General features: G+C 44.7%; 1 protein-coding gene and 1 pseudogene across 5 annotated transcripts; both read left to right on the top strand.

Moving 5' to 3' along the window:
- The first annotated feature begins 55,397 nt into the window (after window positions 1-55,397).
- LOC136144565 (small ribosomal subunit protein uS2 pseudogene) lies at window positions 55,398-72,027 on the top strand (annotated as a pseudogene).
- A 9,313-nt stretch (window positions 72,028-81,340) lies between these two features.
- VANGL1 (VANGL planar cell polarity protein 1) lies at window positions 81,341-135,910 on the top strand. 5 transcript variants are annotated; one of them, XM_065906364.1, is made up of 12 exons: window positions 81,368-81,467; window positions 82,050-82,124; window positions 82,248-82,423; window positions 87,949-88,076; window positions 92,607-92,812; window positions 100,478-100,610; window positions 104,966-105,573; window positions 125,057-125,190; window positions 126,221-126,259; window positions 126,576-126,708; window positions 128,100-128,334; window positions 132,786-135,910. In XM_065906364.1, the coding sequence occupies exons 5-12, from the start codon at window positions 92,742-92,744 to the stop codon at window positions 133,044-133,046; spliced, it is 1,614 nt and encodes a 537-aa protein (XP_065762436.1). In that variant the 5' UTR covers window positions 81,368-81,467; window positions 82,050-82,124; window positions 82,248-82,423; window positions 87,949-88,076; window positions 92,607-92,741; the 3' UTR covers window positions 133,047-135,910. The 5 variants fall into 5 exon arrangements, with proteins under 5 accessions (XP_065762418.1, XP_065762454.1, XP_065762436.1 ...); XM_065906355.1 differs by lacking the exon at window positions 87,949-88,076; XM_065906346.1 differs by lacking the exons at window positions 82,050-82,124; window positions 82,248-82,423; window positions 87,949-88,076 and having other exon boundaries at window positions 81,341-81,467.
- The last annotated feature ends 8,269 nt before the right edge of the window (window positions 135,911-144,179 follow it).

Genomic DNA, 144,179 nt, shown 5'->3' with positions numbered 1-144,179 from the left:
GTCTGTGTGTGTGTCTGTGTGTGTGTCTGTGTGTCTCTGTGTGTGTGTGTCTCTGTGTGTGTGTGTCTCTGTGTGTGTGTGTGTCTCTGTGTGTGTGTGTGTGTGTACACACATATATGATGATTTGGGTTGTAAATCGTGCTGCTGTGAACATTAGGGTGCTTGTACTTTTCAAATTAGTGTTTTCTTTTTTTCAGATATATATCCAGGAGTAGAATTGCTGGATCATATGATAGTTCCATTTTTAGTTTTCTGAGAATCCTCCAAACTGTTTCCCATACTGCCTGCACCAATTTACATTTCCATCAACAGTGTTCTAGGACCCCCTTTTCTCCACATCCTTGCCAACATTTTTTGTGTTCTTTTTGATGAAAACCATTCTGAGAGGTGTAAGGTGATTTCTCACTGTGGTTTTGATTTGCATTTTCCCAATAATTAGTGATGTTGAGCATCTTTTCATGTGCCTGTTGACCATCTGTGTTTCTTCTTTGGAAAAATGTCTATTTGGTTCTTCTGCCCATTTTTTAATCTGGTTGTTTGTTATTTTAATGTTGAGTTGTATGAGCTGTTCATACATTTTAGATACTAACCTCTTATCAGTCATATCATTTCTAAATATTTTCTCCTATTCAGTAGTTTGTCTTTTTGTTTTGTCTATGGTTTCCTTTGCTGTGAAAAGCTTTTAAGTTTAATTAGCTGCTGTTTTTGCTTTTATTTCCTTTGCTGTTGGGAAAAATAGAGAAGACTCGAATAAATAAGACTAGAAATGAAAAAAGAGGCATTACAACTAATACAAAGGGGTCAAATGCAAAGGGTCATAAGAGAATACGATGAACAATTATATGCCAAAAATTAGATAGCTTAGAAAAAATGGATAAATTCTCAGAAACACACAACTTACCATGACTGAATCATGAATGAAGAGAAAATCTGGGTAGCTCAATAATGAATTAAAAATATTTAATCAGTAATCAAAAACTTCACGACAAAGAAAATCCCAAGATAAGATGGTTTCACTGGTGATTCTACCAATCATTTAGAGAGCAACTAATGTCAACCCTTCTCAAACTCCTCCAAGAATTTGAAGAGGAAAGAACGTTCCCAAACTCATCTTATGAGACCATCATTACCCTGACACAAAAGCTAAATAAAGATAGTACAAGGGAAGAAAACTAGAGACTAATATCCCTGGTGAGTATAGATGCAAACATTCTCAAAAAAAACTTAGTTAATTGAATTCAGCAGTACATTAAAAAGATCATGTACCATGAACAACTGGGGAGGCAAGGATGGTTCAACCAATGCAAATCAATAAATGGAATATGCCATTTTAATAGAGTAAAAGATAAATATCTTGAAATCATCTCAACAGATGCAGAAAAATCCCTTGACAAAATAAACCTACTTTTACAATAAAAACACTTAACAAACTTGGTGCAGAGGGAATATACCTCAACATAATAAAGGGCATGTATGGCAGAAGATAATGGCACCCCACTCCAGTACTCTTGCCTGGAAAATCCCGTGGATGGAGGAGCCTGGTAGGCTGCAGTCCAAGGGGTCACTAAGAGTCAGACACGACTGAGCGACTTCACTTTGACTTTTCACTTTCATGCATTGGAGAAGGAAATGGCAACCCACTCCAGTGTTCTTGCCTGGAGAATCCCAAAGACGGGGGTGCCTGGTGGGCTTCCGCCTATGGCGTCGCACAGAGTCGGACACAACTGAAGTGACTTAGCAGCAGTAGCAGTAGCATGACAAGCCCACAACTAATATTATAATCAATGGTGAAAAGTTGAAAGCTGTTCCTCTAGAATCAGGAATAAAACATGGGGGCCCATTCTCACCATTCCCATTCAGTGTAGGACTGAAAGTCGTAGCCAGAATGAGCAAAAAAGAAAACTAAAAAATAAAAGACCACCAAATTAAAAAGGAAGAAGTAAAATTTCCTTTATTTGCAAGTACAATCTTGTATATAGAAAATTCTAAAGATGCCACCAAAAAATTCTTAGATTTACTCAATGGATTCGGTAAAGTTAAAAGATAAAGAAATCAACATTAAAAAATTGCATTTCTATACATCAACAATAAAATATCTGAAAAAGGAAAATTTAAATTCTGTCACTATGGCATCAAAAACAATAAGATACTTAGGGAATAAATTTAACCAAGGGGGTGATTGACCTGTACACTAAAAATTATAAGACATTAATGAAAGAAATTCAAGAAGACACAAATCAAAATATATCCCATGTTCATGGATCAGAAGAATTAATATTGTTAAAATGACCATACTACCCAAAGCCATCTACAGATTCAATATAATCCCTGCCAAGATTTCAATGTCATCTTTTACAGATAAAGAAAAAAGTCCTAAAATTTATATGGAACTGCTACTGCTGCTTCAGTCGTGTCCGACTCTGTGTGACCCTATAGACGGCAGCCCACCAGGCTCCACCGTCCCTGGGATTTTTTAGGCAAGAACACTGGAGTGGGTTGCCATTTCCTTCTCCAATGAATGAAAGTGAAAAGTGAAAGTGAAGTCGCTCAGTTGTGTCAGACTCTTTGTGACCCCATGGACTGCAGCCCACTAGGCTCCTCCATCCATGGGATTTTCCAGACAAGAGTATTGGAGTGGGTTGCCATTGCCTTCTCCAAGACACTCCAAATAGCCAAAGCAATCCTGAGAAAGGACAAAGCTGGAAGCATCACACTTCCTGATTTCAAGCTATATTATAAAGCTATAGTAGTCAAAACAACGTGGTCACAGCATAAAAATAGACATAGACTGATGGAACAGAACTGAGAGTCCAGAAATAACCCATGCACTTGTGGTCAACTAATGTTGGCACAGAAGCCAAGAATACTCAATGGAGAAAAAGCAGCCTCTTCAATAAATAGTGATGGGAACATTGGATATTCACATGTAAAACAATGACCCAAGATAAAACAAGTTTTGGTGAGAACGTAGAGAAAAGAGAAGTCTTGTGCAATATTGATGAGAATATAAACTGTTACAGCCACTATGGAAAACAGTGTGGAGGTTTCTCAAAAAATTAAAAATAGAATAGTATATGGCCCAATATTCACACTTTTTGGTATATATCCAAGGGAAATGAACTTAGGATCTCAAAGAGATATCTTCACTCCTGTGTTCACCATAGCAATATTCAAAGTAGCCAAGAGATAGACAACCCAGTGTCCATCAGTGGATGGATGAAGAAAATCTGGGAGAAGATAGAGAGCAGAAGGGTAGCAAGAGCGGAGAAAGGAGGAGGAAATCGGGCAATGTGGGTCAAAGGATGCAGACTTAGAATTATAAGAGGAATATGTTGTAGTTATGATACTGTATCGTATACTTCAAATTGCTAAGAGTAGGTCTTAATGTTCTCACCACAAGAGAAAAATGGTGCTTATGTAACCATGGTGGCCATCATTGTACAATATACAAGTATATCAAATCAACAGATATACACCTTAAATGTACACAGTGTTATATGCAAAGAAATAGAGGAAAGCAATAGAATGAGAAACACTAGAGATCTCTTCAAGAAAATTAGAGATACCAAGGAACATTTCATGCAAAGATGAGCTCAATAAAGGACAGAAATGGTAGGGCCCTAACAGAAGAAGATATTAAGAAGAGGTGGCAAGAATACACAGAAGAACTGTACAAAAAAGATCTTCACGACCCAGATAATCACAATGGTGTGATCACTCACCTAGAGCCAGACATCCTGGAATGCGAAGTCAAGCATGCCTTAGGAAGCATCAGTATGAACAAAGCTAGTGGAGGTGATGGAATTCCAGTTGAGTTATTTCAAATCCTGAAAGATGATGCTGTGAAAGTGCTGCACTCAATATGCCAGCAAATTTGGAAAACTCAGCAGTGGCCACAGGACTAGAAAAGGTCAGTTTCCATTCCAATCCCAAAGAAAGGCAATCCCAAAGAATGCTCAAACTACCGCACAATTGCACTCACCTCACACGCTAGTAAAGTAATGCTCAAAATTCTCCAAGCCAGGCTTCAGCAATATGTGAACCGTGAGCTTCCAGATGTTCAAGCTGGATTTAGAAAAGGCAGAGGAACAGAGATCAAAGTGCCAACATCCGCTGGATCATTGAAAAAGCAAGAGAGTTCCAGAAAAACATCTATTTCTGATTTATTGACTATGCCAAAGCCTTTGACTGTGTGGATCACAATAAACTGTGGAAAATTCTTCAAGAGATGGGAATACCAGACTACCTGACCTGCCTCTTGAGAAACCTGTATGCAGATCAGGAAGCAACAGTTAGAACTGGACATGGAACAACAGACTGGATCCAAATAGGAAACAGTACGTCAAGGCTGTATATTGTCACTCTGCTTATTTAACTTATATGCAGAATACATCATGAGAAACGCTGAGCTGGATGAAGCACAAGCTGGAATCAAGATTGCTGGGAGAAATATCAATAACCTCAGATATGCAGATGACAGCACCCTGATGGCAGAAAGTGAAGAGAAACTAAAAAGCCTCTTGATGAAAGTGAAAGAGAAGAGTGAAAAAGTTGGCTTAAAGCTCAACATTCAGAAAACTAAGTTCATGGCGTCCCGTCCCATCACTTCATGGCAGGTAGATGGGGAAACAGTGGAAACAGTGGCAGACTTAATTTTGGTGGGCTCCAAAATCACTGCGGATGGTGACTGCAGGAATGAAATTAAAAGATGCTTACTCCTTGGAAGGAAAGTTATGACCAACCTAGATAGCATATTAAAAAGCAGACATTACTTTGCCAACAAAGGTCCATCTAGTCAAGGCTACAGTTTTTCTGTGGTCATGTATGGATGTGAGAGTTGGACTGTGAAGAAAGCTGAGCACCGAAGAATTGATGCTTTAGAACTATGGTGTTGGAGAAGACTCTTGAGAGTCCCTTAGACTGCAAGGAGATCCAACCAGTCCATCCTAAAGGAGATCAGTCCTGGGTGTTCATTGGAAGGACTGATGCTGAAGCTGAAACTCCAATCCTTTGGCCACCTGATGCAAAGAGCTGACTCATTGGAAAAAACCCTAATGCTGGAAAAGATTGAGGGCAGGAGGAGAAGGGGATGACAGAGGATGAGATGGTTGGATGGCATCATTGACTCAATGGACATGGGTTTGGGTGGACTCCGGGAGCTGGTGATGGACAGGGAGGCCTGGCATGCTGTGGTTCATGGGGTCGCAAAGAGTCAGACACGACTGAGCGACTGAACTGAACTGAATTGATATCTCAATGAAGCTGGAAAGAATAATAAAATATTTGAATGTGTTTACATTCTCTGTGGAGTCTTCTTTGCACCTGTTTTTAAAATTCATTCTATCCCATTCCCCCATTTTATTTGTTTTCATAGAAATTATCACCTTCCAACATAGTAATTTACTTGTTTACTTTATTTATTTTCTGCCTCTCCTCCCCACCTTCCATGGAAGTTTCATGAGAGTAAGATATTTCCATTTCTCACAGTGCAGTGCGGATGGACAGTACAGAAACAGTGGGATTTCTTGGATCCTGTTTTATTTCTGCTTCCCTGTCTAAAAACTCCTCTCTGTGCTGAAAATTAGCTGTTCGGAAGGGAGGAGAGTCTTTGAAAGATGACAAAATTAATAAAAAAAAATACCCCCACCCTCTACATTAGACTTGGCTTCCTATCCTAGGAAACTGAGAAATTGCAAACTGTGAAATGTGAACTTTGGGGATTTTTTTTTTTTAATTGGAGTGTAACTGCTTTACAATGTTGTGTTAGTTTCTGCTATAAAAGCAAAGTGAATCAGCCATGTGTATACATACATCCCCTCCCTCTTGAACCTCCCTCCCACTTCCCCATTCCACCCTTCTAAGTCATCACAGAGCACCAAGCTGGGCTCCCTGTGCCCTATAGCAGCTTCCTGCTAGCTATCCACTTTACACGTGGTCGTATGCATATGTCAGTGGTACGCTCTCAATTTCCCCCTTGCTTCCTTTCCTGGCCATAAGTTCTGTTTTCTACATCTGCACTTCTATGAGTCAGTTGTAGTGATGAGGGTATTCTTGAGGGTAATTTCTGTGTTCTGGAAAGACTACCCAGAAATTTTTCTACTGGAGGGGAAGAAAATGTTTTCCTCTTTCCATCTTAAGGTCTTGGCTGGGGTTCTATGTAAAAGACAGATTAACAAGAGAAAAACAAGTTTATTAGCATCTGTAATGAATGGGAGTATTCAGAGATAAGCAACTCAAAGAGGTAGCTTAGAATTCAGGCTCATAAAGTGTCTTCAATAAAGAGCAATAACTGTGTAGAGAAATGACAGAACAAAGGAAAGAGTCTTTCAAGAGCAGCAAACCGTGGGTAAGTAAATATATGGGGATCCAGTGGTAGATAAAGGCTAATCAGTAAAGCTTGTTATGTAGTCCTCCTCTCGTGCTTTCTTCAGGCTGATAAACTGTTTAACTGTGATTAACTTTTATTTTTCCTGGTAGAGATACGGAGGGATATCTTTGTATTTTTATAACCTGCTTTTAGGCAAATAGAGGAAGGATAAGGCACTTTTCTTATATCAACTTGTCATTACCTCCCGCTCAAAATAATCCTTATGCCAAAGTAGCATATTTGGGGGTAACATATTCTAGTTTCTTTTACTATCAAATAACATAATCCCTTCTTTTGGTACTGACAGCCAGAGAATACACCATCACAGCTCCCTAGAGAATCAAAAGAGGTTCCAAGATGGTTCCACGTATGTAGAGAATATAGTTATTCTCCTGAGCACATGTGGACAATGCCTGAGGAAGTCAAAACTACTGGAGAGAACTTCTCTAGTGGTCCAATGATTAAAACTCCGCACTCTCTATGCAAGGGACCTGGGTTTGATCCCTCGTCAGGGAACTAAACCCCACATGGTGCAACTAAAGATCCTGTATGCGGCAACAAAAATCGAAGATCCCATGTGCCACAACTAAGACTCAGAGCAACCAAATAAATAAAAAGGGCTGTATCATACATGTAATGAATGGAGAAAAGTTAGTCTTACTAGAAAGTGGAAAGCATCAGAGACAGAGAAACACGGATTGTCAATGCTAATTTTATACTCTAGCTGGTGGACCTGAACCACCAGCTGGATATGAGTGATGTGGGAGGCTTGGTAGCACTGAAACAAAACAGGACCCTGTGGGGGTTCTCCAGGCTACAAATCCTTTCCATGTTTCTCATTTCTTGTTCATAGGAAATGGGCTTCATTCAGTCTCCTTGACCTTACCTGAGGTCCAAAGTCAGATTCAAACAGTTGCCAATCGGAAAAGTGAAAGAATGCAGAAATAAAGGAGGGACAATCAAGAAACAATAGTTTCTTGCAGCAATAAAGCAGGACGCTGGTTCCTCCCTAAGGGATCTATATCTTTATATATATATATATATATATATATATATATATATAAAACACAACATCTTTGAGTTGTTCTGCAAGAATTAAGGCCACACCCAGGTGAAGGATGAAGGATGATAACTTCAGGCTGAGCACAAGATTCCTGGAGCACCACCCTATTACCTCAACACCAACCAATCAGAAGGAAGTCTGCACACAGGGGAAGATAACACAAAATCTGACGCCTTACCCAGATGCTGTGTGTGCTCAGCCTGTCCACCTCTTTGTGACCCTATGGACTGTAGCCCACCAGGCTCTTCTGTCCATGGGATTATCCTGACAAGCGTACTGGAGTGGGTTGCCATTTCCTCCTCCAGAGGATCTTCCCAACTCAGTGATCTGATCGGCGTCTCCTGCCACTCCTACATGGGCGGGCGGATTCTTTACCACTGGCCACCTGGGAAACCCACATGATTAACTGTGATTAACTTCCCTTTTCTCCCTTTAAAAACCTATGTAGTCAAGGAAAATCTTGGGAGATGATTCTTGGACATGAGTCTGCTTTCTCCCCAGGTTATCAGCTTCTTGAACAACAAGGCAAGCTTTCCGTTCCTACCAACACTTCTGTCTCAAGTACTGGCTTTCAAGAGGTCTGTAACCGAACCTGAGTTCAGTGACAGCGCTTCATACAGTCCAGGCTTCAGGCATCTCACCAAAGGCATGGGACACACATCGCTTGTTCTGTCACATTACAGAATATTGGATCACACCATAGGATAGGACACGTAAGTGGAGATTGCTTTCATGTAGCTCCTATATCATATGCACCAATATCTTTCACATAGTTAAGCCTACTGTGTCTGCAGCACTACACGTGATGACTTGAAGCAAGCCCTACAGACTGCTCTCTTTGAGGAACCCCTTTCCTGGTCACCATGTTGCAAACACAAGCTTCCTTGCCTGAAACTTGCTTCTAAGGCTGTTCTTTCCTCAGCTTTTGGGTCTAAACCTGTCTGTCTCCCCTTCATTCTGCTTCATTTCCATCTCCTTGCCTCTGTTCTTTTGTTTGAATAGGAAAATAAATCCAGAAAGCAATGTTTAAGAGGCGAAATTCTAAAAACAACCAAACAAACAAAAATCCAGCTGCTATGGTTTAAAGCTCATTAATGCTTGTGGGGAAAACTGCTGAGTATAAAATATATTTCAGTAACATTTTTGGAGGGGAATATGGCAATATCTTTAACACATAAAATTTAAATATCCTTTGAAATATCAATTCCACTTGAGCGAATTTATTCTATAGATAAATGTGCACAAGTATGCAAGTGTGTGTGTGTACACACATCATTATACCAACTTATAATTGATTTTGTAGCAGTGTTGAAAGAGCAGGAAGTTAGTAACAATGTAAATGCCCATCAATAGGCCTGCCGAAATAAATTAAGACACATTCATACACTAGCTTACCACATAATCATTAAAATAATGAAATAGATCTATATGCATTGAGTTTTAAAAGATATCTAAGGTATACTGTCAAGTAAAACAAATCAAGTTACACAAAGATCTATTAAGTTCCTTTCGCACTTTAAAAAGTAGGTGTATTTATGTGTGCTTGTGAGTGCGTGTGTATCCACCAATATTTTCTGAATGAAACCAAGAATTCTTAGTGGCTGTTGCCCATTGGAGTTGTACTGGAGCTTGTGAAGTGGATAGAGAGTGTGGTTAAGACTTATTTTTCACTCCATACCCACATGAACTCTTAGAAAAATTTCCTCTATGGGCATAATTTATATTAATAATTTAAGATAAACTTAAATATGAAATATGTAACTAATTCAGCTAAGTTTTATAAATTATCTTCCATGTCCCAAGTCATTTGCATCATTAGGATGTTTAGTTAATCACAGTCAATCCACTCTCATCTGTTCAAATCAGTTCAATTCAGTCACTCAGTCGAGTCTGAGTCTTTGTAACCGCATGGACTGCAGTACACCAGGCCTCCCTGTCTATCACCAACTCCTGGAGCTTGCTCAAATTCATGCCCGTTGAGTTGGTGATGCCATCCAACCTTCTCATCCTCTGTCTCCCCTTCTCCTACCGCCATCAATCTTTCTCAGCATCAGGGTCTTTTCAAATGAGTCAGTTCTTCAAATCAGGTGGCCAAAGTGTTGGAGTTTCAGTTTCAGCATCAGTCCTTCCAATGAATATTTAGGACTGATTTCTTTTAGGATTGACTCGTTGGATCTCCTGGCAATCCAAGGGACTCTCAAGAGTCTTTAACACCACAGTTCAAAGCATCAATTCTTGGGCAGTCAGCTTTCTTTACAGTCCAACTCTCACATCCATACATGACAACTGGATAAACCATAGCTTTGACTAAATGGACATTTGCTGGCAAGATAATGTCTCTGCTTTTTAATATGCTTTCTAGGTTGGCCATAGCTTTTCTTCCAAGGAGCAAGCATCTTTCGATTTCATGGCTGCAGTCACCAACTGCAGTGATTTTGGAGCCTCCAAAAATAAAGTCTGTCACTGTTTCCACTGTTTCCCCATCTATTTTCCATGAAGTAATGAGACCGGATACCATGATCTTAGTTTTCTGAATGTTGAGTTTTAAGCGAACTTTTTCACTCTCCTCTTTCACTTTCATCAAGAGGCTCTTTAGTTTTTCTTCACTTTCTGCCATAAGGGTGGTGTCATCTGCATATCTGAGGTTATTGATATTTCTCCCAGCAATCTTGATTCCAGCTTGTGCTTTATCCAGGTGGGCATTTAGCCTGATGTACTTTGCATAGAAGTTAAATAAGCAGGGTGACAATTTACAGCCTTGACATACTCCTTTACCCATTTGGAAATAGTCTGTTGTTCCATATTCATTTCTAACTGTTGCTTCTTGACTTGCATACAGATTTCTCAGGAGGAAAATCTACTTGAATAGCAATACGTTTATTATGAGATGCTGGATAACTCACAGAATGTTGGAAGGCCTGGAGCATGGGGTTCTAGATCAGACTTCAAGGACTGACTCCTACAGCCGCAGATTTGTGATGAGGGAACTGTCCAGGCCCAGGCCCAGCCTGGAACTCACTCCAAACCACCCCTCACCCAGGCAGCCATGACCTATGGGGTCTCAGTCACATGTCTGTCATCTAGCAAGGAGGTAGGAAATATGAGAATGAAAAGAGAAAAAAAAAAACCTTCCTTAGAAAGGTAGAATTCACAGTGTGGGTGGGAAATACCAAGATGTGGAGAGGTGCAATTAAAAAGATGAAGGCAGTTATGATAGACATCCACTACATGGTTCTACAGGTTACCTCCTCTGGGATCCTAGTAATTAAATATATTTTATCAGAGAAAAAAAGTTATTCCAAAATTGTGCTGTGTCACACTGAAAATGAATGAGAGCAGTGATCTGCACCATCCCTAGTTAGGAATTTGCCAATTACATGTGGGAAGCTTCTCTGGCAGAAATATTTAGAACTCCGAAGTCTGATGAACTCCAAATAGATCTTGGATTTAGATGGTTTTCTCTGAGTTTAAGAATTGTAATGATAGCTACATTGTTGTAAGTCGTGTGACTCCATGGACTGTAGCCGACCAAGTTTCTCTGTGGGTTTCACCAGGCAAGAATACTGGAGTGGGTTGCCATTTCTTTCTCCAGGGGATCTTCCCAACCCAGGGATCAAACCTTGCATCTCCCGCATCTCCTGTACTGGCAGGCAGATTATTGTTGAGCCACCAGGGAAGCCACCATTTAGTTAATATTCATTTTATTTGAGGTATCATGCCAGGGTGTTTATACATGAAAAGGGAAAGAAAATTTGTCTTAAAGAATATTACTGTGGCCACCAACTCCACACCCTATTGTTTTCAGTCAGAGTTCAACGAGAGAAACAGAACCAGCTGGAGATGTATATTAAGAGATTTAATATAAGGAACCGGCTTATGCAATTTTGGGGGTTGATGAGGCAAGTCTGAAATCCAGAAGGGTTGCCTTCAGGAGAGGCAGGCTGGAACTCTTGGGCATGGGCCAAAGCTGCTATCACCAGAAGAATTTCATCTTCTTCAGAGAAGCTTCAGGTCTGCTCTTAAACCTTTCAAATGATTGAGTCATTCTCATGCAGAATAGCTAAGGGATAGTTTCTTTTAATTGACTGATTGTGAACCTTAATCACATTGACAAAATACCTTCACAGCAACACCCACACTAGTGTTTGAATAACTGGGGATTATAGTCAAGATAAACTGATACATAAAAATGACCATCACATCTACTACTGCTAACAAAAGCCAGTATTTTATTCTGCAAAGATTGTTCGTCTATCTTTAGTTATGCAAAATAGCCCATTTGGTATTAAACTAGAATGGGAGTCATTGGGAGAAGAATAATTTGCACTCATTTAATTCATTCAATTCATTCTTGAACAAGGACTGAATGCTTTACTACAAGTTATTGTTTTGGTGTTTGGCATATATCAGGAAACAAAACAGACCCAATTTCCTGTCTCCATGGAATTTTTATTATTTGTATAATAGAATGGTGACAGTTGTGAGTTTCCTCCATGCGTGTGTGTGAATATTCTTTTGGAAGCTGCAAGAGGTTTAAAGTTTTGAGATCTGGCATCCAAGAAGAGAGCTAAGGAAGATAGGTCTTAGGAAAGAATGGGTTCCAATATAGTAGCAGGTTGGAATAAAAAAATGCTGATCGTTGGGAAATATTTTTGTGTTGCTGACAGCTGACTATTAAGAAAAATGATTTTCAGCAGTCCAGTTGCCTGGTCTGCTGTATTTTCCTCCATTATCCCCAAAGCTTCTGTTAAACTTAGTGACATACCCAGCCTTAGATTAGTGAAGTTTGACAGTGGCCGTGCGTTGAGCAAACTGATGTAGAGTGAGGACGGCAGCCACAGGGAGCCAGGGGGCAGGCAAGACAAACAGAACTAGTGGCTCAATATTTCTATACCTGTAGCTGTATTTATCTATCTATATATTTATAAGTAAGTCAGTGTTAGTCACTCAGTCATGCCCGACTCCTTGCAACTCCATGGACTGCAGCCCACCAGGCTCTTCTGCCCATGAGATCTTCTAGGCAAGGACAGTGGAGTGGGTTGCCATTTCCTTGTCCAGGGGATCTGCTCAACCCAGGGATTGAACCCAAGTCTCCTGCACTGTAGGCAGACTCTTTACCGACTGAGCTACAAGGGAAGCCCATATATTTATATAGAGAGATAAATAATATATAAATATATATTTATAAAGAGAATTCAGTATATATATTGGAAATGGAAACATATATATATATATATGGGAAAGAATGGTAAAGAATCTGTCTGCTAATGCAGGAGATGCAGGTTCGATCCCCGGGTTGGAAAGATCCCCTGGAGGAGGAAATGGCAACCTACTCCAGTATTCTTGCCTGGGAAATTCCATGGACAGAGGAGCCTGGCAGGCTACAGTCCATGGGCTGGCAAAAGAATTGGACATGACTTAGCAATTAAACAAGAATAACATATATACATGTATATAAAATTGATATAAATATATTTTCAAGAAATTAGCTTATATGGTTGTGGGAGCTTTCAAGTCCACGACCTGCAAACAGACCCACAGACCGGATGCCTTTGGGCAGTAGCTGATGCTGCCATCTTGAGGCACATTTCCTTCTTCCTTGGGGGATACCTCAGTTTACCTCTTAAGGCCTTTCATCCGATTGGATCAGACCCACTCATCTTATCCACACAAAGTCACAAAGTCAACTGACTGTGGATGTTAATTAAGCACATCTGCAAAATACCTTCATAGCAACCCATAGATTCATGTTTGATTGAATGACTGTGAACCATAATCTGACCAGGGTCACACATAGAGCTGCCCCTCACAGGCTGGAAATCGAAGCAACTTGAAGATTCTAAGACCCCAGGGACCTCAGAAAATTGAGAATGAAATTGGACTTTTATGGGATGGAGTTTGAGACAGTTTGTCTACTGAAGTAGTAAGGAAAAAAAATAAACAATTTGGAAAGAGGCAACAGATGACTGCATGTCCTGTGAGTATCATCCTGAAGCACCACCAGCTCCACCCAAAGATTATCTCATTCTCTGGAGGCTTCAAAGTACTGGACTCATGATTTACTATTGATTAGGATATTTTACAACTCTGGAAGGTGGGGGCGTTAACTTGTTGAAAATGATTCTTATCTAACTGCAATGCAAACATTTTTTTGGCTGATAGGAGGGGTACAAGAAGACGCTACTCCAAAATACGCCTCTGACAAAGACATGACCCTTACTTAACATGCTTTTCTTGGTCACCTTCCCATTACTCCTCCCCTCCCCATCTCCCAACCACCCAGAAGCCCCAACCCCCTTTTCCTTTGTTTTACCCTAACAAGATATATAAACCCAAGTTCTAATCACCCTTCTGAGTTACTCATCTCTGGGTACTCCCATGTGTAAGCACAACCACAGGCTAATAAACTCTGTTTGTTTTTCTCTTGCTAATCTCTCTGGCCAGTCTCCTTTACAGAGCCTCAGCTGGATATTCTAAGATGGGTGGAGGAAAAGATATTTTTTCCTCCCATACACATAGAAATGAAAATTATTTCCACCCAGAGCAAAGATATTCCCTAAAGGTTGCCCTGTGGATCATTAAGCAGCTTTGTCACAAATCTAGCAGTCTTACTCATCAGTCTTCCCTCAAGTGACTGTAAATATGTATCTCTACTATGCTCCTTTGAAATAGCTTTGTCAGCCTGGTGCTTCCCTCATCAGTGAGTTATGTAAGTCTTTGATGTGTGTACATTTTATATCTGCATGAAAGACCTGTTTTTAACTTTTGAAAATTATTCTTGGGCAAAAGGAAAGAATGAAGGACCCAGAAGGCTGAATAAACTTGGGGGTTAGAGGGTGATACTTGCCTTATTTTATTTATATTTCATTTTATGTATGTATTTATTTTTGGCTGCACTGGGCCTTTGTTGTTTCGCCTGGACTTTTTCTAGCTGCGATGAGCAGGGGCTACTCTCCAGTTGTGGTGCGTGGTCTTCTCATTGCGACGGCTTCTCTTGCTGCAGAGCGTGGCCTCTGGGGCAGTAGTTGAGGCACTCAGGCTTAGTTTCCCTGCAGCATGGAAAATCTTCCTGGGCCAGGGATCAAACTCATGTCCCCTGCATTGTCATTCACATTCTTAACCAACCACTGGACTACCAGAGAAGTCCCCTTATCCTCGTTAATTTTCACAAAAATCACACTGGTTTAGTTTTATTGTTACTATTTTAATATATGAAAAAGTAGATACTCTCCAAGACATAAAAGCTTGCCCAGAACTACATAAATAACGTGGCAGAGAAAGACCCAAGCCCTGGTCTCTCCTTGCCTCTCACTATGTTGTCCTAGCCACACCTAAGAGCAGGAGGAAGGGATTCCACAAGTAATAGTCACACTCTGCCCAAAGGCCCTCTGTAAGGTCTTTGATACATAGTTACTCTCTTCCATCTCACAGGACCATTGTATTCACTTTTGTACAGTTTATTTTCTTTTCTGGGTCATCCTCTATGTTCTCAATCACTCTTCAGAATGTCACATACTTCAAATCTGTGACTTCCTAGATACTGGCCCTTCATCAATTATTTGTGAATATCCCTCCTCAGACATGGCACCCTGAATTGCCGTATCATAACAGTATACATGGAACTTATTAATGAAAAGTAGGGAACTATCAGTCTTCTTCCTTGTTGTAGAAAATATTCTTTCATTATTCTGCCTAAGTTTGAGTTAGCTTTCTTGACTCTCAATAACTGATAGTGTACATTAATCTTGTAGGCAAACAAAAAATTATGTCCTTTACATCTTGGTATTATTTATTTCACTACCTCTTGTTTTCTCCTGTCTTTCACAGAAATGAAACAGGAATATGTGGCCCAGACCTAAGAAATCCATGAGAGGATATTACCTTTCTTTTTTTCTTTTTTTGGTAAAGCAGCTAAGCTGAAACAGCCAGCTGCAGAAGTTCCTAGAGGACAAAAGATACATAAAAAACAGAAATCAAGATTTGATTGATGTAGTCTAGGAAATATTTTAATGTAGACAAGAGTCATTTGAAAGTTTTAAAGTGAATTTCTCAACCATCAAAATAAAACGTTGCAGCGACACAAGAAATAAAGCTGTATTTTTCAAAATAAACAAAACTGAATTTTGAAAATAAGTCATTCGTGTTTGCTTTCACAAGCAGTTGAATTACATGGAGAACTACTCGTTTTAACAGCTGGATGCTAATGATTGCATGAGGACAATGCTAACACATGTATATGCAAGAAAACCGTCTTTTTAGATCAAGAATAGCATTAACCTCACCTGAAATCACTGAGTCTGGAGCATCAAGCAGAGTGAATTAGGTTTCTTCGAATAACAGAAACCTATTCAAACCTTCTGGAAGACAGGTTTCATGTACTGCAGGAAGCACCCACGGATACACATCCAGCCATCTCTGATTCTACTTCTTTTCAAGTCGGCATCCATCTCTCCAGCTGAGAACGGCAACTTCTGCTATGTGGGCAGTGTGGTCAGTCACTGGCTCACATCTCCACCCCCACAGATCTGAGGTTCTCCAAGGAACCCCTCCAAGTAAGACCTCCCAAGCAAAGGGCTCTCATTGACCCGTCTTAGACTTGGTTCGTGTCTGCCTCTGAATAACCCCTTGTGGCCAAGGAAGAGGGGTGATATGGTTGGCCTGGCTCAGGCTAGATACTGACTTCTGAAGCAATCACTATGACCAGTGGTGAAAATGACAAATCCTAAAAGAATGGCAAATCCTATCCGAAGCATATGGTTATTATGGGGAGAAGGCATACATTAAAAGGAAGATAAGAAGTTACTCTTTGGGTGCATTCTGAATAATAGATATTCAATTATCAGGGACATTTAATGTTTGGAATTTGGTTACTTACTCAAAAAAATTGCTTTTACATTAGCTTTAAAGCATTATCTATTTCAAATGATTAGCCCATATATTCTGTGTGTAAAACTGTCTTAAGGACCTGTAGGAATAGAAAGGTCTTGTTGCCATTTATGTACATATCTCTCCATTTCATACCTCCAAGAGCTGTTGTTTCTTGGCAACCCTCCATTAAGCCTTTGATTAAGTTCAAGGTGATGAGACTATTATTTACATTAGTCATATTTTAGTAGACTCATTCTGCTCCCCTCTCCATTCCTTTGATCATTACTTTATTCATTTGCTCAACAAATATTTAATAAGTGCTTATTATGTGCCAGTTGTCTAGATAGAAAAAGAGATAGAAAAATAAGCATGGTCCCTGCCCTCAAGTGCTACATCAAAGAGGGGATGTCAACAAGTAAACAGATATTATACTGCAGTATGACAAGTGCTATGATTGGCCTGTTTCATTTTCCAATAGCCTCTAAAATCACCATGAACAACCTGTTTCTTTGCACCTCAAAATGCTTATTCATCCAATCTACTGATGTCTGCCTTTTTTCAAGCAGAAATTAACTTCCATTTACAAATACAGAAGAGGATTAAAGTACAAATGCAATGAGAACTATTTTGAATTCACACTGAGGTCAAAGGACTCGTCTTTTAGATCCTTTCTTATAAGTAGGATAGCTATCTGTTTCATCGCTTCCAAGTGTGAAAGGGGTGCTACCCAGGTGAGACACCAAGATAACAGGTATCAACTAAGACTGTGCTGGGCGAAGTGGAACAAGAGCTCCCCATTAGGGAGAGATCATCAGAGAGACGTCATAAAAGCTGGGAGGAAGGGAGTATGAAGAGGAAAACATTCTTCACACCGTTGCCAGTGGCCAACAGTGAAATCAGGGAGGTGTTCCTAGGGATGGGGGAGGCTGGTTTAATTTGGCCCATTTTGAAGCTCACCTGTGTGCCATGAATAGTTGAGTATCTGAGATGCAGAGGGATGGCCAGGGCACGGGTGACTTAGATCTCCTCCTTGTAACGAGGATGGTAAACCACCCTCAGTCACTAACATTTAGACCCTGTCCTTATGAAATATGGTGGACAGCAGTATATAACAAGTTGTGAACCACTCAGAGGGTGGAGCCTCAGGCTCTGAGCAGACCCCCTACTGGGGATGAAGATGGAAGACAGGAAGAATATGAGGGCTTTCAGCCCTGAAAAGAGGCAGGACACTGGGAGCTGGAGGGGTGGTGAGGATTTCTGCAGACAAAGCTCACCTATTTCCCAATTTTGCCTAAAGTGAGATTCCACAGAAGAAAGAGTAGGGCTGAGATACGGGGGTGGGAGGGGTGATGGAGAATTAATGAACAGTGCAAAGAACAAGTGAGAGAAGTTTAAGTAGGAATTTATGCCTTTATGAAACTCCACAATATTCTGCTCCCTAGATGTTCAGCAGTCAGTGCTTTTTCTCTGTCAAGCAAGTAGGAACTTGAGGTTTGTGTCCCTAAACTTTCTGAATAAAGCAAGGACACTGGTCACCAAGGAAACCCCTTTGAGACTCTGGGAACTCCTTGCAGATGGTCCCTTTGTGGAGCAGTGATAAATTTTTATTCAGGACGGTAAATTATGGGAAGCAAGCTCTACTGAATGCAACTGAGCTATGTAACATCACAGGCTTTATTAGCCGACGTGAAATAGTCCTTACAGACCTTCCAGCTGGTGGTGACATTCTGTTGAGTCTAGACATCAGCTCTGTAGTTGGTACTAGGTATTTGCAGCAGAGTAATTGTTCAAGAAAAACCTTCCTGTCTTCTTCTGAGATCAGGGTGTTCTGAAGCCACTCTGCTTGCTGTCTGGCTGAAGTGAAATTCAGGGTTCCTTGTGAAATTACTAGGAACCAGGTACCATTTTAATGCACTATTAAACATAATTTGCTTTTCTCTGGGCCATAGTGGCACTGAGCTCTCTTTCACTGCGGAGATGCAAACTAGTATATTTCATGTACTTGATTTTATGAGTCCTCTGGCTCTTCTAGGCTCTTCTTAGCTTTACCTCAGCCCACAAACCAAAGTAAGTATCTGTTAATATTTTCCCTAACCGCTATTCAAGAAAAGGAAGCACTTGATATTTATCACGATGGCAGCATTCCCTGACAGTCTTTGGTCCAGTGCTTGTGGACTATAATGCTAGTCCAGTGACTGCAGTGCCTGTGGTACATTGCTAGTCCAACTTTGTTAATCCACGAAACTCCTTGAGGAGTTTGCTAGCAATGCCAAATCTGAGTCAAATTCTCCCAAAGATTCTGACCCACCGGGTCTGGGATAGAACCCAGAAATTTGCAGTGTTAACAAACCTACCAACTGAGGCTGCGACAGATTTGCATGCGTGTATGAGTGCTAAGTTGCTTTAGTCATGCCCAACTCTTTGTGACTCTATGGACTTAGCCTGCCAGGCTCCTCTGTCCATGGGATTCTCCAGGCAAGAATACTGGAGTGGGTTAATTTCCTACTCCAGGGGATCTTCCTGATCCAGAGATCAAACCCACATCTCTTATGTCCCCTGCACTGGCAGGTGGGTTGTTTACCACCAGCGCCCCCTGCCTAAGGAACAAACTTGAAATACAGTTTCCCCCCTTTCATTAGCGAAGTTGTTGGCTCATGCGGTAGATTAATTCATTCATTCACGCTTGTTACCCAGCACTTTCTTTGTCTCCTAACTTGAATTTCTATTTCCAAAGACTTTAAATTCCAGGGACTTCCCTGGTGGTCCAGTTGAGAAGTCGCCTTTCAACGCAGGGGACTTGAAATTGACCCCTGGTTGAGGAGCTAAGATCTCACATGCCAAGGGCAACTAAGCAAAATACTGAGCCCAAGCACCACAAGTGAGACCCAAGCAGTCAAATATAGATAAATAAATATTTTTTAAAAATTATCTATGGCTATGTGACCAAATATTTCAAACTTAGCGCTAAAATAAAAATTACTTATTTAAAAAAAAAGACTTTAAATCCCATCATCAAGTTTCACTTTTCTTGAGAGATTTGCCAAGGGTGAGGCTCACAAGAGACAGAATAAAATTGGCTGTAAGAGTGGTCACCCCAGCTGCAGGCCTGGATGGAGTGGGAGGGATAACATCCAGGCAGTTAGAAACCATCTGGTAGGGAAACGGATCCGATGATGACCCTCACCTAAGGAACTTGGCTGTTTGTCTAAGCCTCCAGAGGGAGTGATCCTTGGCCCCATAATGGGTTGAAGCGGCTTCAAGTGTTATGATGGAATGGAGATTTCAACATGTGTGATCAGGAAGCTGAATAAAATCTTTGTTTGGGAAGCTAGTGGGTCTCTTCTGTTTTCTTTACTATTGTACTATGACCAACAGTTGGCTATTTGATTTCTGTTATATCTCAAAAATTGTGGATCATGTGAAATGATGGCTTGCAATTATTCCACATGGGTGTAGCCCCCTTACATCTTCAGTTCTCTCGAAGTGCTTTTGGAGGATTACAGTCCTTCAACACAAACATAAGTTTCACTTTAAGTCTGACCCTAAATCAAAGAGCTACATATGGACGCCTTCAAAAAGATCTTGGCCACCCCTTGGGTTGGGGAATGTAAAGGAGTCTGTCTTGAGTTTTGGTTGGTTGGTTTCAGTTTTTTTTAGTTTTATTTTTGGGAGGGATGGTAGAATTTCTCAAAGATTTGGTGGGGAGAGGGGGGCGGGGGATGAGCAAGGAGAGAGATAGCCGAGGGAGTAGGAGTACTGTACATCCCACATCACCCTCCGACCTCTATCACCCTGCTCAGGCTGATATAACGAAACACCTCAGACTGGGTGACTTACAAACAAGAGAAATTTATTCTTCACAATCCAGAGGCTGGAAGTCCAAGATCAGGCTCAGGCTTTGAGTTTTTTTCCAGGTTGAAGACCGCCATCTTGTTTCCTCATATGGCAGAAAGAAGGTATGATAACTCTCTTATACAAGGACACTAAGCCCACTTGTGAGAGCTCCACCCTCATGAGCTAATCATCTCCCAAAGGCCCCACCTCCAAATACCATCTCTTGAGGGGTAAGTGTTTCTAATATAAATTTTAGGGGACATAAACACTTGGAGCATAACATGACTTGGGTAAGGATAAGCTCTGTGTGTGTGTGTGTGTGTGTGTGTGTGTGTGAGAGAGAGAGAGAGAGAGAGAGAGAGAGATCTACTTGTCTATGTGTTTGCTGCAGAAAACAGTGTTGTGGTGAGTGGGTACACACATTTTCAATCCCACGATCGCCTATACATGGTAATAAATGTGCTTAATGTTTGGTTTGCCCTAAAAGTGTAGAATTCTAAAAATCCTGATCCTTGAAATATATGGAGAAGAGTCATTTCACTTGGGATAAAGAGAGATATCAAACATCCAGGCAGGAAAGGGAAATCACATGGGTGTTGCAGTCTCACCCAGCCAGAGCCTGTGTTCTCCCCACCCCACTGTGATAAGTGGGGATGCCCATGAGGACAGGTCAGCCACATGAGAAGGTGGACTCAGACTGGGCAAGCAGGCAGATGGGCGTGCAGACACCCAGGCTTTGCCTTTCACAAAGTGTCCCCAAGACTATCCAACCCTCTATCTCCCCTGCTCCTTCTGCTGCCAGCCAAGCATAAACATGGGCCCAGGAGGCTCTCCTGCTCACCCAGAGTCTCTCTGGCAGCCTCACTTAACAGCTGTCACAATCTCATGGCCTTGCTGGGCAGGACTGACTTCCTGGGTATGTGACCTGTGCAGTCACATAGGCCTTGCTTGGTTCAGTGCTCTGCTATCACCATCTTGAAATGCTTAATAATTTTTAAATGAGTAATCTACAAAGTATGTCTCCAGTCATACTTACAGGGCCAGGAAGATGCTTCTGGCCCAGTGGTGGGCAGGGCAGGGTGGCCCCTAGTTAGGTCCTCCAGAGCACAGCAGGCCTGTGTCTGCTATTTATCATCTGCCTTCTCCTGGTCCCTCTAGGAAAGGACCTAGAAAGACACAGAGGAGAGAGAGCTCTGGTGTAATTTATTACTGTTTCTGGTAAGATCCAAGGGAGAGCATAGAAGAAGACTGTGAATGTTGGGACTGAATAAACTTTGATTAGGAGAGGTGATAAGAATGGCCCTCAAATATTCCCCAAGCACAGGGGTAAGTGCTGCTAATGCAGGCAGAGGCTAGGCCCTGGTGGGGTGAACTCCTGTCATGACCACGTTCATCATAGACTCTCTCCCCTGGCCCAGCAAAGACTGGCCTGGATCCCAAGAGACTGACTGGCATGCTGCTAAGAGCAGAGCCTTTCTCTACTGACCTGTGTGCTGTCTGCCAGCACCCCAGCACCTCACACTGGCCTCATCATCCCAGAAAGGAGCAGGATCCTCAAATAGGATCGTGACTGTGATTTTTGCTGATAACCAATACTGGCTGCCATTAATTGAGTATTTGTTACATATCAGGCCATGGAGCTATCTCCCACTTAGCCATCAGCACAGTGCTGTCAGACAAGTTAAATTATTCTCCCCACCTCACGGATTAGGAAATGGATGTTCAGGGCAAGTGTGCGACTTTTCAAGGTTGACAAAGCTCATATTTGAATGCAGGTGTTTCTGAAAAGAGGGACCAACATTTCTCCCATTAGTTATTTTGTCTCCCTAATATCTACCCATCTCACTGGGTTGTGCGTCTCACACAAATCCCACATCAGTCACAGGTACATACACATATGTGTGGGTCCAACCCCTCCCCTGTCCCCCAGGGGCACATGCAGCTGTATAATAGAAAAGGTTTCTGGGTTATTGCTCTCCTGTAATACTGAGCATCAGGAAAAGAGATTCTCCTGTCTCTTCAGATGATGCACTGATGCCCTGCTCAATCTTCTTGCACACACCTGGCCAGCGAGAACCCTTGATAGTGAGAGTGATGACGACAGCGAATATCTATGAAACACACTTCTCCCATTTTCTCATTTAATGTGACCACCCTGTGAGGCAAACACTGTCATCACTTCCATTTCCTGATGATAAAACTGAGCCTTGGAGAGGTTAAGTACCAAGTTCACACAGCTAGACGTGGGGGTCATTTATTGATTCATTTAACAAGCATTCTTTAAACACCTGCCTTCTGCCAGACCCTCTCCTGGAAACAATGGTGAGCAGCATGCAGAGAGAGCTCGTCCTCACAGAGGCCAGTGGGCAAACACACGTGAGTGAGGATGGTTAGAGAAGGCTTCTCTTAGAAAACTGAGGTGTGACCAGGAGTGACTGGGTCAAGAGAATATGGAAGAGACTCATTTGAGGGACCAGTATGTGAAAAGCTTGTGGTGGGATGCATCAATACACAGTCAAGGAATTGAAAGGTCAGTAAGGCTAAAGTGAACAGAAGGATTGGTCCAAAAAACTTCTCAAGAAGAAAAAGGTCAGGCCTCTCAAGGCCTTTGAGAATTTGTCTTTACCCTAAGTAGCTGGAGGCTTCCCTGATAGCTCAGTTGGTCAAGAACCTGCCTGCAATGCAGGAGACCCCAGTTCGATTCCTGGGTCAGGAAGATCTGCTGGAGAAGGGACAGGCTACCCACTCTAGTTTTCTGGCCTGGAGAATTCCATAGACTGTATAGTCCACAGGCTCGCAAAAAGTCGGAAATGACTAAGTGACTTTCACTTTCACTAAGATCAATGAAGAGCCACTGCTGAGTTTTAAGTAAAAGGACAGAATCTAGATTACAATTTAAGAAGCTCACACTGAGTGATGCATGGAGAGCAGATAGAAGAGGGGCAAGAGTGGAGATGGATAACCAAAGAGCTGGCTATTCTAGAAGTCAGTGGTCTCTTGGGGACAATGGTGGAGATGGAAAAAAATGAGAGGGAGAAAAGAGGTAACATTATAACAGTTGACTCTGGATAGGGGAAGTGAGAAAGAGAACATTTTCATGGCTTTGAATTCAGGTATGTTAGTCTGCAAGTGTTAGTTGCTCAGTTGTGTCTGAGTCTTTGCAACCCTGTGACTGTAGCCCACCAGGCTCCTCTGTCCATGGGATTTCCCAGGCAAGAATACTGGAGTGGGTTGCCATTTCCTTCTCCAGGGGATCTTCCCGACCCGGGATCGAACCCAGCAGGAGGATGCTTAACCATCTGAGCCACCAGTGACGCCCGTTAGTTTCCAAAGACTACTTTTAATCACTACTTTTAAATATTTGGCTCTTCAGGGTTAAGTTCAGCTGTATACAACCAGAAACTGCAAACATCAATAACTAAAATAAGATAAAAACTTATTTTTAACTCACACAGAAAGACTCTGAAGATAGTTAACCCATGATTAGTTTAGGTTTCTGCCACATTCACAGGTGTCACTAGTGGTAAATAATCTGCCTGCTAATTCAGGAGATGCAAGAGATGTGAGTTTGATCCCTGCGTTGGGATGATATCCTGGAGAAGGGCATGGCAACCCATTCCAGTATTCTTGCCTGGAAAATCCCATGGACAGAGGTGCCTGGCAGGTTACAGTCCATGGGGCCACAAAGAGTCAGACATGACTGATCAGGTACACACACACACACACACACACACACACACACACACACACACATTAAGGTTATAGACATCTTTTATTTTTTTGCTTTGCCTTCCCTAGCACACAGTTACCACCTCCTGGTCTGAACTGGCAGCTTGAGCTCAGCCATTATATCTGCATTCCAGCAGAAGAGGGGAAGAGGAGAAAGGACCCAACTCCTCCCTTTGAGGGTATTTCTTGGGAGTCACATACTAAACTTCTGATATCTCATTTACCAGAAATTTGTCACCTTTATTTTGGGTAATGAAGTACCAGCTTAAAATCAAGGTTTCAATTATTAAGAAGAAGGGAAAAATGGATGTCGGGGTACAGCTAGCAGGGTACCATTAGTCCCTTGTCTGTGCAATATCAGATGACATGCTAAATGACGAAAAGTCAAGAATAAACTCATACATAATGAAGTAAATTTCTCTAGGTCTCAGTTTTATACATATTTTGATGTCCTCTTTTTGGATAGTTGTTAGACAGCTTTCTAGGCTAAAATTACCCACTTGAATGTAAAATGGTACAGTCATTGAGGGAAAAAGTTTAGCAGTTCCTCAAAAAGTTAAACACAGAGTTACCATATGACCCTACAATTCCGCTCTCAGGTATATGCCGAAGAGAATTAGAAATACATGTCTAGGCAAAAATGTGTACACACATTCATTACAGCATTATTCACTTTAGCCAGAAAGTGAAAATATCCTAAATGCCCACCAGCCAACAAATGGATACATAAAATGTGGTATGTCCATACAATGAAATGTTATTCAGCAATAAAAAGTACTGATATAAGCTAAAACATGGATGGACCTTGAAAACATTATGCTCAGCAAAAGAAGGAAGATAGAAATGGACACATCATATGATTCCATTTCTTTGAAATGTCCAGAATAGGCAAAGTCATAGAAACAGACAGTAGATTAGCTGTTGTCAGGAAATGGGAGGAACGATCAAGAGTCATATTTTTGGAGTGATGAACTTATTCTAGAATTAGACAAAGGTGTTGGTTGTACAACTTGATGAGTACAATAAAGACTGTATGCTTTAAAAGGATGAATTTTATCACATGATACTGCTTATATGTGGAATTTAAAATAAGAATACAAATGAAATTATTCACAAAACCAAATTAGAGTCAGATGTAGAAAACAAACTTATGGTTACAAGAAGGGAAAGAGGGGAAGGGATAAACTGAGAGATTGGGATTGACATGTACATATCACTATATATAAAATAAGTAACTAATAGAAACCTACTTTACGGTACAGGGACTCCTCTTAATACTCTGTAATGACCTAAATGGAAACAAAATCTAAAAAAGATTGATTATACATATATGTATAACTCATTCACTTTGGTGTACGGCAGAAACCAACACAACATCGTAAATCAACTAGATTACAATAAAAATTTATTTTTAAAAAAGAATGAATTTCCTGTTATAAAAAATATGCCTCAGTTTTAAAAAGCCCTCTGTCTTTAGTTCCACATATAAGCTCTTTTTTTTTTAACCTCTTCCCAAATCCTATATATATGTGTGTGTGTGTGTATGCTTAGTCGCTCAGTCGTGTCCGACTCTTTGCAACACCATGGACTGTGGCCCACCAGGCTCCTCCGTCCATGGGGATTCTCCAGGCAAGAATCCTGGAGAGGGTTGCCATGCCCTCCTCCTGGGATATATATGGATATATGTGTGTGTGTGTGTGTGTGTGTTAAATTCAATGAAATAACAGTGTTCAAGTTTGGCTTTTGTTTCATGTCCTCGGGATAATTTTAGCTATAGGAAGCCAGACATCTGTTTTTTGCCTGAATTTTGAAATTTTCCTAAGGCTGCTGATCATCCCACATCACTGCACCGCGGCTGTGTAAAGGTTATCAAGGACTGGGTAGCAAATTACACCACAAATCTGCAGCCTCAAGAAACAAGCACTGGCTATCTCAGAGCTTCTGGGTCAGGAATCTGAGAGCAGTTTATCTGTTGGTTCTGGCTCAGGTTTTCTCACGGGATTTCTGTCAGCGGTCAGCCAGGGCTGTGGTCCCCGCACGCATGACTGAGGCTGCAAGACATGCTCTGAAGCGCCCCCGAGTGGCCATTGGCAGTGCAGCGCCGCTCTGTGAGCTTCCTTACAGGGCTGTTCTCAGCAAAGCTTCCTCCCAGAGCGAGTAATGAGCGAGAGATGCAGAGAGAGAAATGCCAGCTGCTGTGTCTTTTTCACCTAATCTCAGATGCGACATCCCTTTTCTGATAAAGGTTCATCTAGTCAAAGCTATGGTTTTTCCAGTAGTCATGCACAGATGGGAGAGTTGGACCATAAAGAAGGCTGAGCACCAGAGAATTGGTGATTTTGAACTGTGGTGTTGGGAAACTCTTGAGAGTCCCTTGGACTGTAAGGAGATCAAACCAGTCAATCCTAAAAGAAATCAGCCCTAAATATTCATTGGAAGGACTGATGCTGAAGCTGAGGCTCCAATACTTTGGTCACCTGATGCAAAGAGTCGACTCATTGGAAAAGATCTTGATGCTGAGGAGGATCGAAAATTTTCATTCTCCCTCTGAGAATCTAGAGGCACAGTATGCAACCACCAAGTCCTTACTGTGAGTCAGGAGCAGAGAGAGAGGAGCAGAGGATGAGATGGTTGGATGGCATCATCAACTCAATGGAGATGAATCTGAGCAAGCTCTAGGAGATAGTGAAGAACAGGGAAGCCTTGCATATGCTGCAGTACATGGGGCTGCAAAGAGTTGGACATGACTTAAAGACTGAACAACAATGACAGACGTGACACCCATCACGTCTTGCCATATTCCCCTGGTCCCACAGACCAACCTGACACAGTGTGGGGGCAGGAGGCACTGCACAAGCCTGTGAACACAAGGAGGTGTGATCCCTGGGCCCACTGAGGGGGCTGGCTGCCCTGGGGAGGCTGTAGTACTCAGCCTAGACAAATCTAGAAACCAGAAACTCAGTGATGCTTCTCAAAGCTCGTCACTCAGCCAAACCTGGCTTGAATGCTGTAAGGTGCATCTACCAGCAGGAGTGACACCCAGGGGTCTAGCTGTTAGTGATGCTGCTGCAGGAGCTGCCCTGAGGACAAACCTGGGGATCGAGGCCCTCAGAACACACTCCATCAGCTCCCTGCTTCATGAACTTGGGCATGGAACTTGGACATGAAGCAGCTGTCATCTGTGAAATGGACAGTGTGATTAGACCTGTGTTTTTCAGTCTGGGCTCTTGGGGCCCCCAGGAATCCAAGGATGTCCTGCCAGGTGAAGCTCTGGTTTTATCAGGCCCCATGTAAGAGTTCATTTGGTAAAATAAATAAAAGTGTAATAAAGAGAACAGTGGTAATAAAAAGGATGCAGTGGGCTTGAAAGCCTCCATATGGCATGATGTTTGAGCCTCCTGTTCACTTTTGAATGTCCTGGTCTCAGAATCAGCAAAACCTTCTCTATAGGATCACTTTCAGTGAAGCTGAAGGTATGCAAAGAATGGAACACTTCTGCTCCATCCCAGGGTTGGCTAACCAGGCAGAAACTGCCGTTGTATCAGATATCACAGTAATCGTCATTCAATTGTTTTCTTGTGGCCTGGAGGTGGAGTAATCAAACAGAAAGGGCAGTGGCGGCAGTGTTGAGAAGGAGCCAATATATTTGCATGGAAAGAGAAAGATCCGTCCTGGGGGTGAAGCCAGAGCAGATACACAGGAAAAAGTGCAGAGGGAGAGAGGGGTTTTGAGAAAGGACTTCACCAGGCTCCTCTGAGCTCAGTTCTCCTCACTGAGATCACCTCATAGAAGCCAAGGTGAGCAAATGAAGTCGGGGCTCACTTGGAAAGTGTACGGAGGGGTTGTGCCCCAGCTGAGGGAGGCTGTAATGCAATGGGAGTGGTGGTGCCCGAGGGTTCAGGGCAGGAATCCCTGGAAAGGGGAAGCCTCACTTCTTCTCCACACAGGAATTCAGACTCAGAGTGGCAGATCTTCACGTTTTCCCGGAGAAGTCAGAAATCCAGGCTTTTATGTGAAACGTCCCAATTTCAAAACTTGCCAAGGGCTTCCCTGGTGGCTCAGTGGTAAAGCGTCCACCTGCCAATGCAGGAGACACTTAGGATCCCTGGTCCGCGAAGACAGATCCCACCTGCCTCGGGACAACTAAGCCCATGGGTCACAAGTACTGAGCCCACGTTCCTCAACTACCGAAGTCCGAGAGCTCTGGAGCCTCAACAAGAGACGCCGCCACGAAGAGAAACCTGAGCGCTGCAACTAGAGAGTAGCCCTTGTTTGCCACAACCAGAGAAAGGCTGGTGCAACAGCCAAGACCCAGCACAGCGAATAAATAAATAACATACACACACACACACACACACACACACACACACACACACTTGCCAAACAGAACTTATCACTGCATCAGACCTGATCCATTGGTCCAGTTTGCGACCCCTGAATTCCAAATTAGTGCCTCCATTGTAATTAAAAACACCAAGAAATTTGGATTAAAATTTCCACTCTTCTTCTGAGAATCTAGAGGCACACTATCCAACCACCAAGCCCCTACTTTGTGCCAGGCACAGAAAGGATTCTAGGACGTTCTCATTTTCTCATGACTTCTCTGACCATAGAGCCTTTTCCTCCCTTGTTCCATCCATTAGGATTTCTGTACGCGGGAAAGTGGGGAAAATGGAAATAGAAGGGAAGGAAAACCTAGGCGTGGAAGGAAAGTTGGACCCATGTCCCATTCCATGGGTGGGGGTAAAATTATGCCCCCCAAATCGCCATCTTTGTTTCCTTAGCAACTGGCCCACAGCTCATTCATCAAAAGGCTCAGTAACGATTACAGCATACAATGATGAATTACCTACTGTATGCCTGCCTGGCAAGGGCGTCATCATATTAGTATATATTTTATTCTTCATAACAGGACCCCTTTGTATAAGATGAAGAAGCCAAAGCTAAGGAAGCTAAATAACTGGCTGGGTTCATAGAGCTCTCAAGCAACGGGACTAGGATTTGAATCTCCATGTGTCCGACTCCAGAGCACACATTTTTAACATTATACAGAGTGAATGCATGAATGAGTGAATGAGTGAATTAACATGTGAGAGAGCAAAGCCGTCACCCTCCAGCCCTACCCTGCCAGCAGTGCCTGCACTGGTTTTGAGACGTAAAAGACCTGAATGACAAATTTGCAAGTTTCCCAGAGGAATCCTGGGGCCATCAGTTCTCTTACTGGCTCAGGGGGCTCCTACTTGTCACGGGCCTCCCAAGAGCCGTCAGTGTTAAACACACATTCAGTCTCCTTCCTGTCATGCTGATACACTTGGCTTCATTTGCCTCTTAAACATGGTGAAGAGGAAAGATTTCAAGAAAGCAGCAGGTTTTATGCATTAAGGAGGGGTATTATTTACCAGCGAACTAGTTTCTGTTGTTTTTGTCTGTTCCCTAGTGTATAATCAGAGCTCATAAAAGTGCTACTGTGTGGGAGGTCTACATTTCCTCTCGATTAAGCATCCCCAGATGTTCATAGATCTTGACACGCCGAGCCTCCCTGCCTGCTTCGGTTCACCTTTCAGCCTCACTCTTCCGTTTTGCTGCAGCCCAGGAGCTCAGGTCATCCAGCCCTGCGGTTGAGTAATCAGTCACTCTTCTCTTCTCCAATACTGCAACTTGACGTCTGCCTGAGACCGTCTCTTGCTTGATGTGGTCGAGCGTCTACTGTCTGCTTTGATTCAGAAACCTCTCCTTCATCAGAATCTGACTCCCGAGGGTGGTTGGGTTTCCTTGCTGGTTTTGGAAAGTACCAGCAGCATTCCCCTAGTGCCTCCACATGAGTCCCTGGGTGACACATGCTGGGCTGATGGCTGGACAGGCGGTCAGCAAGCATTTCTCTACACCGCAGTTAGCAAACTCGCACTTTCAGGAGCTGTTGGGATGAAACCAGGAAATTCTGCGGTCCTCCAGACAGCCCCGATGATACTATTTTTGCAAAGTGTCATACCCAAAGGATACTAAGTGAAAGTGAAGTCTCTCAGTCATGTCCGACTCTTTGCGATCCCAAGGACTGTAACCTACCAGGCTCCTCCGTCCATGGGATTTTCCAGGCAAGAGTACTGGAGTGGGTTGCCATTTCCTTCTCCGGGAATCTTCCCAACCCAGGGATCGAACCCGGGTATCCCGCATTGTAAGCAGATGCTTTACTCTCTGAGCCACCAGGAAAGATCAAAGGATACTAAGCATGACCCAAATAGGAGCCGCTTTGCTTTCACCCCAGATTCCCTCCCTCCCATCCAAGACAAACTCCCCTGGCTTAATGGCTCCACCCTGAGGACTTTGGCCTTTGTTACCCAGGAAAGGACACTGAAAGGATGTTAGAGAGACATGACTTGGAATCTGCAGAACTGGGGTCACATTCTTGCTCTGCCATGTGTTAGTTCTGGCATCTAAAGAAAATCACTGAATCTGGGGTTTCGTTTTCCTCCCCTATAAAAATGAGAGTAATAAGGACAAAAATTGCCTCACAAAATTATTGTGAGAATGAAATAAATTGGCATGTGTGAACGTACTTGGGACAGAGTAGGTTTTCACCAAATGTTAAATGAATTTCCTTAATGAAGGAATGAAGATGTCCCCTTTCATTTTCCCTTCTCAATACTGAGGTGAAAAAAGGATAATGGCCTCCAGGGAGAAGTCCTGCACCCCAAACTGAGCACACGCCTCTCTCAGCGTGATGGTGGAGTTTGGTCCATTCTAGTCTTGATTTCTTCTCTCTACCTGGCCAAGGAGTCTGGTGGGGTTTTTTTTTTTAAGACTTTTTTTGGGATGTGGACCATTTTTAAAGTCTTTATTGAATATGTTACAATATTGCTTCTGTTGTTTTTGTTCTGTTCTTTTGGCTAGAGTCATGTGGGATCTTAGCTCCCCAACCAGGGATTGAACCTGCACCCCCTGCATTGGAAGCAAAGTCTTAATCACTGGACCCTGAGGGAGATCCCTGGTATCACTTTAACTCTACTATTTTACTTAGTTTTTTTATTATGAAAAATTTTACACTTACAAAGAAGTGAAAAGAACACTATCATGAACAATCTACCAGCTAGTTAGCATTTTGCCAAATTATACATATTGTGTTTATATATGTATGTATATGTATATATACATTTATTTGTTGAACTATTACAGAGTTAATGACTCTTCATCCCAAATTATTTCAACAGGCATATCCAAAGGAAGTCATTCTTTTACATAACTACATTGACATTATACATTTACCAAATTAACAATTTCCTAATATCATCTAACACTCACTTCATGTCAAATTTTCCCAAATTATTTCCACAATAGATAATCAAAGGTACATTGTTGTGTTTCTTAAATGTTTCAAAATCTAAAGCAGACTTCTTCCCACCCACTTCCAGTCCCACCTTACCTGCCACACACACACACACACACACACACACACACACACTTTGTCTCCTTTGATGCTAAATTTGATTCTTATGCTAAGATGGTGAGCAGCCAGACCTAAAGGCAGTTAAAACATAGATTTATCCTTTATAATTAGCAAGTTGTGAGGGCAAAGGGGAGAAGGAGAGTTGTCTTTTCTCTTTCTCTCCCCATGTTCCTGCTGCTCCTCTGGTGCTGAGGAATAACCATTGGTTCTGGAAAAAAAAAAAAAAGAGGACCTCTCAGTGACTTTGACTGAAATAGAAGTTTAGTGAAGGGAGAAATTGCTATCCCTGGGAGATGCCAGTTATTTTCATGCGTCAGATGGCACCTTGACCAGCTCTTGAAGACTGCTTTGGCAGATGTGGAGAAGTGTGCCTGGCAAGGGGAAGACCATGAGGGAAGACTTAGAAGTGGCAAAGGCTGGGGTAGTGTGTACCAGGACCAGTGCCATTCACTTTAACTAGAGGGTGAGCTAGCCCTGATGATACCACCCACAGTGGCAGAAAATGCATATGAAAGGACCCAATTGTTGTCAATCATGGGTACACTCAAGGGTCTAGAGGACAGAACAAGCATTGCTTCACTGTCCCCTTTGAGTCTGAGGTAAGGCTGCCTATACTTTGCAAGGATTCAGGGGAGTTCTTTCCCGTTGGGTCTTCTTCCTTGCTGTTCTACCTTATATCTCCATGGTCTTGGCTCCACCTCACTGCCTCTTTCTTTACCTCTGCAGTCAAGTCCCACGTCTCCCAGATCTATGCTATCTTCAGTTAGCACCAAGGGGGCAAACCGGTCTCCACTGCTCAACTCATTGCCTCTCATAACTTTCATACTTTATTATGCTAAAATGAATATGAATAAATAAATAAATAAATATGTAAAATAAAAATGAGGATGGAGAGAGTCATGAGGGTGTCAGGAGCAAAGACCCTGTACTGATGAGTGAGTCAGGCAGAATATCCAAGTGATAGGAAGTAAGATTGGAAGAGTTCCTTGGAATTTGGTCACCAAGAATTTCTGACCAGATCAGAACTCTTGAATTGTGTTGATCATCCAGATGTGCATAAGTGCCTAAGATGACTTGGAGAGTAGAAGTAACCTGAGGATGGGCAGGTGACTCTAAAATCATGGATGTCACTGCCCAGAGAGAATTGTGAGACAGAGGAAAACAGCAGCAAGAATGACTCCTCAGGTGACACCCAAAGGCTGGAGGTAGAAAGAAGCACCTGAAGTAGAGAAAATAGAAAAGGCTCATCCTGAGTGGGAGGAGGTAAACTAGACCATCTCTGTATAAAAGAAGCACATGAAGAAATTGCTCGCAAGGAAAGAGGGCAAATAGTATTCGGGGCTGAGCTACTTCACAGAGCTAAGAACTGAGCAAGAGACTTCTAATTGGGTGCACATGTTTCTCCTCCAGCCCTACCACTTGCTTGTCTACATCCACCTCCCTTTCCTGTGACCCTCTCCTGCCACCCGTAACTCATCTCTCCTGTGAACTCTGGGTGCCATCTCTTTCTTTCTTCATGTCCTGTCAGTCTCTCCCCTTCCTCTCTCCCTGCTCAGCCAAGAAGAGGCTCAAGACTCAGTTATCTTAATAACACAAACCAACCAATCTACCTCAATCTTCCTCTCCATTCAGATCTTGCCCTTATTCTCTATTATTCCACATATAACTCTCGGAGGAAGTTACCTTAACTGCGTCTGTTTGCCTCCTTTTACTCATTCCTTACCTCTGCCTAATATCCCTTCTCCAGAACGTTCTCATTATGATCACTGATGATCTCCATACAGTTAAATCCAATGGATGTTTGGTCTATATCTTATCTCAACTTTGTGAGTCATTGATAACATTAATTACTTTTTTTTCTTGTAACCCCCTCTTGTCTTGCCTCTGAACACACTTATTCCTGTTTTCTCTCATCCTTCTGTATCCATTCCCTCTCAGTCTCCTCTGTTCATGCTTGAAATCATCCCTGGGCACCCTCAAGGAGGCCCATTGTAACCAGCACCATTTTTATCCTGATGAATCCCAGGTCTGTATTTCTAGCCCAGGCTTCTTTGAGCTCCAGAACAATGTACGGTATCTAATTGTTTATCAGACAACTCTTATTTTTATTCACCAAATCCTTTTTACTAGGTAGCACGTGCTGCTCTAAACACTTATTCACTCTTCCATCCCAAAATGAAAACCACATGACCAGACCTGAACTCATCATTTTCAACCTAACCTCCTCCTGCACCCCCACCCCACCCTGTGAGTCTGGTCTTGTAGAAAGACGTCCACCATTCACACAGCCCCTCCAGCCAGGAATGAGTGGTCTCTCCTAGACTTACCTCTCTCTCTCAGCAACCTATCTTTGCCCTTTCCCTCCAAATACAACTAGTCTTCAAGGTCCCGCTTGTTTATCACCATTCCTACCCTCCCGCTGCCACTGCTTTAATTCAGGTTTTCATCACATGTGACCTGGATCATCTAGACACCTTCCTGCCTCTGCTCTGACCCCTCAGATCCACTCTCCATAATGCTTCCCAAATAATTTCTTCTAACATACGGTTTGAGCCCATCTCCACCTGTATCATCTGCCCTGATGTTTATGTCCTTCCATTTCGATTCAAGGTTTAAAGATGAATAAAATTCTGGGACCCAGGGAATAAGGTTAAGAGGTCCATCTGGGCTCCAGCATGGCTAACTGCCTCATGCCTGTGAATATTCTGCTATGCCCTCCCCCCTCCTCTCTCTGTAATCATCACATACCCCTTCACATGTGACTTTGGCTCTCAGAAGGTTTTCTTGTTCTGATTCAAACCCCCCTTGATGCTCTCATAGCATGTTTTGCACAGTAGACTGTGGTATACCATCCTGTCTTTTATTTGTGGTCTCATCACTGACCATAAACTTGAGAAGCAAGATTAAGAATTATTAAACTGTGATGCTCCATTATTCAAAAAAAAACTTTTCTTGGATGAATTAGCAAATAAATGAATGAATAGCAATGACTGAGTAGTATTATAATTAAATAAGTAAATATTTAAGGATGTGGGGTTTTAGATCAATCTAGTTCAGTTCAAATCCCAGTTCAATTACAGATCATTTACAATCTATCACTTTGGGCAAATTTCTTAATATCCTACACCTTGGTTTCCTCTTCTATACAATTAAGATTAATGAGAAAACTCCATTGATTCAACTTGAAAATTAAATGAGATAATCTATATAAATCAAGTAGCAAAATACCTAGTTCACAGTAATGCTTAATAAGTGTTTGCTATTATTATTATCTTTAAGAAAGATAATTTCTTTTGAGGTGCTTGGAAGTAATTTTTAAAATGTAGATGGAATGTTCTCCCTGAAATTTTTAAAACTAATTTTTATATGTTTCACTGACTACTGTTATTGCTGTTGGTTGATTTGCAGAGTTAAAACTTGATCTACTATGGCTGATTAGTGGTGATGTTTGCTAGAAAACAACAAAATACTGTAAAGCAATTATCCTTCAATTAAAAATAAAAAAAATTTTTTTAAAAACTTTTTTCATAGCTAGGGAAAGTTCAGGCTAGCCCCTGGCACAGTCATCAAAACTTACACTAAAACAGGAGCTGAATTTACGAGATGATCCTACCATGTTGAAAGTTGCAGAGTCAGTTGACTGGGGGATATTGCCTTTCATTCCAGGAATTAGAGAATTTTGCCACTCAGTTAGGCTTTCTGCAGTTTCCTGAATGATCAAAGTATACATTGACCCATACCCCAGAGACCCACTCACTGTTGGTACCACTGCCCACCCCTACACATTTCCTTCACTAGTTGAAAAGGGCATGGGGATGCAAAGACATTCTAATATTTGTAAAAACAATATCATGGATGCTTCAGAACACTTAAATAGAGCAAGTTAACTCTAAGACTAAACACAAATGGTTTCTGACCTAGCCACAGATTTGGAATAACCATGTAAGGAATACCCATCTTCAGCAAAAACGGAAAACTGACTACAGAATTTTGAAAGCCTGTCTTGGTTGTTGAGAGCTCATTTCAACAGCTGATTAAACAATATCACAAATGTAGTTGACAAACCACTCATCAGCTCAGTTTCTTCTACTGATACCCTTTTACCTGAATGTACATTTACATTTGGAACCAGTCCAGCTGCTGTTGCTACCAGATGGTTTATAGATGCGTGCTGAGACACATCTGAAAAGTAACATCTGGAAATCTTCGAATCACATTCTTCTTGCTAAAATATCCCTGGGGGAGCAGGGGCCTCAAAGAGAGAAAAATCCAAACTTTTAATGTACACTGTGAAGGATGTGAGATATTGAAGTTTTTCTGTCTTAATTAAAAGTTCCAGAAACCAAAACAGAAATTGATCTAAAATTCTAATTGGAAAAGCATTTAACACTATGGATAAAGGAGTATCACTTTTCAAACTGTATTATGAAGATGTCATTTATGAGAGTGTCATCCTTAATACAAGTTTATGAAAATGCCTGGCCACTCATAAGGTCTGCCCTCAAAACCATTTGTCCAAGCGTGGTGACAGATTTGCAATGACCCTTTGCATGCATGTTTGCTCCAAAGGGCCTGGAGCAAACAACCTTCCTGGATTGTCCCAAGGTTTAATGAGATAATGAACGTGAAAATGCTTTGTAGAATGAAGATTTTGTAAACCGTTAAGGACTACATTAACACAAGATTAGTCACTGTTAAAGACAAACTATTTGACCAGAACTCATAGAACAGAAAATAAGTGTGCGCAGAACAAAGAAAAATGATTAGCTCAGGTAGATACAAAGCCAAAACTAAGTATTTTCAGCCCAGTGATCAAATCGCCACAATTAAAGTGTCAGCTTGCATTACAGACCTGGGGTGAGGATGGGGAGCCTCTTCTTGTTTTTTCCTATCTTTGTAAATACCCTATGTAGGTTATTACCCTAATTTTGGACTTCCTTCCAAACTTGTGATTTTAGACTTCCTGGGGCCATAGGGTATCCATGACTCCTTAAGGATCCATAAGCATCCATGGCTCCTTATCCTGAGCCAGCCCTCAGAATAGTCTGGACAGTGTGTACTTACTAGGTTCTAGCAATATTTATTAAATAAATGAATAAGCCACCTCATTCATTTACATGCTGTGCATACTGTGTGCTAAGGTGCTTCAGTCGTGTCTGACTCTTCGCGACCCAATGGTCTATAGCTTGCCAGGCTCCTCTGTCCATGGGATTCTCCAGGCAAGAATACTGAAGTGGGTTGCCATGCCCTCCTCTAGAGGATCCTTCCTATCCAGGGATCAAACCTGCTTCTATCACGTCTCCTGCGTTGGCAGGCAGGGTCTTTCCCACTAGTGCCACCTAGGAAGGCCCTAGTGAAGTAGTTAGATAGTGTCCAAATTTTTGCGACCCCGTGGACTGTAGCCTACCAGGCTCCTCCCTCCATGGGATTCTCCAGGCAAGAATACCGGAGTGGGTTGCCATTTCCTTCTCCAAGGAAGGCCCTAGTATATTTCAAACTGGGCTTTCCAGGTGTCGCACTAGTAAAGAATCCGCCTGCCAATGCAGGAGACGTGTGTTCAATCCCTGGGACAGGAAGATCTCCTGGAGGAGGACATGGCAAGCCGCTCCAGTATTCTTGCCTGGATAACCCATGGACAGAGGAGGTCCATGGGTTTGTAGAAAGTTGGACATGACTGAGCATGCATGCACAGACGTGTTTCAAAATATGTAAATACAATTGTATTTAGATTATCTATGACTTAAAACGACAGTGATCTGTCATTTCTCATGATTCTGTGGGTGGGCTGGGTGGTCCTGCTGCTTTTGACCGGTGTCATTCATGTGGCTGCAGTCAGTTGAGAATCAGCTGGTGAGTGGAGAATAGTTCGGCTGGGACAGCTGGGCCTCTCTCTCCCCTTTTGAAATGAGACCAGCTTCCTCACATGATGGCAGCTGGGTTCCCAGAAGGTGAACCCCAGTGGGCAAGTACTTAAAAACCAAGTTACTGCTGTGTTAAGTTTGTTGATGTCTCTTTGGCCAACCAGGTCACTGCCCAACCAGAGTCAGTGTGGCAGGAAACTAAATCAGAAGACTGATTCTTTTAGGACCAACAGTGTGCCAATCTACAACATGGTGATTAATTAATTGAAAATTCAGGGTTATTGAATTCATCAAGAGCTTTTGCTCATCAGAATGTTCTCTGAAGCATCAGAATGTTCATTAAAAGTTCAGATGTTCTCATGAGGCTCCACTAAATTGTTTGGCATTTTAAAGGGATCCTGGTGGTCAAAAGAGATGGGAGGAATTTATATTATTTGATCTTATTGATACATTCAGGATGAGTTTTGATGTATTTGCAAAATGTTGCTTTAATATTTATGATGTTTTCTATCATACTAGGACCATGTGGGTTAAGTGAAGAATGTTTAAAATGTTAATCCATTACTTCACTTTTGCTAAAGAAATAAGATGTGGCATTTGTTCTTTCTTATTCAGGGTAGAGCGTGTCACCTTGAATGTGTCTGGCCCATCTGTGGCTCTAATGACTTTATGAGGCAGAAATCAAGGATTAAGTACCAAAGGCCAACCTTTGAAAACAACCACAACATTGTAAAAAGCTGGCAACTGATAAATATAAAACCTCTACTTGTAATTACTAGTTCTGCAGTGCCAGCCAATAACTATAAAGTGAGAAAATCATCAAACGGTATTGGCAGGGGGAGGGAATTAATGGCAAGTGAGTAGATGTGCCCACTGACAGAGAATCTAGTGGTTATCCTGTGTAGAGGGCTGAAATCAGAAGTGAGAACTTGAGTGTCTTGGTGAGCTGGGTATTGTCCTTGGTGATAATGAGTTCATGCTTTCTCTGGGCAATCAATCAACTAGTAATGTAAGGTGATTCCCCTGATGTACTCTGCATATAAGTTAAATAAGCAGGGTGATATGATACAGCCTTGACGTACTCCTTTTCCTATTTGGAAGCAGTCTGTTGTTCCATGTCCAGTTCTAACTGTTGCTTCCTGACCTGCATACAGGTTTCTCAGGAGACAGGTCAGATGGTCTGGTTTCCATCTCTTTAAGAATTTTCCACAGTTTATTGTGATCCACACATTCAAAGGCTTTGGCATAGTCAATAAAGCAGTTACTTATATGCAGAGTACATCATGAGAAACGCTGGGCTGGAAGAAGCACAAGCTGGAATCAAGATTGCTGGGAGAAATATCAATAACCTCAGATATGCAGACGACACCATCCTTATGGCAGAAAGTAAAGAGGAACTAAAAAGCCTCTTGATGAAAGTGAAAGACAGTGAAAAAGTTCGCTTAAAGCTCAACATTCAGAAAACTAAGATCATGGCATCTGGTCCCATCACTTCATGGCAAATAGATGGGGAAACAGTGGAAACAGTATCAGACTTTATTTTGGGGGGCTCCAAAATCACTGCAGATGGTGACTACAGCCATGAAATTAAGACGCTTATTCCTTGGAAGGGAAGTTATGACCAACCTAGATAGCATATTTAAAAGCAGAGACATTACTTTGCCAACAAAGTTCCGTCTAGTCAAGGCCATGGTTTTTCCAGTAGTCATGTATGGATGTGAGAGTTGAACGGTGAAGAAAGCTGAGTGCCGAAGAATTGATGCTTTTGAACTGTGATGTTGGCGAAGACTCTTGAGAGTCTCTTGGACTGCAAGGAGATCCAACCAGTCCATCCTAAAGGAGATCAGGCTTGAGTGTTCACTGGAAGGACCGATGTTGAAGCTGAAACTCCAATACTTTGGCCACCTCATGTGAAGAGTTGACTCACTGGAAAAGACCCTAATGCTGGGAAAGATTGGGGGCAGGAAGAGAAGGAGATGGTAGAGGATGAGATGCTGGATGGCATCACCGACTCGATGGACAGGGGTTTGGGTAAACTCCGGGAGTTGGTGATGGACAGGGAGGCCTGGCGTGTTGTGACTCATGGGGTCGCAAAGAGTTGGACACGACTGAGTGACTGAACTGAACTGAATGTAGGGCGATCCTACATTACTAGTTGATGGAAAGGAAAGAGATCAGTTCCTTTGCAGAGGAGACTCGCTACAAGGATTCTCACCACACTTGTGGTCAGAAGCCAACACATCGGCTTGTGGCCCAACTACAGACAGTACTGCTTCGTTGGGCTGCGAGGGGTACATGGCCTCACAGAGTGGGGTAAGTTGTTCACCCCATCTTTGTTGGTGTCTTTCTGGGGCACCTCCCAGCGCCACTCCCACAGTTTTCTATGTTATCCTGATGTTTCTCTTGAGACCTTTATAACAGGCCATTTTCCCAGTCTTTCCTCTGTGACTCAGCCCTCCTCTCTAGTTTCCTCTTTGTCTTCTTGTTCTTTTCATTCATTTATTCAACATGTATTGAATGGCAGCTGTGTTCAAGGTTCTCTGTGAGGTTGTGGAGCTACACAGGGCAAATGCAGTCAGTTAAGGGAAAGATATCCCCAAATAGCCTCCAAAAAGCAGGGAGTGATAGTAAAAGTCACATGTGGTAGAATAAAGGGTCAGAGGAAGGAACTATTCTTTTATCCCCATGCCCACTCCTTCCCAGCTTTCTTCATGGCCCCCTTTACTCTTTGCCAGGACTCGCTTTCCACTTGCTTCTCTCTCCCTCACTGAACACACAGCCACTCTCTCTTTGATAACTCATTCTCAGCCCTGAACATTCTGCTTAAATCCCAACCGCCCTTTCTATTAAATCTTGTTGTTGAAAGATTCTGGGTAATCAGCCAGACAGTGTGGCTGAGACTGAATTTATTCTTCTGGGACCTACTGTCACTCCTGTACTCTCAGACTCAGCAATGGCTATAAGTTAGAAAACTTAAGTAGTCCTGGACACATCCTAATTCTGGGTTTCTGACTCTACCTTGCTAAGTACTAGTGGGTTTTACCCGGGAAATGCCTCATTCCATTCTCTTCTTATTAATTCCTGGGACCATCACAACAACCTCTTAACTGGACTCCACCTCCATCTCTTTCGTCTGTAAACTATCCTCCACTGAGACCACGGTGGCTTCTTTTTAATATATAAAGTGATCGTGTCCCTCTCCTGTTTCAGAACTTTATCATTGTGTCGGGTTTCCCTCGTGGCTCAGATGGTAAAGAATCTGCCTGCAGTATGGGAGACTCGGGTTCCATCCCTGGGTCAGGAAGATCCCCTGGAGAAGGGAATGGCTACCCACTCCAGTATTCTTGTCTGGAGAATCCCATGGACACAGGAGCCTGCCGGGAATGATCATGCTACTTCCCTGTTTCAGAATTATATTATGTACATAGAGTAAATTTTTTGGCCTAGGGTAGAAGGTTGTCTGAATGCGGTCTCTTTGCTGATACATTAATACCTCCCTTCCACCCCCATCCCCTGCCAGTGCTACACACACAGACACACACACACAATTTAACTCCTCCAAAAAGCTTCCTCTGGGGGGGAAAAAAGCATGAAAGTCTCGAAAATGAAGAAAAGTGGTTACTGGGGTACCTGCTACGAAATGCTGGCCTTGCCTATTGTGATTGTGACAGAGGTCTAACTCTATATGGGTTGTGTACCTCTGGGTTGCCTTTGGTTGATAAGGCTATTTCACAACTCTAGAATTGGAGCTTCAGTTGTAGAAAACGGATGGTAATACAGATGTCTTCTTCCATAACAAAGCAAATTATTTCTTTCTATACCTATGCAAATAAATTTTGTCTCACAGAGATTATGAACTACTGTAAGTCAAATCTTTCTTTTTTTAATTGGAGGATAATTGCTTTACAATGTAAAACAGGTACTCCTTTACAATGTTGTGTAGGTCTCTGCCATCCAACAATGCAAATCAGCCATAAGTATACATATTTCCCCTTCCACTTGAGTCTCCCTCCCACCACCCCCATCCCACCACTCTAGGTCTGATTTTAACATCTTACTGGTTCCCTAATTAATTAAAGAATTACATAACATCTTTGGCGCACATTCATGTTATATTTCTATGAGAGTCATGAATTTACCACTTGACAATAATACTTTTAAGTTTTGGGTGGTCCTCACTTGTGCTGTGTTACAGCTCTATATATTATAGAAATTAATAATACATTGTATTCTTATCTATGGAAATGCAAATTGTGTTTGGTGAAGATGCACTTAATTACTGTCCTATACTCAGCCATTAAAAAAAATTCATTTGAATCAGTTCTAATGAGATGGATGAAACTGGACCCCATTATACAGAGTGAAGTAAGCCAGAAAGATAAAGACCAACACAGTATACTAACGCATATATATGGAATTTAAAAAGATGGTAACAATAACCCTATATGCAAAACAGAAAAAGAGACACAGATGTACAGAACAGATTTTGGGACTCTGTGGGAGAAGGCGAGGGTGGGATGTTCTGAGAGATCAGCATTGAAACAAGTATACTGTCAAGGGTGAAACAGACCACCAGCCCAGGGTGGATGCATGAGACAAGTGCTCAGGGCTGGTGCACTGGGAAGACCCAGAGGGATCGGATGGGGAGGGAGGTGGAAGGGGGGATCGGGATGGGGAACACATGTAAATCCATGGCTGATTCATGTCAACGTACGGCAAAAACCACTACAATATTGTAAAGTAATTAGCCTCCAACTAATAAAAATAAATGAAAAAACAACAACAACAACAAAATTACTGTCCTATGGCTATCAATCAGGGCTTGCTCAGTCATGTCCAATAGTCGTGTCCAACTCTTTGCAACCATGGGGACTGTAGCCCGCCGGGCTCCACTGTCCATGGGGTTCTCCAGGCAAGAATACTGGAGTGGGGTGCCATTTCCTCCTCAAGGGGATCTTCCTGACCCAGGGATTGAACCTGAGTCTCTTGCATCTTCTGCACTGGCAGATGGATTCTTTACCACTGCACCACCTGGGAAGTCTGTGGATGTTAAGTGGTTTCACATAATTAAGCAAATTTCTTTCTATCCCAATGGCCTATATAAATACTTCCTCTTTGATTTCTCCTGTGAACTAGTTATAATGTCCTGCTTCTCATCTTAATAAATAGGTTAAATAAAGCCTTTGGCATGAGTTTATTACCATGATTTTATTTTTGTTAAAAAATTTTATTTTTTAAACAGTTTTGGAGGTCACTGTATTTACCTAATGGACTTATCTGACAGAACCAGGTAAACTGCAATGCCTCAGGAGTGGTTCCATGGGGAGGTTAACTTAGATATATCTTTTTTTGACACCCACAGGTGAGTTCTAAGTGGCAATAGAATTTAACTTTGCCAACTCTCCCTTTTCTGTATGTTTTTTATTACTGTCTATTGGATTTTTGGTTTGGTTTTGTTTTGCTTATGGCCAAAAAGTTAGTCCTCATTGATTATAGGAAGGATTAGAAATTTGGCTTTATAATCTCACAGTTTGGTTAATTTCTCTAGAAGGATGACAGACATCTATTCTCTGTTGAGAGAAATGACAGATAACTCAGTTTGATAGGGAGTTTTGTTGATCTGTTTGTCTCTTCTATCTAAAATCAGTTATTTGAACTCATGTAGATCATTTTAATCCATAAATCCATTTTAGTCCATAAATCAATCCATGTGGTCACAGTGGGAGAACAACCCTTTGGTATCTACAATGGCAAACTTTTTTTGTTTCTGTATTTATCTGTGGCTGAAGTTGCAGATTTAAAGCAATAAGCTCTCTGTGTGTCTATTTGTTTGTCTCTAATTCAGAAAGGCCTTTATCAGTCATTATAAGACTTTGAAAACCTTTCCTATTTTTTGAAGGCTCATGGTCTGTCATGAATTTGTAGTCCAGCTGTTGGCCAGGGTTGCAGCTTCATGTAAAGTCTCAACTGGGCAAGAATCTGCTTCCAGATTCACTTATGTGCTGGTCAGGACTCAGTTCATCGTGGCTGAGGGGCAGAGATCTTTAGTTTCACAGTGACTGTTGGCTAAAAGCTTCCTCAGTGTCTTGCTACATGGGCCTCTCCATAGAACAGATCACAACATGGCAGCTTACTTCCCACGGAATGAGCCAGAGAGTGAGAGAAAGCACCCAAGCAGGAGGTCATGGTCTTCTTGTAACCTGGTATCAGAAGTAACTTCTCATCACTTCTGTGGTATTTTATTCCTTGGGAGCAAGTCAGTAAGTCTTGCTACTGACTACACTTAAAGAGAAGAACTACACGAGGTGAGCACACCAGGAGAAGGAATCACTAGTGACCATCTAGAAGCTGCCTGCCACAGATCCCAAAGAACTTGTATGTATGTGGGTTACAGAACTGTCAGTATTTCCTATATTAGAAATTGATATTCAGGAATTTTATAAATACTCATTTATTAATTGGTCCATATAAAGATAGAAGTGATGAATGCATTACATGTTAATGTAAATGACATCTTAGCATTATTATTAAAATAGTTTGAATCTCATGGACCCCTGAGAGAGGTCTGCTGTCTTTAAGTGTATGTTAGTTACTCAGTCATGTCTGACTCTTTGCGATCCCATGAGCTGTAGCCCGCAAGGCTCCCCTATCCATGAAATTGTCCAAGCAAGAATACTTGGAGTGGGTAGCCATTCCCTTCTCCAGGGGATCTTCCTGACCCAAGGATCGAAACTGGGTCTCCTACATGGCAGGCAGATTCTTTACTGAGCCACCAGGGAATCTGTCCTAAAGCATCAGTTTTCTCCAGAAAATGAAAGAGCATAATGAAGGACAAAGCTTGGAAAGTTAAATTTCTTTTCCTTGGTTTAATGTACCTGCATCTGAAGAAAAGGCAATGAAATACATTAGAATTATAGCAAAGTCCACTCAACGCTAATGGGCTTACTTTGTTTACCAGTGAATGCATTTGCCTATAACATGGAAGGTTATTCTCTGCTTTCTTCATAACCTATCTTTGTAGTAGAAACTCTGGGTCTTAAGAGTATAATTATCACAACTTTATATTGATTTACTAAGGCCTTCATTATTTAAGAAAAACAAAACAAAGATTATTTGCTTATAAAAGAACTAAGGTTCTTTTCAGTCTTATGTCATCTTCTATGTTTACCCTTCACATCTATTGTCACTTAACGATTGAGTAGGTAACTAAGTACTGTTTATTGTCACCCATGACCCTATCTTACTCAAGTGTCCAAATCAATCACCTCTTACAACTTTTTTTTTCAATTTTTGCCTACTCAAAATTATTTCCTAGATATAGGAAAGAATAACACTTTTAAGACCACTCTTGAATCTACAACTATCTTTCCAGTTTCCTGGAAAATCATGAAGATTTGTTCTTTTAGCTTGTAAAAGGAGAGATATTAGAAAGAATTTGATTTATTTGATGTGCTTCAACTATAAGAGTTACGTGGGAAGAGCTGTCCCATCAGAAAAAATACGCATTCTGCCCTAGGTTAAATTTGGATAGATAAAATGTTATTAACATAAATATTCCAGGAATTGTGTGCTTTGTGAGAAGTCCTGGATAATAATCAATACCCTTGCTGTTATAATGTTTTTTTCTCTCTAGGGTAACACTGATCAACACTCTGATGAAGACTGACATATACACATTGCTATATATAAAATAGAAAATAGAAACTAATTAGAACCTACTCGATAGCACAGGGAACTTTGCTCAGTTCTCCGTAATGACCTATATGGGAAGAGAAACTAAAAAAGAGTGGATATATGTGTATGTGTAACCGACTCACTTTGTTGCACAACAGAAACTAGCACAATATTATAAATCAACTGTACTTCAATAAAAATTCATTAAAAAGGGACTTCCCTGGTGGTCCAGTGGTTTGGACTTCACCTTTCAATGTGGGGGGTATGGGTTCAATCCCTGGTCAGGGAATTAAGATCCCACATGCCTTGCTGCCAGGAGACCAAAACAGAACAGAAGTAATATTGTAACAAATTCAATAAAGACTTTTAAAAAATTAATTAAACAAAACTCTGATGAAGTTGTTTTGCATCATTTTCCTAAACTTGTAAGAGTTCTGGAGGTGCTTTGCCTAATATTAGAAAACAACAGTATCATGCTATTTTTATGTATGAGGTTCATTTTATGAAACTTCAGCAGACCTTTCACATTTGAAAATGGTCAATTATAAAATGATAGCCATTATTATTTCTGGGTTGTGGAAACTTTTTTTAAAAAACCCACCCCAAGTGGAAGTAAGCAAAGGCTATTTATCCTGCAGTTACTGTAGCAAAGGAGTCACTTGCATCACTTGTATCTTGGCAGAGATTCCAAAGTGGACAGAGGAATAGGAAAGCTCTTTAGTGAGAAAAAAAAGGAAGGCTTCAGGTGTGTCCTGATTGGAGGCTATTGATCTGGAGAAACTGGAGAAGGCAAACTAATTTGGAACTGGGGCAAAAATTCAGAAAGTTATTATTATTTTTAAATAATTATTATTTAAATAATAATTATTATTTTAAAACTTATTATTTATTATTATTTTGTATATAAAATAGTTATTTTTATAATTTTTAAATTTTAAATGTCAGTTATTATTATTTTTAAACTTTATATTATTATTTTATTATCCTGGCCATTTAGGACTGGTTGCTATAGGAATTATCATTTGACTTCTTGAACAGGTTGCTACAGAAAACAGGTTGGCTTCCTAGGCTGGTTGCTGCAGCTTATGGGTCAGAGTTCTACTTCCATATATAGTCTGGTCTCACTCCACTGCTGTATTCGGTCTCCCATCATCATTTACAGATAGCTTTTGTCCCATTCAGTTACTTGAAGTCTCTTCTGTAAGCAATAGGTAAACATTTGTGTCTTCAGCAAAGGACAGTCTAAGAGTCCAACTTGTGCGGATGGACTTTACCACATCCTACAAACAACTGATGCTTCAAAGATTATTCTCTTAGGTCCAGGCTTCTGGGCTGGCTCTGCTTAGACAACTTTCAGACAACAGCAAGGTTTTCAGAACCGCTTTTAGTTCAGAAACAGTTTCATGAAAGCAAACCACTAACCCAAGATCCAACAGAACAAGAATTAATGACATAAGAATGAGCAGACTAATGGAAAACATTTCTGTAACTATTCATTTTGAATATTATTAGTATCATTTTATGGTTTATCTTCCATGTGTGTAAGGACATCCTTTTTCCTCCTAAACATCCCATAATCCAAATCAATTTGGTAAACTCGACTTTTGTAAACTGAAATAAAACATTTTAAAATAATATATGATTATCCCTGGACCTCAAATCAGAAGTTCTGAATTCTGACTTTCCTTGCTTTCCAAGGTGATGCATCTACTTGCATACACTCTTACCAGGACATAATGGGACAAATGGATTGTGCAACCAAGACCTTAGCTAGAATGTCACGTTTGAGAATGATTCTCACAGAATTAGGTATGACCAACCTCTTTTAAGGAACAAAGGCTGACTTTACTCATCAAACCAATGCCTACAAAGCCCTACTAGGAATATAAGTTGGGTTCCTGACTTCCAGGCTCCCATTCTCACATATGGTAAAGAAGGCCACTTCCTGGAAAGCCAGAAACGTTCATCAATTTGGGGGAGCTGGAGAAGAGAGGAGTTTCTTTTACTTTGTGGATTGTGCAGGTAGAGTCTGGTGGAGAGAGTTTCTCTAGTTTGGCTTTCTAACATGCTCTTCACTCCACCAAAATCACTACTTCTCTATCAGAAGGATTCCCACACCAACCCCAAACATCCTTCTAGACCCAACTAAAATTCCTTCTCCTCAAGGAAGCCTTCCCAGCTTTTCCTCCAGATAGAAGAATTCTCCTTCCACAATTCTCAAAACACTTTTGCATTTTCATTATCCAGTGGTTTTTCCAGTAGTCATGTATGGATGTGAGAGTTGAACTATAAAGAAGCTGAGTGCTGAAGAATTGATCCATTTGAACCGTGGTGTTGGAGAAGACTCTTCAGAGTCCCTTGGACTTCAAGGAGATCAAACCAGTCAATACTAAAGGAAATCAGTCCTGAATATTCATTGGAAGGACTAACGCTGAAGCTGAAACTTCAATACTTTGGTCACCTGATGTGAAGTTCTGACTCATTGGAAAAGACCAGTTTGCTGGGAAAAATTGAAGGCAGGAAGAGAAGGGGATGACAGAGGATGAGATGGTTGGATGGTATCATTGACTCAATGGACATGAGGATGACCAAACTCCAGGAGATGGTGAAGGACAGGGAAGAGTGGCATGCTTTAGTCCATGGGGTTGCAAAGAGTCAGACACTGCTGAGTGAGTTGACAATAACAACAAGCAGGCCTGGAGCAGAGCACAAGACATGGTATCACATGGCAGATGAACACAAAAGAAGGGAAGGAAGCAAGATAGAGAAAACTTGCAGCTGAGAAGAGATAGTGTCTGATGGAGCTTTCAAGAGTTGGGATTTTAAAATTGGGGAGGAAGCTCAGATTTAGACTCTCAGTAACGCTACCTCTTAGCCACTTGGGCCTATTGTGGGACCTGCTGCTAAACCCTCCTTTACCTCTCTCCCTCTCCTTGTCCTCCAGGAGCAGGGACATGAAATCCTGGTGTTAAAAAAGCTGGGGAGACATATCTGATTCTGGAATCTTCCATCCCTTACTCCCTCGTGAGCCAGCAAGTTACCCCACCTCTGTCAACCCTCCGTTTCCTTATCTGTGGAGCAAGAAAAGCGACATCCACAGTCTGGGTTACCTGGTAACTTCTGGTTCCTGGCCAGAAGTCAGTCCCGTCCCAGAGTGCCAGTGCCTGCGCTAGTAGCAAGTTAATAAGCAGCCTGACCTCTCTGTGTTCCCTGAACACATCTATAATCCTCAGCGGCCACTTCTGCCTGCAGAGCCTTCTCCTTCTGGAGGTCAGAATCCAGAGTTAAAGGTTTTTGCTAGCTTAGTGTGTGTTTCTGAGACTCTGAGCCTCTGATGCCCCTGATGACTCTGCACCCAGCCTAAGAGTTGGTGTAGGGAGAAGATTCTGCAGCGTCCCCTGGAGCTGTGTGTGTGTGTGTGTGTGTGTCTTGGCAGTGGAGAAACTGGGCTGTGAGGCTCAGCCTCTTGGGTGGATCTCCACTGAGGCCCTGTGTTGGGGAGGAGCCAGCCACCCACGTGGAGGAAGCCCCGGGAAGGCCCAGGCCCTCTCCACCTCTGCTTCGTGGGTGGACCAGAATCTCTTCCGTGGGTGTCTGCTAACTCAAGGGGCTCCCTCAGAGGGGTGGAGCAGGGAGTGCATGCTGGAAGTCACCTACACAAGCACCTGCTTTGTTTCAAATCCTCTGTGACCCTCTGGAGCAGGACCTCCCACAATCAAGAAAGGCCCCATCTACTTCTGTTTCTTGACATTTCTGTTGTATTTTTAAGAAATGGATACATGCCAGGATGGGGTCATGAAAGGGCAATTTATACATTATTCATTGGTTCTTTTTAACAAGAAAGGCCCAACTGCATGGCCACATTTGGAGATACTATGGGGTCACGTTTCAGGCTTCTGGTTCCCTAGCAGACTCAGGCCCTCCCGGCCCCGCCTCCCCTCTCCTCACTGTCCTGTGTGGTCCTCTCTGGGCCAGCGGTGGAAGTGAGGGGATGTGCAGTGTGTGTCGGAAGGAGCACACTGAACCTGATGGGAAGCAGGCTGTTTGTAGAAACATGGGCTGAGGCTGGGCCTTGTGCGGGGGCCATGGCTTCCTCCCCATCTGTGTGCAGGACCCGAGTCCTTCCTTCAACAGTACCACCCAGCCTCAGAGCCAATCCAGTCCAAGCTCTGGTCATGGTAAATGGTCATTGCTTTGACCCTGGGGTCACAGCCATGTCCCCTTATCACAGGAGCCGATCCCCACACTCAGCCCGGGTCCCCAGGAGCACTGCCTGGCCTCTCTGGACATGTGGCCACTCCCTGGGGCCCTGAGAACCAGAGGGGCAGGGCTGAGGGATGAGAGGGGAAGGGAGGATGGACAGACAGCCATGCAGGTGATTGTGGAGGCATCAGGGCTCTCTGTCTCTGAAAAGTAGAACCAGGCCCCTGGACTGTGGGTCAAAAACATGGGTTGGGCATGATTGAATGGGCCCAGCCCAGTCTGACCAGGACTGGAGCTGGCCTGTTGCCTCTTGGTCCCTGTTGCTGTCCTTGGTCCAGAGACTACAGCAGGAGAGTCCTTGCACTTGTCCAGGGACCTAACGGCCAGGCTGAAGATTTGGCTGATTCAGCTGTGAGCCATTAGGCACGGTCATGGAATAGAAGTCTCTAGCCAATGCTCTTGATTTCTGGGCATATAGTGAGGACATGACAAGGGGAGATCCTTGCCCGGGTCTCCACATCTCCCCTTGGCCCCATGTTATCTCTCCAGATCTACACAAAACCTGGAAGATGTACATGGTCAATCCCACTGTTCCATGTTGAGTATTAAGGAACCTGCCCAAGGTGTCTGCAGTAGAGTAAGTTTTAGGGCCAGCACATGTCCCTGTGTCTCCCCAAATCCAGCATTTGCCCTGATATCATGATGAAATTGTGAAAGGCTGAGCACCAGAGTGTATCTTTCTTGGTCCCAGCCTGTTATGCTGGTAGTCTCTTCTTGTTCCTCCAGGATCCCTGTTCTGCCTTCTCCTCTGTGCCCTCTGCCTTGGCTGAACTTGACACCAGCATCAAAGGCTCCCCTGCCCTCTTGCAAAGGGAACTTCATACCAGCATCAAAGGCTCCCCTTGCCCTCTGTACAAAGGGAAGCCTTCATGGAGACTCAAGGAAGATAGATGGGAGGCAGCAGGCAGTGGAGACCCTAGTAAGGCAAGGTGGGGGCATTCCTCCCAGTACCTCCCCAGTCCTGGCTCTCTCCTACAACTCCAGCTGTCCATCTAGATTTCAGTCACTGCCCTTGCACTTGACCTTGGCCCTGGGAAGAATGGCTCTTTCCCCACTGTTACCAGCACTGCTGCGATCAGCATCTCATTGGTTTTCCATAGCCCTGCCCTTTCCCGTGTACCCTGCTCCCTCCTGAACCCTCTTCGGTCACCCTGTTCAGATCCATCTTCTCTCTCAGGAGTCCCTGACAGGACTCTCCCTGTTTTCTCCCTCTTCTCAGCTGTGGTTTTCTCCTCTTCCCAGCTCATTGGAAAAGACCCTGATGCTGGGAAAGATTGAAGGCAAGAGAAGGAGATGACAGAGGATGAGTTGGTTGGATGGCATCACTGACTCAACGGACGTGAGTTTGAGCAAGCTCCAGGAGATGGTGTAGGACAGGGAAGCCTGGCATGCTTCAGCCCATGGGGTCGCAAAGAGTCAAACAGGACTGAGTGAGTGACCAGCAACAGCTCGTGGTACTCTCGTCTTCCCTCTTCACATACCCCTGGCCCCCCAGGTCTCATATTTCCTTCCCAGGCCCCCTCCTCTAACACTCCTCTAACACGCATGGAGGCACTGCTTCTGAGGGAAAGAGTCCAGGGTCCCCTGGTTCTGGAGGGCAACCCAGGCCACTGGGTCTGACCCTGAGACTGGAAGCTTGGCCTGTGCTGGGGGCACATGGACACCCAGGCGGGAGGGACAGGCCCCCGTCTCTCCACAGCCCTGCCGCTCACTGGGTCTGAGCAGAGCTCCCCGAGTAAACCTCCCCGCCCCTGCCCAGGCCCGGGCGGTGGAATAAGTGTGGCTGAAGCAAGTCAGTCATGAGGATTCACCCTGCTGCCTGCCAATCACTCCAGGCTCTTCGGGGCAGACCTTTCTGGGTACACAGTGACAGAGGACATATTTTAGTCTTTGTCTTTCCTTCACTGTAGGAACGGGCTGGCAGAAATCCTTACAGAATTTCTGCTAAGGAATCCAGAGGAGTCTTTCACAAGTAAATCCTTTTATATTCTGGCTGAGGGATTATGCAAGAAATGGATGTGGGTTTGGTGCCATCTACTGGCCCAGGAACCACCTGTCACCCTGTGAGTAACGCAGCTCTCTCTAGAAGTCAGTTTGCCTTCTCCCTGGGCAGACGTTCTGACAGGTGTGCACAAAATCACTTGGATGCTTGTTAAATATGAGGGCTCCTGGCGCGTCCTGAGGCTTTAACTCAGCTATTTTGGAGGGAATCCAGGAATGCGTTTTTCTAACTAGCACCTTAGATGTTTGTGAGACAAGGCCTGTGGTCCACATACTGAGAACAACTCTGGTGAAGACCTGTATTTCTAAGTGTCCTGCTTTGCATGGACAGTTATGTACACTTACATGGTTCTGAGAACTATGCTGACCACTCCTAAATCTGAATCTTTAGCAAAAGCTCCTACGTTTCAGGCTTGTGCTTTTGACTGGTGGCTTCATAAACGTCACTAGAAATAAGACACACAGATTCACCACTGTCATCTCTGAATCTCTGTACCTCATTCCCCCTCTTATTTAGAGGAGAGTCAGTCTTTTCCATTCTATTCAGGCCTCCCACTGATTGGATGAGGCCCATTCACAATAGGGAGGGAAATCCACTTTACTCTGTCCATCAGTTTAAATGTTAAGCTTATTCAAAAACACCTTCACAGAATACCAGAATAATGTCTGACCAATATCTGGCCACCCCATGGCTCTGTCAAGTTGACACAAAAAATTAAGCAAGCTCCACAAGGTCAGCCTCATTAACTTAGCACCTATCACATCATCTTCAACCATATTTAATCTCCAAATAAAGACAATAAGAAGGTCATAGTTCCACCTCACATGAGATAATCATCCTATGTAGAACTGGAAGTGTACTAACCCCTCAAACAGGAGATGGCAAGAGTGAACATTGACATTTTAGGAGTCAGTGAACTAAAATGGACTGGAATGGTTAACTCAGATGACCATTATATCTACTACTGTGGGCAATAATACCTTAGAAGTAATGGAGTAGCCATTATAGTAAACAAAAAAATCTGAAATGCAGTAACCGGATGCAATCTCAAAAAGGACAGAATGATCTCTGTTCATTTCCAAGGCAAACCATTCAATATCATGGTAATCCAAGTCTATGCCCCAACCAGTAATGCTGAAGTAGCTGGAGCTAATGGTTCTATGAAGATCTACAAGACCTTTTAGAACTAACACCCAGAAAAGACATCCTTTTCATTATAGGGGACTGGAATGCAAGAGTAGGAAGTCAAGAAACACCTGGAGTAACAGGCAAATTTGGCCTTGGAGTACAGAATGAACCAAGGCAAAGGCTAATAAAGTTATGCCAGGAGAACGCACTGGTCATAGCAAATACCCTCTTCCAACAGCACAAGAGAAGACTCTACACATAGACATCACCAGATGATCAATACCAAAATCAGTTTGATTATATTATTTGCAGTCAAAGATGGAGAAGCTCTATACAGTCAGCAAAAACAAGACCAGGAGCTGACTGTGGCTCAGATCATGAACTCTTTATTGCCACATGCAGACTTAAGTTGAAGAAAGTAGGGAAAACCACTAGATCATTCAAGTATGACCTAAATCAAATCCCTTATGATTATACAGTGGAAGTGAGAAATAGATTTAAGGGACTAGATCTGACAGACAGAGTGCCTGATGAACTATGGATAGAGGTTCGTGACATTGTGCAGGAGACAGGGAGCAAGACCATCCCCAAGAAAAAGAAATGCAACAAGGCAAAATGGTTGTCTGAGGAGGCTTTACAAATAACTGAAAAAAGAAGAAAAGCTAAAGGCAAAGGAGAAAAGGAAAGATATACACATTTGAATGCAGAGTTCCAAAGAATATCAAGGAGAGATAAGAAAGCCTTTCCTCAGTGATCAGTGCAAAGAAATAGAGGAAAATAATAGAATGGAAAAGACTCGAGATCTCTTCAAGAAAATTAGAGATATCAAGGGAACATTTCATGCAAAGATGGGCACAATAAAGGACAGAAATAGTATGGACCTAATAGAAGCCAAAGATATTAAGAAGAGGTGGCAAGAATATACAGAAGAGCTATACAAAAAAGATCTTCATGACCCAGATAATCATGATGGTGTGATTACTCACCTAGAGCTAGACATCCTGGAGTGTGAAGTCAAGTGGGCCTTAGGAAGCATCACTACAAACAAAGCTAGTTGAGGTGATGGAATTTCAGTTGAGCTATTTCAAATCCTAAAAGATGATGCTGCTAAAGTGCTGCACTCAATATGCCAGCAAATTTGGAAAACTCAGCAGTGGCCACAGGACTGGAAAAGGTCCGTTTTCATTCAAATCCCAAAGAAAGGCAATGCCAAAGAATGTTCAGACTACCACACAATTGCACTTATCTCACACACTGGCAAAGTAATGCTCAAAATTCTCCAAGCCAGGCTTCAACAGTATGTGAACTGTGAACTTCCAGATGTTCAAACTGGATTTAGAAAAGGCAGGGGAACCAGAGATCAAATTGCCAACATCCATTGGATCATCAAAAGAGCAAAAGAGTTCCAGAAAAACATCTACTTCTGCTTTATTGACTATGCCAAAGCTTTTGACTATGTGGATCACAACAAACTATGGAAAGTTCTTAAAGAGACAGGAATACCAGATCAGCTCACATACCTCCTCAAAACTCTGTATGCAGGTCAAGAAGCAACAATTAGAACTGGACATGGAACAACAGACTGTTTCCAAATCAGGAAAGGAGTACATCAAGGCTGTAAATTGTCATCCTGCTTATTTAACTTATATGCAGAGTACATCAGGAGAAATGCCGGGCTGGATGAAGCACAAGCTGGAATCAAGATTTCCGGTAGAAATATCAATAACCTCAGATACACAGATGACAGCACCCTTATGGCAGAAAGCGAAGAACTAAGAGTCTTTTGATTAAAGTGAAAGAGGAGAGTGGAAAAGTTCGTTTAAAACTCAACATTCAGAAAACTAAGATCATGGCATCTGGTCCCATCACTTCATGGCAAATAGATTGGAAAACAATGGAAACAGTGACAGACTTTATTTTGGGGGGCTGCAAAATCACTGCAGATGGTGACTGTAGCCACGAAATTAAAAGACGCTTGCTCTTTGGAAGAAAAGCTATGACCAACCTAGACAGCATATTAAAAAACAGAGACATTACTTTGTCAGCAAAGGTCCATGTAGTCAAAGCTATGGTTTTTCCAGTGGTCATGTATGAATGTAAGAGTTGGAATAGAAAGAAAGCTGAGTGCCAAAGAATTGATGTTTTTGAACTGTGATGTTGGAGAAGACTCTTGAGAGTACCTTCGACTGCAAGGAGATCCAACCAGTCCATCCTAAAGGAGATCAGTCTTGGGTGTTCACTGGAAGGACTGATGTTGAAGCTGAAACTCCAATCCTTTGGCCACTTGATGTGAAGAACTGACTCATTGGAAAAGATTCTGATGTTGGGAAAGATTTAAGGCGGGAGGAGAAGGGAACGACAGAGGATGAGATGGTTGGATGGCATCACCGACTCGATGGACATGGGTTTTAGTTAACTCCAGGAGTTGGTGATGGACAAGGAGGCCTGGTGTGCTGCAGTCCATGGGGTCGCAAAGAGTCGGACACAACCGAGTGACTGAATAATTATGTATATTATACATAGACATTTTATATAATGTTATGATAAATATTACACTATGTATAATATATATCTTCTTCCACTACTCATTGCTTCATCCTATATTCCCTTTGCCTTCATGGTAGGGCGACCCAACCCTTCATTCCTGAAGAGTTTGGGCCATTCATATTCCTGCCTGTATTGGGTAGCTGTCATTTTCCATTGATTTTAATCACAGTGCATGGTAATATTTTAAAATACCTTAAGGAATCCCCCATGGTCCCTACATTTTCCTCTTTACAACCATTGTGGAGTCACTGTCCAATTTCTCCTTGGCATAAGCCACGTCACGTAAGCCAGCACAGTAATTCCCTTCTCTGCCTGTTGATTCAGAGGCACAAGGAGCTCAAAGTGACTGAGCGGCAGTCTTAACTCCCAGTTCAATGGCACCATTGTTGTGTCTTCTGGGGGAAGCATTCCTCCCTTTGGAACGAAGACCTCTATGCCAGCAGAGCAGATCATCATGGGAGCAGGAAGCAAAATTTTGCTAGTGGGTCACTGAGGGTCACCGTGAGTGGTGCCGGTCCCATTCCCACCCCTAGTTTCTGGATCTGTGAATCTGGGCAACGGAAGGAAAAGCACAGTATATTGGGTGCTGACTCGAGTCTATTGTAGCTCTCTGGAAAACCATGCCCCAGTCTGCAACATACTGCCCCCTGCTGGGCACCAAAATTGCATCTTCAAGAGGCCATTCTGCTGCGGTATGGGGCCAGTTGCTTCAGGGTGCGGGCGACCATGGCAGGACCAGTGAACTCCACTGGCACGCGCCCACTGCCGACCCACCTCCTGCCTGGCTGCCTTCACAGTGGGACGTTGTGTTTTCCTGCCTTCAGACTCGAACTGAAACATCAGCTCATCCTGGTTCCTGAGACTGCAGCCTTCACCCAGGGTCTACACCATCAGCTCTCCTGGGGCTCCAGCCTGGCAACCAGGGGGTGCAGGGCTTCTCAGCCTCCACAGTCACACGAGCCAGTCCCTCAGAATAAATAAACAAGTGTGTAGGTGGGAGGGGGGACAGATAGGGAGATAGATGCCTAGATAGAGCAAGAGAGAGACATAGAGACATGGATATTGCTGTCTCCTATTGTTTCTGTTTTTCTGGAGAACTAATACAGATTTTGTACTGGGAGCAATGTTTGACCAAGCATCTGAGCACCCTATGATCCACTATAGTTGATATATAAAATTAATCATCACAACACGTTTTCCTTCCTTTAGATCTTTTCAGCACCACTGTATTCCCAAACCAAACCGGAAAACTTGAAATTATCCTTTATTCTGTCTCTTTGTCATCTTTCATACTACATTGGTTGAAATCACAGATCTACCACTTACTAGCTCTGTAACCTTAGGGAAGTTACCTGATGTCTCTGGACCTCAGTCTCCTCATATGAAGAGACATTTAATAACACCTACCTAATATGGTTTAATTTTTTTGAGATTTAAATTAGTTAATATTCAAAAAGCTTAAAAATATCTGTGCTGTGCTTAGTCACTCAGTTGTGTCTGACTCTGCAACCCCAAGATTGTAGCCCGCCAGGCTCCTCTGCCCATAGAATTCTCCAGGCAAGAATACTGGAGTGGGTTGCCATGCCCTCCTCCAGGGGATCCTCCCAACCTGGGATTGAACCCAGGTCTTCCACACTGCAGGCAGATTCTTTACCAGTTGAACCACCAGGGAAGCCCTAAAAATATCTAATATCTCATAAAAGGCTAAATGTTTCTTAAATTAAATACATTTTAAAAAATAAATCCATGGGATTTCCCTGATGGTCCATTAACTAAGACTCCACACTCCCAATGCAGGGAGCCGGGGTTCAATCCCTGGTCAGGGAACTAGCTCTCTCATGCCACAACGAAGAGTTCTCATGCTACTGTGACAACAACAACAAAACAATCACATTCTGCTATGAAGAACAAAGGTGCCAAGTACTGCAACTAAGACCCAGTGCAGCCAAATGAATAAATAAAAAATATTTCTTAAAATAATCCACGTGAAGACTACAGAACACCATAGGAAAAAATCTTCAAAGCAGAGAAAAGAGAAATGGGCTATAAAAATTGACAGCTAAACAGATAACTGTTTACTCAAAGCTAATAATGAACAACAGAATATAATGGAGTTATATCTTCAACTTGCTGAGAGAAAAATAACCAGAATTATATAACAATAAAAATATTTTTCAGAAACAAAGTTTAAAAGAAAAGATGAACTAAATTAACTTTTAGGCAGACAAAAATCTAAAGGAGTTGACCACCAAAGATTATCACTAAAAAGAAATCTGGAGGATTCTTTAGAAAGAAGGAAAATTATTCCAGAAGAAATGATATGATTTCTCACCTGGTATGTGAGAAATAATAATGAGACAATAAAACAGTAAAAGTTGTGAGTAAATCTAAGTAATATTGACTATATAGTACAGTAATAATGATAATGCCTTATGAAATTTATAAAGAAAATGATGATGGCATGACAATAGCAGAGAAAGCATTGAGCCTTAGGCTCTTTAGGGGAGAGGTGGGTAGTTCAGAAGGAGGAGACATCGTTTAGAGGCTTGATAATAAAAGGAAAGCAGGAGGAAATATCTGAATTTCAGTGGCCTCAGAAACTGAGAGTATCATAAAATCAGAAGCAAGCCCCCAGTGATGCCGCTCACACCTATCATTCGTCCAAGAACCTGAGCTCCACAGTACCAACAGAAGAGGGCGCTGTTGACCTAGGAGACGCAGTCAGCCAGCCCCTCGGCCTGGGTTCCCACGGAAGCAGAGTTTGAGACCAGCGTTTGTATGCTTCTCAAGTGATCACAAGGGGCAGAAGTGATGGACTAGCAGAGAGTCAAAGGAAGGAGGGAAAATCAAGCACCATCACGCTGGTTACTGCCGTAGGCAACTCAGGATTCAGTCTTGTTGAAGACCCTCTGTGAAGTCCTGTAGAATACAGCATTTTCTGCCCTAGGGAAGGAAGGAGTGGGTATTTCATCACTGGTTTAAATGTAATTTAATCCCACTGGTTGCTGTGGCAGCCATAGGAGTGTGCTGTTTGGATCTCGCTTCAAGAAGGAATTTATCATTTTGTGGCAAGGAGGGCATTTTAGTCGAAGGCCTGAGCTGGAGCGCCCACAGGATCGGCCTTGGCTTTGGAGCCAGCTGTGTGCTGGAGTTCACTCACCCAGTGAGTGAGTGAGCACAGTGGGGGTCCTAGGACCTTCCCAAACACAGAGAATTTTTTCCTGTGACAAGAATTTTAATATTTACTCTGTTAGCAACTGTCAAATATACATGTTATTAACTATAGTAGCCATGCTGTACATTACCTCCCTTTGACTTATCTACTTTAAAACTGGAAGTTTGTACCTTTTGACTTTCTTCACTCATTTTGCTCAGTTCTCCACCCTCCTGCCTCAAAACCACCAATCTGTTCCCTGTATCTACGAGCTTTGGGTGTCTGGAGAGGGGAGGGGAATTTCACGTATAAGTGAGATTGTACAGTATTTGTCTTTCTCTGTCTTTTTTCACTTAGCATAAAGCCTTCAAATTCCATCCATGGTGCCACAAATGGCAATACTTTATTATTTTTTATGGCTAAATAATATAATTATATATATATTAACATGGGCTTCCCAGGTGGTGCAGTGGTAAAGAATCTGCCTGCCAATACAGGAGACACAAGAGACATGGGTTCGATCCCTGGGTCAGAAAGTTTCCCTGGAATAGCAAATGGCAACCTTCCAGTAGTCTTGCCTGGGAAAATCCCCTGGACAAAGGAACCTGGCAGGCTACAGTCTGTAGGGTCGCAAAGAGTCAGCACACACATACACAGATTAATATACATAAGTATACATTAATTTATATAATATATAAAAAATATTTTATCTATTCATCCACTTAAGGACACATATATTGTTTCCATATCATAGATACTATAAATAATGATGCAATGAATATGGGGGTATATATATCTTTTCCGGTTAGTGTTCTCATTTTCTTTGAATAAGTTTCCAAAAGTGGAATTGCTGGATCATATGGTAGTTTTATTTTTAATTTTCTGAGGAAACTCCATATAGTTTTCCACTGTGACTATACCAGTTTACATTCCTAAACACCTACTGATTTTAGCTTTAAGGCTTCAGCGAAAATCCTGAGATCATGATAAATGTCTAGTTCAAGACAAAAAGACGTTCAACCTCTCTGTAGCATAGAAATGTAAATTAAAGCACTAATGAAATACCATTTTTGACTCAAAAGGTTGGCAGAAATTAATAAGAGCAATAACAACAAATTTGGGGCAAGACTTGGAATAATCCTTCAGAGAGTTAATGAGAATGTGGCTATAATTTCTTTTCTTCTCTTGATATGCAAAGAAAACCTTTGTACCTTGAAAACACTAATTACAGTTCATTGTGGTTTTTTTTTTCAATATCTAATATGCGATATAACAAAGTTTTAATTTTTAAAGCCTAGTTTATCTTAAACCTTCAAGCTCAACCTACAAATCCATTTCTTCTATATAAATCCAATAGTTCAAAAGAATTATAAAAATTATTTCTACTGCCTCTTTGATTAATGTCAACTAACTTAAGTTTAACAGATTAAATCCTTCTTAAACATTTACTTATTTTATTTTTTAGTTAATCACACTTTCTTAGACATTTGAAAATATAATCACAAATTCAATATATTGAATTCTTACAGACAGTTGAAACTCCTGTCATGGCAGACTTAACAAGAACAAAATTATTCTCCACAATTACGAGAATTGTAAATTAATAAATCAATCTTGTAAATGTGGTGTGTCGGATTCTCTTACCCATTTTCCAACATCATAAAACAGAAAAGCAAACAAAGCACATATAAAGCAGTAGAAAGATTTCAAGACTCATTACAAATCCCATACGATATAACCTACCAGAAAGAAGTCTGCATCCAGTATTTCATTATCTCTGTATTTATTTTATAACTGTCTAGGGTTATAAACTGCAAACTCAGTCAAAGGAAACAAAATTACAGTCTTTGTTGAATGATTCTATTCAAGCTGATGGTTCAAAAGTTGACTAATTTGAAGGAGAGTGTCTGCACCCTCCTTCTCTGTTACTTGCTTAGGTATCTCATAGCCCACTTTTTCTAGGGTACTGTGTTGGCCAGGAAGATCCCCTGGAGAAGGAAATGGCAACCCACTGCAGTATTCTTGCCTGGAAAATCCCATGGACAGAGGAGTCTGGAGGGTTACAGTCCTTGGAGTTGCAAAGAGTCTAACACGACTTAGTGACTGGGCACAGCGGGGAGGTGATGAGCTTACATGGGGTGGTCGCTCCAGCCAATGGGGCCTTATCCATATTCACAGGCTAGGGAGCTTACACATCCTCATAGGAGAGCTGACCCTCTCCACATCAGAGGAAAAGTAAATGCCATGGTAGCCCATCCCTAGAGAACAGTCATGTCCAACTCTGGTGACCCCATGGACTGTAGCCTTCCAAGCTATTCTATCCATGGAATTCTCCAGGCAAGAATACCGGAGTGGGCTGCCTTTCCCTTCTCCAGGGGATCTTTCCAACCCAGGGATCGAACCTGGGTCTCCTACATTGCAGGCAGATTCTTTACCATCTGAACCACCAGGAAAGCCTTCCCTCGAGAATGCATCCTCCTATTTAGAACAGCAAACATTTGTGACAAGCTTTCTTCTCTGTGAAATTTGACTCAGTTTAAAAACAAGTCCTTCTGTACTCAGCCAGGGAGTACCAGTGGTAACACTCTTGCTGATGAAGCTTTGGGCAACAAAACCCTTTCATTTCAAAGTTAGACATGGTTGAAACACAAATATACATACATGTCCCACATAAATTATGTTGACTTATCATATAACTTTTCATTTTTCCTCTTCTCCCTTCGATATTCATCCCAGGCAGAGTCACAGACACCCTCCACTTGCCTTCATTTCTTCCACAACACCCCTCTGCCTATCATTGGGGAACTAAGATTATGTCTCACTGACATGGACCCAATACTTGGCCACCAGAGGTGAGCCTGCATAGGCCTAATTAGCAACCTGATCCTACTGCTGCCTAACTGATCTGTCCAGGGCCAAGCTTCTGTCTCCATTGTCAGCAAAACCCGCCACTGAAACACTAAAACCCTCCCCTAGTATATGGGACCTTCCCCTCCTATACATGCTTCTTCAAGAGTGGTCCAGGATCACCTGAAGCAGAAACATCTGAGGCATTTGTTCAGATAAAAAATGCCAGGCTACATGCTGAATCTCTGGCGATGGACACAGCACACGCCAGTTTGAAAGGTCAGTCTTCCACACACCAGGTTTTGAGCACCAAGCCCTCAATCATCCTTGTCTCTGCTTTCCTTAGACCAATGGAGGTAGCATCTGACTCCCACCATGAATGGCCTGGACCTAGGACTCTATTGACCCTCTGACAGTGGGCATCACCTCTGACCAGCAAGATCCTAGCAGGCAAGGAGCCACTTATTGGGTATAATTTTCAACCACTTTTCCCTTAAATTCCAGCCTGCTCTGTCCCCATGATTTGACTTAGAGTCTCACTTAACTTGACTTGGCTGCTTTTGGTTTTTATTTCATGATAATTTATTCCATAAGCGCACCCATTTTGACAACTTGAGATGCTAACGACACAGTTTAATTTCTCTCTTGGCTGAGTGAAGTTTCCGCCTCATTAGGACACTCTCTGAGGGGCCACCAATCACAGACTGGTGGGTTTCCAGCCAAAGAACTACTTCCTTCAGTTCGTTGTAGGACCGGAAGCCTGCACCTAATGTGCAGCTGGGTTGTGATCAGAGCTTCCAGGCAGAGAGGTGGCCTCCTGTAGGAAAGGCAGTCCATTCTCTTAGGAAAATGGAGCTTTTATGTCTGAGCTGCAAAAGGAACAGGCCAGTCAGCAGCTGGGACAATGGCCAGGCTCCTGGAGAGCAGGTGCGGAAAGCCCACTTTTGGAGTGGCTCTGGGCAGCAATGCCAGGCCCATCTTCTGCCCCTTCTACCCTGAAGAGCAGTACCCACATCCTTCCAGACGGGTCCTCAGCCCTGCACTTAGCACCTGGCTCTGTGGGTTCTCAGCCCCAGGATCTCTCCCCCTGCTTTCCTGGTAAATAACTGACAGATGGACCCGCATGAGTTATGGATGGCTTGCTGTGCTGCCTCTTCCTCTAAGCATGTTTGAATCTCCGTGAGACGCACAGAGCCATGGTGTGTCACACCTTAACACAACCTGGTCCAGCTCCTTCTCTATGGACGGACAAATGAGCTCAAAGAAGAGCGTGTGTGCACGCTCAGTTGCTCAGTCGTGTCCAACTCTTGCAACCCCATGGGCCGTACAGAGGACAGGCTCCTCTGTCCATGGAATTCTCCAGGCAAGAACACTGGAGTGGATTGCTGTTTCCTTCTCCAGGGGATCTTTCTGACCCAGGGATAGAAACTGCATCTCCCGTGTTGGCAGGAGGGTTCTTTACCATTATGCCACCTGGGAAGAGAATCACCTGCAAAAATCACCTGCAGTGGAAGGGGTGGAACCTGCATGTCAACTGTCAGAACCCTGCCCTCCTTCCAGAGCCTTCTCTATGCCTGCCTACAGACATACCTACATGGGACAAAAGAAGAGATGGTCCTCAAACACTACCCTACCTCGATCTGCCCACTGCTATCTCCAGCCTTAACCTCTCCTCTGCAACCCAGACTCACACATCCATCTGTCTACTTGGGTGTCCAAGCAAACACGCCCAAAACCAACTCAAAGCCCACTCCCTTCAACTTCCTCATTTCAGTAACTGACGCATCTGTCCTTCTGGTTGCTTTAGTTAAACAACTCGGAGTGCCCTTTGCTGTCTCTCTCACACTACATTCCATTCATCGGCACATGCTGTCAGCTCCACTTTCTATCCAGGATCTGATCTCTTCTCGCGGCCCACACAGTTCGCCCAAGGTCCTTGGCAGCATTTCCATCAGTCACAGTGGCTTCCTGAATGGTCTCCGGGTGTTTACACCTTTCCCAACCGTGCAGTCTACATTCCATGCAACACCCAGGGTGAACGTGGGCTACACCGCCCTCTCTTCCACCCTTCCCACAGCTCCCATCTCAGGCTAAAAGCTGTGGTTCCCACCGGAGCCCACAGGTCCTACAGGACACAGAGCACCTTCGCTTCCTCCCCCCACGAGGCTCCCCTTCCCACTCTGCTCCTACCCTCCCCTTCTTCCTCACACTCGCCCAGCCTGCCCCAGGCTCCAGACCTTGGTTCACTCTTTCTCCTCCACCAACTCTCTCCCCAGATCTTTGCCACTCCCTCCCTCCCTTCCTTCAGGCCCTGCTCAAATACCAACTCAAGAAAGAGGTCTCTGACCACCCCACACGAAATTGTAATGGCGCCCCTTCCCCACACTTTCTGTTCCTTTGCGCTGTTGTTCCCTGGAGCACTTGCACGCGTGCGTGCTAAGTCACCTCAGTTGTGTCTGACTCTTTGAGACCCTATGGCCCATAGCTCGCCAGGCTCCACTGTCCTTTGGATTCTCCAGGCAAGAATACTGGAGTGGGTTGCCATGCCCTCCTCCAGGGGATCTTCCTGACCCAGGAATCAAACCTGTGTCTCTTGCATTTCCTGCACTGCAGGTAGATTCTTTACCTGCTGAGCCAAGGGGGAAGTCCCTCCCCAGAGCACTTACAATCTGATATATAGTTACCTGTTTATTCACCTTTTTATCCATCTCTTCTAGAACACAAGCTCCATGATGGTGGGGAATTTGCTCTATTCACTGTTGAATCCCCAGCATGTAGAGCAGTGCCTGGCACTTAGCAGGTGCTCAGTCAACATTGACTGGATGAAGGGGTGAATGGATAATTCTTGTGGTAAATGCTCTGTGAGGCATTCTAGGTTCACACCTCACTTCATCCTCACATACCTGTAAGATGGGTGTCATTATCCTCGCTTTACCAAAGAGGAAATAAATGCTCAGAAGAGTTCCAAAGTAAAAAACAAAAGGTTCACAGCATTCATTGCTGGCAAACGGTAGAGTCAGGATTTGAACTCAGTTCTAAAGGATTCAAAGCCCTTGCTGTTCACGTAAAACCAGACCAAAGGAATCAAACATATCATCCTTCTTAGAAAGATTTGCACTTTAAATGACCTGGGATGGAGGACATGGTAAAATATTGAATCCCTATTGGTGAGATTTCATCCACTCTGGCATGAGACCTTCTCCAACCCCTCAAGCCGTTCACCTAAGTGCCCCCACTCTGTCTGCAGCAGGCAGCCCCACAGGGTACCTCTTTATGCAACCAACTTGGAAGAGCATCCCCAACAAAAGCTGTCATTGTTACCTTGCTGCGCTGACTCTGTCTCACTTGCAGCCTGACACTTACATCTTGCCAAAACAGTAGTGCCAATGGATGAGACACCTCTCCAGGGCTGCTCTAGAATTGTGATAGAATCAGCAACCCCATTTTTGCCCACCTCTCCTCCCCTTGAGTGTCCTCGGGACCATCCCTCATCTTTGTTGAAGTGCCCTTCTCCTGCCATTCACATCCACAGCCTTTCTTTCATTTCACATACATGATGCCCACAGTTGCCTTCACTCTCGTCGGCACAAACATTCACTCAGAACTGTTCCCCCGTACTCAGCTCTGGATGGGAAGAACTGAGGGCATGGGTGGTAGCTGGGTAGGGCACTGCAGGTTTGGGGAACACCTTGAGGAAGTTGACAATGTCCGGAAAGGAAGGGGTATTTTTGAGAAACATTCAGTTGGCTAGTGGGTCAGCATCGTGGATGAGCGTGGAGAAGGTTGGGAATGGAGGAGTGCACAGCTACAAAGGCCAGGTGGGCAGGCAGTGGAGGGGGCGGAGTGAGGCATGGTCCTGGATCCTAAGCCCAGAGCAGAGCTTCGAGGGTGCTTCAGCACCGTCCTCCACAATCCTCCTTCCCCTACCCTGGATGGACCAACTCCTGGCCAGTGATGTTTCAGAAAGCCAGCCAGTCAAACTTTTTGGTTTTGCTTGATAGCCAGATTCTTGCCTCCAACTGAGGTGTGAATAGATGGAATCTCACCTGCTGGGCAGCCTCTATTCCCCAAGCCTCCCAGGACTCCCCGGCTCTCTGCTGTCTCCTCCTGCCCCGCCACCCCAGTGAAGATCTCACAGATTGCTGGTAGCTGAGGAGTCCCAGCATCACCACCTGCCAACTGAGGAGCATAACCTCTCTAAGACCTCAGTCTCCTCTGTGTGGAACGGGAAATTCACCTCTTCTGGCCATTAAGGAAAAGAGTGAATTCAATGTGAAGAAAATGAGGTTTTCTCTCAGGATGAAGAGAGCTGGAAAGAAAGTTATTTCCACCCTAACCATTAGGAAAAGCTGGATAAGCTATAAAATTATACCTTTTATAGAGCCCACAAGTGATCTATGTTAACAAGGCAACTAGGTGAACCAAATTCCAAGGAGGAAGAAGTCCATCAAAGGCAAGGTGGGATGCACACAGTGTCTCTCCTCTGGCAGAGCCTGGGAGAATGAGGAGGCTGCTAAACAAACAATTAAAAAGTAAACTAAGAGCTTAACACATTCTTGGAGGCCAAGAGTGGGTCAGCCCATCAGTTTGGAACAGTGGGGGCCCTAGACACCAGGAGAGCTCACTTCACTTGTAAGTGCCTCTTTCGGAGCCTCTCCTGGGTGCTCACAAGAAAGAATGGAGGCAGGGCAGCAGACTGATGAGAGTCTCCTCTGACACAGGAGGGAAGAAGGTAATGAGGGCTGAGTGGGACAGGCTCAAAGCCCTGCTTGCTTTTTGGATCCTTCTCTCCTTTGAAGCAAAAACCTTAAGCTAGTGAGGAAGAGAGAGTGCACCCTCAAGATGCATAGCTTCTGGGAGAAGAGGAGTAAAATCCATGTTTCTTGGGAGAATACAGGAAACTCTCCCCCAGGAAATAGGCAAAGAACCATCACTGCTAGAAGAAGAGTGGGAGTAAAAATCTTCTACCCCCAGGGACAGCAAGAGAGATCTTGGGTCCAGAATTCTATACTGATGCCAAGGAAACTGCATAACTGGAAAGAGATAGATCAGTGGAAAAAATAGAGAGCCCAGAAGTTGACCGTATGAACACAGTCAACTGGTCTTTGACAAAGGATCAAAGGCAATACATTGGAGCAAGCAGTCTCTTCAACAAATGGTACTGAAACAACTGGACATCCATTTGCAAAAAAGATGAATCTAGACACAGACCACCCTTCACAAAAATTAACTCAAATGGGCTAAAGACCTCAATGTAAAACACAAAACTGTAAACTCCTGAAAGATAACAGGAGAAAGCCTAGACAACTTGGATATGATAATGACTTAGACACAACAAGGTCACACTCCATGAAAGAAATAATTGATAAGCTGGACTTTATTTTAAAACTTCTGCTCTGTGAAAGATAAGGTCAAGGTAATGAAAAGACAAGCCACAGACTGGAGGAAAATGTTTGCAAAAGACATATCTGTTAAAGGACTATTACTCTGAATGTACAAAAACTAGTAAAAGTCAACAATGAGAAAACAAAAAACCCATTAGAAAATTGGCCAAAGACACTTCAGCACTGCCATGCAGATGGCAAAAAAGCATATGTGAAGATACTCTACCTCATATGTCACTTAGGAAATGCAAATTGAAACAAGAGACCACCACACACCTGTGAGAATGGCCATAGTCCAGAACTCTGACAACACCAAATGCTATTCAGGATGCGGAGCCATAGGAACTCTCACATATTACTTGTGGGAATGGAAAATGGTGCAGTCGTTTTGGAGGACAATGTGGCAATTCCTCATGAAACCAAGCATACTCTTACCACGTGATCCAATAATTGTGCTCCTTGGTATTTACTTGGAGTTAAAAATATATGTCTACACAAAAACCTGAACACAGATGTTTATTCATAATTGCGAAAACTTGGAAACAACCATGTGTTCTTTAGTAGGTGAATGGATAAACTGTGGTAAATCCAGACAATGAATTATTACCCTATGCTAATAAGAAATGGGCCATCAAGACATGAAAAGATCTGTAGGAACCATAAAGGTATATTATTAAGTGAAATAGACCAATCTAAAACAGTTATGTCTTTATATGGTTGTATGATTCCAACTATATGACATTTTGGAAAAGGTAAAACTATAGACAGTAAAATAACCAGTGGATGTCAAGGGTTGGGGAGGGATGAATAGTCAGTGCACCAAGCATTGTTAGGGCAGTGAAAATACTCTGTATGACATCATAATAATAAATACATGTCTCTTTGAGAGTAAGTGTTAGTCGCTGAGTTGTGTCTGACTGTTTGTGACCCCAGGGACTGTAGCCTGCCAGGCTCCTCTGACCCCTGGAGTTCTCCAGGCAAGAACACTGGAGTGAGCCATTCTCTTCTCCAGGGGATCTTCCTGACCCAGGGATTGAACCCAGGTCTCCTGCAATGCAGGCAGATCCTTTGCTTTAGTCTGAGCCAGCAGGGAAGCCCACATGTCACTAAGCACTTGTCTGAACACTTGTTGAAATTTGCAACCACAAGAGTGAAACCTAAAGTAAGCTATGGACTTTGGGTAATTATGATGTGCCATTGTGGATTCATCAGTTATAACAAATCGATCACTCTGGTATAGGATATTGATAACAGGAAAGACTAAGAATGTATGGCGTACATACATAGAATACTTGGGACATCTCCCTCCCTTCTTCTTTATTTTCCTATGAATTTATAACTGCTCTAAAAGACAGTCTTTTAAAAAAGTAATGAATTAATTAATAATGGATATAAAATGAAATCATGAAGAAGTAATTAACACAAATGAAAGCAGGATAAGAAAAAAAGGGAAAAGAACAAGTCAAACAGAAAACAGCTAGCAACCTGGTAGATATAAAGGCAAACACATCAATAATTAAATTACTTGTAAATCACCCAGGAGTTCTATTTATACTTTTAACTAAGATGAAATAACGGTGACCAGATTTATCCTCCTGCCTGAAACTTTAAAACTGGACCAAACGATGTTTGAGACATTTCACACGAGGCAACAGAGGACAGTGATCCCTGATAGACAGGGAGCAAACAAGGCTTACTTCCTTGGGCCTGCTGTGGTTAGGAAAGGCAAACCCAGAAAGTCCCAGCAGACCACACGAGATAAGGAGACACTGCTCTGAATGTCCAGAAACACGAAGCTAGAGCTTATCATGGAGGCTACCAGAGAGGAGAGGGCTGCAGAGATGCTCAGAGTCCCTTTAAAGACTTGTACAACAGTGATGAGTGCACTATGTGAGGAGAGCATCGAGAATAAGGGAGGGACCACTCCCACGGAGGAGAGGGAAGAACCTGGCGCTCACACTAACTACAGAGAGTGCTGTTCCCACGTCATGACCCTGGGGTGCTGGGTAGGATGCTCAGAAATGTCTTCCTTGGTGCTGGGAAGCAACGAGCTTAGAGTAAACATGATCCTGGTCCCATACAAAGTGTTTTAAAATGAGGACCTAACAGGATGAAACAACTTCCAAGTGATCCTCACTGCAGCCCAAAGCAATGCTCAGGAATATTGAAAGGAATACAAAACTATCCAACATCCAACAAGACAGTTCACAATGTCTAGTATCCAGTAAAAAAGTACTAGACGGTCATTTCTTTTTTATATGAAAAAATCAAATTAAAAATATATATTCTATTTATTATGAGAAATATATTCTACATGAAATAGATTTTCAGAGATTTATTTATATAGTCAACAAACTATTTTTTTCGTCATTTAGATTTCAATTTCCATGATCTCGTTTTAGATGTTACTCCTAATGTTTATTTTTATTTTTTTAATGCATTTATTTTTAATTGAAAGATAATTGTTTTAAAATATTGTGTTGGTTTCTGCCATAATCAGCATGAATCAGTCATAGGTATACATATGTCCTCCCCCATTTGAACCTCCCTCCCCTCTCCCACCTCCCACCCCACAGGCATTCAAAGGGCAGAAAAATACAACCATAATGAGGGGAAATAAATCAATCAACCATTTGAAAATGACAGAGAATTGATACAGATGTTAAATTTAGCTGACAAGGACATTAAAATAGTGATTATAACTGAATTTCATAGTTTCAAAAATTTAAGTAGAAACATGGACAATATAAAAGAGACATGAATAAAACTTTGAGGATGAAAAACAAAAAATGAAAAAGTACACTGGATAGGATTAACAACAGATTATACATTGCACATTAGAGGTTAACAAATTTGGATAGTTTCTAATGCTATGAGTTCACTCCTAATGCTATGAGTTCACATGAGTTTTTTTGAGTTCACTAATCTTTGTTCCAACAATGTCTAATCTTTTGTTAATCCTGCTAATTCTAGTTGGCATATTTTTTATCTCAGACATTATAGTTTTCATCTCTAGAAGCTCAACTTGGATTTCTTTTATATCTTCCATTCCTCTTGTTATCATGCTTAATTTTCCCCCTGAGCTTTTTAAGATTAATTTTTATTGCAGCACAGTTAATTGTTGTGTTAGTTTCTGGTATCCAAAGTGAATCAGCTGTATGTTTACATGTATCCACTCTCTTTTAGATTCTATTCCCATATAGGTCATTACAGAGTATCGAGTAGCAGTCCCTGTGCTTGCTATAGAGTGTTTTTATTAGTTATTAATATCCATTTTATATATAGTAGTGTGTTTAGATAAATCCCAATCTTCCAATTTATCTCTCTCCTCCCCTTTAATCCTTGGTAACCATAAGTTTGCTTTCTACGTCTGTGACTCTACTTCTGCTTTGTAAATAGTTTCATTTGTACTATTTTTTTTATATTTTACATGTAAGTGATATTATACTATTTTGTCTTTCTCTGTCTGACTTACTCCACTCAGTATGACAATCTGTAAGTCCATTTAAGTCGCTGCAAATGGCATTATTTCATTCTTTTTTATAGCTGAGTAATATCCCACTGTATACATACATAGCATATATATATACTATACATGTGCGTAGCATAGTGTGTATGTATGTATAGTATATATGTACTGCCTCCTCTTTTTCCGTTCCTCTGTTGATGGACATTTAAGCTGCGTCTGTGTCCTGGCTATTGTAAATAGTGCCACAATGAACATTGGGGTACATGTGTCTTTTCAAATTATAGTTTTCTCTGGATAGATACCCAGGAGTGGGATTGCTAGATCATATAGCTCTATATCTAGTTTTTTTAAAGAAACTTCATACTGTTTTCCATCATAGATATGCCACCCTGAACTTTTTGAATCACTGTTTTGAAGAGGTTTTTGTTTGTTATACTGATTCTACCATCTGTGTCAGTTGATAGATTTCAACTGATAGATTTCCCTCCTTATGAGCAACATTCCTCTGCTACTTTATATGTTTGGTAACTTTTACAGGATCCCAGTTACTGTACTTTACTGGATGCTGCATGTTTGTGTATTTCATAAACACTCTTGACCTTTGTTTGGAACAAGAAATACTTGGAAACAGTTTAAGGCTTTCAGGTCTTGCTTTTAAGCTTTGTTTGGCACAACCAGAGCAGCATTTAATCCAGGATGTTTTTTTTCCCCTGCTACTGAGGCAAGACCAGACCAATTATACTACCCAATGCTTTATAGATTATGAGGTTTGCCAGCCTGGCTGGTCACAACAGGTACTATTTACCGTGTGACTCTAGTATTGCCCCCTTTAATCCATGCAAGGGATTGTTTCCTCGCACACATGCACTGAACAGAACTTAACCGAACACTCAAGGGAAGCCTCTGTGTTTTTCTAGAGTTCTCTTTACCTGTAGCTAGCTCATCTCTGTTACTCTGTCTCCCTAACCCCTAGCTCTCCCTCGTCACTGCAGGAGGCCCTCTAGGCTCTGACTGATTCTGTCTTCCCTGTCCACGGCCTGAAAACTCTCTTTAGGCAGCAAGTTAGGGCAACAGTGGGGATTAATTACCCAGTTGGTCTCCTTCATCTCAGGGATCTGTCTTCTGTTACATGATCCAACTTCCTGAAATCTGTTGTTTCATATATTTTGTCAGAATTTATAGTTAATTCATATGGGAGCATAAATCCAGACCTGTTCATCTATCTTGGACCTGGTGTTTTAAAAAAAAAAGGCATTTAAAACAAAACATATGCTTGAAATTTTATTACTGAACTTAAAATGTCAAAATAATTTTTAAATTCAGAACCTAAAGATTTTGTACTCAAAAGAAAAAAAATTCATTATGTCATGGAATTTACAAATTGTTTTTTTCAACTTTTCACTTAGCTGAAAAACACATAACAGAAGTAACACTGCCAAGAAAGGTTTTTCTTTAAAGGGAAAGGTAGGGCCTGTCTGCACTACTCAGGGATCCACACGGCATTGTTCAGCATTTCCATAATCACTTAAAGGCAGTCCTTGATGTCCTGTAGATAAAGAAGGATGGCCCCAAATTCCTTGCAGCAGAAACTCACTTAGGTAGCATTAACCCTGACTTACAAACTGAACAGTAGCTCTACAAAAGGAATCTCTGTGGCATCTACAACATAAAACCGGAGAGAACTTGGGTAAACCTTCTGTTGGCAGCTCTCACCACAGTTGTCACTGAAAACCTGGCTGATGTCAGTGTCCTGTTCCCCAGGAACACTGGGCAGAGAGTTGTGCAGAAGTTTGCTGCTGCTGCTGGAGCCTCTTATTGTGAGCACTCCACTCCTGCAACCTTCACTGACCAGATCCAAGGCAGCCCTCAGGGAGCCGAGATCACCGGTGGTTACTGACCCAGGGCTGACACCAGCCTCTCACAGAGGAGTCTTGTGTTAACCATCGCTCCCGTAACACAGACTCTCCTCTGCATTATGCGGAACCTGCCGTCCTGTGGAGCAACAGCGGAGCCCACTCAGTGGGTCTGATGTGCTGGGTGCTGGCCCAGGAAGTTCTGGGCATACATGGCACCACCTCCTGTAAGCCACCATCAGAAATTATCCCTGATCTCCGCTTCTAAGGGATCCTAAAGAGATTGAAAAGGAAGAGCAGGCTCAGCTGAAAAGGCTGTGACCAAGGGGAGATTTCAGGTGAATGGACTGCTCCAGCTCCCAAGTTCACTACTACTCAAGCTGAGTCCAGACTGGCCTGAAGGCAGAGGTGCCCTGGGTGCCTATTCAGCTATTCCCTACTTACAGTCAGAGTGCTCAGCCCACCACGGAGGGCTGGTTTGCAGCTCCCACTTCTCAGGCCACTGAACGGATACGAACAACCACTAAGTGGTCTTTAGTTTGATCTTCCATAAACTCTAAAAAATGGAAACAGGTTGATGGAAAAAAAAAAAAAAAAAAAAAACAGCTTCTTATACATAAATACGTAGATAGATAGATAAAAGATAGACAATGAGAAAGGTTGACTTCCCTGGAGGCTCAGCCAGTAAAGAATCTGCCTGCAGTATGAGAGACCCGGGTTTGATCCCTGGATTGGAAAGATCCCCTGTAGAAGGAAATGGCAGCCCATTCCAGTACTCTTGCCTGGAGAAGTCCATGGACAGAGGAGCCTTGTGGGCTATAATCCATGGGGTCGCAAAGAGTCAGACACAACTGAGTGACTAACACTTCACTTCAAAGGGAAAGGTGGAAGGAAAGAAAAGTGGTAGAGGATGGGGTGTGCAGTGATCATTAATCAGAGAAGGGAAGAAGGAATAAAGAAACAGCAAGAAAAAAATCTGTCTTTACTATCTATGACTAGTGCAGTGGGAAAGCCTGGCTGGGAGCCAGAAGGCCTGGATTTAGCCTCTGTGACCTTGGAAATGCCACTTTAAACTATTTGAGTTTTTGTAAAATAGCTAATTTATAGAATTACCAGGAAAATACTATTAAATAACAGACTTAAATGACTATTACAATGCCTACCACACAATAAAAAAAGCACAAGAAACATTAATTCCTTCTCTCTGCCTGATCATTTATATGGTTCACAAATGAGCACAGTTACAATAGAAATCCTGCTTTAAAATGTAGGTTTTATTACTATTCAGGTATAATAAGGCCAACAAATAAAGGGACAATTACCTTTAGGAAGGTAATTCCAAGAGGAAGGGGTACCCTATTTCATACACAGCCACATAGAGAAGCACCAGGGTCAGTCAGGAGGTAGGGATAGTGGGAGGAACACATGGGCAGGAGCCTTTATTTTCTTGTGAAAAGGGTAAGCAGGCTTAGGATGGCTAGTTTAAATAATTTCAGCAGCATCTGGGATGCTGGGGCTATCTCTACTTGTCCAGTACCCTGCCCCGGGGTAATTAGGGCAGATGGATAGTGGTCCTGAGTGTGAGAGCCGGATAAGGCAGGAGGCTGGGTTCGGGCTCTGGATGTTTTGCCTATGAGGAACATTGCTTGTGAGTATTAACCACCTCTAGGAATTAGCTAGCCCTGAGGCGGGCAGGCTCTCCCGGGGCAGCAAGGCCCCCAGATGTCAAAGCATCAGAAATGCAGAAAATAAAAAGGCATGATTAGCTCAAACCCTGATCACTAAGATGGATTAATGTTGCCGTCTTTTGATGACTCGAGGAGGCCCTCCTCTTCTGCGGCAACCGTGGAGACGGGTTCTGGACTTGCAGGGAGTGGATCCGGCTGTGGGCCAGAAGCCGAGGGGCCTTCCCTACACACCTGTGTGTCCTCAGAGAGAAGGCGCCCAGGCCAGCAGCAGCAGAGGCTGGTTCACCTTCGGGAAACAGTGCCACCAGGGGTCGGTCCAAGTAATGAGCTTAACGCGGTGCGTGAGGTGTTGTTCAAGTGCTTCTCATAAATAGGTGATGAAATACTGACGATGACGCCCCAGATTAAAAACAACGCAGGAGAAACTACCAGTCCCCAGGAGGTACTATTAGCCAGCCCGGCCCTGTCCACGCCGGCCTTGAGTACGATCCTTTGCACTGCCCCGGCAAGTGGAATCGCCTTGGGAGTACTTAGAAGGCCCAAGGTCACGTGCACAGCCTGGCTTCTCTCCTTTCCACTGACAACGAGTGAAAAGGAGGGGCTGACTGAAGCTGGGCAGCATCCTGCTTCTGGAATCTGAGTTCTACCTCACCTCCCACCGCCTCCCAGCCCCCCAGGCAACGAGAGCCACTAGGCCGGGAGCGGGCTGCCCACGCCCAGGCCTGCAGAGCAGCGTCAAGGCCGACACCCGGCCCACGGGGGTGATGGTGCCCTTGGCCCAGGGATCGTGGCTGCTCCTTTAGGTCCCCCTGGGCCTGGTCACTTTATACAGAGCACATTGGCTTTCTTGTCCACAGACTACAAGCCCCTCAAAACTATTTCATAGAAAGTCCCACCATTCCCTCTCCTTTTTCAAGCCTCTATTTAGACTATTTAGGCATCCCACACTCACCTCAAACAACTCATTGACTATAACAAATCTTAGACATGGAAGAGACTGTAGAGAAGACAATGTCTGGGGTCCCTCAGAGGCCGTTAGAGTCTGTTTGTCCATCCAAATGGTTTGCACAAAGTAGGGAATGTACGTTTTCTGTGATTTCCATCTCAATGGCAATCAGACCCTCCAAGGGCTCCTGAGAAGCTGTCAGATGCACCTCTCTTTGGCCCGACTCCATCTCCTGGTCTCCCAGGCTCTGTCAGAGGTTCTTGCCTCCTATGAAATGCCCTGGAACCTTCCACACTCACCTTTGGCTCACCTCTGTCTGCACCTTTCCAAAGCTGGTCCTTCCACCCATCTCCTAAATTACCCCTCCCTTCTTAAATTTTGAAATTTAAGATTTCTTTTCCCTAGTCTATAAACAGGCTTCAGGGTTTTCTATGTTGAAACGAGATAACAATGACCCATCACCTGCACACATGTCCCTGTCATATCTCTCTGCCTCACTCATTCTGCCTGTTTCTACCCACCTCTTGCTGTTTTCTCTACCGTCCTGTCAACCACGTGTAATCTCTGAAAGCCACATTCGTTGTCAGTAGCCGATCTCCTCCAGAGTTGTAAGTGCGCACTGCCAAGACGTAGTATCGCTGATGGATTAAAGGTGGGGAGTCTGTGGTCAGCCAATCTGAGGTCAAAGCCTGGCCCCACCTGTCAGCAGCTTCATGATCTCCTGCCACTTCTTTAACCTTTCTATGTCCGAGCTTCCTTCTCTGTAAAACACAGATGATATAATCCCTGAAACACAGGTCACAGTGAAGGATGAATCAAAACCTGTAAAATACTCAGCACGGTGTTGGTATTTAATAAATGCTTCATAAAAGTGACCTATTATTGTTTGTACCTGCACCTCCCCAAGGTACTTACACTCAACATACCTGGAACTGAACTTGCTTTTTCTTCTGGAACTTCTTCCTCTCTGTTCCCCATTTATGACTATCATCCCCATTATGATGTAGGCATGATACATGCCTACAAAGGCTGCAATAACTCAGGCCCAATTGTCACATCAGGTTTCCTTTGTCTCTCCTAAATGGTCCCTCTGCCTTCACTCTTTCCCCAGGAAGCCACTATCCAAACCATGAAGTCAAATCTTCTTATTCGTCTCTGTGAAAACCCTCAATCAAAGGCTCCCTATTGCCTCCCAGATAAAATCCAGAGCTTTAAGCCCATCATATAAAGCCCTGAGAGCTCTGGACTCTGCCTCTCTTTTCCAGGTCGTGCCAACCCCCTCCACCCATCCCTGCTTCCTCCCTTCTGCTCTCCCAGGGCCAAATTGCCCACAATCCTCTGAGGAGCTCTGCTGCTTCAATGCTTCCTTCCTGTCCCCCGTGACACCAGCGCATTTCATTGCCTCATCCCTCCAGACCTGCAGCCCCCAGCAGGCCTCCTGGGCCACACTGCCCCCTCTCTTCTTCAGCGCATCAGTCTCCGCACCCCCACCAGACGGCTTCCTGGATATACTCTGTCACACTTCTGTGCCTGTGCCCAGAAGGCTCCCTCCCTCTTTATCTGTCAAATACTCATCCTTCAAGTTCTGCTCCCAGGGTCATGGCAGGGTGAAGCGATGCAGCGGCTTCTGCAGGCTGCTGGGATCCTGGTCCCAGCGCTCTCCTCTTCCACCTCGAGCCTCTGCTGAAGCTGCAGTCTCGCCCAGCAGCCCAAGATCCTCCAGGACAGTGAGATGCACACCGCGCCCCCACCCCCAACCTCATCCAACTTCGTTCTCTCCTGAGCCCTTGCTAAACCATCTGACATGATATACATGCTGCTTGTTTGTCCATCTCCCCCCACTAGAATATAAACTCCACTAGAGCAGAAGCTTTGGTCTATTTTGATGTATCCCCAGAGCCTAGAATAGTGACTGGCACAAAGTAAGAGCTCAATAAAGATTTGTTTTGACTAAATCGTTGAATCACAGATCAAAGATACATTATTTACTTTTGTATCCCCAGTAACTCATACATTGCCTGCCTCTAGAAGGTACCAAGTATGTGTTTTTGAATGAATGAATGGACGGATGAATACTTTATCATGTTGCTAGCCCATTTTTAAAAGTTCAGACACTAGAGTTGGATTTGAAGTTCTCAAACTTCTAACCCTAGTCACTCAATGTTGAATCCTCCCTGTCTCAGCACAAGCCCTTATCTTGAGCTTAACTGCTCTGCTCATGCCCTTGACTGTATCTCCACACCCCTGTGCAGACTCTAAACATTTGTTTAACGTCTCATTTATTCAAATCAGATTTATTAAACAAGCACTTGAGATAAACCAGTCACTGTTACAGCCACTGTCCTCCACTTATGCTCATTCTACTTCTTTCTTCCCTCTTCCATTTTTTCTTTCTTTGACCTCATGGACAATTTGACCCTGACCATTCAGACTCTCCTCGTGGTCACTAATAACCCACAGTTTTTGGCTGCAGCATGTGGGATCTTAGTTCCGTGACCAGGGATCAAACCCACACCACCTGTATTGGCAGTGATGAGTCCTAACCACTGGACCACCAGGGAAGTCTTTTAATATTCCATATTTTAACACCTCATCACTGACATTCAGTTCAGTTCAGTTCAGTTGCTCAGTTGTGTCTGACTCTTTGCGACCCCATGAACTGCAGCATGCCAGGCTTCCCTGTCCATCACCAACTCCCGGAGCTTACTCAACTTATGTCCGTCAAGTCAGTGATGCCATCCAACCATCTCATCCTCTGTTGTCCCCTTCTCCTCCCACCTTCAGTCTTTCCCAGCATCAGGGTCTTTTCCAATAAGTCACTTCTTCGCATCAGGTGGCCAAAGTATTGCAGTTTCAGCTTCAACATCAGTCCTTCCAATGAATATTCAGGACTGATTTCCTTTAGGATGGACTGGTTGGGCTCCTTGCAATCCAAGGGACTCTCAAGAGTCTTCTCCAACACCACAGTTCAAAAGCATCAATTCTTTGGCACTCAGCTTTCTTTATAGTCTAACTCTCACATCCATACATGACTACTGGAAAAACCATAGCTTTGACTAGAGGGATCTTTGTTGGAAAAGTAATATCTTTGCTTTTAAATATGCTGTCTAGGTTGGTCATAGCTTTTCTTCCAAGGAGTAAGCATCTTTTAATTTCATGGCTGCAGTCACTATCTGCAGTGATTTTGGAGCCCCCAAAAATAAAGTCTGTCACTGTTTCCACTGTTTCCCCATCTATTTGCCATGAAGTGATGGGACTGGATGCCATGATCTTAGTTTTCTGAATGTTGAGTGTTAAGCGAATTTTTCACTCTCCTCTTTCACTTTCATCAAGACATTATTTTCTTATAAACATTAAACAAGACATTAAACATAACACGAGACATTATTTTCATATTTTTATCCCTGACATGATTAACATATAAACACATATTACACATACCTCCGTATGGGTATTTTACACATGTGTATACATATTTTTTTGTGTATACCTCCGTATGTTACATAAAAAGGACTTTTAAAGAATCAGTATTTTGGACTTTCCTGGTGGTGCAGTGGATAGGAGTCTACCTGCTAATGCAGGGAACAGGGGTTCGATGTCTGGTCTGGGAGGATTCCACACACCTTAGGGCAACTAAGCCCACGCACCACAACTTCGGAGGCTGTGTTCAGCAACTAGTGAAGCCCAAGAGCCTAGTGCCTGTGCTCCGCAATAAGAGAAGCCACCGCAGTGAGAAACCGGTACAGCACATCGAAGAGTAGTTCTTACTTGCCGCAACTAGAGAAACCCTGTATACAGCAATGAAAACCCAGTGCAACCAAAAAAAAAAAAAAAAGAATCAGCCCTTTTAAACTTCTCAAACATTTTGGATGGAAATCTAATTTTTTTCAGCATCTTCCTTATCTTCTTAAATAGAATACTATCTATAGAATATACATCTAACTTTTATAACTCAGGGTTACTGGTATTTTATGCTGTGGTAATGTATCAAGAGGAGAAACTAGTGAAAGGAATGAGTATGAGTTTTGGAGTTAAACAATCTTTGCAATGACCCCCCCCCCCCCACCTTTGCAGTTCCTAGGGTCTCCTGAGGTCACCTCCTGTTCTCTTTTAATGTGTTTCTAATCTACAGCGGGCTTAGGAATCAGATAATGAAGTTTATTAGAAATATTTGTGAACTACACATAAACAGTGTCTAAGTAAAGGCAAGAGACAATCTTATGTATAAAGTCTATCTGTTTTAAAGCATCACTTTATGCAATCTACTTGGTTGATCACAAGCCTTTCTCACTTAACTCCTGTTTTTTAAGTATATTCAGAATTCTTGAGGCTGAATAAGAGATTTCTTAAAAAGTGTTCCAATAGTGCATTTTACATATTCTTTTGTTGTTAATTATCTTTATGTTCAGGCTTCTCATGTGGCCCAGTGGTAAAGAATCTGCCTGCTAATGCAGGAGACTCAGGTTCCATCCTTAGGTAAGGAAGATGCCCTGGAGAAGGAAAGGCTTACCCACTCCAGTATTCTTGCCTGGGAAATCCCAATGGACAGAGGAGCCTGGCAGACTGCAGCCCATGAGATTGCAAAAGAGTCAGACAAAACTTGGTGACTCAACAACAACAATCTTTATGTGCACATGTCATAACTTTCCAATTAGATTATTCCCTGATTAGATTATTAATTTCCCACGGCAAGTGGTATTTTACAGTTGTTCATTCATTTGCTAAGTATTTTTCAAACTGACTACTATGAGCAAACATCTGATAGGAAAGAGATAAAGACAGCACTTACACATTATTGAGGAGTGAGTAAAATAACCAATACAAGGTAGAAGGTGAACATACAAATCCAGAGAATTCAAATGAAGGAAAGAAAATATTTTCTGGTTGGGAGAACTGGAGAAGGCTTTGTGTAAGAGATAGCATTGGTAGACAGGAAAAACTTTCTTGGGTAGAATTCTAGGGTTTGCAAGAGTGAGCAGGAATGGAGATACGTATGCATGATTGTGGAATTACAGTCACGCTGTTGTTTTGAGAGTACCCAGTACATAGAACCCCAATTCTCCAAATGAGTTTGGTGTAAATAATAAGACCAAGGAGTGGCAGATTGAGTCCCCAATATTACCTTTTTTTTTTTTTTAATGATTAAGGCTAAGCTGGAGCACCCGAGTCTAGGCAAGAGCTGAAAAAGCCTGCTAACCAAACCCTAGGATATGGCTGACCCACTTTGTAACAGATAATGGGAGCTGGGTTACACAGAAAATTCAGTTCCTGAGAATTTTTTCAACTCGAATACTTGAGATTGTTAGATAAAAACAAGCAGTAGATGGCATTTACAGGTGAATTTATCTTTAAAAAGGGTTTATTTTGCACTACCTCTCTTTGCCACAAAAGCATCTGCATGGTAAGGTAGCTAGACATAATACACCATTGTGAATTAAAATTACTTCTCATGGGAACCCACTGAGGATCTGTTGCTCACATGGGGGCTATTCAGGTGTATCATAACTAGAATTGGAGATCCCTGGCCTGTTGCAACTTTGAAGGGTCTACATTTTAAAGATGAAAGAGACATGTTTTTACAAAGCTATACATTTCTGCCCCTAAGCACTGATTCAGGTGGAGAGACAACAGGCTTTACCCCTAGGAAGCTGGCTGCCCTCAGGATACAGGTAGGAGGTTGCGGGGTGGGAGCGGTGGTTGATGCCTTACACCCCTTAGAGTGAACATTAGGGCTGGTGGGGCTGTGTGAAGATCACCTACATGGAACATATTATGTCTTCAAGAAATATATATAGGAGAGAGAAAGGGGGTTGGGGAGGATGGGGAAGAGGTGATGAGGGGAGAGTGAGGGCTTTAGAGGCTAAAGTTCCATAACTGAGGCTAGTTCAGCATGGGTGTGTTTCACCACCCAACTGCCCACACTGCTTCATTATGCACCATCTCTACCGGGAGCACTGCCATGTAAACTGCTGCGGGTCCCAGCCAGATTCTGGACTCTCCACGTGGATTCCCTGACCCACGCCAGACAACTAAGTAAGAGTGTAAATGTTCCTCTGAATAGCTGGCAACTGTGTAGTCCCCCAGGGACCAGCCACTTTTCATAATCCTTACCACTATCCTGCAAGGCTGGCTTTATCATCTTCTCTGCTTTTCAGACAGGGAAACAAAGACTGAGACAGAAACAGACCTGGATGAATCAGGATTGGAACCTGGGGCTGCCTGCCTTCAGAGGTGAGCTCTTCTAGGAGTTTCTAGGGGACTGGGGTTGGGGGCAGTTACCACTCTTAAATGGAGGAGGAGGGGTAGAGTTAGCTTTGGGGGCCCATGGGGGTCTGGCTGTGTGTGGTTACATGTGGGGTTATTTCCTGGGCTGTGTGTGAGTTTAAGTGTGAGTGTGTATGTTGTTTGAGATGTATGCATATATGGATATTTGTGGGCTAATTCTTGGAATATGTGTATTTAAGTGTGTGTATGTGTGTGGAGGGGGGCGGTTTAGTCCCTGGGCTGCTATGCAAATATAAGTGTGTTAGGGCTCCAGTGTGCACAAATGGGCTTGAACTTCTGTGTATGAATGTGAGTCGGTGTGTGCGTGAGGGTGTGGGCTTGAGCAAGTGCTGTGTTTAGTTGTTCCGTTCGACGCTCTGCGACTCCATGGACTGTAGCCCGCCAGGCTCCTCTGTCCATGGGATTCTCCAGGCAAGAGTACTGGAGCGGGTTGCCATGCCCTCCTCCAGGGGATCTTCCCAACCCAGGGATCGAACCCACCTCTCCCTCATTGCAGGCCGATTCTTTACCCTCGGACTCATCAGGCAAACCCTCGAGCAAGTGGGTAGCGGTCAATCTCTGACCATGAGTCTGTGATGTGTGAGTGTGTGTGTGTGTGTGTGTGGTCAGCCCCTGGGGTCTCTGTGGGAACGCGTGTGTGTGCATGTGTGTGTGCGTGTGTGTGTGTGTGGTGTCAGCCCCTGGGGTCTGTGTGGGAACGCGTGTGCCTGCGCGGGGCTGTGTGCGTGTGTGTGTGTGTGTGTGTGTGTGTGTGTGCGTGTGTGTGTTCGGGCGCCGGACTCCGGGGGCTGGGGAGACGCCGGCGCGACCCCGCCCTCCGCTGCAGGTGGGTTGGGCCCGCGGCGCGGCCGGCCGCGCTCGCTGCTCTTGGCTCGCGGCCGCGCCGGGCTCGCAGGGCTGGGCTCGGGCTGCGGGGCGGCGCCGGGACAGGAAGCGGAAAGCAGCAGTGAAGCGGCGGCGGCGGCGGCGGGGCTCTGCCTCTACGGGAGCCCAGCGCAGGCCCAGAGCCGGGGCCGCTGCGAGCCGAGACTGCGGGCCGCGGCGCCCGCACGGCCGGCGCGGAGGTGAGTCCCGCCGGAGGCCGGCCGCGGCTGAGCGGCAGGCGCGGGGTGCAGACCTTCCGTGGCAAGACGCCCCCACCCGAACCTGGGACCCCGCTAGCCCCTGCGTCCTCCTCCCGCAGCCCCACCCGGGACTCCGACCCCGGTTCACTGCCCTCCCCCGCCTCTGGCCGGGAGCCCCCTCCCCTCCCTCGGACCGCAGCGCGAGCCGTGCTTCCCGAGACCCCAGTCCTCTCCCATCCGCGCGTGGTGCGCCCCTCCCGCTCCGCTCCCCGCGCACCCCACTTTCTCGGTCCGGGCATCCACTCCCCACGCCTCGGACGCTCCCTTCTCCCCAGGCTGTACTTAGGGGTGCGCGTCCCGGCCGGCAGGGAGTGGCCGAGCTTTCGCACAGGCACCCGGGCGGAGGCACCCGCCGTGCGAGGCGGGGGCCGGGGCGCCCTGCGCTCCCCGGGAGCGAGGCGCGCTCCGTGGTTCCCACCCCGCTGCGGAGCTCGACCCGGGAACCTCCCGCGCCCGGGGGCCCGCCCGCCCCAGGGCCAGAAATCAGCACAGAGCTGGCCTGTGTTTCCACCTCGCTTACAGAATGGAACCGGCCCGGGAGGCCGGGGGGAGGCGGGGGCGCGAGTCCGGCTGCGCTTCGGAGAGCGCAACAGGCAGGTAGGAGTTTACTTTCAAAAACGCCGGGGTGGAGCGGGAGGTGTCCGGCGAGTCTCTGCCCGAGGCGATCTCACCGCACCGGGGCAGCCTTCGCCACGGGCAGGACCTCACTTCCTCCTACAGGCTTTGAACTGCCCCCAAGCAAACGCGTCCAGAGAAGTGTGAAGCTTTATAAAAATTTAAACGCGTCGGTGGCGGAGGCAGGCGTGGGGCGGAGCCGCGGCCTGGCGGCTGGGAGATGAACTAGTGAGACTTGGAGCGGAGAAATCCGTGGCTCAGTTTTCACAGCTTCAAACCAGGTAAAAGGCCCACCCGAGAAAGTGTTGTGAGCTCGTTTAGCTGCTCGTGAAGAGACGTTAGAGCGTTTTATGATGATGATTGTGTGGCTGACACGTGCATTTTGTTAAACCTCTTTGAGGGGGCTGTGGTTGGAAATGCATGTATTTTTAGACACTTATTCCAAAAGCTAGCAAGCTGTAAAGAATCTGGCGTTTTCACTGATGTGTTTATAAATTTTACAAGGTTGCTGGAAAAATATTATAACTTGTGTCACCAATCAACAATGCTAATTAGCATTCTCCTTCCAGTGGGTGGGTTGTTTGATTACACAGCTCCTAGGCTCTTTAAGTGAGATGGCAGAAACTGTCTGAATCCAGGGAGATGTAATTAGTCATTTTATGAAACCACTAATTAGAGTTTTTAGAGTTGAATTAAATCAATGTGATATAGTTGGGGCTTTGATTTGTGGGAGGAAACTGTTTATTCTCCAGTTCAAAGAAATAACACTTTTCACCTACCCCATGAGGTTTTAGCATTCCCAGACTTTGGTATCTCTCAATATAATTAGTGAAACAGCTAGTGTGAAATTTTCACTGTTACAGTGTTGGCAGTGTGACTTGGCTGCAACTTAATTTGTAAGTAAAATGGGAGAATTTTGAGAATGGCATATTTGTAAGGACGGCTTGCCAGGCAGTACATGTTTTATTGCCTTGTGTATTTGAGCAAAAGGATGAGACCATAAAGGAAAGTGTCCTGACCTGACCACAGTGCCTTGTCACCCTGGTCCCACGGGAGACTGAACAAGTGTTAAATGAGGAAGGTACTCTCCATCCCCCAATACACACACACACACCCTCGTTGTGACTCCAGACCTCAGGAGGAGTTGGTTTGCACAGGCGCCTATCAGATTGTATTTGAAAAGGCAGTTTTCACCTTTGGGCTGGAAACTTTTCAAAGGTGGGCTTTCCACCTTTGAGCTCCGTAGCAGTTAGAACTATTTCAGATTCATTTCTTTTCTCCCGTACCTTCCACAGTGCTTGAGACACGGAACCTGTGAATAGGAGTTGAAATTGCAGAAATCTTTGTAGGTTATGTGTGGTTTGGGACAGCTTATGTTTGTTGCCTACCCTCCTCTCTGAAAATAAGCAATTCTGAAAATTGCTGCATTGCTGTATAGTTTCTATAGTTAAGAGAGCAGGTTCTGGAGTTAGACTCTTAAGAGTTCAAGGCCCGGCTCCAGCATTTACCAGGTGTGTGACCTTGGTTTTCTTAACTGTAACAGAAAATTAATATTTTTTTCTCCCATATAAGTCTTGTTCTGAGGATTAAGTGAAATATCACATACAAATGACTGAAAGCAGTTTCTGACACATCAGAGGCACTCGACTAACTTTGAGCCATTAGATTATTTATGGCCCTCTTCTCTCTATAAAGTGAACTAGCTGTGGTTAGGGGACTAGCTGGGTATGGGTATATGATTAGAGCCTCGTTCTATGCCATTTTCCAGAAGGTGGACACGACAGGATTAGGTGGACGTGGGGCTGGCCCATGTTTCTGGTCGTGGCTTTGGTCTCACCTGAAGCCTGATGAAAAGGTACATGTGTGTTCTGCCGCAGTTTGTTTCCATCCCACTGAATCCATTCCCTTCTGAATCCCACTTATTGGACAGCAGTCACTGGACCTGGCACCACTGGATTTACAGAGGAGGTAGTAGATGCTTATGAAATGTATTTTCCTGAAGCTTAAAAATCTGGCAGGGGACAAGGGGGTCACTTGAAAACAAATATACAGCGTAAGAATTCCAGACATATTAACCATTCACAGCTCTGCAGAAATTTATACCCAGCTGCTGGGAGTGTTTCAGAGAGAATTGATGACTGGAGCCAAGAGCAATTATTTGAAGAAGGTGAGTTGAAATCATTGGCAAGATAGGTAAAGTGAGGTTGACATTTTGTTTCTTGTGAATAGTGGCCCAGAATCACTCTTTTGTAAGGGCCCGGTTGTAATGAAGAATCACTGGGTTTGTTGCAAATACACCAGTCCCTCCGATTCCAACATCGGTGACCTGGATGACTTACAACCGTGAGTTCCTCCAGATAAACCTGATAAAATACACAGTTTTCTCTGATGTTCACTTCCAACCTGGGAACAGTAAAAGAAGACCTGCAAGGAACAGAATGGAAATCAATAAAGTAGTTAGCTATAGCTAATGGTATCCATTAAAGGTAGATGGCTCAGATGGTAGAGTCTGCCTGCAATACAGGAGACCTGAGTTCGATCCCTGGGTTAGGAAAATTCCATGGAGAAGGGAATGGCAACCCACTCCAGTATTCTTGCCTGGAGAATTCCCATGGACAAAGGAGCCTGGTGGGTTACTGTCCATGAGGTCGCAAACAGCCGGACACGACTGAGTGCTAACACTAAAGGTAGACTCAAATGGACCAAAAACATATACATGAGTTTAATGAAAATGATACGTAAGTCATGTGCCTTATAAAAGTTTTCTTTCCAATGGAAGGAATTTAGATTTACTAAGTAGTGCTGCGATTCATGGGGTCGCAGAGAGTCGGACACGACTGAGCGACTGAACTGAACTGAACTGAATACCTGTCCTGTGCCAGGCACTAGTCTGAAAGATTACGAATGATCTCCTTTAACCCACCTTGAGTCTGTAAGGTAAGCAAAATATAATTCTGTTGTTATAATTAGGGAAACAGGGACAGAAAGGTTAAGTAACTTAATCTGAGGTCACATAGCTGATAAGGAACAGAGCCAGAATTTGAGCAGTAACGATCTAACTGCAGAACCTATGCTCATGGCTTATCCTCTGTAAAAGAAAAGTTGACTCAACAAAATAAATTACCCTTTTCCTCTTGAGTAATTAAAAATGGGTACCTTGAGAAAAATGTTAGCTTGAAAACAATAAAAATTATAAATGCCATAAATCCTTTAGAATTCTGTATATGATAAAAACAAAATATTCAAAGTAATGCACACAGTATATGTAAACACAGTTACAGCAGAAATTGCTTTCCCTTGGAAATACATCCAGTGCAGAAGGAGTGGAATGGCTTTTTAAATTCAGCGTGTGTCTTTGCAAGGTAACCGTCCTTGCAAGGTAACCATCCAAACCCACATTCACTTTGTTACTTAATAGCTCTAGGCAGAGCTGTTGATGTTTTTATAATTTCCTTTTCTGAGAAGGTTAGCTTATGTTTACCAGTCATTACCATAGCATATTATTTCCCTCTTAAGATTTTCTGAACACTGTTTTCCTTTTAAGTAAGACTCACATATATTTTATGTAAGTGAACATGGCTTTAGGGGCAGATAAAGTATTCCATGCAGGAGATGGACTCAGACTCAGTTTCTCCTGAGTCTGCCCATGCAGGAGACGTGAGAGACTCAGGTTTCTATGCCTGGGTCCAGAAGATCCCACAGAGTAGGAGATGGCAAACCCACTCCAATATTCCTGCCATGGACAGTGGAGCCTGGCAGGCTACAGTCCATGTGGTTGCAAAGAGTCAGACATGACTGAATGGGTGAACGCACACATTCTCTTTGGAGCCACTGATCCCCATTTTGCTTTTAAGAAAGGGTGGTGAAGAAGGTTCTCTGCTGCTGTTGCCAGGGAATTCCAGACTTAAGATGCTGCCCTCCTGCCCCCCTGCGATGTGACTTGATGAGCTCTGAGCCCTATCCTGTCGTTTGCCTCCAGTTCCCGGAAGGGATAAGTGACAGGAGGGGGAGGCAGAGAACTAATGCTGATTCTCACTCAGTGTGTCTGGAATATAACCTTTGCCGGTGAGAGAGACCTGTGTGAGCAGCAGGACACCTCCACTCTCGGTGGTTCAGCTGTCCCTGTGGAATCTAATCTCTGCATCTTTTCCCTCTGTTGTAAAATTGAGGATTTAAAATAGGTGATCTCTAAGGTTTCTTCTGCATTAGTCTGTGGCCTCCACATCTTGACATCTTGCCACCAGAACCCTTACTTCACTCAGCGTGCATCACTGAGAGCCTGGTGTGCTCCTGGGGTTGAAGAGACAGTCGTGAAAGAGGCGCCGCCCTTATGGAGTTTCCTGTCTCTCCAGGAGCCAGTCCCCGAGTATCTGAAAACCAGGATGTCAAGGAGAAGTGCAGGGAGCTGAGACTGGAGGATCAGGAGAGGCTTCTTGAAAGGAGCTGTATTTCGTTTGAGAGGGATGGGTAGGAACTGGGTGGAAAGAGGTGGTTGAAGAGTCAGTAGAGCGTATACACTGAGGCTGCAGAAAGGCATGGTGCCTTAGAGCAGGGGTCCCCGACATCTGGGATCTAATGCCTGATGACCTGAGTTGGAGCTGATGTAATAGAGTCTAATGTGAAATAATAATAGAAATAATGTGCACCATAGACGTCATGTGCTTGAACCATCCTGCAAGCAACCCTCCCCCCAGTTATGTGGAAAACTTGTCTTCCATGAAACCAGTCCCTGGTGCCAAAAGGGTCGCAGACTGCTGCCTTAGAGGACCTTAGAAAGAGAAGGAAGGCCGAGCTGGAGATATGGGCAGGGTCTGGCCGACCAAGTGAAAGGTTTTGTGTTTTATTTGAAGCATAGCAGAACACCAAGGAAGGGTTTCAAGCAGGGAAACAACATCCACACTGTGACCTGAGAGATCGCTCTGGCTGCTGCCCAGTCAGGGTCTTGTCAGGGGTCAGCATGACGAAGGGACAGTTCTGCATTCCAGGATCCACATTTACACCTTTTACAACCCTATCCCATTCAGGCTAGTGCACAGCCTATGGGTTTATTACCCAGGGAACCCGATCCCTTTTCATTACTTTATCTTCCCGGTAAGGCGTCCCCCTCTGACCTTATCTGAGGTCTGCTAATTTCTTGTGCATACAAGGGAACTATCTTCTGAATGCGTTGCTGCAAAGATAAACTTCAGGATGTGTTTTTCTGTTAACCATACCGAAGCTCTTATGTTGGCTTTTGAAATGAGTTCACTCTGGATTTTGTCAGTTTGCCTTTGGCTGCTGCTTCTTAATCCTCACTGAGATCTTGAAAAAAATTGATAACTCGGATAGAAACTGTGATGTCGAAGGGGCCCAAGCTCTGTAGAGCCTGGATTCTGTGAGGAAACCTGCAGGCTTTGTAATAGTTTAACCCTATGTCCCCAGAGCCTGGAGGAAGCTGGTGGCTGAGAACCAGAAGAGTGAAGCATGGGTCCCAGGGGACAGAGGGCAGTTAGTGACAGTGAAACATGTGGGATGAGAGGGAGAGAAAGTTATGAAAATGGTGCCGGGTTGGCACTATAGGGTCAGTAGGGTGACTGTATAACTCCGGTGAAGGAAATTGAGAAGAATAGGCCGGAGCACTGGAGAGCATCTTGGGGGTGATGATAATCCCAAGTGGAGCAAGAGGGATCTAAGTAGGAAATGCGAGTGTGTGTGTGTGCTCAGTTGCTGAGTTGTGTCCAACTCTTTGTGACCCCATAAGCTGTACCCCACCAGGCTTCTCTGTCCAGGCAAGAATACTAGAGTGGGTTACCATTTCCTACTCCAGGGATTCTTCCCGGCCCTGGGAACTGAACCCGAGTCTCCTGCATCTCCTGCATTGGCCAGCAGATTCTTTACTTCTGCGCCACCTGGAAAACACAAGTAGGAAATGTGCACTGGGGATTTATCCTTGCAGTAAGTATCTGTTGGGTACCTCTTATGTTCAGTGTATCCCAGGAGCTTATCCTAGAGTGAATCCATAGATGGAGGAGAATAGTGGGAGAGATTTTTTTTTTTTTTTTGGCTGTGCCCTGTAGCATGTGGGATCTTTGTTCCTTGACCAGGTATCGAACCTGAGCTCCCTGAATTGGAAGCTCAGAGTTTTAACCACTGGATCAGCAGGGAAGTCCCATAATGGGCAAGTTTTGAGACTTAAGGGGTGATGGGGGAGAGGGGAAGGAGCATGGGAGAAGCAGTAGCATAAACACTGTCACGCTGGAGGAGGACAGGCAGCAGAGAGCTCCGTGAGGGCAGCCATGTGCTACAGATTGCTGTCATTGCTGTGCCCCAGCATCACCTAGTAGGTCTCTCCTGGCCCCACTAAACATGGAGGCAAATGAATGAATACATGGCATAAAAAGGTCCGGGGGAAGGAGGACAAGGAGGGGACCTTTGGATCTGGCTCATGGCAAACTGTGGCATCACAGATAGCATCACCGACTCAATGGACATGAGTTTGAGCAAACTCAGGGAGATAGTGGAGGGCAGAGGAGCCTGGCACGCTACACAGTCCATGGGGTCACAAAGAACTGGACACAACTTAGCGACTGAACAACAGCAACAATCCGTGGCCAACTTAGAGCTGTTTCAGTGGAGTGTCAAGGATGGAGAATTGGGGTGACAAGAGGGAGGGGATGGCAGGATCTACAGATCACCCCTTTGATAAGTATAGGCAGGAATTGTCTGGAGAGAAGCCAGACAAGGGCAGCTGGTAGACTGGAGGAGAAGCCCTCCCCCTAAGAGCACCTGGGAGCCCATGATTTCCTCTGAGGGACATGCCCAGAGTTGCTTTACTGGATGGCTGGAGGTTTTAATGAGGATGAAGGATGACTTCCCTTTGCAGAAGGGCAGGGGGAATAAAACTTGGGTTAGCATGTGCCAGAGACTTTATTTTGGGAGTTTGCAAAATAAATTGTAAATCGATGCTTACAACAACCCTAGGAATAGACTGCATTAAGTCTCTCTCTCTTTTTTTCTTTTTACCGAGGGGAGGTAAATTCACAGAAGAAAGCGTCTGTCACACTGTGTCATGGCCAGGAAATGTGAATAGGATCAGCCCAGGTCTTTGGAGCCTGGAGTGCCTGCCTCTGAGACACCTCGGCAGCATTTAGCCAGAAATAGCTAGAAGCTGGCATGAAAAGGAGACTTGAGAGTTATGGGTTGAAGGGCAAAAAAAAAAAGCATAGACATTGTGGATGGTCAGTTCTGGATGTAGGAGATGGCAGTCAGGTTTCTGGGCCAAGCAGCCTGGTATGAGAACCTGCAGGTTAGCAGAGAGCTGGGTGAAAGGCCTTCGGGGAAAGAGGCTTGTTCAAGGGCAGGTCTAGAGATTTTGGCTCACCTTTTAAGGCTGATGTCTGGCAGGTATGAAGCAGAACAAGCAGCAAGGAAGCAGAAAGGAAGTGAGAGTCTGAGGTGCTGAAAGCTCGTTGAAATTGTTACTGAACCTGCTGAGAGGCAGAGTAGGGAGAAAAAAAGGTGAGCTGATTCTTGAAGTCTTCTGCAAAAGTAGGGGTAGGTCCAAGAGCAAAAGTATTTTTAAAATGCCCACAGTGGGGTTTTTTCCCCCACACTGATTCTTTACAGTCACCTCACAAAATAGGCCACTTTATTTCCACTTTATGGCTGAGGAACCTGAGATTCCGAGGGGGTCAGCAAGTTAGTAAGCCCTGGGCTTACCTGGGATGTGGACCCAGCGCTGTCTGACTACGGGTGAGCCTCGGCTGGGCAGGTGAGCACAGGTACTCACTCTGGCCTGCTCCTTTCCCAGCCTTTCTCTTACTGAGAGAGACATGGAGAGCTGCTGGGTTGAGGACTGGTCATAGGAGTCCTGAGAACCGCAACTGCCCTTTATCTGGCGCATTGGAGTGGTTCTGGGTGCAGTCACAGTTGTAGCTTATTTGTTTCTCGCGTGAGCCCTTTTATTCACATTTTACAGATGCGGATTTCTCTGTGCATGCTAAGTTAGTTCAGTCATGTCTGACTCTTTGTGACCCCATGAACTCTAGCCCGCCAGGCTCCTCTGTTCATGGCATTCTCCAGGCAAGAATACTGGAGTGGGTTGCCATGCCCTTCTCCAGGGGATCTTCCCAACCCAGGGATCAAACCCACATCTCTTATGTCTCGTGCATTGGCAGGCGGGTTCTTTACCATTAGCACCACCTGGGAAGCCCAATGTGGGTTAAGAGAGGTTTAACAGTTCAACTGAGGTCATGTGTCTCATCGGTGAGTAAAACCTGGGATTGGAACCCAGTTCCCAATACTGCATCAGCTTTTATCTCCAGATCAACCCTGTGAAGTCTGTGCCTGGTGGATTTATCCCCATTTGACAGATGAGGAAACCAAGGCTCAAGAAGGCAAGTGACTTGTCCCAGGCTGTATTTGACAGTGAGGCGCTCTGGCTAGACCCCAGGTCGCTCACTGCTCCCTTTGGACTCACATAGGAGAGCAGACATGAAATGAGGTCAGGATGTCAGGCTGAGGGAGGCTAGCCCTAGTGACAGACCCGAGGGAATGAATGACGAGGGCAAACACCACGTAGGTGGTCCTGAGGCTTGCGATTTGCTGGCCAGTGGTGGTTCTCAAGTAGCTCCCTCCAGAGTGGCAGGTCATTCCTGAGGAGCTTTGGCCTCTTCCCAGCTGAGGGTGCTGTGCTGTGTTTAGTTGCTCAGTCATGTCTGAATCTCTGTAACCCCGTGGACTGTAGCCCACCAGGCTCCTCTGTCCATGGGGAATCTCCAGACAAGAATACTGGAGTGGGTTGCCATGCCCTCCTCCTGGGGATCTTCCCAACCCAGGGGTCAAACCCAGGTCTCCTGCATTGCAGGCGGATTCTTTACCAGCTGAACCACCAGGGAAGCCCCCCAGCTGAGGGTAGTGATGGTATTTGCACCCTCTTTGTTTTTCCTGACCCTTATCTCACTGGCTCTGTTTGCAGTGTCAACTCAGGAGGGTCACTGGAAGGAGGAGCCCCAAGGGGCGGAGACCAGCTCTGGGATGAGGGGTGCAGAGCTCCTTTTTCTCTCGAAGTAAAGGTTTTTAACATGTGGGGCTCAGGAATGTACTTGGAAATGTTTCTAGTTTTTTTTTTTTTTTTATTGCATAGCAGTGTCTAATGAAACTATGGCAAAAGACCCAGGAACTTGCAACAAACAAATCACCTGCTTTCATTTTCTGATGTTCCCTCATCCTCGTCCTTACACAAGCAGTCTTGTTGTCATCCAGTCGCTCAGTCGTGTCCGACTCTTTGTGACCCCATGGACTGCAGCATACCAGGTTTCTCTGTCCTTCACTCTCTCCTGGAGTTTGCTCAAGTTCATGTTCATTGAGTCAGTGATGCTGTCTAACCATCTCATCCTCTGTGATTGTAACTGAAGTGTAGATTTCAGTGTCTGTCTACAATGCTACCTGTAGCCTGCTTTTTTAATTAAAAAAAAATGTATTTGGCTGCATTGAGTCTCATTTGTGGCACATGGGATCTTTAATTGCAGCATGTGGGATCTTAGTTCCCCAACCAGGGAGTGAACCTGGGCCTCCTGTGTTGGGAGTGTGGAGTCCTAGCCACTACTAGGGAAGTCCTGTAGCCTGCTTTTAAAATCTATCACTAGATCATACAAACTTCCATTCTTTGTAATATTTTAAACAGCTCTATGATATTTCTTTGGGTTTCCCTTGGGTCTCAGTGGTAAAGAACCCGCATGCCAGTGCAGGAGATGTGGATTTGTTTCCTGGTTTAGGAAGATTCCCTGGAGAAGGAAATGGCAACCCACTCCAGTAGTCTTGCCTGGGAAATGCCATGGACAGAGGAGCCTGGGGGGCTATGGTCCATGGAGTCGCAGAAGAGTCTGATGTGACTTAGTGACTGAACAGCAACAACAATGATATTTCTTTGGGTGAATGAATCATGTTTCCCTTACCAGTTCCTCCTTTTGGGGAGCATTGAGAGTGTTTCTAGCTTTTCACTATTATAGGCAATGTGCTAATAATAGTTTTTCTTTTAAAAAGAGAAATTCTAGAAGTTTGCATTCCTGGATTAAAGAATTGAGAACTTTTTTTTTTTCCATTGACTTTCGAAAACTGAGCAAATGGCTTACAGGCTGCTTCCCTGGGTGTTGCTCTGTAAGCGCCACACTGACAGTGGGGGCTGGACATGGTGTCTCAGGCCTGGAAGCCAGGCAGACTGGGCTGTGTGTGGGAGATGGCCCAGGGCCAGGCCTCTCCCCATTCCGGTTTACTGCTGCTGCCGTGGGGTGTGGCTTGCCCCCACCTACCTGTCCCCTTCCCAGACACCTGAGCGGAGCATTTAACACCGTTGCTGATATGTTCCATCACAGAGGTCCCAGAGTGGAGGTTGCCACTGTCTTTTATCTTCCAATATAACTTCCTTGAGGTTGGCTTTGAAAGGTGATATCTTTTTTGTTTGTTTGTTTTTCTCTTTTTTCCCAGAATTTGTTGCAGTCGAAGAGTGACTCCTTGATTCCCAGGCCCTTTGAGGTCTGAGGAGTCCAGTAGGTGAAATTCTCTCTACCTCTAAGGAGAAACAGTACCTGCTCCTGCAGCAAGAGCAAGCCCTCCATTGCTATGGATACCGAATCCACGTATTCTGGATATTCTTACTATTCAAGTCATTCGAAAAAATCTCACAGACAAGGGTATGTAAGCTCTTGCTTGTTCCACTTTTCCTCTGGGGGCAGAATTTGCAAGTTTCTCAGGCTTCCTGGACTCACTTTCACAGTCCCCCTGGGGGGCAGCCAGCACTGGAGTTTCAGTCCACTGGTGCATGAGAAGCTGAGCTTTCAGAACCTTTAACATGCACTGGGAGGAACTACACCACCAATTTACATTTTATAGCCACTATTACTGTTGATGACCACTTCTCACAATTGATTTTAAATTAAAGTTTCTGCCTTCGATGGAAATGTTTTTCATTTCTAAGTACTTCTCCGAGATGACAGTTCTCCCAAAAGCTTTACCAAGTATCTAAGTGAAAGTTTTTAAAAAAAGAAAAAGTGTTAATTTGTCGCTTCTTACCCAGAGCTGCTGACTCATGGTCCATTATGCCCTTGCTGTGAGGTCTATCCACTGAAGTGGCAGGTTGGCAGGCTTGGCCTGGTGCCTTATGTATTTCTCTGTCTCTGACTGTCTTCCCAGTGAACAGGCCTGGGTTTTGGACATCTGACCTGGGTAATGGGGAGCAGGGACCAAATTTCCCCTCCTCTGTACAGAATGAACAGATCTGCACGGGTGTTCCGAGGGCCTCCTGTGTTACAGACCTGCAGAATGGTGAGGGAATGAGTGAATGAAGAGGTAGTGCCAGCCGGTGGAGTGCGGTTGATACAGTTGCAGTGCTGCCTCTTACTTAGACCGCTCAACTTAGACTGCTTATCTGTAAAATGGGTAGAGCGGCACCCTCCTCACGGGGCTGTGGGGAGGATTAAATGAGATGATGCCTGTGAAGCACTTAACACAACACATCGTAGGCCACTCACCCGTGCCTGGATTTATGCTATCAATGGCCCTGGCATTTCAGCACCGAGTTTGAAGGCCCCAGGTGACCCCAGTCCATAGACCCACCTGTGGTCACAGCCCTGCGAGAGCTGGGAATGGTGATGGTAGTGGTGTTTCCTTGACTCAGCAGTTCCCCCATACAGGCAGCTGAGTGCAGAGTAGGTAGGATTTTGTTTTGTGAAACAGCAGTATGCCACGTATATCTAACTGACTTATTTACTTGTGAGTCCATATGGATCTACACAACGCAGAAAGAGGTTTGGAAGGATAGTGTCCAAGCTGCCCCAGGTGGTCATCCACGGGGAAGGGGTCCACACAGGATGGTGACTGATGGGCACTTTGATGCTTTATCTTTCTAAACTTGTTCAATCTCTTATAAATACGTAAATTTTGTGATTAAAAATACAAATAGAATAAAAATGTAAAAGACTCTCAAAGATTAACGACATGAGAAAATATATATGAGGCCATGTTACTAAAAACCAAGATTCAAAACTTTGCACATTATAATAGGTATATATTCTTATGATGTGATGAATGGTAACAGATAGTTTGTGTGTGTGTTTTAAACTTTCATTATTTTCTAAATTTCATGTATTGCTCTTACATAATCATGACAATCCGGGGAAAAGAAGTAAATGAGCTTGTGCTGGAGTCCAGGCAAGACTTTCTAGTCAGCATGGGAAACAAAGAAGTGTGGCTGAGTGAGGCCAGAGCCCAGATCCTGGGAAAGTCAGGAACCCTCTGGTGAGAAAAATTTAATCACCAATTTCAATCAGTGGGTAAACATATCAGATTCGTTCTAAAATACCAGAAACAGCTGTTTAAAAATATCCAATCTTTGAACTTAACCAGGAAAAGCAGTTCCCTGTGAGTGTGCCAAGCTTCCCCGTCCCACACTGGGAGGAGCAGAGTGGGAATCTGGGGCTCTCTGGGTGCCTGGAGACGAGTCGAGCGGGGATGTCTTGCAGGGTTCCGAGGAGAAGCCCTGTCTGGCCTCCTTCATCTGCACTCACGTCCCCTCCCAGCGCTCATTACTCTGTGTTCCCTCAGCCCCTTGGGGCCCCCAGTAATGGATACTATAGGGCTCTGGTGGTAACTTTAAGAGACTATAACTTTCCATGAAAACAGCACGCAGAATTCTGAGTACCTTCTTGGACCCCTGCAGGAAGCCTAGGCAAATGATAACACAAGCTGAGACCTTTAATACTTTATTCAGGGAGGTTGCTGAATGCCTACTCAGGAGCGCTCTGGGTGAGAGATGATGACCGGAGATTGATAGGTGCGCTCCCTGGTGTCTTTAGAAAAACAACAGCCGCTGAGATGGATCCCCTGACACGGCATAGTGACTGTGGGGTGGAGCTTGTAATCCGTAGATAGTAGGTGTCGGGGGTCCTTTGTCTGGGTGTAAGGGGTACTGGACAGTCATAGTAGCCCTCCAGAGGCATGCCCTGGACCCGGCAGAGGTACCAGTGGGGAGTGTCCCTGTGAAGGCTGCCTTGCCCAGCGATTTGAATGGCAGAGGAGGAAGGGAGAGGGACTGTGCTCTCTGGGAGTCGTCGTAGAACTCTCAGAGAGGAATAATGAAGGGCAGCGAACTTGATATGCTTGATGACACTGAGATCACCTTTGGAGTACTGGCAGAGTTCCAAGCCGATGATAGATGACTTTTTCCAACAAAGAAGCTAGTGGTCTGGTTTTTTGATACCTGCCTTCTCCAGAGGATATCCAGTTAACCTGCTGGTAAAATGACGCAGGCTCCAGCCGACCTCACCTAACCTTCGGGTTTAGAGCACCAGCTGCAGCTGCTTCCAGTGCTGTTCACGACCAGTCTGAGAGTATCTGTTAAGACCCTGGGCCGTGGCCCCCCATCCTCACAGCAGCCCTTAAAGGGTGGGAGGGGGGACCCCCGTTCAACAGGTGATAACACTGAGATGCAGAAAGAGAGCATTATTTGCCTGAAGTTATGAGGTTGGTCCGGACCCTCAGCTTTCAGGCCCCATTTCTTGCTCCTTTGCAAGCCATGCTTTTCTCCGTGGGCCATGCACGGTGGAGAGCAGCAGGAGTAACTGGTAGGGAAAAAAGGCCTGGAGGGTCAGCCCTGGGCCTGATGTGTAAAATGCTTTGTCCAAAAGAGGCTGCCAGAGCGTAGGGGGAGTGGTCCTTTTGTTCCGAGCCTGCTTCAGAGTCAGTCTGTGCCATGACTGGCCCTCCCACCCAAGAGGAAGCAGCCAGCCAGGCCCTGCAGTCGGTGGAGAGAAAGGACAGGTAGTGGGTGGTGGTAGAGAAGGAAAGGGAGGAGTAACCGGTGAGGCTGGCTTTCCCCCAAATAGAATAGACAAACAACAGAAATAGAGCCAAATCATCTTCCCAGGAAATGCCGATCGTAAGTGGGAATGGTCTGGGGCTCAGTGGGGATTCTGACTGGAGTGAGAGAGACTTTACAGCACCCTCCCAGAGCTCAGCTCCAGGATCGCCTAAACACATGCGTTTGCACACGCACACACCTGCAGGTACAGACAGATGCCCGGCCTCCAGCGTGTTATTGCTTGCCCCCCCATCCCTGACTTATCTTTACCCGTACAGGCAGATGCTCTATGGAGACAGGCTCAGAGATAAAGATACAAGGATTCCTGTGGCTGACACACCTGCCCAGCAAAGGTGTGTAGGTAATCAAGACAACTCAGGTGGAGCTGGGAAGACATCCAGTGCTCTTGTGTTTGAAAGACCCTTTCAGTGGTTTGGTAGCCTACTCCATGTCTCCTGTTTCTTTGAGACATGGTGAACTGATGGTCTTCACCACTGTGGGGGGGCGGGGGGCTCTCCCGTAAGTACTTGGCACGTCCTTGACATCACAGCAGTTAACACTCTGGGGTTGAAACTTCGGGTACCAACGCAGTGAGGCAGCCATACTGGGCTCATAGCTCTGCATTCTGGAAAGTGCTGTATGGCAGCATTTTTGCTGGACTTCTCTACGTAGTCCAGGCTCAGGCACCTTCCCAGAGCAGTCATTCAGGACCAGTGATTTTTACAAAAGCTGTACAACAGGTCTTGCTCCCTCAACAAGGACCAGCGTGATGCACAGCCCACGCTGAGTTGATAGAGGAAGCTTTCCATTGGCCCCTTACTTGACAGCATGTGGAAAGCTCTTGGTTCTGGACCCAGTGCAGAGTGTCCTGAGTCCCGCTCCCAGCCTCATCCACTTAATGCTGTTTTATTGTAGAAGCCACACTGTACCTTGTATAGCTAAGCATTGCACTCACGGCTCCCATTATCAGGCCCTCGCTGTATGCAGGGCATTTCACCAATAGGGCTAAGTTATTCCATGTCCCTCCTCCCTGAGCCGCATTTGGGTGGGAAAGCCTTGAGCAGTTTCCTGCATCCTAATCAGCTGGGGTGCTGATGAAAAGGGCAGATTCCTGTTGTCTCTCTGCTCCAGACTATTTCTCTGGGGGTGGGGCCAGCGAATCTGTACTTAATCTGCACCCCAGGTGGCTTGTCTGTACATTCAAATCTTGAGAAGCACTGGTTTAGGTTTTCAGTCTTGGAGGATCAGAAACCTTCCGGGGGTTATCAGGTAATAGTTCCTTATCTGGTTTAGCTTTGCTGTTACCAGGGGAATTGTAGAGATCACTTCCCCTTTGGAAACGGTTGGGCCCTTTAAGCACCAGACTAGGCCCACTGGGGTCAAGTCGAGGGATAGCTGGCCCCCCAAGGGGCTGTTTCCAACCCCGAGTGGTTCCCTGCCTGCTTCTGGCCCTAGTAGTGTTCAGGCTGCAGAAATTGGCACACAGTGAAAGAATTTTGATTGCCGGTGGAATTTGTGCTGTCACAGGATTTGACCCGTGGGTCCAGTGAATAGATAGATGGGGTCAGGGGAGCACGTGACTTGGCAGATGGCAGGACAGTGATAGATGTGAGAGCAGTTGGGGAAAGTGGGAGCAGTGAGAGGAGGGGGTGCCTTGGTCTGGCCTGGCTGAGGTGGGGCCCTGGGGAGCAGTGATTCCAGACTTAGTCTAAACAGCTCATTCTAAGACTGCCCAGACACATGGGAAATCACTCCCAAATCGCTTATTGTTTCTCACAGGGAGTCCTTTTGAAGTGGTTGTCTTTGGCAGGCCAGAGTGTTGGGCACACTGCGTTGTGTTCTCCAAGGTCAGGGTCCAGTCATGACTTCTAGAAGTAGCTTCAAAGGCAGATTCCGCAGCTCTGGTAGTTCAAGTTCGGGGTGTGAGAATGAGCGTTAGGAATACTTAGGCTACAGAATCTTCCATTTGCTCTTCAGATGGTGCAGCGTAGAGGGTCTGAATCAAGAAAGTGGGTTCACACCCTGCTCTGCCGCTTACTCTGACTTTGGGGAGTCCCTCAACCTCCATAAGCCTCAGTTTCCTCAGGTATAAGATGCTGACAATAATACCACATAGAGTTATTATTGGGATTGGACAAGTTTCATATAATAAAGCACTTGGTAAGGTGCTCTTTGGGGTCCCCAGGTGGCGCAGCGGTAAAGAATCCGCCTGCCATTGCAGGAGATGCAGGAGACATGGGTTCGATCCCTGGGTCGGGAAAATCCCCTGGAATAGGAAATGGCAACCCACTCCAGTATTCTTGCCTGGAGAATTCCATGGACAGAAGAGCCTGGTGGCTACAGTCCATGGGGCTGCTAAGAGTTTGACATGACTGAGCAAACAAAGTGCTGTGTGCATTGGGGTGGGGAGCAGGGTGATTGCCAATGAGACACATCTCTGGATAAACAAACAAAATCTCTTAGCCATTTCCCTAGTTGCCCAGTTAAAATAAAACATCAGTGTTGATGAGAACACATCTCTTTCTGGACTCTTATTTAGCAGTAGATTGTAATGATAGATTATGCCTTAGGGATTAGAGATGCTATCACTGAAAGCGTCTCTGGGACAGCTGGAGCCTCCCTCCCCTTCGAGGGAATTAACCAGGGCTTATCCTAGGGAGGTATGGATAAGGCAGAAGTCTGACCCCACAGGAAGTCCGTGTGTGATTCTGTTAGCTAAGTAGATTAATAGGAGAAATACTGTGCAAGGTAAGAGGGGTTGATTGTATGTTAAAAGCTTCCTTTTCATCTTTCTCCAAGGAACACATACTCTGCTTCACCAAGTCAAGTCACATTCTTTGCCATGTGCTGATGGTAACAGCAATAATTATAGCTTTTGTTAACATTATTGCTACTATGTATTATTTCACATCCTTATGTCTATGTAGTGTGATTATTATCCCCATTTCATAGATGGTAAAACAGGTTTTCAGAGGTTTGTTGATTAAAATAAAACACACAGCATGGGAGCTATGAGTTTACTTTTATTTGGGACTTCCTGAGAACTAAAGCATAATAGACAACATCTCAGATAGCTCTGAGGAACTGCTGCGAAAAGGTGGTGAGGGGTGGGGGGTGAGCGTGTATATGACTTGACGAAGCGGGTACGTGCAGTTAAGCCCACATCTTGGTAGAAGGTTGCTGCTAGTCACGAGGAGCAAATGATCTCTTAATGAATTTAGTGCTTTTCTAAGTATGAAAAGATGTGAGAAATTGGGTTCATAAAACTTTCTCCTGGAAATATCTTGTCTGAAGTCCTGTTCTGCCAGTTTTCCCAGAGCATAGATGGTCTCATTCCTACTCTCTGCCCTGCACTCCCTTCAGGGTGTGTTCAAGGTCACCGACTGCAGGGGCTCGTGACTTCACCCATTGAGCCACTCGTGAGACACTTTCCTTAGCTGGCAGGTTGAGTTTGTGCAAGCTGGCACATCAAATAGGGACAGAACCAAAATCTGACTGTCTCTGCAGTGTGTGTGTGCGATGCTTCTGTTCTACCTGGAAACCTTGGGGAGGAGGACACCTGGGTAAGGAAAGGGGGACTGACATCAGGGCGACCTGTAGGACAGAAGTTGAGGGAACTTATTCTTGGTCACTGAGGGGCTCCCTTGGTGGGGCTCCTGGGTGGACTGTTCACAGTTGGGCTTGGGGGTACCAGTCTTCATAGATGGTCAGTGTCCAGGTCATGACTTGCACAGTGGTTAATTCTTTCGTAATTTCAGCATTGACCGAGAGCAGAGTGCTTTCCTAAATCACCCTAGAAGACCACTCAGAAAATTTATCTGGGGTAAAATGATTCAGCAGCCTGCTTTCCTTAGAGAAAACGCGCACACACACACGCACACGCACATGTGTGTACGTCTTGGTGTCATTTGTCCTAGCTTTTGTCTGTTTCTGTGGGTGCCTTGAGTTCATCTAGAACCTATGAGAATGACTTTTAGTTTCAAATTTGTAGGAAAGAGAAATAAGTGATTCTCTTGGTTTAGAATCTCCTTTCTTCTCTTGTCCAAAGGTGTAGGGTTGACAGTATGTCCCAGATTTTTTTGGGCAGACCAAAGCTTAAGTATTTTGCTGTGTTGTCCCAATAAAATAATGTCCTAGAAAATAAGTTTAGGCAAATTATAATCAAATCAGCAATCTTACAGTGAAATGTGCCTTATCTACAGACATTCTAAAATTCACAATATTAGACTTTGAAAAAACATGACCACTGTTGAGAGAGAAGGAGTGACAGTCTTTGTTTTGGGTCTGAGAGTGCCAGAAAGAAAATAGTAAGTAGGGAATAAAGATCAACTTATTCCTCACAGTGGGGGTGGCGGTGGGTATTGGGGATTGGCACAGTGTGTGTGTGTGTGTGTATCTGCAGAATTTTCTTAAATTCAAGATGAAATTCATAACATGTTTTGATGAGGGTTAATTAACGTGATATAAGTGTGCTAGCTGATCATCTTTCATGTTTTTTCAGGGAAAGAAATAGAGAGAGGCACAAGTCACCCCGGAATAAAGATGGCAGGGGGTCAGAAAAATCTGTCACCATTCAAGCTCCCACTGGAGAGCCCCTGTTGGCAAATGATTCTGCTCGGACAGAGGAAGCTCAGGTAAGGATCAAAGGCAGTCTGTAAGTACACTGCCGCTTGATCAGGCTTCTTTTCTGTAAATGTTTTCCTAAGTCTTGTTGCCATAGGTTCTCTTGGGTTTTTATCTTTATTTTTCTAGCATGTTAATTAGTTTATCTATGTCCCGTGGTTTCTTGTTGGTCTAAGAACAGCCTGTCCTGCGATTGGCCAGCTTGAGGATTATTCTGAAGTGTGATTGGTTGGCTTGCTTGGAATGGTGTTGAAAAGAAGCCAGCCAGGGCTGATGACAGGACAGGGAAGGAAGAGTTGCAGGCTGTGGGCTCTGGAGACTCATTCCAAAGCAGAACAGAGTAGAAGAGCGTGAAGCTTGCTCTCCAGAGCCCCCGAGTCATGTTGGGAAGAGGAGCAGAGAGGTTAGGACAGCCCAGACGGAGCCTCACCAAACCAGAGGCCACACACTTAGATGCCTGATAGGGAAATAAAAGTGAATGAAATGGGCCCTGGGTTACACAGAAGAGGCAAAGATCTATCAGGCTAGCTTGGCTAGCAATCTGTGTGGTACATCAGCGTCAGGGCTGTAGCATGGAGTGATGGAGTCTGGCACCTGGAGAATGTATTTCTTCTGTCAAAAGAGTGGCAGCTTCTCAGTTCTGAATGCTTATCACTGTGCAAGAATGCAGGAATTTAGTGTTCCTGGGTCTTCTTGCAATATTTAAGAAAAGCTGGAAATTAGGATTTAATGTGAAATCACCCAAATTTTTTTTTTCCTGTGGACTATTTTTAAAGTTTTTTTTTACTGAATTTGTCTCAATGCTGTTTCTGTTTTATGTTTTGGTTTTTTGGCCGCAAGGCATATGGGATCCAAGCTCCCAAAACAGGGGTCAGAGCTGCACCTCTTGCGTTGGAAGGCGAGGTCTTACCTACTGGACCGCCAGGGAAGTCCCCAAATCACCCAGTTTTAAAGTATTGTCTATTTATTAATTTTAAAAAAAAATTGTGTTCTTCTCTCTGGGTTCCAACTGTCTCACAGTCCACTTGATTTGAATAAACGTCTGAGTTATACTCAGAAATGTGTTTGCACACTCTCTGTAAGTATATGCATGTCCAGCCTTGGCTCCAAATAAATGAATGGGTGCCCACACAGCTGCACAGATACAGATAACCATGTATCTGTATGTTCTTAAAAGTACAGACAGATATGCATTGGTAAGCAGATATAGGGACTGAAATTGGAATTCTTCAGAGCACACGAGATGCTGTTAGAAGCCAAAGCTGCAGTTGTGGGTGAATGTGGCGTTTGTTCCGTGATAAGTAAATGACTTTAGTCCTGACTGTTGCACTTCCTGCCTTGGCTCTGGGACAGATATAGGGATGGAGAGCCAGAGGGCCAGAGGAGTGGTGAAATAAACTGGGCTAGTCCTAAGATTGGACCACCCCTAAGTGCTCTAGGGGTCAGTTTCTTCTTGGATGAATTCACAGGTGCTGGTGGCCTACTGTGAAGGCAGTTCATCTGTCATGTCTACATCTTACTCTAAAGTTACATTAGGAAGCTGTTGGTGTTTACACCAGGGAAAAGCACTGAAATGGGCATTTGGAGGCTGTACTTCTCAGCACCTATGTGACCTTGGGCATGTCCAACCTTTCTGGACCTCATTTTCTTTATTGAAAATCTAGGGGATTGAGTTAGAGGGTCTGAAATCCTTTCTATTCTGAGAACCTCAAGTTTGGGAAGACCTTGGACATCTTCATTTTGGGGCTCAAGTGTGCACACATTCTTAAAATGGACAGGGGATTTAGTTAGCAGCTCTTTGGCAGGAAAAAGGATGAGTAACTAAATCAGCAACGTCAACCAAATAACCACAACACTAGTGATCATTATTTCAGTACTGATCATCAGCTGAATATTAAGCCCAGTGCAAAACATGGAATCTAATATTTGCCTTCACTAAGAGTGTAACAAAATAACTTATTTTACTAAACTGTTGGCTTCCCAGGTGGCTCAGTGTTAAAGAATTCACCTCCAATGCAGGAGATGCATGGGTTAGGAATATCCCCTGGAGAAGGAAATGGCAACCCACTGTAGTATTCTTGCCTGGAAAAGCCCATGGACGGAGGAGCTTGGTGGGCTATAGTCTACAGACTCACCTTAGGTTAAAGCAAGTTGTCCATCTTTGAATGTGTAGCTATTTCGTCCCATGCTTGTGATTTTTTTCTTTTTACAGAATTGAAGTAAATTTACCCAGAGATATGAACAGATCTTAAGTGTATAATTCAATAAGTTGTAACAGCTGAATAAATCCATATAACCTGCCCACCCTGCTATTAAAATGTATATTTCTATCACTCTAGAAAGTTCTCATGTTTTCCCAGTCAATCCCTGCCCCCAACCCCCTCCAAGGCAAGCCTTGCTTTGATTCAATCGCTATAGATTAGTTTTGCCTGTTTTAGAATTTAATGTAATTGGAATCATATTTTGTTTTGGACCTTTTTTCACTCAGCATCGTAACTTTGAGGTTTATCCATGTTTTGCTGTGTTTCAGCAATAGTGTTTTAGTGTATGCATATGTCACAGTTTGTTATCCATTCTTCTTCCTATGGATAGACATTTGAGCTGCACCACTTTGGGCTATTATGAAAATAAAACTATTAAGAACATTCTTGTACAAATCTTTTTGTGGACACATGTTTTCATTTATTTGGGGTAAAAACCTGGAAGTGGAATTACTGGGGCTATCCAGTTAAGTGTAAAGTCACATTTGTATGAAACTACTAGACCAGTTTTCAAGAAAGATTATACCATTCGTACTTCCACCAGCAATGAGAGAATAGTGGTTGCTTCTGGCTGTTATCTTAAATAAACAACTTCTTAGTATATGATACTTGTACTTAAATAACAACTTCTTAGTATATGATACTTGTAACTTTCTGAGTCAAAGAACTATTTGTTCATAGGTTCAGATCTTTATTGCCACCACTACTGTTTCTTTCTGTAGCCTATGCATTTAAATCATATTTATTTATTGTTACTAGATTTGAGGTTATTGTTTAGCTGTGAGATCTCTAGCTTGCCGATTCAGCTATTAACTTAGACTAGATTTTTTGAAATTGGTATCTTATGCATTAATTTCACCCAGCTTACCACCATATCTGACTGTTTTTTCCAACTTAAATCATACACACAAATTTCTGAGGCAGACCCCTTTAGACCCAGTGGGGCTTTTCATCGTCTTCTTGCTCTGTCATTGCTTTGGAACGGAGTCGTCTTTGCCAGAGAAATAGCAAAACTGTTTAAAACCCTGACAACTGGATCATGTTAAGTGAGGAGACAATTGCTCCAAATAATCACAGACTTTAAAAAGCAAGAGAAAGCAAGATCGTAAAAGACACACATTCTAGTAATCTTGGTATTTTATAAAGTTTATTTATTTACTTATTTGGCTAGGTCATAATTGCAGCACATGGATCTTCCATCTTGGCCGCAGCCTGCATGATCTTTAGTTGTGACATGTGGGATCTAGTTTCCTGACCAGGGATCGAACCTGGGCCTCCTGCATTGGGAGCATAGAGTCTTAGCCACTGGACCACCAGGGAAGTCTCAATCTCAGTATTTTTATACCTTTGATGCTCAATTTGTCACAGGAACTCGTGTTTAAGAAGGAATTTTTGAGCTGTCTGGGCCATCGATACTTGAATCTGTTTTGCTTATTCAATGAGAAATATCACAGAGTGCTTGATACTTATTAAATGGGTCTTAAAAACATTGTGGCAGTTTAAAAAAAAAATGTGTGTACCAACTACAGGCGGGCTTTGGTTTGTACATAACCATGTAAATTCCCTCCTGTGCAAGATCTTCACTCCTCAGAGCTCCTGGAGGGCAGAGACTACTATTACTCCCCACTTCCGAGAGATGGACTTTGTAAGCCTTTATGGCCCAGCCGTGAATCAAGAAGGAGATGCAGAAGGTTTTCTCCTTGGGCTGTAGGTGAACTTGCACACGATTTTCTAACAGCAGATTGTCTTATCACCGAGCCTCTCAGGAATTCCAACACAGTGGATGCTAGTCACTGTTGTAATAATAAATCACCCGCAAACAGGTCAAGTTATGTTTTCTCTGTTGGAAAAGGTAAATATATGGTATAGTTCGCAAAACTTAAAGGAAAATTGTCATAGTTTAAAAATTCCTCTATTTAGAGAGTTAAGCCTTCATTTCCCAGAAAGCCTATGTGTGTATCAGGCTTCATTTCCCAGGAAGCCCACACGTGTGGACTGTGGTTGAAGAAGGCGGGCCCTCCCGTCCCCCGTGCGTCTGTGGGCTTTGTGGTCTAACATGAAGCGTGCCGTGTGGCCGTCTGTCCTCACTCTTCTCTCCCGATCAGGATGACAACTGGGGCGAGACCACCACGGCCATCACTGGCACGTCGGAACACAGCATCTCACAGGAGGACATCGCCCGCATCAGCAAGGACATGGAGGACAGCGTGGGGCTGGACTGCAGGCGCTACCTGGGGCTCACCGTGGCTGCGGTGCTCGGACTCCTGGTCTTCCTCACCCCCATCGCCTTCATCCTGCTGCCCCCCATCTTGTGGCGGGACGAGCTGGAGCCTTGCGGCACCATCTGCGAGGGACTCTTCATCTCCGTGGCGTTCAAGCTCCTCATTCTGCTCATCGGGACCTGGGCGCTGTTTTTCCGCAAGCAGAGAGCTGACATGCCGCGGGTCTTCGTGTTCCGCGCCCTGCTGTTGGTCCTCATCTTTCTCTTCGTGGTCTCCTATTGGCTTTTTTACGGGGTCCGCATTTTGGACTCGCGGGACCGAAATTACCAGGGCATCGTGCAATATGCCGTCTCTCTGGTGGACGCGCTCCTCTTCATCCACTACCTGGCCGTCGTCCTGCTCGAGCTCAGGCAGCTGCAGCCCATGTTCACACTGCAGGTGGTCCGCTCGGCCGACGGCGAGTCCCGCTTCTACAGCCTGGGACACCTGAGGTGAGGGGGCTCTTCCGGGGCGGAAAGGACCACTGCTGTTTCGCTAGAAGACAGTTAGGTCTACAACAAGTGGGGGATGTTGCCAGGTGCCAAGAGCAAGACCAGGGTCTGACACTTTTTTTCAGGTTTTGGGAGGAGCTGTGTGTGTATGCGTGTGTGTGGAGGGGGAAATTCATGTACATTGACTTTGCTGAATTCTGGATGGCATGTCACAGGGACTGGCTGTCTTCCAGGTTGGAGTTTTGTTGGGCCTGTTTCCAAAATTGTTCGCAGCTCTTAAGAATGATGGAGAAAGGAAGCTTTAGTGATGGCTGCTGACCCTGCCCCCAAAATCAGCCTGTGAGTGATGGAGTGATCAACAGTTTTGTTCATAATGGTACATCTGGTTTACTGTGTTGTCCCAGTGGAATTATTAATCATTCCTTTCTCCCCTACTCTCAGAGGTTTCCTGATTTGGGCAATAAATTATATGGTCACCGTAGTGACCTTCCAGTAAAGAATCAGGTGTAGATTAGAGACTCTAAACTTGTAAGAGTTGGAAATGTATACATGAGAAAAAACTAGAAATACTTTAAGATGTCATATTTGAAATCTATACATGAAATCTAATTATTTGTTTATTAACTAAAAGAGTAATCATCATTATTTATTGTATTCAGCATTTTGTTCTGCTTTGTTTTTATTTACCTTGAGATAAGCACATCATATAGATTGTCTTCATAGAGCTTGTCTATATTTCAGATGAGGCAACAGGGCTTTAGGGATTTTAAGTAATTTATACAAAAGAACATGGCTAGCTTTGTTTAGAATCTACCAGATCCCATGAAGCCAGGCCTGAGTTAATGTCCTCATTATAGCATTTGTCACTTTTTGTCACTGGCCTATTTTTGTTTTCTTCCACAAACTGTGGGCTCCTGAGGACAGGTGCTGTATTTTATTCTTCTTTGCATCCCCAGTGCCTGACCTAGAGCATGGCACACGGTTGGCACCCAGATGGTTACAGGTGAGAGAACAGTCTGAGATGTCTGACATTGTCTTCTCATAGGGCTCTCCTGCCTCCTCGGGCAATGTGTGTCAGTGTGTGTATCTGCTTGGCATGTGGTATGTGCTTTGCTGATGGTAGCTGTCATTGCTGTGATACTGCAGAGCAGCCAAGATGGCAAGGGTACCTTAGTGGGGATCAGAACAATGGGCTTTGTCATAGTTTTGGCTGGGGCTGGGGGAGGTGGCCTAACTCTGGTTTGGAGTCAGTTATATTGCCAAACCATCTCGGTATTGGCACGGATCTGTCATTCCTCTGGCTCAGCTCATACCACCCAAGGGCTGGGTGGTTTAGCAGTCAAGGACTGTGCCACCTTGACCAATCCTTGGAGGGAATCGGTGTCTGATTCCCATGCTTGGCACTGCAGAGCCAGGTGTATTCAGTCCTTTGTGGGTGCCCGTGGGGCTCTGAAGGCAAGTAAGTCACCGCTGCTTATTCATCTCAAACAGGAATTTTCCCCCATATTTTACATTGGAGAATGACCAGCAGGCTTGTATTAAATGTCTGCTGTGTGCAGAGCTCCAGAGGCACAGGGTCGCTGCCTCAAGCTTTGTCCCAAAACTCCTTGGAGACAGGCCAGTGGACAATTGTTGACACAGGCCTTGGAATGGGTGGGAACCCAAGAGGATGAGGGCCCTTTAGACAGTCACAACAATAAAGCCCAACCCCACATCTGTCTCAGGAATGGACAGGTTTGGCCCAAATCAGGAGGGTGGAGAGAAATCCAGCTCTGGTTGCAGAGAGATAAGTGACATTTGGAACTCTGTAAATGTCAGTAGCTAGGACACTGGCCCGTAGCGAGCCTGCCACGGTTTCGAGTTTTGGCTCGGCTGTAGCTGTGTGAATCCCACCTGCAGAGGTGGAAAAGGGAAAGGCGACTTCTCACTTTAAGTCGTCCATGCAGTGGGACTGACTCCCTCCAGGGGCTTCCATGCTTCAACACTGCTTGCTCTGCATGCTGGGCCAGGAGCGGGGAGGGGACACAAAACGGCCCCAGGATGCGTGCCGTGGTACGTTCAGACAGTTGTGGGTGATGCTGGTTCCTTACCATGTGGGTCACTGGCCAGAGGTGACCTGCACCCGGGAGGCAGGGCTGGGTGTTCTGTGTGGCCAAGGGCTTATCATAGACGCCTCAGGGTTGTCCTCACCATGACTGGCAGCTGCTTGGTCCATTCTGGCTAATCTTGAAGCCTCTTTCCCCAGCTCCCCCGGGGACAGAAGGTGGCCTGGGACTGGCCCCATATCTTCCTTCTGACTCCTTCTCAGGACCATTGGTTTTCCTCCTCCCCTGCTTTCATAAGGAGCCCCTTGTCCCTTGTGTGGAGACCCTGGTTGTGGGGCAGAAAGATGGTCAAGGAAGGAGAGGCGTCTTCACTCACAGAGCCCTCAGGTGGGCCTGGATGCTCATGAGACAGTCAGGCTCTGAGATCTGGGACACATTTGGCGTCCATCTCTCCCTGCTGGCCTGAGTGGGCCTGTCACCTGCCGAGCCTTGGGCTAAATCTGGTTCACACCCAGCAGTGGCTGGAAGAGTCACTGGGCCAGAAATAGAACTTTTGAGCTCTTTTGTAGTGTAGAAAAAGACAGGAGGGAAAGGGGAATTGGCATAGACAAAGAGCAGGTCTCGGGGAGCAGAATAGGAGCAGAATAGCGGGTCATCAAAATCAGGAGTCAGGATGGTCCACCTTCTGTTATGTAAGTTCCTCCTCCAGTCCCACCTGTTGGGCTGAGGTGCAGAGTGATGGCAAATTCTTTTGTTGCTTTGTTTTCAGGCGATTTTGTAGAGTCAGCCGAGGTATTTTTGAAAACAGTCAGAAGAATACCTTCTCTTTAGTGTCTTAAAGAAAATCTGTGTCTCCTTCGCTGTCATAAAAGTTACTTTTAGGAGCCTTGCTTGTTGGCGGGAATGGCTTTTGGGGGCTTATTTGAAAACTTTCAGAAACGGAAAAGGTTCCTGTTGTGCAAAGTGAAATACTAAAGTAGATTAAGATACTTTAACCTTTGCGCAGTGCTGCAGGGGTTAACAGGGCTTTTCTGATGTCTCCCTTTCCCCTTCTTGCTGCCATTGGGGTGGGGGCAGGTGCTGCGGGGGTGCCCCCTTTTATAGTTGAGGGCCCCAAGCCCTAGGTTAGGGCCATACTTGAGGCTCAAGGAACCAGCTTTTTCCTGTGCATCACACCCATCCCCGTGTTCTCCACAGCATCCTGGGGTTTCAGCACGTTGTAATTCTACACACATGCTTCACATGTTTTCCTGGCCACATTCTCACAGTGAGTTGCTAACTTTTCCAGAATTTCACCAAACACTATTTTTTTTTTTTTAAGGATTTGTAAAATATTTATTTGAGTGTGCCAGGTCTTAATTGTGGCACGAGGAATCTTTGATCTTCACTGTGGCATGCAGGATCCTTAGTTGTGGCGTGCAGAATTTTTCTTAGTCATGGCATTCGAACTCTTAGTTTTGGCATGTGGGATCTGGTTCTCTGACCAGGGGTAGAAGCTGGGCCCCCTGTATTGGGAGCATGAAGTCCTAGCCACTGGACCACCAGGGAAGTCCCCAGTTACGAGATTTTGATGTGACTATATATGGGGAGAAACCCAGGAGAAAAGAGACTTGAAATGACGTTTAATGATTTCTCAGTTTTGAAATCTTTAAAGGTAAATACTGTGACTTAGAGCGTAGCCGCTAGTACAGTTGACGGACTGAATCCAAGTGTCAGAACAAACCAACAGCAGTGGGAACCTTACCCGTTAGCAGTGACATAGTCCTTACCATGTGCTAGGCACCTTCTAAACTCTGAACATGTAAATCATTTAATCGTCACAGCAGTCCTGCAAGGCAGGCATGTCTTCCTCATTTTCAGATGAGGAAACTGAGGCTTGGAGGGGTTATGTAGGTGGTCTACGGCCATACAGTTTGTAGTTGTGGGAGGTAGGGTTTGGGGCCAGGCTGGTTCCAGGATGATCTTAACCATTTCACCATGGTGCCCAGGAACATACATGTTCATGTTCACTGCTTTAAGAATGCATGAGTGAAATTTTTAAGCATTTTTTGAGTGCTTACTGTGAGCCAGGCTGAGAGCTAGCTATTTTTATACACATTATTCTATCTCATTTAAATCACAGCTTCCGGGCTGGACAGGAAGGGATGAAGAGCACTGTCAGAGATGGCTGGCTCCCACTCTGCAGTTGTTCCTTAGCCCCTTGGGTTCTTTCATTCAAGCAGTCAGCAAACAAACCTCTGCCTTATTACCACAGTAGTAAGTGGGTATGAGCCTTTGTCTGGTCAAACCTTTTTAACTTTCTGTTTGCCACATGTCCCAAAGAACACCTCTTTTTCTGTTGCTGTTAAAACTACCCCAAAACTTACTAGTTTGGGCAACATTACTTTTTATTTCTCATAGTTCTGTGGCAGGGCTCAACTGGGCAATTCTTTGGCTGGTCTGGCTGATGGTCCCTGTGTGATTGCAGTAATGCGGTGAGTCAACTGCGATCGGGCTGCTCTCCTGTCCAGGTTATTCTGTGGTTCTCTTCTTCCCTCTCTGGGGAGTAGATTCTTCATTAGTGTATTACAGCGTCTCAGGGCTCCTAAGCAGAAGTTCTCAGGCCTGTGAAGGTTTAGGCCTGCAACTTAACCAGTACCTTGCATTGCATTCGCTTCTTAGAGCAAGTCAAAGCCCCAGCCCAGATTTAAGGAGCCAGGACTGCACAAGTTAGGGACTTTTGGAAGGGTTGTTTCATTAGGGTCCATGGTGTGGCAGGCTCCCAAGACAACCTCAGGCTCTCATTTTTAGAGCCTGCATATACTTATAGTTCTAAAAAAATTTAATTATTGACTTCAATTCCTCCCAGAGTCCAGAAGTAACATACTGTACATCAGAGAAAGAGCTGCTATACAGTGGTCATTGAACATCATTGGAGGGTGATAGCTGATAGTCATAAGCAAGGAGAAAGACACAGAAGCCGCAAAAGCAGAGTTAACTCTCATCTTGGTCTTCTGGGAAGTTTGTCTATACACAGTGACCCGTTGTGTGAGATATTCAGATTGCTGAAGCTCCATTGTACCTAATCCAGCCAGCCAGTTTTTTTTTTAAACTCAATATTTCATTCATTGAGACTAAGAGTACCTTATAAATGGGCATTGACCGTGGACCTTTTAATCAAAGGTCTGGTTACTGCTCACAGAACCACTCATGCATGAGAAGAAATGATTCTTGGATTGATTTTCAAACAGTGGAAATTTATGATTGTGCATGGTTGCAACATTGTGTTAGAACTATTGTAGAATGAATATGTTCCCTCCAAAATTTATAGCTATAAATGAGAAAACAAGGAACATGTATTTGAACAATGAAGAAAAGGTGATCTCTGTAGTAAAATGGCAAAGAATGTTGTGGGATTATGTTTCTGTTCTAGTGTTTTGTGGAAGGTAGAACTTGCAAGCAATGAAATTGGAGTTTTTAGCCGAAGAGATTTCTAAGCAAACTGTGGAAGGTACAGCTTGAGTCCTCCTTATTCTTTATTTTAAAATGAAGAAAAGAGAGGAATTGAAGAAGGAATTGTTAAGCAAAAGGAAACCAGAACTTGAAGATTTGAAAAATTCTCAGCTTATCCATATTGCAAAAAAATGAGGAAGCATGTACTAAAGAGAACACCAACAGGTGACTGATAGCCATTTGATGAGATTAGCATAGGTGTGAACCAGAGATGGAATCGGTCTTCTCATCAGAAGCCAGGAATAAAGATGGGATTACACCAGTAGAAACACTGTCAACTGAGACTAAAGGAAACAGAGAAAGTGTTATAAAATGAGGGAATGCTGTGAACATGCATTATCCTTCAGGAAAAGAGAAGAATGATTCCAAAGGTGATTCAGGATCATCACTCCTGCCACAGGCTCAGGGGCAAGGCTGCTCCCTCACTGGGTTCAGAGGATGGTCCCCTGCCTTGGTTTCAGTGGGCCTGGTTCCATTGGCAGGGCCAGGCCACAGAGCCTTAGGAGGGTTGATGGGCCACCCCAGTGGGCCCCAGGGACAAAATATTAAGCTAAAAAGGATCATTCTCAACTGTTAAGATCTGATGGAATTTACCTTGCTAGGTTTTGGACTTGCTTAGGACCTTTCACCCCTTCCTTCTTTCCAGTTTCGTCTTTCTGGAACGGGAATGTCTCTCTCGTGCCTGATTCACCGTGAAATTTTGGAAACGCGTAACTTGTGTGGTTTCACAGTTCACAGCTGGGGAGGAATTTTGCCTCAAGTCCCATCCATATCTGATTAGATGAGATTTTGGGCTTTACACTTAGAGTTGATGCTGGAATAATATAAGAGTTTGGGAATTGTGGGGATGGAATGAATGTGCTTATGTGCTTTGCATGCAAGAAGGACATGAATTTGGAGGAACCAGAGATGGAATGTTATAGGCTGAATTGTGTACCCCCAAACTCATAGGTTGAGGGACTTTCTTGATGGCTCAGTGGTAACGAATCTGCCTGCAATGCAGGAGATGCGGGTTTGATCCCTAGGTGGGGATCCCCTGGAGGAGGAAATGGCAGCCCACTCTAGTGTTCATGCCTGAAAACTTCCCTGGGCAGAGGAGCCTGGCGGGCTACAGTCCCAAGGGTCTTAAAGAGTTGGACAGAACTGAGTAACTGAACACACATACAAATCCATAGGTTGAAGCTCTAAACCCCAGTTTGGCTGTATTTGGAGTTAGGACCTCTAAAGAAGTAGCTAAGATTAAGGGAGGTCATCGGTCTTGTAAATTAGTGTCCCTATAAGAAGCACCAGAGATCTTACATGTGTGCTTTCTCTCCTGGTGCATGTGGACTGGGGAAAGACCATATGAGAGCATAGTGAGAAGGCGGCCGTCTGCAAGCCAGGGAGAGTCTTCAGCAGAAACTGAATGGGCTAGACCTTGAACTTGACTTTGAGGCTCCAGATCTGTAGGAAAAGAAGTTTCTGTTGTTTAAGCCACCCAATCTGTGGTGGCTGAGCTAAGGATGGGAACATTCCCCATACTGTTGACCTTTGATCCCAAAGCCCCAGGAGACCACAGATCAGTGAGCATAGCTTGACCCCATGAAACAAAGCTCCCGTTGTCCTCCAGCTCATGCCTGCTTCCTCTCAGCTTGAGTAGGGGGCCTTGTTTCTCTCCATGGCACTTTGGCTTTCCAGTTAGAGGTGAGAAAGTGAGAGTCTCCTGGGGAGGTTAAGGTTCTTTCAGGGTGTATCTGTCTCCACTGGAAATCTTATGTCTGTGATTCTGGGTCAAATAATATCAAAACCAGTGATTACACTGCTGATCAGGCTTGGTTGTTGTGCTGGGCTGTGGACCCCTCCCTTCCATGTCTAAGACCAGCACCAGCTGTCTCGAGAGCCTGGCTCCATCACCTTTGAAGTTGGAAATGTTTTTAAATGACCACCAGAGGTCTTGGTTCATGTTTTTTATGATCATGGCTTCGCACACAGTCTCATTTGTAGAAATATACCTTCTTGTGTAACTCCTCTTCAGTAAAGATAGTTGTAGTCCCCATCCCCACTCCCTAAGGAAACAAAGGATAAGAATGAGTAAGAGCTGAAGAGCAGAGTGTCGGGTTTTGCTCAGTCTCTGCTCTGCTGTGGGAGAATTTGGAAGGTGGGTCAGAGCTGCCGTTTGTGGTTTGGCCCCATGGTGCCTGTTAAAAGTGGCTTTAATGAGAGTGTAAGGTGCTGGACACTGTGGGCCTGTGTTTGCTCAGCTGCCTGCTGGCAGCAGCCACAGCTGGGAAGGCTGCCCTCGCACGGCATCTGCCCACAGGCCCTGCTCCGAGGCAGGGCAGACAGATCGGAGCTCGGGACGTGACCCTGGTTTCCACTGTCTCCCCAAGGGCCCTGGGCGGCTGGTGGTGGGTCTACACTGGAGTGGTGTGTGGTCTGTTTTCCAGGGACTCACCCTGCGGCCAGCCCAGCATTTTGCACGTCCCCTCCACAGACCAATGGGTGTGATTTAGTGCAGTATGTGTGTTCTGCTAACCCTCGAGGGCAAGTGGACAGGACTCTCTTTCCCTGTCCTGCTCTGTATTGGCCTCGATTAATCTCTGTAAGTAGAGATCCAAAGGCTAGACCTGTTGCCCTTGGCCTCCAGATCTTTCCATGTGGGCACCTGTGCTGCTTCTTAGGGCCGGAGGTACCCGAGTCAAGGGATGTGAGGCTGGATAAGAGTAAGCCAGCCGAGCATCCTGGGTGGGTCTGGAGCTGCTCTCAGTCCTGATCTAAATCTGCTTTTCAAGGCAACCAGAACAGGTGGCTGTCTTTGATGTTTATCTGGTGTGATTCAGCTCAGTGGTTTAAAGCTTGGAAGGCAGAATCCCCATTGCAGGCATGGCAGGTGCAGCCCAGGTTGGACCCTGTGGGAAGTGACTGTGCGCTGGGGCTTGTGCCCTGGCCTGGAAGTGGGCTGCAAGCTCTCTGGGCAGATGTGGCCATAGCCAAGCCTGTCACTTGAGGGGAAGCACAGCTCGTGGGTCCCCCAGGTGCGGGGGTCTGCCAGCATCTTTCTGTTTGGGGACAGTCAGCCGTGACTGGGTCATCCCCTAGGTGGGGACTCACTCATCAGCGGTGTCAGCTAGCTCGGAACCTCCTGGTGATTGCCATGTTCCAGCCTAGAGGGATGCCATGCGTCTGGTTGTTTAGTTCCTGTGATTAGGAGGACCGGGGTGTTGTATGAAGCTGCCAGCCACTTCTGTGCTCATGACCCCTCCAGTGCTGACAGTGTGATCTCTGAGCTGGCTGGCTGTGGCTTTACTTGTTTTATTAGAGAGGGTATTTCCCAGGTTACACTTTCTTAGCAGAAACTTAAAGGAGGATGTTACAGGAAGGGGTGACCCCTTCTAGGGCCCAAGAGTGGGCTCTTGTCTAACATTCAGAAATGAATTGTCCAAGGAGACACGAGCTGACAAAGCAAGAGACTTTATTGGGGACGGGCACCCGAGCGGAGAGCAGTAGGGTGGGGGAGCCCAGAACTGCTCTGCCACGTGGCTCGCGGTCTCGGTTTTATGGTGATGGGTTTAGTTTCCAGGTTTTCTTTGGCCAGTCATTCTGACTGAGGGTCCTTCCTGGTGGCTTATCTATTGCTCAGTCAAGATGGAGTCCAGCGAGAAGGATTCTGGGAGGTGGTTGACACGTGGTATCTCCTTTTGACCTTTCCTGAACTCTTCCGGTTGGTGGTGGCTTAGTTCTGTGTTCCTTGCCATGATCTCCTGTCATACAATAACTCACACACATGGTTACTGAGGTCCTTGGCCAGGGTGGGCAGTTTCAGTTAGTGTGCTTCTATTAACAGGGACAGGAAAGGGCCCGCAGTGCCCTGAGTGCCCTCCAGGCCGCACGTTCATTTCACCTTCTTCCTCCCAGAAATATAGCTATCCTGGCTTCTGCTTGCAGTTTGCTGTCTTTCAGTGGGATCCCCTGCAGGGCTTGTCTGCAACTGGTGCTCAAAGCCTCATCCAGGGACACCTGCCAGTTTGCGAATCTCGATTCAGAGAACGTGGTCACTGAAGCTGAGCTTCTAGCAGGCCTGGGTCACCGGGGAATCCATGTAGCCTAGGGAAGGGCCTCCTCGGACCTCACCAGCAGGACAGGGATGCTGACCACTGTCCCCTCTCAGGATGGGCCTCACTTCGGGATCTCAAGCAGCCATGTGTGTCCCCCCTGCTCTGTCATGACAAGGTCCCAAAAAATCCTGCCTTTCTCCCATATCTTCCTGCATCCTAACCCAGACCTGTCTGAGCACAAGCAGATTCCAGTTTTTGCTGCTCCCTCTTCTCAGGTTCCAAGGTGATCATTGCCTGTTATCTACGTGGGATTTGTGTAGGCTACCGGCCCCAGTGCTGCTGTAGGACAAGCATTCTAATTAAAGGGCAGGAGGGCCAGGAGGTATAAACACTTGTGTGTCCAGTTCTCAGTAGAGGAGGTGGCAGCAGCATTCAGGGGTAATTACATTTGCATCTCTGGGGCTCACATAAATGAGTCCCAGCATTCCTGCAAACACTCCTGACCGTCAGTCACATGGAAGTCAGTTTACCTCCCAAGTCCAGTGACACATCCAGGAAGCTGTCGCCTTGTTCACTGTCCTGGGAAGAAGTAGCAATCAGGTCAAATCAAGGTCATCCGTTTCTCTCCCAGGGTGGGATTTTCCCAAAGAACTGAATCAATTTTCATTGTGGATCCTTCATTTTAGAGTTTTCTCAAAGACCTGCTTCCAGCCTAAAATGCATCTACTGGGTAGCGCACCTTAAGGAGCAGGAGCTGGGGTGGCTGTGGTACCCAGGCTCCTTTTACTGGCTGCATCCTCTGGGTCTTCACTGCCGACTCACCCTCGCTACTACCCGTGTCCCTACTGACCTCTCTGCTCACCTTCTCTCCTTTGCCATTCGTCCAGAGCCCTCAGCCACGGTTAACCTTAGCCCAGCCTTGCCCTCTACCTGCCTCCCTCCTTCTGTACTACAGAAGTATATTCACTTGCTGGCGTGCATGTGTGCTAAGTCATTTCAGTCATATCCAACTCTTTGTGACCCTATGGACTGTAGCCCACCAGGCTTCTGTGTCCATGGGATTCTCCAGGCAAGAACACTGGAGTGGGTTGCCTTGCCCTCCTCCAGGGGCTCTTCCCCACCCAGGGATCGAACCTGCATCTCCTGCAGCTTCTGCATTGCCGGTTGATTCTTTTATCATTGAGCCACCGAGGACCACAAACTGAATGGCTTGAAACAATTTCCTCTGAGTTGTGGAGATTAGAAATCCAAAATTGAGGTGTTGGCAGGGCCATGTTTTCTCTGCACCCAAAAAGAGGCCTCCCTTGCTCCTCCTGGCTTCCGGCAGCTGCCTGCAGTCCTTGGTGCTCTTCCCCTGCGACCCCATTGTTTTTGTCATTGCCACTTAGGAGGATTGGTGAACACCAGTCTGTTTCTGCCTGTGATGCTTTCTCCACCTGGAATTGACTTAACAGCCTGTTATCCACAGGTTTGACCATCATTCATCTTTTAAGACTCAGCTCAAAGACTCGGCTCTGCCTTCTCTGTGGATCTTCACCTCCACTCAAACGCTGTGTCTCAGCCCCGGGTCACTCCGTGTACTTACCTATTCAGGTGGTTGTCATCATCGATGGGATTGTGAGCCCCATGAGGTGTCATTCACATCCATCCCAGAAGTTGGGACTTAGTGGGTGTTCGTAATTTCTATTAATACTTGCCTGTGGAGGGAATTGTGAAGGCTGGTCATTAAGATCTTTCTGAATGTCAGTGTTTATAGTTGGCTGGCAGGATAATGAAAATTGACCCTGAAAGGGAGCTTTGGGGATTTCACTCTGTGGTCAGAACACTCTCTCTCCAATGCCTTCCTATTAGTGGGGTTTTTCTGTTGTTGCTATTGTTCAGTCGCTAAGTCGTGTCCGACTCTTTGCGACCCCGTGAACTGTAGCACATCAGGCTCCCCTGTCCTTCACTATCTCCTGGAGTTTGCTCAAATTCACATCCACGGAGTCATTGACTGGTTTGATCTCCTTGCTGCCCAAGGGACTCTCAAGAGTCTTCTCCAGCACCACACTATCAACTACAAAGCTAGCGTTTGTGTGGGGCAATAGCATGTAAGAAATGCTTTCTCATTTTTCACACATTGGGAAAGCTGTTTTTGTTGACAAGCTAAAGGAAGCAATTAACATTTGAAAAGAGGTGGCTAAGACCAGAGCAAGGCTTCCCCACCTGACCCTGTCAGACCCTTTCTCTTTGCTCTGGAGAAGATAAAGCTGCAAAGTGTGCCTCTGATGAGTGAGCTCTAAAGCCTTTATATTTCTGATTTTAATAACATATGCTAGATTAAGGAGATCAAACGAGTCAATCCTAAAGGAAATCGACCCTGAATGTTCATTGGACGGACTGATGCTGAAGCTGAAGCTCCAGTACTTTGGCCAGTCGATGCCAAGAACCAACTTACTGGAAAAGACCCTGATGCTGGGAAAGATTGAGGGCAGAAGGAAAAGGGGACTACAGAGGATGAGATGGTTGGATGGCATCATTGATTCAATGGACATGAGTTTGAAAAACCCCAGGAGATGGTGAAGGACAGGGAAGCCTGGCATGCTGCAGTCCATGGGGTCACAAAGAATTAGGCACAACTGAGCGACTGAACAAAAACAAGATTAATTGCGGAAGTCCCAGTCAAATCCAAGGAAAAGTGAATGAACAGGAAATAGACAATTCTGTACTGGGTGTGGGGGGGGCGGCGGGGGGCAGTGCTTTTTTTTATGTCTCAGAGCCCTTATCTGCAAAGTAGGAAGGTGAAAAGGGAGGAGATTTATGTCCACAATTGTTTTCTTCTAGTATTTGTTGGACATTTACAAGAAAGAGGGCCTTGGGTGTGGAAGGAAGTCGGGGGTGGGGGTGGACCAGTGGGTAGACCTTAAAATAAGGTCATTTTAGTACAGAGTGAGAATACATTTTCTTACCAAGCATAGGCTGAATGATTTTTGGGGTGTTTTAAAGAGCTTATGCTTGAATTGGAAGTTGGGACAAGATGGACTCTGATTTCTTATATTCTTGAGTCTATGATTGGGTGGGTGAACACTAAAACTCTCTTCATTTCTAAAATGTTGTGATTTGATGTAAGTAGATATTGAGTCATGCTTTTTATGTCCAGGAATGGGGTGAATATTTTAACCAACAACCAACCCTATCCCTCGCTACAAAATACTCATATTTCTTAGTAATATGATAATACTTTATGTTCATATAATCCTTTATAGTTTGTAGATGCTTTCAATGGCAGTTTTTCATTTGCTCTTCTCAATAGCCAAGTGCAGTAGTTGGTATTCTCTCTCCATCATCAGCCAGTAAACAGGCCAAAAAAGGAAAAGTGACTTACACAGTTTACGGAGCAACAGGATCAGAGCAGGATTCCGAGCCCTCTGACTCCAAGTCAGTGCATGGTCTACATTGTATACCAGGATGACTCCCGGAAGCTATAGTTTTGATTTTTCAGAAAGCAGAGAGTTGGCAGCAAATACTGCATAGAAACAGAGAATAGCCTGACTTTATATATAGTGAGTCCCTAAGGAAAACAGTACAGAGGGGACCGGTCCTCGTGGTACCCACGTGTTGGGCCTCGATGGGAAGGGTCATACTGGTGCACACAGGGGACAGATTGGCCCCCACAATAAACATGGACAGTGCTACCATTAATAAGCCATTTGCTTTGGGTCAGGACCTTAAAGTTTATTATCTCATTTAATCTTTAAAACAAACCTAAACCAGGCAGGCAACTTCTTCTTGGGAAATAGGAAAGTGGAGGGCAGACTCTGAGTCTCCAACATTTTTCCTGACCTTAGTGCCAACTGTTGAAGTCTTAGGAAGTCATTAACTTTGGAATTGTCCCCATTGACATTTATGCTCATGAGACAATTTACCATGGGTGACTCCAGTCCCAGCTCAGACCTGTATGTTTGGACCTCACGATCTGTCACTAGAATTTCTGATCAGCTGCCTGCACTGGGCTTGCACACGTCACTTCATTAACCCTTTAGTCATACATTTTATACAATTGAGCATGTTATAGAGGCTTCCCAGGTGGCACCAGTGGTAAAGAACCGGCCTGCCAGTTCAGGAGATGTAAGAGATGTGGGTTTGACCCCAGTGTTGGGAAGATCCCCTGGAGGAGGGCATGGCAACCCACTCCAGCATTCTTGCCTGGAGGATCCCATGGACAGAGGAGCCTGAAGGGCCACTGTCCATAGGGTCTCAAAGAGTCAGACACAACTGAGCAACTTAGCACACACGCATACCATGTTACAGCGAGATTGTCTTGTGGTGTTATAGTCTCAGCTTACAGATGAAGAATCTGGGGTGTGGAGAAATGAGTTAATTTGTTCAAGGCCAGAGAATAATGGAAGAATCAAGGGTCATGCTATCTGGGTCCCAAGCCCGCACCATTTGCAGTGTGCATTCTTCTCCCCCTATCAGAGAGCATGTGGAGGCTGCAGAGCTATAGATAGGACATGGATTTTTTTTGTTTTTCAGAATTTATTTTTTGAAGGCATGTCTTTCAGAGTTTTATGAACTAAATTTGAACTGTGTTCAGAGGTACTTCTCTTGGTGTTTTAGAAATGTAGCGCGTAGGTGGAGCTCTCTTCTCCATTGCCATGGCACTTGTATGATGGTTATTACTGACACTGGAAGATGTTTCATGGCTGATTAGATGCAGCATTTCACATTCCACGTTCTCTGTCCTGAAAAGAAAATAGGCCAGTAAGGCAAGGGTGAGTTGCAGATTCCACTGTGGATGCTGAATTCCCTCAGACGTCTGTGCTGATCCATCGCTGCCCTGTCTTGTCCGCAAGCTCAAGTTTGGACCAAGTAGTGTTGGGGGGTTACTTTCCCATTGGGAACGATATCAGCTACTTCGGGTCCTGATCATGGGTGTTCCATCGTCTATGTTGTCCTTTCCTAGGCCCACTTGGGGTTCCTGTACTTGCTTTTTTCTTTTTAAATTATTTGCTTAATTTGTGGCTGGTTCTTCGTTGCTGCACGGGCTTTTCTCTAATTGCAGCGTGTGGGCTTCTCATTGCAGTGGCTTCTCGTGTTGCAGATCACAGGCTCTGGGGCGCAAAGACTTTAGTAGTTGTGGCATGTGACTCAGTAGCTGTGACTCCGGGGCTCTAGAGGACAGGCTCACTCGTTGTGCTGTGAGATCTTCCTGAACCAGGGATCAAAACCCTGTCTTCTGCATCTGCAGGCTGAATCTTTACCCCTGAGCCACGAAGCCCTGTACTTGGGTCTTTATGTGCAGGTCGCCAGTGAATTTCTGTTATGAGCTATGTGTATCTATGGGCTATTTTCCCCACATATTTGCAGTCTGTAAAGACAGGTATTTCCCTGGGTAGTGACTTGGGAGGGTGTATTAAAATGCAGTAATTATTGAGCTCAGAGCTCCGTATCTTGGGAAAGTGCTCCTTGCCATGAGGTTTTGGTGGGGCCCTGTGCACAATCAGTCTGGAATCAGGCTCCACCTGCCTGTATTACAGGGTTTCTGCATGAGGATTGTTCAGCCAGGTTACTGCCTCTTGTCTCTGACTGTGATGGTGATAAGAGAGGCAGCACGTTTCTCACCAACTTGGTTTTTCTTGCCTCCCTCCTTGCCTTGAGATGATCTGGTCTGGAGACTGGGACTAGTTGAAGGGTTTACTTTTGTTCATCTCGGAGCCCCCTTTGCTTCTGAAACTCCATGGTTTTGTGAAATACACGCTCAGAACTGATCCTGTACCTCTGGCAGTTTTAGGGTTTTCTCAATGAGCAGGCTGGGCCAACGAGTACCGTGCACTGTGGGGAAGCCACAAATAGTGTCTCCCTGATTGGGGGGATGGGGAGAAACTTTGACAGGCTTGCTGGAGAACCACCCTAGCACTTGAGACTCTGCTGAGAGATTAGTGGGGACCAGTGGGTTGGAAAGGTTTCCTGAAAGAAGTCTGTTCTCCTTTGGCCCTGCGAGATGCTATATTTGAAAGATGCTAAGGATGGCGCTAGTGGTAAGGAACCTGACTGCCAGTGCAGGAGATATAAGAGATTCAAGTTTGATCCCTAGGTCAGGAAGATCCCCTGGAGGATGGCATGACCACCCACACCAGTATTCGTGCCTGGAGAATCCCATGAACAGAGGAGTCTGGCTGTCTACAATTCATAGGCTTGCACAGAGTCATACACAACTAAAGTGATTTAGCACGCACACAAGGAGCAGAGGCAGATCAGAGCCTTCTGAGCCCCCACACTGGCTGAGGACAGGGGGTGCTCCTGCATCCTAGCCTTGTGGGGCCATGACCTAGACCAGTGCCAGGGTACCCTGCAGGGTGTCCCCTCAGGAGGTGCCAAAGGATACGTTAGTCATGTGTTTCTTTTATCCTGGTTATTGAACAAACTCAACCAATTCAGAGCATGAATCAGGAGCCAGAATAGAAACCAAAAAGACCTTAGATTTGTGGTTGAAATTGACATCAGACTGTTGTACTGGAGCGAGAGTCACTTGGTCTGAGCAGAGCTCCTCACTCAGGTGCCTCAAAGCTCATTTTCTCTGTTCACACTAACGTTGAAGTTGTGCAGGGACAGAGGGTGATGGCCCGAGGCAGAGAGGTTAACAGCAACTAGGAATGACTCTGATAGCCAGTTGTGAGGGAGAGCACGGAGAAGAACGTGGCGTGGGCGTGGGCACAGAGCTCCGCCTCCTAACCGGGTCTGACCCCTCTGCTCTGATAAGTAGGCGGCACAGCCCAGTGCTTAATGCAGGGGATGATCATGCCGACTCGTCAGCAAGACTCCAGTCGTATATCACATAGTTGACTGTGTTCAAAAAGATGAGGAAAGACAGACTGGATTTTAATCCAAATCTCAGCTTTGTGTGTGGTTTGTTTTTTTTTCCTTTTTTAGCTTCCACTTTAGCTGTCACCTTGGGGGCAGGGAGTTGGGGTGGGGATGGAGAGCAGGTCCACAGTTGCTTCTGGGGCTTTCTGGAGCCTCTGTTGAGACGGGGCTGGAGGAAGAGAATGCCACCTATCGCATGTTACCTGTCTGGTCCCTGAGCCCTCCCTAGGCCTCCCAGGGCTCTGGCGTGATGCTGGCTGTGGATTTGCCCAGCCCTTCCATAGCTGGGCGTGGGTAGACACCCTTTCTCTGGGTGACATGGTGGTTTGGGGGGCAGAGAGGTTGGAGCCTGGGCCACCAGGCTCCAGTCCAGCCGTTCCCTCTCCGCCTCCCAGGCCCCAGCTGAGTTAGTGTGATGGTCTGGGCCTCTCCTTGCGGGCTGGCTGAACAAAAAAGCCAAACCCCACAACCACAGAGGGTTTGCTTTGAAGACGGGCCTGAGAATAAGCAAGTTTTAAATCTTGATCAGGGGAATGCTTCTGTGCTGGATTCCAGACCTCTTGAGATGTGTCTGTGTTAGCACAGGAGTGTGGGGTGAAATGGTCTGCAGGCTGAGAATCTGTGTGCCTGAACAGACCTGTGTCTGTGTGGAGGGGCTCCACATCTCCAAAAAGCCCAGAGACTTTGGAAAAGCAGTACCTGGGCAGGGGGATGGGATACACAGGAGCTCCGGAGTGTTTATCTCTGACAAGTGACTAGGCAGGGGCCTTGGTGGGTCTAGGATGGAGCAGGTGTGCCGAAGCAGCACGTGCCCTGCCACAGGGGGAAGGTCACAGACAGAGGAACAGCGAGGAGGCTGGCCGTGCTGAGCCAGAGATCCGCTGGGCAGGGGTGTCTGTGGAAGTTGGGAGGTCTTCTGCACAAAGATCTGTGACACACAAACTTCAAGGACCCCTTGACTTCCTCAGGAAGCCCACCAGGTGCCCACCCAAGTCCGGGCTGGTTAGAAGCCCTCCTCTGTGCTTCCTTGGCTCCTGTGCATTCCAGTTGGTGGTCACAGAGCTTCTGTTCCACTTCCATCAGCAAGGAGAAGCTCTTCCTACCCTGTCTTTGCATTCCCAGGACTTGACTGACGCAGGTACTTAAATAAGAACATGATGAGTGGGCGACTGAGAAATGAATGACTAGGGCTTTTGAATGTGGGTTTGCTCTTAGGAATCTTATTCTTCTGTTACTGGAAGTTGATCTTGCCACTTCTCCCCAGCCCTGCATGAGTGTGCATATCTAGGTTGATACTAAGCCTTGACTGAATGCAGATCACAGATCAAGGCCCTGTGTGGGGATATGAGTCAGAAAGTACTGCTGTGACTCAGCTCTCAAGGAGGTTAGCTGGTTGACTTCTAGACAATTTTTCAATTCCCATGTTAAACTCTGGGGACACGACCCCAAGGGGAGCTGAGGACTAGATTGACAGTGTCAAACTGATGGGTTAGGGGCTGTCTTATCTTGGTGTGAAGATCCCTGAACCTGTTGGAGAGGTATAGCAGGCAATGGAATCCTCTAGGAATTAAAGGCAGTTGTGTCCTGATGCCCAGGCTATTATAAATAATCCTTATAAGCGCATCTACTTCAGCGGGGAAGAGTCTGCCTTCAATGCAGGAGCTACAGGAGACTTGAGTTTGATCCCTGGGTTGGGAATATCCCCTGGAGTAGGAAATGGCAACCCTCTCCAGTATTCTGGCCTGGAGAATCCCATGGACAGAGGAGCCTGGAGGGCTACAGTCCATAGGGTCTCAAAGAGTCGGACACGACTGAAGTAACTTAACACACGCACTTAGCAGGGAACCAGGAAGACAAATACAAAGGGCAGAATACAAATAACTTTGTGGAGTTTAGCATACTAGTGGTTGGTGAACACCTAAGAGACCTGGAGAGGTTGGTACATACGTACCCTGTCCTGCAGCAGCCACACATCTGGGAGAAGAAGCACAGGTTAGAGGATGGAGATCCAGATTGAAGTTCCAATGCTACTGTTTGGTGGATGTTACCCTGCCTGCAGGTCATGGATTTTTGAGTCTTGGTTTTCTTCCTGTGAGTGATTGTGAGTGTCAGGTGAGATGAGGTATGTAAAATCCCTGTGTGTTAGTATAGGGCACTCTTTGAAGTGGGGAGTGTCTTGCATCTGTGACTGAGAACCTGTTCTTTTGCGACTGATGCCGAGTATGGATGCCCCAGCCCCCCCACCACCCCACCCTGCTGCCTCTTCTCTGCTCCTCACTGCTTGCCGAGGGGCCAAGCAAAGGACAGGTTAGAGATCTCAGGACACTGGCAGGGAGGGTCCCCTTCACATACCCTCTTGGAGGACTGGAGGCAGCAACTCATGGAGCTGGAGGCCTTGCAGACCAAGAAAGAGGGAGGTCTCAGCTGAGACCTTAGGGGAAGGAAAAGGGTCTTAACTTCCTCTGAAAGAGGGCGTTCTTGCTGGCCTGGGATGGATGGGACTAAGAGAAGGAGGTGTCTGCAGCTAGCATCTTTCCAGCGCACTCTTCTCTGTGCAGGTGTTGTTTGAGCTATAGAAAACTGAAAACCCTACCTTCCTTCCACTGGGGGCAATGAGGTGTATGTGGAGACACTGCTCTGGATCCTGAGAAACTTAATCTGTACTTTGTTCTTTCACTCAGTAGCTCTGAGGCCATCTGTAAGTCCCTTGACCTTTTGCAGGGGGTCCTTAGATTGTTCTGCTGTAAACTGGAAAAATGAGGATAGTTCTGTGTAGCCTAAACAAATCTAAATGAGAAGTTAAAACATTCCCTTCTCACCTGTTGGCTACATCTGATGTGGCTAATGATGTGGCCTGGGAGAAGACAGAATCCAGTGGACGATGGGGCTTAGTTTCGTCTTTAAATTTTCATCCTGGAGACAAAAGATGTGGTGAAACCCAGGAGCCTTCTGTGTGAGGCTATCTTTGGTGTTTTATTATTTTACCTGACTCCAAAAGATGATTTTTTTTTTCCACATAGGACCTCCTGGGAAAAAAACTGCATTAATTTTATCTTCTTTTCTCAGTATCCAGCGAGCAGCATTGGTGGTTCTGGAAAATTACTATAAAGATTTCACCATCTATAACCCCAACCTCCTAACAGCCTCCAAATTCCGAGCAGCCAAGCACATGGCCGGGCTGAAAGTCTACAACGTAGATGGTATGTGCCTTGAAGTGATGTCTCTGGTGGGTGTGGGAGCAGGTGGACAACTACAAAGATTAAACTCTGTTCCGTTTGGTTCTATTCCTCTCTCAGTTTGCCTTTATGGTACATTCTCATGTCAGAACAATTTTTTCTTTTCCTCTTTCTCTCTTTTTTTTTTTTTTTGCTGGCAAACATATTTTTACAGAAATGTTGATTTACAGTCTACATGTGTGGGAGTTTCATTCATCTTGAGATTTTATGAAAACTACATGGAACAATAATGATGTAGTTTTTCTGCCTCCTGCTGTGAATATTGTACATTGAAAGCTCATAGGAAAAGGCTTTTTCAAAATTTGGATAAGTTACCTGAAGATTCAGCTACCCCAATCTGTTAAGACTGTAATTCCCAGGCCAGGCGTCTGGTGAGGTTCTTACAGGCATTTCTCAGTCCTGGCTGGGAGCTAGGATTGAGTGGGTGGAGGGAGGCCAGAGGCCTGTGTGGGGACATCAGAGCTGTGTTTCAGGCTATCAGATGGGTAAGTGCAAGAAACAGGACACGGTATCATTACTTGCAGGACACCTTGGGTCAGGGCAAGAGCTCTGCAGCCTAGAAGAAGATCATGTTGTTAACAAGTCAAGTAATTTGTAGGTGGTGTCAGTTTGGGTGACAGTATCCTCCCTGGTTTTTTTCATCCTTTTGGCTATATGAGATGTTCACTGTCTTGTGAATCCTAAAGGATGGGTAAATTTCATCTGTGATCTGAAAACATAGTACAGAATCCCATTAGCCAGCCAAGCCATTGAGTAGATACTACGTAAGAAAGCATGCGATCTGCCTTGTCCTTCTGAAAAGTTCAGGCGATCCATGGTCTTAATGAACGTTACATTTTGCAAGCCCCGAGCATGGGTCTTTTCTCTAACAGTTGTGGACACCCCAGCAGGCTCATGGTCAGAGTCTGTGTGGGTATTGACTCTTTTCTCTGTCCTTTTCTCCCCATCGCTTTCATTCTCTCCCATTGTCTCATCGCTGAAATGCATGTTCCAGCTGCTCTGATGGCCAAACTGGAACTTCCTGTGACAGATGGTAAATAACATCTTCAGCACACTCTGTTATTTCGGGTCAGCATTTTAATTGTCTAGCGTTCTTCATCTCCTATAGAGTTTTTTTTTTCCATTTCCATTCATCAGATTGGGTGTTAAGGAGATTTCCTTCCTCTTGTGAGCACTTTGAGCGCAGAGCAGGGGTCATGTTCATCTTTCTGGGAGGTTACCTTTGGGATTTGTATATGGGCTTCACAGGGGTTGGGCAGACGGTACTGACAGACTGTGGACTAGTTTTCTGCTGTTTCTCACCCCAAGGCATTAAAGCTGTCCTTCCTCCACCGTCCTTTCCCCCAAAGGCCCCAGTAACAACGCCACAGGTCAGTCCCGGGCGATGATCGCCGCGGCTGCTCGGCGCAGGGACTCGAGTCATAACGAGCTGTATTATGAGGAGGCGGAACACGAGCGGCGAGTGAAGAAGCGGAGAGCAAGGTACACTGCCCAGCCCCCACACCAGCACCCCGGCCAGACTTTTTTTTGCATGTACACTGACTCTTTCTTTAAAATTTATTTTACTGAAATGTAGTTGATTTACAATGTCATTAATTTCTACTGTATAGCAAAGTGATTGTTACACGTACATATACATTCTTTTTCGTATTTTTTCTGTTATGATTTATCACAAGATTTTGAATATAGTTCCCTGTGCCATTCAGTGGGACCTTGTTGTTTATCCATCCTACATGTAATGTGCATGCGTGTTTAAGTCGCTTCAGTCATGTCTGACTCTTTGCGACCCTGTGTACTGTAGCCCGCCAGGCTCCTCTGTCCATGGGATTCTCCAGGCCAGAACACTGGAGTGGGTTGCCATCCCCTCCTCCAAAGGATCTTCCCAAACCAAGGGATCAAACTGGGTCTCCTGCCTTGAGGCGGATTCTTTATCATCTGAGCCAACAGGGAAGCCCTCCTACATATAATAGTGTGCATCTAATCTCAAACTCCCCATCTGTCCCTCATCCACCTCCCTCCCTCCCTTTTGGCAACCAAAAGTCTGTTCTCTGAAGACTTTGTTTTTTTTAACCAGAATGAAATTTCAGTTTATAAACACAACCTGCTTGGGTCTTTGGAGGGAGTCTCGCTCCAGTATTTCTCAAACTGTAGCATGCAAAAGCATCACCAGGAGGACTTGTTAAAACACAGGTCTCAGGTTCCGGCCCTACCCGCAAAGGTTACTTACTTTTCAGTAGGTCTAGAGTGGGGCCCACCCAAGAATTTACATTTCTTAAAAATTCCCAACTGATGATGAAGCTGCTGGCCTTCAGCCCACACTTTGACTGGCCCGCCCTCTATCCCCAGGCCCTTGCTGATTTTCAAGAGCTGATCACTTTAGCTGAAGTGGACAAAGATGGTTTTCATCATACGTGCTGGGCCCCTTCCTTCTTTGTTCCCTGGGGCTGCTGGTGTGGGCGGCTGGATGGAGAGGATGCAGCTCTGGTTCTGCATAAAGCTGCTTCTGTACCACCGGCCACCTCTCAGTGCATGCAAAGTCTTTTGTAGCCACAGTTTGAGGGGCCTTAAAACTCTTTTCATCTCACACTTTATTGTAATGGGTCTCCCAAGCAAATTACTGGCAGAATTGAGATTAGGAGTCATCTCCGCAGTCCCAGCCTCCTTCCTCCTCTCCCCGGAGCCCCCATTCCACGTATTACTTTTGCCTTTGTCTTCCTTTCCCTTCCCTCACCTCCCTATTGTCTGGGGTGACACCTGAGGATGGGAGCCTTGGGCCAGCTGGCGGCTGACTGGGAGTCCTCCTCCCACGTTCTGTGTGACTCTGTTTTCAAGCCCTGCACCGGTGTCTGATTACTGTGTTTCATTGCCTCCAGGCTGGTGGTCGCAGTGGAGGAGGCCTTCATCCACATCCAGCGTCTCCAGGCTGAGGAGCAGCAGAAAGCCCCAGGGGAGGTGATGGACCCCAGGGAGGCCGCCCAAGCCATCTTCCCCTCCATGGCCCGGGCTCTGCAGAAATACCTGCGCACCACTCGGCAGCAAAACTCCCACAGCATGGAGAGCATTCTGCAGCACCTGGCCTTCTGCATCACCCACAGCATGACCCCAAAGGTGCGTCTTGGCGCCGAGCTGGCAAGTCCCATTTTGTGGTGTTGTCAGGGATGATAAATTCAAAGGTTTCTCTAAAGCACCCCCTGATAAGAATTAATGTTTCTCGCTTATTTTGTTGTCTTGGTGCAGTTGTGTTTTTTTTTCCTTTTTTAAAAAATTTGTTAATTTTTTAATTGAAGGACAATTGCTTTAAAGAATTGTGTTGGTTTCTGCCAAACATCAACATGAGTCAGTCATAGATATTCATATGTCCCCTCCCTATTAAACCTCCCTCCCCATCCCACCCCTCTAGGTAAGTTACAGTCCCAGTTTGAGTTCCCTGCGTCATAGAGCAAATTCCCACTGGCTGTCTGTTTTACATATGGTAATGTATGTTTTCATGTTACTGTCTCCATACATTGCCTCTTTCCTGGGTACAGCTGTTTTTTAAATGCGCCTTTGAATTGAAGGCTTCTGGCTTCAAGCAGAGGAAAGACTTTCACTTAGAGATAGCCCAGGTAGTAACTCAGGGTACTCTGTATATCCTGGGCCTGAGTTGATTTGTTCTAACCTGGTATCTCCATCAACTAGTTGGAAACCTTGGGCCAAGAGGTTAATGGCTCTGTGCCTCAGTTTCCTAGTCTGTAAAATGGGGATAATACTGATGTCTACCTCATGGGGTTGTTGTGAGAACTAAAAGAGTTCATTACTGTGAAGTGCTTAAAACAGCATCTGTCATAATGTAAGGACCAAGTAAATAGCCATTATCATCAGGGGTAGAAACCATGCTCTCACTTTGTTTGGCGTTTTGTCTGTTGGGGGGGTTAGTTTTACTAAGTGATCTTCTGGACCATTATGACATGGGCACGCTTTTGGGGATGTTGCAAAGAACAGCCATGTGTCTAATAGAGGGCTGTGGCCAAGGAGGCAAAATAAAGTGTTCAGCCAATGACCTCTTCAGACAGAAGTGGATTCAGATCCTGACTCCGCCACCTAATTGGTTTGTGACTTTGCCTAAGTTACTCTACACTTGTTTCCTCTTTTATAAAATGGAGATAATAGTAGTATCTACCTGATAGGATCATTGTATGAGAATTATATTAAATATGGCAGCATGACATGTGTGGTAGAGAATAAATGAGCTTGGCATATGGTTTGCATGTAACGCTGGTAGTGATATTATTAGTATAAAGGCCTGTGTTCATACATTGCCCCATACATATACCACTGCTGGCTGCACTGTTAATAACCTTATCAAACCCTAGGAAAGTAATATGGAGATATTCAGTAAGAAGCCATAACATTTTCCATATTCTTTGGTTCACTAATCCCCCTCCTAGAAAAAGCACTTAGCACGGTCAGTGATACACCCTAATGTATATGTGGGTTATTTTGCAAAATACTCTTTATTAACTCCAAACTGGAAATAACTTAAAAACAGAAGAGTGGCTTACAAATTATGGTATATCACCTCTTAAAATGTGGAAGAATCTGTTAGAATATTAAGTTACAAAAAGCAGAATGCAAAAAAGTATGAACACTGCGGTTGCAAGTGAGTACGGCATGTCTGCTTATGCAGAGGGATAGCTCATACCACATAGAATGGAAGTGGTTATTTGCCTTTTTCCTCAAGGTTTTTAAGTTTACTGGTTGCTTTCTTTTTCACTTAAAAAAGTATACTTTTCTGAATTAAAACTAATAATCTTTATATAAAAATCCAAACATTAAAGAGAAGTATAATGTACGAAGTGAAATTTTCATCCCTGCCACCTAGACAGTTCTTACTAATATAAAGAATGGGTTTATATTCCTTCAAGTGTGTGTGTGCACTTAAAGCAGAAATGAACAAAAAAGAAAAAGAAAGAAATGGGAATCTCATACCATATAGGTATAGTTTGGAATCTTGGTTTTTTTCACTTCAAGCTGTTCTTGGCTGTCTTTCCCTGTCAGTACTTCCCCATCTCTGTCATACAGATTTCCCTCATTCGCTTTAATAGCTGTGTCCTGTTCCGCTGAATACCATGGTTTGTTTAACGGATGGCCTACTAATGCACACTTGGATTAAGATCTTTCGTTAGTCTAAACTAGGGGTTGGTGGTTTTTGTTAATCGAGTTTTATTGGGACACAGCCACACCCTTTTGTTTACAGATTGTCTATGGCTGCTTTCTCTCTACTGCGGCTGAGTGGAGCAATTATGACAGTGTGTGCCTTGCGAAGCAAAAAAATATTTACATTTAAAGGAAAGTTTGCCAGCTCCGTGTCTAAACAATGTTGCAATGAATCTCTCTTTTTTTTTTACATACGTTTTCATGCATATATGCAAGTATTTCTGAGGAATCAATATCTAGTAGAGGAATAGCTAGATCAAAGGTACAGATCTTGCCAAATTATCCTTCTAAGGGGTGTTACTGTTTTATATTTCTGCCTATAGGATATGAGACTGTTTATTTGTTTATTTCCCCCCACACACATTTGACAGCATTGGGTGTTATAATTCTTTTTTAATCATGCTCATCTAAGAGGCTTCCCAGGTGGTGCGAGTGGTAAAGAACCTGCCAGCCAATGCAGGAAACTTAAGAGATGTGAGTTTGATCCCTGGGTTGGGATGATCCTCTGGAGGAGGGCATGGCAACCCACTCCAGTATTCTTGCTTGGAGAATCCCATGGACAGTGGAGCCTGGCAGGCTACAGTCCATAGGGTTGCAAAGAATCAGACACAACTGAAGCGACTTAGCGTGCATGCATCTAAGAGGAGGGAAATATATTGTTTTATTATTTGAATTCATATTTCTTTAACTATGGGCTTCCCTGGTGGCTAAGATGGTAAAGAATCTGCCTGCAACACAGAAGACCTGAATTTGATCCCTGAATTGAAAAGATCCCCTGGAGAAGGGCATGGCAATCCACTCCAGTATTCTTGCCTGGAGAATCCCATGGACAGAGGAGCCTGGTGGGCTACAGTCCTTGGGGTCGCCAAGGGTCAGAGTGACTGAGCAACTAACACTTTCACTTTTCTTTAACTATTACTGTGATAGAATATCTTTGTATATCTTATTTCTATTTTAAAAGTTATCTTCTTAGTTTCATTTCTCTGTTTCTTTTCCTTATGATTCATAAAAGTTTTTTTTTTTTTTTTTTTGGCCATGCTGCACAGCCTGTGGGATCTTAGTGTCCCAACCAGGGATTGATCCAGGGGCCGGCAATGAAAGCACCAAGTCCTAATCACTGGACTGTTGGGGAATTTCCATATAAGAACTAATTTTATATGAGTGTGTGTTATAGTAGAGGCACAGCTCTCCTTTCTGCCTCAGAATAGATACTTAAAGGTAGAAATATTGTATCTGGCAGCAGTAAGGTGTGGATGGAAGAGGACACCACTTTGTTTAGGGCCAGAGTGATGTATCCTAGTATTTTCTATCCATATCCCTGGTTTGTTCATTTTTCTTTCTCACAGCTAAAGCAATATATTTATTGATGTAACACATATGCAGTTGAGCCTCCAGCATATGCCAGGCACATGGGAAATTCATGTTGAAAAAATAGTTCCTGCCCTCCAGGAGAGGATAGTTTAGTGTGGGGCTGAGACAAGCAGTCAGCAGTAATTGTTCAGAAAGTAGAATATCACATGGGAGTCATGCCCATGATTATAGGCACTTACAGGAGGACATGTTCACTTCTCTGAGAGGCTCAGCGAGTAGTTTGAGAAAATGTAAAGAGCCAGGAGGAATTTGCCGAAGGACGACCTTCAGCAGGAGGACTAGCACATGTCAAGGGGATATCCCGCCCATGGAACTCTGTGCTCCTGGAACCAAGGGCTTGGGACGGGGAGGTGGTCGTGGGACCTGGCCAGCCCTTGGATTGCCACGTGCACACTCCATCCAAAGTCAAATAACCACCCTCATCTTGCACCATGAGATGGTTCAGGTTAACCATTTGGTCCTCACAGCCATCCTGTGCATTACGGCTGCTATCCGCTCCACTCACAGAGAGCTTAAACGGCTTGTCCAAAGGCACACAGCAGTGAATGCAGAGCATGCATTTTTGTGTGAGCAGGTATATCCCTGTATTTCTTCCACTCACGTTGTCAGAATGCCTGGCACTTGCCCCGAGGAGCTCTCAGGATGGGAGGAGACCAGCCTATGAACAGGTACAGGCCGAGGCATATGCCGCGGGGCCTGGGCCCTTGGATGGGGCTGGTGCCTCAGCCACAGCTTACGTGGGTACCAGCCACCCCGCCTTCCTCGCCCCTGTGCTTACCACTGTCTGCACCCTCTGGCTGGAGAGAGAGAAAGTCAGGAAGCCCTCTCTCCCCAGCAAAGGGCTCTGTTGTGCGGGTCTGATGGAACTGGTATATGATCAGGCGGGCTGTCCTGGTTTGTTGGGAGGATGTTTCTTCCCCCAAGACTGGGAGCCTGGCAGCGCCCCCTGGAGTGGCGTTCCCTCCCTAACAGCATCTCTGCTGTCCCTACAGGCCTTCCTCGAACGGTACCTCAGCGCCGGCCCCACACTGCAGTATGACCGGGAGCGCTGGCTCTCCACGCAGTGGCGGCTCGTCAGCGACGAGGCTGTGACCAACGGGCTTCGGGACGGACTCGTTTTTGTCCTCAAGTGCTTGGACTTCAGCCTCGTCGTCAATGTGAAGAAAATCCCGTTCATCATGCTCTCGGAAGAGTTCATAGACCCCAAATCTCACAAATTTGTCCTTCGCTTGCAATCCGAGACGTCGGTTTAAAAGTTCTATATTTGTGGTTTTATTAAAAAGAGAAAGAATATATAGAGAGATATATATGTATACCAGAGGGGCATCTTTGTTTTTATTATTCTTCATGGCTGACTGAGCTGGCACATGAGAAACCAGGGTCCTTTGACCATCTGCACTTTATTTGGAAGGAAGCAGAAGTTGGCCATCCTGGAAGAAAGTGACTGATGACATCTGACTTGGGGATGGGCCATCTCCAGAAGCGGTTCCCTGGCGTTTTCTGTGACAGCTGCAAACCAAAGCGGAGCTGGAGGTTCTTCGGAACCTTGCCTTACGACTCGCCCCTGCCTCTCGTCCAGCACCCGGCCCTGCCCTGGCTTCCGGCCATCCCACTCCTGGTCCTGGAGGGCACACATCTTGGTCCTGTTTCAGGGAACCCGACAGGACACGTCCACACGTGTTTGTGTATGTAAACGTCCAGCACCACGGGAGCCATGGGCTGTTCATGAAACGCCTGCCTTCGTCTCCGTTCTCTGTTGCCTTAGGTTCTGCAGAGAAGGATCAAAATGACACATGTGCACTCTCAGTTTACAGCTCTTCATGATTTGGTTGGTTTATTTTCCCCCAAAGAGATAATTTGCCTGCCCTAGTTCTGACCTGCTTGCCTACCGGCTTGAGCAGGAAGCCCTTTCTTAACCCTGTGATGGCCCACCTGTCCTCTGTCCATCCTGGCCGGCAGGCCTGGCCAGGAGCCCAGTCTCCAGAGCCACAGAGGACCTGTCTGTTCCTGCGTGCCCTTGGGCTCCATGCACAACCTCGGGTCCGCCCCTTGGATTGTTTGTTTGTGTAGGAGAGGGTGGTGTGGCCACCAGGTAGGCCCCAGGGAGAGCTCGCCTGCTACGATATTCCCTTTAGGCTGCGGCGGGAGGTCCTCGCCGCGCGATCCCCCTCCAGCTGCTCCACACCCACCAGGGAGAGACCCACACTGTGACTCTGGGGCTGGCACGTGCGGCTCGGAGCCTCTATTTCCCTGGAGATGTGTCCTCACAAAGCTCCATAGCAAGCTGCCTTGCCAGGGGACAGCTGCAGCGTCCAGTCCCTGACTTCTGACCACCGTCACTGTGTGCCCATTGCCTCTGCCCCTTACTACCCGGGAAGGGGCTGATTTAGGCCCTGGTGCTAAATTCCTTGTCGTTGGTAGTCCAGTGTGGAGAGGGAATAGGCAGGCTCCAGCATTCAGGGAAAGGAAAGTAGGGAGACGATCTTAAGGTTCAAACGATGCCTGCCTGGTCTGTTCTTAGATACAGCTGGTTTCTGTGGGCTTTCCCAGGCCTGGGGGAGCTGCTGGGCCATATTCTAGGAGGAGGTGCCATGAGGCAGGGCGCTGCAGCAGTCTTCAGTTCCTCCATCTACCTTCCGGTATCCACAACACACTTTTGCCAAATATTCACTCTGGCTTTTCCCTGGTGGTCAGGCTAACCAGTCACCTTTCTTTAGCCAAGGAAAACACTGTCCAATGCTGTTTTCGTATGTGTCCCCACGTATTCTGACTGGTTTGTGCATTCCAGGAGGGGTGCAGTGTTTGTTATTGTCTTAAACCAAACTTGGCTTTGGTTTGTCACACACCTGTATCTGAAAAAGTAAACAGCCGTCTTGAATCCACAGCCTTCAGGTCAGAAAGAAGATGTGTTGGAAAAGGAGGAAAAACTAGTTGATATGGAGTGGAGCCAAGATGTACTATTTTAACTGCATGGTTTTCGTTTATGAAAAACACATACCATGTAACCATGGTGCTTTTGTTCTTCTTATTTTTGCCTTTAGGTCCCCTTCAAACTGGACATTCCTTATGATGATGTCTTTCTCAGGAATCTATTTTGGGAGACTGGGCAAGGGATGGTGAATGTACAATGAGACTTTGGCAACATAAAGGTTATACTGTCTCAAACTAAACTGTATCACAGGCTGCTGCATCAGGAACCCAGCAATAGAAGTGCCATACATGTATATTCATATGGTTAACAATGACACTATCCACCAGCGTTCCGCAAAACTGCTTCCAACCCTGTCTTCAGTTACCAGTCCAGAAGGGGTTAAGTTGGAGTCATGGTTTGGGTGCCTGCCTTCCCAGCAGGGTGAAGAAAGGTTTAAATTAAGGAATTTTTTTTTTTTTCCTCTCTCCACCCCTTTCTTTCTCTCCCAGTCTTTGCATAGGAGAATGCCAGACTTTCTGAAATTATTGTTTCTGTTTTAAATTGAGTATCGAATTTTTTTATGCTGACTTTGTATTAAGTCCTTTTTGAAAGAATAACATAATAAAATGCAGGATCTTTGTATCAAGCCTTTGCACTTGCAAACTCTTAATAGCTTGAGTTACTGGTGCAGTGGGAACAATGTAAATGCCATTTTAAAATTTTTAAGGTTTAAAGAAAAACTGTATCACACAGTTGAACACAATGCATTTCTATTTCAGTTCTTGGAGCCAATCGGCTATTCTTTTTTAAAGGGGTAAACTGTGCTAATTGAATTAGATAAATCCGCACTGGGGGAGGCAGGATTTTTTTTTGCCTTAAATGTTTATAGATTTTCTATAGTGAACCTAAGTTATTAAAATGTGAACATTAAACAGTACACAGAAAAACTTAATGAGGAGTGTGTGTCTGAGGTCGCTCTCTTCCCTCCTGATATTTTAACCAGTAGATATCTAATTTCTGTTCTTAAGTGGGTACTTTTGAAGATAATGCCAACTTTTAATCGTCCATGAACTGAACATTAAAGTCTGCACTCTTAGAGCTGGAAGGGATTTTTAGGTTTTGTGATTGATTCATCCGTTGCATCACCAGCTAAGTCAAAACGTGTAATACTTTTGCTAAAGTTTATAAAGTAAGCCCTAGAGAAAACGCTTGCCCAGTTTTATTGTCCAGCTATCATCATCTCCCTGTCTCTCCTTTTCAAATCTGTGGACAGGGCAAATTCTGTACAGCCGATGGGTAGAGGAGGTGGCCCTAGCATGTGCGTGTGTTGTGCTGGGGCTCGTTGCCAGAGCTCGGACCTCCTTTGCAGTGAGGAACAGTGACTGTGTGGGTGCGTCCAGTGGGGGAGAAGTTCCCCTCTCCTCACCGTAGCTGGTGGTAACTGAGTGCTCTCATCCTCTTCTCTCCTGGTTGCTTTTTACAGCCTCCTGTCTTGAGATGAGGCTGTAACCCTGGAAAGCCATGAGCCTATTAGGCCGGCAGAAACCGATGACCCGCCCCCGGGAGAGTGCCTGTTGCGGTAGCCCAGTGAAGTCAGCAAAATTGGGTCCTTGGTTTACCCCCATCTACGGGAACCCTGCTGTGTAAGGCTGCTTACACAGGGATGATAGTTGTTTGTGCCTGCATGTTGCGATATATGTGAGCTTTTCTCTTGAGTGTAACTACCAGATGGGCAGCATGTTTATGTTCACCATCTGATCACCTGTGCTATCTGTAGCAAGACTGGTGTGTATCTCAGCAGATAACTTGTGGATGGGTTTATATGGATGAGGGTGTGAAAGTCCATGTGTTTCTCCATAGGCCCTGTGTTTGAGAGATTTCCTAACAACACCATCTTCTAGGAGGTTACTCTAAAGTCAGTAACTACTCCCTCTCCCTTCGCTCCTTTGCCTCAGTTACACTGGCTTCTCCCCGGGAGTAAACGACTTCAGCACAGTGAGGTCTAGAGCACTGCTGCCCTCCAGGCAGGTCCATTAGACTCTTCCTTGCCTCTGTACCCTAAGACCTGAGAACAGAAACAAAGAAAGAAAGGTCGCGCTCCATGATAAGCGACTGCTCCAACTTCACTACCCTGGAAGCCTTACCGTAGATTTCTTGATCTAACTTAAAAATTGGAACTTCATTTAAAAAAAGTTTATGACTAAAAGCACAGAAATGGTGCCATAATATTTAAATAGTCCAGCAGAGACCCTGCAGTTGTTAAGTGATTTATTTCTGGGTAGTGTTTGTACTTTATAGATCTTGTTTTACCAAAAAAAAATCACTACCATGGATTTACTCCTGTGTAACCTTATGATCATAATCCATTGTAAAAGAACTATGAGTTGTTTTCTTAAGCCCATAGCACAGTTTTGGAATGGTGGTCAGTGTGGTAGTTGTATTAGGGACCATAGACACTACATTATTGAACTTTAATCAAGTGGATGCCCAGAAAATTAGATTTTGGATCACATTTTTGACAAAACATATTTTGGTCAAAGAAGGAAGAGAAGGGTAGTAGGGTGTGTTTATCAGCTATTGTTATGTTAGACGCTGTCCTCTAATGTGAATTCCTTTAAATCGGGCTATCTCAATTTTACAGGTGAGAACAAAGATGATCAGAGAGAGAGGAACTTGCCTAAAATCTCACAGCTAATAAATGAAATTTCACATCTAATGTTTGGCTTCAATCCCTTGGTCACTGTATCTTGAGGTATTACCTATATAATTTGGCGTTTTCTGGATGTGGAGGAGAGAACCAGAGGACGCTTAACCTTGAATCAGAACCTGGGGAGGGGGGTTCGTTGGAGGTGGAATCACTTCTCTCTGACTTTGGGTTTCTACCCAGATTATGGCTCCAAGGAAAGCTGCCCCGTGGCACTGGCAGATTTCCTCAGGACTTTTGATGGAAAGAAGCTGAAAATCCCCCTTCCTCTGGGAAACCAGCCCTGCCAGTGCTGCACTTGCTGTAGAACCTGGCTACTGTTTCTGGCAGTCACTTCTGTTTTTGCCCTTCCCACCTTCCACTCCCACCCTGCTGGCTTGGGCAGATGTGTACCTGGGGGAGGTGTGCTGGGGCTGACCTGGCCTCCTGCTGACCCGAGGAGGCCTCTTCCCGGTGCTTTGTCAATATTATGCCCCAACAGCCTCCCCCCACCCCCGCCCGCTGCTGAGGTGGGGAGGGACTGCCTGCAGCCCCAGCCTAGGGAGGTTTGGGACTGGAGCCCCTGGCCTCCATCCCTGACTTCCTCGTTCTCAGCAAGCACTTCACATCGCACTATTTTCCCCCACATTTGTCCTCAAGAGTTTTAATCAAGAGACCTACACCAGGACTCTGAACACATCGTTTGCCTCTCTTCCACTGTCTCGAGGTTTCTTTTGCGCATAAACTACCTTCCCCTTGCCTGCTGGTTGCTTTCCGTGGAGGATAGGAAGGGAAAGATGACACCTCTCAGCTTTGCTATTCGGTTGGCCAAAAAGTTTGCTCAGATTTTTCCATAAAAGATTACCAAAAAACCTGAAGGAACTTTTTGACCAACCCAATACTTACTAGGAATGAGCAAGACACATTTTCAAAGGGTAGGTAGAAAATGTAAAACTACTGACTAAAAGTAGATTTTAGTACTCCGCATCCCTTTTACCAGGCTTGTCCCATTTCTTCTTAAATAGCCCAGTTTGTTTTGTATCACCTGAAACGTAAACCTCTTCAATGAGTTGTTTTAGAGCACTCCAGCACAACTGCAGATTTCTGATACCTGAAGCAGCGCAATCAAATGTTACTCCCAGTATGGCACCGGGAATCTACAATTGATATGTCTCTCAGCTTGAAAACATCAATGTTTTGTCCTTGTTTTGGTGGGATAAAAAAACTCTCTTATCTTAAGCCCTGGGGACAAATGTGACCAACTCCCAGGCTTTTATCTTGAGTGTCTTTGGCACTTTTTTTGGCACTGAAATAATGTTTGGATAAAAATAGTTGAATGTACAGTGTCTGGTTTTATATTTGCTTGTACTTATCTGAGTTTTCCCTTGTGGACATGAACTTTCACTCTGAAGGAGGTCATCCTTTAGGACTATTTAAACCCCCAAAATCCCTCACCTTGGGAAAGCTTCATATCTGGGGACCAGAGACTGTTGCTCAGGGAATTAGTAATAGGACCTGGACATCTGATCTGCAGGTGTCAAGTCTAGTTCAATTCATGTTATAGGGAACTTAGACTGTTACACATCATCACCATTCCAGGGGTCAGGTGGAAAGAAGTGGCTGTCACTTTTCATTTGCCCCACAGTTATAGAGATAATAGAGTATTCATTTAGCATTGATTATCATTCTAAAAAAACCCAAAGTGTGCTAATAATTCCTTATTTTTATAATGGATTCACAGTAGGCTTTAGCTAAATAGCAAACTCCTCTGGGACTCCTAAATTATGACATGATTAACAAAATTTGATTTTCAAGAAGTTGTTTATGACAACTATTGCCTGGAGTACAGGACACCAGCCAAGATGAGGGCAGGGGTGGATACAGGCTCACTGGAAGGGTGAATTAACCACTTCTTCAACAAAGATGCTAGGGAGAAGACCAGAGAGACTAGGACCAGGTCTAACTCAAGGCAAATTTATTTAACGATCACTTTTGTGTTGAAAGAACTTTACATTTCTGGATTTAGAATCCAGTATCAGTCCAGCAAGTTCAGTAAGGAAACCGTCTGTCTCTATGTGATGGAGCCATAACTGTGCAGAGACGTGGCCAGGAGTCTTTTGTGTTCTCTCTTCTTAGTTAATACCACACTTTGTAACCAGGAGGGGCAGTTTGGCTGGTTCGCAAAGTTCACAGTCACTCAATAGGTATGACAAAGTCTGAGTGTGACTTCTTGCATGAACTGGGTGGTGGGCTTTATTGACATGTTTTAAGTATGTGAATGAATGAATTACACTACCAGCAACCATCTACCCAAGTACATACATTCATAAGGTGTACCCTGTGAAGCCTCTTCTCATTGTAACATCAGTAACAAAGTTAGAGTCTATGAGGGGCGTGGTGTACCTGGTATCCAAGTTATTTTGTTCTCTTTTGGGTCTCCAGTTCCAATGAACTGTAAAACATTTTATGTGTTACATTTTTTATACTGTAAAACTTGGAAAATAAACTGACATCCCAAATTACATTTTGTTACTTTTTTTTTATGGGATTACTTCAATCTAAAAAGTTTTATTTATTGATTGATTGTAATATAGTTGATTTATAATGTTGTGTTTGTTTCAGGGATACAGCAAAATGACTCAGTTATACATACCTACATATGTATTTTTCAGGTTCTTTTCCCTTATAGGTTATTACAAAATATTGAGTATAATTTCCTGTGCTATACAGTAGGTCCTTGTTTTATATATAGTAGTGTATATATGTTAATCTCAAACTCCTAATTTATCCCTCACCCGACTTGCTCTTTGGGAATCTTAATTTTGTTTTCTACTTTTTTAGGGAACATTTTTACTCTCGAAATAACTTTGATACCCTTTTAAATATAACCTGTCAAGTTTCTCTGAAAACCAAGACAATGTAATGATAGATTGAATGGGAAAGTGGAATTGTCATTGTAAGAAAAACTATAGGTTGCAATCATTGTGTGGTCAAGAGAATGTTTTAAATGAATAGAGTACTGAAAATTAAATTCTTAGGTTCTAAAACTTGAAGGTGAAACAGGCTTTTGAGTAAATCAGCAAGTGAAAAAAGATCTTCAAGTCAGGTAAGGAGGGAGGAAAATGTCAGACCCTGGGTTTGTGAGAAAGGTGAATGTTAGATTGTTTTTGTGAGTGGCTTGCTAATTCAGTTTAAATTATTGACTTATTTTCAGTAGGTCTACTTAAAGGGAACTTGATTATTTGACAAAGAAGTATTGGAGCTTGCCTTCTGCTACACTCAGCTATCCTTAGTACTGAGTACCTGTAGCACACAAATTCTCACCTGTTGCACAGACAAAGATCAGACTAAGCAATTGATGTGAAGATACTCACTGTATAGATTATTGATAAACTCTGGCTCTGTGCCATCAGCCAAGATGGACACAGTTTACACCTACACAAGCAAAACCTACTCAAGGAAAGATTAAAAGTGTGTAACAAACATAAACCAAAGATTCTTTTTCTTTCATTGCCCATGATAAAGATAACAGAATTTTGGAAGAGCTTTGAAGATGTTAGGTGACAAACCATAGGATTACGGAAGTGGAGAAAGGATTATCAGGATGGGACCAGCTGCAGCCACTGCAAGCTTTCCCAATACCAGAGACAAGGCCCACCAGTAGTGTGTGGGTCTGGGGAGTATCCCCGCACCAGAGAGACATGGTAATGCCCTATCCATGTCATGTAGCGTCTTCTAGTTATACAGGCTAATGTTGACATGGACAATCAAAACCATGTTTATGTTCTTTGCATTTACATCTGAACGTGTTTCTGCAGTTCTGAGAATTCATCTGGTTTTAGACAAAATGATGATGCATTTAGAACTGACATGGAGGCTTTAAACATTTTTCCTTTTCTAGTTTCTTGCTCAGTTCTCCCGTCTTGCCCACTCAGTTTTGCCTCCTGTGATCTGCATGTGGTAATCAGTTTTAAGGGTCCATTGACTGAATATTGCAATGAGTGAATGAATGAATGGAAACACGGCACACACTCAATGCTAAGACTACCGGGTGTAACCTAATCATTTATGACTATTGTAAGGGGAATTATTGGCATTTTGTGGGGTTCTAGGGCTGACATTAAGAAGTCTAGTCATCACTGCTCTAAAGAATCCAGATTGATACAATACCAGGTTAACTTGAAAGTGGTCTTTAATTCGTCTCTCTACCATTTGGGTCTGTGGATGTATTAAAATAAATGCATTTGACATTTAGGTGACTGTGGTTATCCCATTTTCAGAGAATGGGGCCTGGGACTTCTGCTGTCATCTCCACACTGCTTCGCTTCCTTCCATGATGAGTATATTCCTGGGAGACTTTGCTAACCCAAAGGAAGTGAATATCCCCCATTGGAAATCATACTGAGCCAAGGAGATAGTGTTCCTATTTCTTCAGCAATTGGCTACCCTAAGCAAATCTGAACAGATGACACTGTTACCAAAAACTTGGAATGAGACTGACTTTCAAGAATCACTAGCACATTCTTAATGGTACTAATAGCTGTTAAGTTAGCTTTGCATAGGGTTTAGCAGAGTATGCAGTCAAACACTATTTATTAAGTACCAATCAGAACTGAGACCCTGAGGTTAGAACAGAATCAGCCAATATCTTCTCCCTAAGATTGCTCTCAAACTAATGGGGGGAGGGGCATGCACTTAAAGTACAGTAAGTGGCAGATTCTGCCAAAGGCCGCCACAGGGTGCTGTGAGGACTAAGCAGAGGAAGTGGCCAGTTTGCCTGGGACATGACTGGAGAAGAGTCGTAGAGTGTATCTCTATGGGAGTTTGCTAGGCGGGCACAGATGGGAAGGACAGGCATTCTAGTAGATGGAACATGAGCCAAGGCTTTGAGGTGTTAAACAGCCAAGGAGCTTTGGCCAATTTCTGAGAGTAGCTCTTTAGTCACTAAGCCCTGTCCAACTCTTTGTGACCCCCATGGATTGCAGCATGCCAGGTTTCCCTGTCCTTCACTATCTCCTGGAGTTTGCTTAAACTCATGTCCAGAGTAGAGGGGTAGACAGTTGGGAGGTGCCTTGAGAAGTGAGGCTGGGTAAGGCAGACAAGAGACAATTTGCATAGACCTCCATGTCCTACAAAGGAAATTGGTTTTAACCCAAAGACAAGGCTAGTCCTGACCCCCCAGTTCACTGGCAGTGGTCCTGACCTGACTTCTGCTGAAGTAACAACTGGATGTTATAATCTAAGTGAGGCATTTGGATGCCATCGTTCCAGGATGGTACTCCATGTTTGTAGCACCAATCACCCCAGCGAGACCAGTGCTCTTCCATCCCTGAGCCCAGATATCACCATCATCAGCTCTACTCTGATTTTGCTTTTCTCTTGTGGAGGAGAGACTCTTCAAGGAGGTTTAATTTCACAGGTGCTAGGTCATATTTTCCTCCCCAACCTCATGCCCCACAGCCTAGACTCCACACCTAGCCATCAGACAACTTTCTGATCAATACTTGCTCTTTGTCCTTTTAATCTTTAAAAACAAAATGTTTAAACACTTGTTGGGAATAGAACACCACTTCCCTGATGACTCAGAGGGTAAAGAATTCACCTGCAATGCAGGACACACAAGAGACATGGGTTCGATCCCTGGGTTGGAAAGATTCCCTGGAGAAGGAAATGGCAATTCATTCCAGTATTCTTGCTTGGGAAATCCCATGGACAGGGGGGCTGGCAGGCTACAGTCCACGGGGTCGCAGAGAGTCAGACATGACTGAGCGATTAAAGCACAATGAAGAATTTTAAGCATGTATGTGATGCGATCAGTTTTTCATTTTCAAAAAAACCCTTGATTGCAGTGTGCGGGACTGGAGATGGGAGGGCAGTCAGAACCTTGCTGTCACCCAGCTGAGACTGTAAAGCCTTAATTATACAGTAAGAGCAAGTGAAGAGAAGAGGACGGGACTTGCTTCCTGTTGGATGTGGGAATAGGAGATAGCGAAATGGTTCTAAGATTTCTGGCTGGGAGATTGTCGGAGGGCGATACCTCTTCCCCATTCCTGTGCTTCTGTGAAGGACTTTCCCCAAACACTGCTGGCCCTTTGCCCAGCCCTTATTCCTGTACTGAGATGGAGTGAGTTACCTGGTTAGTGGGTGGCAGCCATTTGTCGATGTTTCTTAGGATGAAGTTAATGTGTGTTGGGGGAAGGATCCAGTCCATTTCTCCTGCCTCTCCATCCATGACCCCTGAGGGCAGTGGTCCTCTCTGCACACCTGATTCCCTCAGATGACTTGAACTTGGAGACAGGAAACTGGGAAGCCCATTGACCTAATCTCTAGTCTCCAAATTACTGCTTCTCTGTAATCAGGATGGTATTCTGCTGACTTTTGGACCTACTTTCTCAGTTGGTTCAGATCTCAGGAAAAGCTACTTTTTTTTTTTTTTTTTTTTTTTACTGTGCTGGGGTTTAGTTGAGGCATGCAGGATCTAGTTCTCTGACCAGGGAGAGAACCCAGGCCCCCTGCATTGGGAGCTCAGAGTCTTAGCCACTGGACCACCAGGGAAGCCTCAAGAGAGCTACTTTTTAAGGGCATCCCCTTAAAACCCCAAAACTGTGTTGGTCTGAGGTGCCTGTAGGGACATCCAGGTGATGTTGTCCAGGGAAGATGGCTGGAGTGAGGGGCTTGGGACCTAGAAGAAGCCTGGCTAGAGACAGGTGGTGTTGGATGCTAGGGGCTGGACGAGGTGACTGGGGGAGTGGGAAGAGCAGCCGGAAGAGCAGCGGTCGGTGTTGACTTGCA

Source organism: Muntiacus reevesi, chromosome 1 (assembly GCF_963930625.1).
Source record: "Muntiacus reevesi chromosome 1, mMunRee1.1, whole genome shotgun sequence".
Lineage (NCBI taxonomy): Eukaryota > Metazoa > Chordata > Mammalia > Artiodactyla > Cervidae > Muntiacus > Muntiacus reevesi.
This window is presented reverse-complemented; position numbering and strand designations above follow the sequence as displayed.

What these genes read in the sequence shown, in the direction of transcription:
- VANGL1 (XM_065906346.1), top strand. Translation starts at nt 92,742, where the DNA reads ATGGATACCGAATCCACGTATTCTGGATATTCTTACTATTCAAGTCAT. An exon ending in TACAGCCTGGGACACCTGAG is followed by an intron (nt 105,574 to 125,056) that starts GTGAGGGGGCTC and finishes TTCTTTTCTCAG; the next exon opens with TATCCAGCGAGCAGCATTGG. An exon ending in GGAACTTCCTGTGACAGATG is followed by an intron (nt 126,260 to 126,575) that starts GTAAATAACATC and finishes TTTCCCCCAAAG; the next exon opens with GCCCCAGTAACAACGCCACA.